The 141593-nt window shown below is 46.2% G+C and overlaps 4 protein-coding genes, 2 non-coding genes and 5 pseudogenes across 10 annotated transcripts; 4 read left to right on the forward strand and 7 right to left on the reverse strand.

Moving 5' to 3' along the window:
- The first annotated feature begins 359 nt into the window (after positions 1-359).
- Positions 360-4188, forward strand: LOC117724277 (ADP-ribosylation factor-like protein 4A; annotated as a pseudogene).
- Positions 4189-17198: 13010 nt separating this feature from the next.
- Positions 17199-17923, forward strand: LOC117724278 (ADP-ribosylation factor-like protein 4A; annotated as a pseudogene).
- Positions 17924-32399: 14476 nt separating this feature from the next.
- LOC117724279 (vacuolar protein sorting-associated protein 52 homolog) lies at positions 32400-44311 on the forward strand (annotated as a pseudogene).
- Positions 33712-33823, forward strand: LOC117724989 (U6 spliceosomal RNA). Its single transcript, XR_004608861.1, has one exon. It is a non-coding gene; the product is annotated as a U6 spliceosomal RNA (small nuclear RNA).
- LOC117725004 (small nucleolar RNA SNORD83) lies at positions 43010-43093 on the reverse strand. The gene has a single exon (XR_004608872.1). It is a non-coding gene; the product is annotated as a small nucleolar RNA SNORD83 (small nucleolar RNA).
- A 4451-nt stretch (positions 44312-48762) lies between the features above and the next one.
- LOC117724280 (H-2 class I histocompatibility antigen, alpha chain-like) lies at positions 48763-54033 on the reverse strand (annotated as a pseudogene). Its single transcript, XR_013105379.1, has 7 exons — positions 53971-54033; positions 51396-51569; positions 49575-49850; positions 49331-49447; positions 49119-49151; positions 48902-48949; positions 48763-48794 (listed from the first exon to the last, which is right to left on the reverse strand). The product of XR_013105379.1 is annotated as an H-2 class I histocompatibility antigen, alpha chain-like (transcript).
- Positions 54034-54152: 119 nt separating this feature from the next.
- On the reverse strand, positions 54153-55545 carry LOC117724281 (mitochondrial import inner membrane translocase subunit Tim13 pseudogene; annotated as a pseudogene).
- Positions 55546-65879: 10334 nt separating this feature from the next.
- Positions 65880-70710, reverse strand: LOC117724193 (class I histocompatibility antigen, Non-RT1.A alpha-1 chain-like). Of its 4 annotated transcripts, XM_076916847.1 has the most exons (8): positions 70482-70710; positions 70009-70278; positions 69527-69802; positions 67128-67403; positions 66887-67000; positions 66676-66708; positions 66442-66489; positions 65880-66306 (listed from the first exon to the last, which is right to left on the reverse strand). In XM_076916847.1, the coding sequence occupies exons 1-8, from the start codon at positions 70675-70677 to the stop codon at positions 66302-66304; spliced, it is 1218 nt and encodes a 405-aa protein (XP_076772962.1). In that variant the 5' UTR covers positions 70678-70710; the 3' UTR covers positions 65880-66301. The 4 variants fall into 4 exon arrangements, with proteins under 4 accessions (XP_076772962.1, XP_076772963.1, XP_034379758.1 ...); XM_076916848.1 differs by lacking the exon at positions 66442-66489; XM_034523867.2 differs by lacking the exon at positions 65880-66306 and having other exon boundaries at positions 66313-66489.
- Positions 70711-86798: 16088 nt separating this feature from the next.
- Positions 86799-90175, reverse strand: LOC117724203 (H-2 class I histocompatibility antigen, Q10 alpha chain-like). The gene is made up of 5 exons (XM_076916852.1): positions 90064-90175; positions 89593-89862; positions 89135-89410; positions 87300-87575; positions 86799-87172 (listed from the first exon to the last, which is right to left on the reverse strand). Exons 1-5 carry the CDS (start codon positions 90170-90172, stop codon positions 86991-86993), a joined length of 1113 nt encoding a protein of 370 aa, XP_076772967.1. The 5' UTR covers positions 90173-90175; the 3' UTR covers positions 86799-86990.
- A 24846-nt stretch (positions 90176-115021) lies between these two features.
- On the reverse strand, positions 115022-119001 carry LOC117724202 (H-2 class I histocompatibility antigen, D-B alpha chain-like). The gene is made up of 6 exons (XM_076916854.1): positions 118242-119001; positions 117768-118037; positions 117398-117577; positions 115545-115820; positions 115301-115417; positions 115022-115121 (listed from the first exon to the last, which is right to left on the reverse strand). The coding sequence occupies exons 1-6, from the start codon at positions 118312-118314 to the stop codon at positions 115084-115086; spliced, it is 954 nt and encodes a 317-aa protein (XP_076772969.1). The 5' UTR covers positions 118315-119001; the 3' UTR covers positions 115022-115083.
- Positions 119002-127050: 8049 nt separating this feature from the next.
- On the reverse strand, positions 127051-129176 carry LOC117724207 (H-2 class I histocompatibility antigen, alpha chain-like). The gene is made up of 3 exons (XM_076916855.1): positions 128807-129176; positions 128563-128679; positions 127051-128384 (listed from the first exon to the last, which is right to left on the reverse strand). The coding sequence occupies exons 1-3, from the start codon at positions 128946-128948 to the stop codon at positions 128311-128313; spliced, it is 333 nt and encodes a 110-aa protein (XP_076772970.1). The 5' UTR covers positions 128949-129176; the 3' UTR covers positions 127051-128310.
- Between the last annotated feature and the right edge of the window lie 12417 nt (positions 129177-141593).

The raw sequence follows: 141593 nt of genomic DNA on the forward strand, positions 1-141593 counted from the left end.
TCTATGCAATGCATATTGAATGATCTTGGTGGCCTTCACTGTCCCTCTGGCAAAGCAGACTATTGCTCCTTCTTTCCCTAAACTCAGCTGTTGCTTTAAGAGCTTCTTTCTCCGTGACAGAGACAGGGCCACTAGCCAGGCTGGCGAGCTTGCCCGCCTCTTGAGAAGGCCCGCCCCTTGCGAAGCTCGCGAGCCCGGGAAGCCAGGCTGGGTGTTGCGCACAGTAGCAGCACCAAAGTCAGGCTTCTCTGATGCTCCTGGGACAGCTGAGGCTAACAGCTGCTGAGGTGATGACAGGAGGACCTTCAGCCAGCAATCTCCTAGGTCGATAACCCAGGAAAAGGAATCCTAACCAGATATGAAGAACGCATTCAGTTTGTGACACCATTGCAGCTGGAAATGGCAAAGGTGAATGGACTGTCAGACCAGACTTCCATCCTGTCCAGCCTGTCGTTCTTGCCTTCCTTTCAGTCCTTTCACAATGTTATTCTCCGTTTGGACTGTGCTGGAAAGACAACAGTGTTACACAGGCTGCAGTTCAAGGACTTTGTAAATACCATACCTACCAAAGGACTTGACACTGAGAAAAGTAAGGTAACCTTGGGCAATTCCAAAACAGTCACTTTTCACTTCTGGGATGTAGCTGGGCATGAGAAAGTAAGACCACTGTGGAAGTCCTAACCCGATGCACATATAGCATTGTGTTTGTGGTGAACTGTGTTGATGTTGAGAGAACAGAAGAAGCCATATCTGAACTTCATAATATAACTAGAATATCAGAAAATCAGGGACTTCCTGTGCTTATAGTTGCTAACAAACAGGATCTCTCTCTCTCTCTCTCTCTCTCTCTCTCTCTCTCTCTCTCTCTCTCTCTCTCCCCTCCCCTTCCCTTCCCTCCCCCTCTCTCTCCCTCTCTCTCTGATATTTGTTAGCAATGGTGAACTGAGCTCATCTGCTCCTTGGCATTTGCAGCCCACCTGTGCAATCCTAGGAGATGGGCTGAAGGGAGGACTTGAGAAACTACATGATGTGATAATTTAAAAGAAGAAAGATGTTGCTGCAACAGAAAAAGAAGAGACCAATGGCAGTACCTTTTATATCAGCGTGGAATAAGTTTTCCTTGGTCTGACTTTTGACAAGCTGAAGAGTGTCTACAGCCTGGTTTGCCTGTCTGCCTTCACAGATGCTATTAAAGCTTTGTTTTATTGAACAGACAGATACCCAGCTCTGTTGCCTTGTGGAAGATGAGTAAATGCAATGCTTATTAAAGTGGTTTCTTCTCCCTGACACACAAATCTTTTGGTACTACCATTTTGGAAAGCCAAAAAAGGGCTGGTAATTGACCAGAAAACAGGTTTGTGGACATTTGACCTGAAGTTAGTGAAATCAAACTTTGAAGAGCAGCGGAGAGGAAAACAAACAAACAACTTCCTTCTCTGTGAAGCAAGGGATGCTTTACTAACTGAATTTTTTTCTGCTTTCAGGACATCTCCCCATTCAGGCTGAGACTTCTTTGGGTCTCCTCCAGTCCTAGGCTTTGGGAGACTGCAGCCATTGTGGTCACCACAGGAGTGTTGGGAGGTGCAGCTCTCTGGCTGTGTTGGGTAGGTAGCCTTCTTAGCTTTTCTTTCACAACTATGGGAGAAACAGGAAAGGAACAGCAGCAGCTGGGGACAGTGAGTAATGGTGCTGAAGGGTTTGTGGGGTGAAAAAGTTGTTCATGGTTTGCAATATTGATATTTCTTCCACATTTACAGGGAAGGATTGGAAATGTAAGATCACCCCATGATCAGGAACCACTGGGGCTCCAAGAAGAGGATCCAAGCCAAGGGCACAGCAGCCCTCCTGATGAACAGAGACTATATCATCCACCCAGGTTCTCCAGCAGCACTGGACAAAAGCATCAGAGGCTGCTGGGGTGACTGCAAATCTCTGTCCTGGGTGATCAAGCAGGGGTGGGGCAAGCATTCTCAGGGGACCACAGGCCCCAGTTTCCTTCCTGGGCCATGGGTAGATCAGATGGCCTTCATGTACTTGAGGGACAGATGCAGGAAACTTTCTTTTTCAGGAGTGGGGGTAGGGGTCAGGGTGGGGGTGGGACTTAGGGATGAGGATGGGTTGGGTTTGGTGCTCAAAACAGGGTTTTCCTCCTCTGGATGTCCTGGAATTCTATGTGTAGAATTCAAACCTCAAACTCAAAAAGCAATCTGCCTGTGCATCCTGAGTTTCTGGATTAAAAATTGTGTGCTACCCTGCCTGGCTAGGGACACTCATTTTCATCGGGGACATGGTCATTATCCTCTACAACATGTCCAGAAAATACTGAATAAATTCTTAAAACACCTGAAGGTGCTAGCAGTTCTGGGGTTTTTGGCAATTCAACAATAAGAGGAAATAGAAGAGATGGCAAAGGCAGGACAGGAGGGCAGAAAATAGAAGGCAGAGTGGAGGGGAGCAGAGTGGAGGGGAGCAGATTGGGGAGAGCAGGATGGATGAGTCAGCCTCAAACCTTTTGTCTTTTTTCTAGGCTGACACTTGTACTTTCCACTTTCTATTAGGCCTCTGAGCTCTGAAGAATACAAAGTTAGGGTCCTCAGTCCTCCTCTCTTTCTCAGTGCCCCTCTCCCTCCCTCTGTTTTACCAAGTTCCTAGAACTGCTCTCTCTAGCCTGGAAATCCCCCAAATCCTCAGAGATCCTGAAGCTTTGTGCTGCCTGTGATCACAGCAGAAACAGCTAGCTGCTTTGCAGTGAAAAAGGGACACAGGAAAAATCACTTGTGATGCCTTCAGTTTTAGCAGAAGCAAAGCATTTATCCACTCATCTCTCCAGACTGACTTCCATGCACCACAGTACTCCTGACAGTCAGTCCAGATGAGTGGAGTGAGTGCCTGAGGGATGAGGTGGGTGTAGTCAAACATCCTGGCCAGGGACACTCTCTTTGTGGTCACTATGGTCAGAATCTGACAGCTGGAGCCAAAGCTGGAGGTCAGGGCAGAGGTCTGAGCTCCTCCAAGGGATGCAAGAAGGTTTCTCTCATTGACACAGAGTCTCTGCTGCGAGTTCAGGCCAGGGTGAGTGAGGATGATTAGTAAACCCTTAGGAGAGAGGCTCAGTTGAACCACATAGCAGGGTGGGGTTGGGGCTACCTTTTCCTTCAACCTTCTGTCTGTCCTGGTTCCAGATGGGGAAAGGTGAGCCAAATCAGCACGGACAGGTCAGTCCCTGTCCCCTGAGAAACCGCTGTTCTGCCACTGCTGCATGGGCAAAGCCACACAACTCTTAAGGAACTTAGAAAATAAAATAAAACAAAACAGGGTTTTAACATCAAGATACTGACCCTAGAGTTCAAAACTCACCTAATATTGGCACAGTCTAAAAAATTCTTGATCTTGTTCAGTAGTGGGTTAAGGTAACTGTAACTAGCAATTTGTTTCCATCAGACTCCTGCATACAGAACAAGCACATGGAAGCTTTGTAAATGAAGCCACCATCTTTTTGACAAATTAAAAGAGAAAGAGAGGAAGACCCTCTGCTGCCTGCTGCCTGTGGGCTGACCAAGTCAGCTGTAATCTGGGCTCATATCCAGGGCTTGAAGTCTTTCAAACCAAACACCTACTCCATTTCCTGCCTGCAGCCTGCAGAGCAGCTCCAAGGGGCCTGAGAGACCCGTGGTGGCTCTGAGGCAGTGGCAGCAGAGGAGTCTGTAGAGCCCTGGATATGCTAGAGACGGGCAGGTCCATGGAAAGACTCTTTGAAAAAGTGAACTCACGAAATTGGAAGTAAAGATGACTGAACAGAGCTGGGTGCCCAGGAGAAAATGATAAAAATAAGGACAATCTAAGATGCTGTGGTCCATGCGGACCCAGAAACTCTCATGGAAGCCCAGAATGCTTGCTGCTGACTAAAGGACTGGCTGTAGTAGCCAAGCAAGGGTCCTCTGGTTCACGTGGAAAGTCTTCTCTTTATTCTGGTTCTTTGTCTCCGGCTCCCAATAGTCCGGGCCCCTCCTGCTCCACCCTGGACAAACAGGGCTCCACCCCCGAATTCTCGGCGTTGCTGTCTCAGTGCAGGGACTGCTTTTCCTTCACGTAGATGACTTCCGTGAACTGGGGCTCCCTGAGGCCTGTAGGAACGCAAAGATGAGAGAATATCATGGCGAGTGCGAGCCAGGGGAGGGCATGCTGTGAGACCCCGACTGCCTCCGGATACTCCGGGGCAGAGTTCCAGAGGAAAGCTGAGTAAAGCTCCAGAGGAAAGTTGGACCCGGGACTCGGGACACCGGTTCAGAAGTGGGCAGAGGGTCCAGTTGTTGACAAATTTACGCGGATTCCCCTTTTCTGTCCCTGCCACTGTTTCTCCCCGAAGAGGCCATTTCTCTCAGACCCCCCACTCACCATCACGGGTCTGTGCCATTGCCAGGCTAAGACAGCAGCCAGCGCCAGGAGCCACGCGCGGGGCGCCACCTCCTGTCAGTGTAAGACTCCAGCCCAGGGCAAAGTTCTGTTCATATTAGGAAAGAGACTTCCAAACTCAACCTAATGAAGACAAAGCCTCCCAGGCATTCCATAGCGTAACTTACTCTTGATAACTCCTCCAGCTCTGTCTGGGGGCTACTTTCCTAGGCTACTCTGGATGCTGTCAAGTTGGAGATCAATTCTGACCATCACAAAGTACTTTAACATTGACCTGAGCGAATTATTTCTTCAATCCTGCTGTTTTTTTCTGAAGTTCAACTTCTGTTTTTCCTTTTGACTAGACTGCTTGTCCCTGCTGAGCATGTCTCACTATCAACTCTCCCACCTCTACCTGCTTTCCTGGGGAGCCTGTTCACTCTCTATAGATCTCAAATCTTTGGGTGGTTTTTGTTTGTTTGTTGGTTGGTTGGTTAGTTTTTTCCTATCCTCAGCTTTGTAGAAAACTCTTTCAATCACCTCAAAACATACTAGTTTAACTGGGGTAATTGTGGTAGAAATAGGCAATGTTCATAGTTTGCAATATTGATATTTCTTCCTCATTTAAGGGAAGGATTGGAAACCCGAGATTACCACATGAGCAGAAACCACTGGGGCTCCAAGAAGAGATCCAACCCAAGGGCACAGCAGCCCTCCTGATGAACAGAGACTACATCATCCACCCAGGTTCTCCAGCAGCACTGGACAAAAGCATCAGAGGCTGCTGGGGTGACTGCAAATCTCTGTCCTGGGTGATCAAGCAGGGGTGGGGCAGGAATTCTCAGGGACCACAGGCCCCAGTTTCCTTCCTGGGCCATGGGTAGATCAGATGGCCCTCATGTACTTGAGGGACAGATGCAGGAAAGTTTCTTTTTCAGGGGTGGGGTTAGGGTTGAGGGTGGGAGTGGGACTTAGGGGTGAGGATGGGGTGGGGGAAGTGCTCAAAACAGGGTTTTCCTCCCTCTGGCTGTGCTGGAACTTCTTGTGTAGCTCAATCTCAGAAAGCTGCCTGCCTGTGCATCCTGAGTGCCTGGATTAAAACTGTGTGCTACTGTGCCTGGCTAGGGAACACTCATTTTCATCAGGGACATAGTCATTGTCCTCTACTGCATGTCCAGAAAATACTGAATAAATTTTTAAAACATCTCAAGGTGCTGGTAGTTCTGTATTTTATTTATTTATTTATTTATTTATTTATTTATTTATTTATTTATTTTTAGGAATTTGACAATAAGAGGAAATAGAAGAGAGGCCAAAGGGAGAACTGGAGGGCAGAGAGTAGAAGGCAGAGTAGAGGGGGCAGAGTGGAGGGGATCAGAGTGGAGGGGAGCATAGAGGAGAGAAGCACAGTGGAGGGCAGGAGAGTGGAGAGAACCAGAGGGGAGGGGAGCAGAGTGGATGAGTCAGCCTCAAACCTTTTGTCCTTTTCCTAGGCTGATACTTCCACTTTCCTCTTATATTCTTGCTTTGAGCTCTGAAGGACACAAAGTTAGGGTTCTCAGTCCCCCTCCTCTCTCTTTCCGTGTGCCTTTCCCCCTCCTGTGTTTACCAAGCTCTCACTAGCCTGGAAATCCTCCAAATCCTCAGAGATCCTGAAGCTTTGCTCTGCCTCGGATCACAGCAGAAACAGCCAGCTGCATTGCAGGGAATGCAGTAAACATCACTGTGATGGCTCCAGTTTAATCGGGGAATCCTTTCCCCTCCCCAGACTGATTTCCATGCCCCTCAGCACTCCTGACAGTCAGTATGCTTGGAAAGAGTGGGTGGGTGAGGGATGAGGAGGGTGTGCTCACACCTCCTAGCCAGGGACACTGTGCTCACTATGGTCAGAAAATGACAGGTGGAGCAAAAGCTGGTGGATTTTGTCTGCTTGTTTGTTTGTGTTGTTGTTTTTGTTGTTGGTGGTGCTGGTGTGTGAAATTACATTGTGATGATGGGGAGTCAGGGTGAGTGCATGTATTCCACCATGCGTTTGTGACAGCTTCAGAACGAATTCCAAGAGACAGGCTTCTTCCTTCCTGTAAATCCCTGTGTTCAAACTCTGGTCTCGCTGCTGCCTGCCGCCTGCGGATTGTCCAACTGGGCTGTAATCTGGGCTCAACCCTTCAAGTCCATGAAATGAGTTCAGAAGGGGGCTGGTGGACGCATTTATGAAGCATTTACGCGGATTCCCTGTTTCTGCCCTAAACCCCCTCCTCCCAGAAGAGGCTGATTCCCTCCCGACCCTTCAGTCACCAGCGTGGGTCTGTGTAGGGTACCAGGGCAGCTGCCAGCAGCAGGAGCAACACTCGGGTTTATCTATACAAAACTGGGTTTATATATACAAAACTCCAATGATAACTTAGTTAAAGTCTTTAACTCTCCATGAAACTATGGAGCTATTGACAGATTATGGACATCTAGTCTTATTTGTTTGTTTGTTTATTTTACATATATAGCAAGTACACTGTTGCTGTCTTCAGACACACCAGAAGAGGGCATTGGATCCCATTACAGATGGCTGTGAGCCACCATGTGGTTGCTGGGAACTGAATTTAGGACCTTTGGAAGGACAGTCAGTGCTCTTAACCGCTGAACCATCTTTCCAACCCTAGTCTTTGTTTGTTTGTTTGTTTTTAAAGTGGCTTCAGAGTGCCTACTTTTTTGATTTTTTAAAAAGATTTACTTATTTATTCATTTATTTATTTATTTAATTTATATGAGTACACTGTAGCTGTCTTCAGACACACCAGAAGAGGGCATCAGATCCCATTATAGATGGCTGTGAGCCACCATGTGGTTGCTGGGAATTGAACTCAGGACCTCTGGGAGAGCATTAAGTGCTCTTAACCACTGAGCCATCTTTCCAGGATGTCTAGTTTTAATGGGAACATAGGTAAACATTCTCTGTTGTAAACGTCTTATTTGATTTATGTTTTGAATTTATATTCAAACTTTTAGTGAACTTTTAGTGAACTTTTGTTTAAAACAAGGTGAGGGGGGATACTTGGAAAAACCGTGGAATCTATTCCCCTAGAAAAATACAAAAAACTAGGAACGATTGCACTGCACGACATTATTCCATCAGAGCAGGAGGAGAGAGCAAGACTGGGAGGAGGGAGGAGGACAGCAGAGTAGAATAACTTAGAAATTAAGAGGTTTTTGTGTGCGCGTGTGTGGGGGGGGACAGGGGAGAATTTCTGGAGAGAGAATATGTGTAGAAGTTTTAGAGAAGAAGAACTTAGAAATAAAGATTAAGATAACCTTTCTAAGTGTCCCTTTTTCTTCCTTCCTCTTTCACTCACATTCTGAGCTGCTAAATTAGTGCCAAGATTAGAACAAAGGCTACTTAATCTCGAGCTGTTTTATGACTTGGTGCTAAACACCTGGGACTTGTGGTTTCTGGCTTCAGAGGAACTCAGAGAGGCGTGTCAGCTACCGCTGCTAAACACCTTAGACTTAAGACAGGTAAACAAACGTTTTAATATTAAAAAGCAACCCTAATTATCTCTCTAGACCAAGTCTTGTCCCCACCACTGCCTCCGCAGCGCCCTCCCTCCCCCACCTCTACTCCCGACCCCGATCCCTAAAGCACGAACAGGAACGTTTGGAGCTGGACTCCAGCATCTGGTATTGAAAATGATGTGAAGATGGAGTATGTAACATTGGAAAATTTAAAATACAGTGCTCACAACAAACAAACATACACGCAAACAAACCCTAGGCTAAGAGAGAGGTGGCTCGCGGTTAAGAACACTTGCAGTGGACCAGGATTCGGTTTCAATTCCCACATCCAGTGGCTCACAATTGTCTATAGCTCCAGTTTTAGGAAGTGGGGTAGCCTCTTCTGGCCTCCCTGGGTACATGTGGTCACACTGTGCACATACACTCAATCGGGCACACACACTACACACAAATACAATCTGAGTGTGCAGGGCAGTGGTGGCACACACCTTTAATCCTAGCACTTTGGAATCAGAGACAGGCAGATTTTTGAGTTCAAGGCCAGCCTGGTCTACAGAGTGAGGTGAGTTCCAAAACAACCAGGGCTACTCAGAGAAACCCTGTCTTGAAAAACCAAAAAACAAAAACAAAAACAAAAACAAAAACAAAAACAAACCAACCAACCAAACAAACAAACAAAAAACCAAACCAACTAACAACAGCAGCAACAACAACAAAAAACCCAAACCAACCCCCCCCCCAAAAGGCAGTGTAACCGTTAAGTCTTGAGTACTATGACATTTCTGTTGAAGGTTAGATTAGAAGGTTCTGCCCTAACAAACATTAACCCCTTGATGAGTTCATAATATGACAGCATTGTTGAGAGTTAGGGGATGGTGGGGAGTGGTGTTGTAGAGCCAGGGAACGGCTGAAACCCCCCAAAACAGACAGGGGCCATATTTGAGCTGCCTCAGCCCCTCAGTGCACCACAGTCACGAAGGATGGTTTTGGTGATGAGGCGCCCCAATCATCTACTGGGGCAAGGCTTTATAGAAAACAATGAGAGAGAGAGAGAGAGAGAGAGAGAGAGAGAGAGAGAGAGAGAGAGAGAGAGAGAGAGAGAGAGAATCTAATTGGAAAGTTGCTATGACTTTTAGCATTGTCATATCATAAACTTAATCTGTTTCCCTCTGCATTGGTGGTCGTTAGGCAGGGGCGAGCTTGTAACCTGGGGGTGTAGGTAATAACCTGGAGACTCTGGTCTTGTTAGGGGTGTAACCTGGAGATGCAGGTCTTGTTGGGGGTTAGCTAGAGACTGGAGTTAGGCTCGGGTTCTGTTAGGCAGTAACTTGGAGACTAAATTAGTTAGAAACTAAGTTAGAAACCTGTTAGTTTGCCTCAGTTCAAACTTAGGTCAGGTTCTCTAAAATGGAGTCTGAACTTAAAAGATTTGGCCTCTCAGTGTCTATTTGGAGGAAGGATGCCTTTGCCCTGGTCTCTTCCTGGACCTTTCTGGCCACCATGACGTGAACTACTCGCTTTGGCCATGACAAACCAAAATCTTTCAAACCTTGGGCCAAAGATAAATAAATTTCTTCCAACCTCAGGAGTTTTGTCACAATGACAAGAAAAGTAAGACATTTATGATTTCTCTTTCTATTTTTTTTTTTAAAAGTTCTGCCTGCATGTATGCCTGTACACCAGAAGGAGGCACCAGACCTCACTATAGAAGGTTGTGGGCCAGCATGTGGTTTCTGGGAATTGAACTCAGGACCTCTAGAAAAGCAATCGATGCTCTTAACCTCTGAGCCATCTCTCCAGCCCAGTGTTTATGTTTTCTAAGCCTGGGTATGTTTTGTAAGAACCCATCATGGTGTCATTTTGTTTTTATTTTATGTGTATATGTGTGTGCATGTGCATCTATGTTGTGTGGTTGTGTGGATACACATCAGGTACAGGTGTGTGTGTGTGTGTGTTTGTGTGTGTGTGTGTGTGTGTGTGTTTAAAGGCTTGTTTATTTATAGAAATGTTGTCTGCATGATCACCTGAATGCCAGTAGGGGGCAGAAGATCCCATTATAGATAATTGTGAGCCACCATGTAGTTGCTGGAAATTGAACTCAGGAGCAGCCAGTGCTCTTAACCACTGGGCTATCTCTCCAGCTCCCTTGTTTTGTATTGTTTTTATTTTTTATTTGTTTAAAACAGGGTCCTAAAGTTGTGTAGGATAGGGGCTGGGCAGCCAGTGAGGTCTAGGGATCCCCCTATCAGGGAATCTACACATCTCTGCCTCCTCAGTGCCAAGAAAACAAGCAAGTCCTATTAAACCTGTTCTAGCCTCTTCTAGCCCCAAAACAGGATTTCTCTGTGTAATAACTTTGTAGACCAGGGTAGCCTTGGACACACAGAGGTCTGTCTGCCTCTGCCTCCTGAGTGCTGAGATTAAAGGTGTATGCCATCATGCCTGGCCACACCTGACTTGTTATCTGTCTGTCTATCTATCTATCTATCTATCTATCTATCTATCTATCTATCTGTTGAGAACTGCACTGCCCCACACTTTGGGGCTACTATGTTGCTGTCCACACCACCCCACACTTTGGGGCTAAGTGCTCTGGTCAAGAGAGAGAGAGAGTGGGGATTAAGGGGAAGAATGGAGACAAGACAGAGGGTCTGATCAAGTCTCATTTATTGAAGGGGAATCTGGGGTATTTATACACTTTTGCCACGTGCCTTGTAGGTGCGTGAATACCACGTGCCTTGCAGGTGTTGATATGACGTAAGCCTTACAGGCATCTATAGCGTGGATAGCACGTGCGCCTTGCAGCTGGGGGCAGTAAACAGCAAAACAAAATATGTGGGATATCAGAGTATGCTTCAGCTGTTGTAGGCTGTTGAAAAACAAGTCTCATGTCAGGGTATATGGCTTGAGATGGCTGCAAAGCTGATAGCCGCTTTCTGCTAAAAGTTGGCTCCCGACAGGTCCCCCTTTTTCAATTTTTTTCAAAAGGGAAGGCTGGGAAAACTTACGGAAACCATGCCTGCCTTAGGTCAGAACAAAGGACCCCAGCCTCACTTAAGATTGCGAGGCCTCCCAGAGTTAGGGGCAAGGGTCTTGAAGTGTTCTCTTACCCGTCATTGACTATCCGGCTTAGCGCGTAAATTAGGGGTAAATCCTCATCAGTCTTGATGACAAAGGTTTCAGAGTCCCCTACTTCCAGCCTGTAATAATGGACCTGTATGGGTTTCATTTGAATAGTGTCTATCTGTTGCTGTACAAAAGCCATCAGTTTGTTGAACAGCATGACCCCGAGAGACAAGAGACTTAATGCCTAAATAGTATAAAAGCAACACTCTTAAGGGTAACACACAAGCCCCCTGTTGGAGAAGTAAAAGGTCTAAGCCTTGTACCCACAAATTTTGAATAGAAAAAATTATATCAATGAAATCCTTGAATTTGCATCAGCTTAGTAACAGTTATACAGATTTCTACCAATAGATTATGGCTGTGTAATCAATTTTAGCTCTTCTTTCCTGTTCCAATAAAACCATTACTTTTTTCTAGAAAGACAGCCTAATATTAACCACCTCAGTCCCTAAGTTCAGGGAATTGGGGCACTGATTCTTCATTAACTTCTTCAAGCTGAATATGGGCGTTGAGATATTAGAAGAGGGATGAGGGGAAGGGTAAATTGATAAGCATCTGATGTCTGTCTTAACTGCATCCAGCTGGAAGTCCAGGGCATCAGTGAACATGCAGGTGATAAGAACATTCATTCACCAAAGCTGTGTATTCTGTAATATACAAATCTCAAAACAAATTTTAGTATCTAGATAATTATTTTGTTTGATTCTCTGGAATCTAGTGTTCTGGAGGCCTACCTCTGTCATGTCTGATCCATATAATTCTGGAAGACATAACTACTACCTTAATGACCTCATCAGAAAACTCATAGAAAAACCTTTTTTCCCAAATCAGCCTTTCCTTAAGCCAGTAACCAGAAAAACCTTTACATTGACCTTTTATCCAGAGGAAAAATATAACTATATAACTCAGAATCACACCCATTTTAAAAGTTAAATCAATTAACATTATCATTCTGCTCAGCTCTCTGCCTAGAGCAACCTTCTATTTATCTATTCATCTGTTTGGCTCTCTTGACTCAGAGCAGCCTGTAATTTACTCCTTCCTTCTTTAAAGCCTTTTTCATCTGTTTCTGCTTACCTATTTCTTGCCCCATTTTCGTTACTATGACCTACTGGTCTCCCTGCAATCACCTTTGTTTCACCTCTGAATTCAGCCAGCTCCATCAGTAGACTGGTTCTCCAGCGCAGGAGCAAGGATGACCGCTTCCAATTCCCTTGATGTCCTTCACTGTATCCCGCTTACTGGAGCTCCACGTCAGGAGCCACAATGTTGAGAACTGCACTACCCCACACTTTGGGGCTATTATGTTGCTGTCCACACCACCTCACACTTTGGGGTTACTATGTTGCTGTCCACACCGCTCCACACTTTGGGGCTAAGTGCTCTGGTCAAGAGAGAGAGAGTGAGGATTAAGGGGAAGAATGGAGACAAGACAGAGGTTCTGATCAATTCTCAAGTCTCGTTTATTGTCTCTCTCTCCTTTATTGTCTCTCTCATTGTCTCCCGTATTCTCTCTATTGAAGGGAAATCTGGGGTATTTATACGCTTTTGCCATGCCTGGTAGGCGCGTGGATACCATGTGCCTTGCAGGTGTTGATATGACATAAGCCTTACAGGCGTCTATAGCATGGATAGCACGTGCACTGTGCGTCTTGCAGGCGTGGATAGCACTTGCGCCTTGCAGCTGGGGGCAGTAAACAGCAAAACAAAATATGTAGGATATCAGAGTGTGCTTCAGCTGTTGTAGGCTGTTGAAAAACAAGTCTCACATCAGGGTATATGGCTTGAGATGGCTGCAAAGCTGATAGCCACTTTCTGCTAAAAGTCGGCTCCCGACATCTATCTATCTATCTATCTATCTATCTATCTATCTATCTATCTATCTATCTTTTAACTGAATTCTGGGGACTAAATTCAGGTCCTTGTGATTACAAGTCTAGCACTTTACTGTCTGAGCTATCTCCCCAGACTTTGCTTTGCACTTTTGAGGTCTGCCCTCACCCCCCACCCCCAGCATAGTTGTAGCCATTTTGTTTCATGCCTGCCAGCTATTTCATATTGTTGCTGTAGTATGCCTGCTAGTCACTGACATAGAAAAATAGCAAAAAAAAAAAAAAAAAAAAAAAAAAAAAAAAAAAAAAAAAAAAAGCTGGTGGATTTTGTCTGCTTGTTTGTTTGTGTTATTGTTGTTGTTGTTGGTGGTGGTGGTTGGTGTGAAATTACATTGTGATGATGGGGAGTCCAGGTGAGTGCATGCATTCCACCATACGTTTGTGTTGAAAGCCCAGTATGTTATCTGTAGTGAGCAGGTTGTAATAAGGTTTAGGGTCCCCATGGGAAGAGGATCGACAGGTCCTCTCCACTCAGGAATCTTATACAGGATTGACTGTGAGATGGTCAGTTCCACGAGCAGGGAGAGAGTATGCCAGAGACAGAGGTTTGATATTTAATTGCTGTTTAATAATGCACAGCAAACAGTATATTATCACCAATGCTAAAGCTATTGAAACGAGTTATTGCTACATTTCCTATGCATCGACTCTATCAATGTCAGTACACAAATAATAAGTTGGTAATTACCAAAGAAATAAACATAGCAGTAAGTACATTATTATTCATGAGTTATACGACCTGAGTCTTTATGACTGTAGTTTCCAGCAGCTTAGATCCAGAGAGTGCTTGACCACAAAAATAGGGGCGTTCTGTGGCTTGCAGCAGCTCAGGTCCCGAGAGTGCTTGACTATGAAGATAAGGGCATTCCAAGGCTTCCAGCGGCTCAGGTCTGAGCTTGAAAAGGAAGATAGGGGCATTGTTCTCTTGGCTGCTGCTTTGATGATTGGGTACAGCAGATCTGCAGGTCTCAGGCAGCAGAGGAGGCCTGAATGGAGGCTCACACTAGCCAGTCATGGCTACCAGTGTGATGAAGTGTTCCAGCCTGGGTCTCCTCTTTTATGCTTGAATTGGGGTTACTGCTGACACACACAACAGATAACCAGATGTGTCTGGTTATCTGTGGACTACGACTTCATTGCACGTGGGCTTTTAGTTATCATTACATTTTAAAACATGTCCAAATTTGTTTTATAGACTTGTCCAGACTTGTTTTCTTTCCTATTACAATATGGAGTCAGCTCTGTTAAGGACCTGCTCCTTACGGTTTGTGACAGCCTCAGAACAAATTTCAAGAGACAGGCTTCTTCCTTCCTCTCAATCCCTGGGATCAAACTCTGGTCTTGCTGCTGCCTGAGAGCTGTCCAACTCTGCTGTAATCTGGGCTCAGCCCCTCAAGTCCATCCACCCAAACACCTACTCCATTTCCAGCCTGCAGCTTGCAGAGCAGCTCCGAGTAGCCTGAGAGACCCGTGGAGGCCCCGATTCGAAGGACAGGTCCATGGAAAGACGCTTTTAAAAAGTGAACTTACGAAATTGGAAGGAAAGATGACTGAACAGTGCTGGATGCCCAGGGGAGAGTGACTAAAGACAGACAGACTGATGCTATGGTCCATGCTGAGTCAGAAATGGTGCGGAAGTCCAAAGTGCATGGTGCTGACTAGAGAGGGCTGGTCATAGTAGCCAAGCAGGGTCCCCTGGTTCACTAGAAAAGTCTGCTCCTCATTCTTGGCTCTCTGTGACTCCCAATACTCCCAATAGCCCTTCCTGTTCCAGCCAAGATAAGCGCTGCTCCAACCTCCCATTCCCAGCTTCGCTGTCCAAGCACAGGAACTGCTTGTGGTCCTATAGCCAACTTCCATGAAGCCTGGCTCTTAGAGGCCAGGCTGGACAGGGCGATCTCGAAATACCACAGCAAGAGTGAGCCTGGGGACTGTAAGACCCCCACCTCCTCCCGGCACCCCGATCTGATACTCTGGTGAGAAGGGGAGTAGGGCGCGGGGCTCGAAAGAACTCCGGTGGAAAGGGGGCAGATGGTCTGGTGGCAAACGCAGGGACACTACCCACGGATTGAGCCTCGGCTCCTCCCAGCAGAAGCCATTTTCCTCTGTAACCTGCACTCACCCTTATGCGGTCCGGGTTCGGGCCAGGGTGGCTGCCGGTCCCGGAAGTTAGTTCTAGAGATAGAAGCAGATCTAGAGACATAGGGTGTATTTGATTCCTGCGGATCTGGGCGGACTTTATAACCAGTGCTGGCAACGACGCTGGTTGTTTATTTCAGGATCTCACCATCCAATGGGAGTGATAACTGCCAACTTGTCACCAGTGTCAGGGCAGAAGGACCTCACACGGGTTGGGGGTGGGGAGTCAAACTAGGGAGATGAGGAAGAGCCTGCTAGGGCTACTCCAGCCCACACCTCAATAGCTGACTTTGCCCTGAACCCTGTGCTGCTTAACAGAGCACTGTTATGTCAGCCTCCCCGCAAACCCTCCTTAGTCTGGAATAGAGAAGGGACCTACATTCCAGTCTTACTTCTTCATCTCCTTCCTCCTTCCTATTCTTAATAAGACCCCAAACTCTGGCATTTTAGGCATTTTAAATATTATTACTTTCACTGTGTGAGCATGTGTGTGGGTGCCTGTGTACCTCTGTGTGTGTGTATGTGTGTGTGTGTGTGTGTGTGACACAGAGAGAGACAGAGAGAGAGAGAGAGACAGACAGAGACAGAGACAGAGACAGAGACAGAGACCTTGTGCTTCTGTATGCATGTGTTCCCAGCCATCTTCTGGCCTCAGCACAAATGTGGAGGTCAGAGAGAAACTTACAGAGAGAGACTCATGCTCTCCTTCCACTGTGTTGACCTCAAGGATAGCATTGGTGGCAAGTGCTTTAGCTACTGAGACACTGAACTTGTCTTCCAAGCTCCATAGGTGTTTTCCTTTAGAGCTGGAGGGGTTGTCCTTCAAGCACAAGAGACCAAGTTCTAGGTTTACCTAGGGCACCTGCTTATATGATAAGGTTTAATTAACTAATCACACTAAAAATAACTACTGGTTGAGGTCATTCTAAGATTATGTAGGGTGAGGTCGGTTCCCATGACTGGGGGTCAGGGTCCTTCTTGCCATCCCAGACTGGCATTCCCTGGAGAATGGTGGCATGCCTGCCCAACTCAGCACCAGGAATCCCTTCATTATCTTAGCTCAGTGTGTAAGAGAAAAATTTAAGTAGCCCTTGAGATGCGGGCAGTTTCTATTTTAGTTAGGATGGCATAGTTGAGGAAGTCAGATTGTTTGGTGAAGTCTGTGAAGAAGAGGGGGGAAAAAGCCTTTGTGGTTTCCTGACACCACTGACAAGTATTTTGGTGGAGGCAAGAGTGAAATTAGATGCTAAACCATCAGTCACACATTTCACAAGGCATTCAGCGCAGCACAGGGCGGGTGATCTGCAGGGATCCCTGGGTCCTGCTATCTAGAGCAGTTCTAGGCTTCACCATGAACCAGAGCATCTTCTTCTTGGTAAGCAGATCTGGGGTCTATATCAGGTGGGAAAGCCAGGAAGAGATGGTTTGGGGAGGAGACAGGTCAAACTCCCATGAGGCTCAGCTCTCATTATTTATGGACTCAGAGTGGGATGGAAGGCCTGAGTTGGGACCTGGGAGTGTTGAGTTTTTCCTAGAGGTGGTCAGCATTTCTTCTCTGTAATCACCATTGAGTGGCAGGGCTCAGCTCTCATACCCTTGGCTTTTCTTGTCCTGGAGATCTGAGACTCATTTCAGGACCCTCACTTTCTATATAGAAGACAGCATGGGCACTCTTAATAAAGGAGTGGTTCTCTAATGCCAATCCTGCAGGGTACCACATACCTCCTTGTCTATTCTAAAAGGTGGCTCTTTAAATTCAATTGTATAGCAATGTATGAAAGTCCTTGTGGGGGTTGGGTCTATGCAATCCATAGTGAGTGATCATGGTGGCCTCCACTGTCCCTCTGGTAAAGCAGACTCCTGCTCCTTCCTTCCCCAAACTCAGCTGTTGCTTTAGGAGCTTCCTTCTGGGGAACAGATCCATGCTGCCCCTAGCAAGGCTAGGGAGCACATTTAGCCCTGCTGGATGCTGCACAGCAAAGGCAGAAGCTTAGGTGTCTGGCTGCTAGCTGCTTCCTGCTGCCCACTGTTCTGCTGGAGGAAAGACTTCCTGGTGGAGGCTGACAGCCATGGGGGCGATGAAGGGGGACCTTGAGCCAGCAGTCACGTAGCTCGATCACCTGTGAAGAGAAATTCTAACCAGATATGAAAAACACATTCAGTTTGGGATACCATTTGCAGCTGGAAACGGCAAAGGCAAATGGACTGTCAGACCAGACTCCCATCCTGTCCAGCCTGTCGTTCTTGCTGTCCCTTCAGTCCTTTCTTATTGTTATTCTGGGTTTGGACTGTGCTGGAAAGACAACAGTTTTATACAGGCTGCAGTTCAAAGACTTTGTAAATACCATAGCTACTAAAGGATTTAACACTGAGAAAAGTAAGGTAACATTGGGCAATTCCAAAACAGTCACTTTTCACTCTGGGATGTAGGTGAGCTGGAGAAAGTAAGAGCACTGTGGAAGTCATATTCCTGATGCACAGATGGCATTGTGTTTGTGGTGGACTCTGTTGATAGTGAAATAATGGAAGAAGCCAGATCTGAATGTCATAAAATAACTAGTATATCAGAAAATCAGGGAGTCCCTGTGCTTATAGTTGCTAACAAAAAGGACCTGAGGATCTCTCTCTCTGTCTCTCTGTCTCTCTCTCTGTCAATCTCTCTGTCTCTCTCTCTCTCTCTCTCTCTCTCTGTCTCTCTCTCTGAGACTGAGAAGTTGTTAGCAATGGGTGAACTGAGCTCATCTTCTCCTTGACATTTGCAGCCCACCTGTGCAAACATAAGAGATGGGCTAAAGGGGGGACTTGAGAAACTACATGATATGATAATTAACAGAAGAAAGATGTTGCTGCAACAGGAAAAGAAGACATGAATGCAGTACTAGTCATAGGTCTTGACTAGGTTTCCCTTGGTCTGATTTCTGACCAAGGGAAAAGTGTCTACAGCCTGGTTTGCCTGTCTGCCCTCATGCATGCTATTAAATCTTTATTTTGTTGAACAGACAGATACCCAGCTCTGTTCCCTTGTGGAAGATGAGTAATGTAATGCTTCTTAAAGTGGTCTCTTCTTCCTGACACACAAATCTTTTGGCACTACCATTTTTGGAAACCAAAAAAGGCTCGAATTTGACCGGAAAACAATTTTGTGGAAATTTGACCTGAAGTTAGTGAAATCAAACTTTGAAGTGTGAAAAAAAGGGGTGGGGGGAAGCTTCCTTCTCTGTGAAGCAAGGGATGCTTTCCTAACTGAATTTTCTTTCTGCCCTTAGGACATCTCTCCATTCAGGCTGAGACTTCTTTGGGTCTCATCCAGTCCTAGGCTTTGGGAGACTGCAGCCATTGTGGTCACCACAGGAGTGTTGGGAGGTGCAGCTCTCTGGCTGTGTTGGGTAGGTAGCCTTCTTAGCTTTTCTTTCACAACTATGGGAGAAACAGGAAAGGAACAGCAGCAGCTGGGGACAGTGAGTAATGGTGCTGAAGGGTTTGTGGGGTGGAAAAGCTGTTCATGGTTTGCAATATTGACATTTCTTCCACATTTACAGGGAAGGATTGGAAACCTGAGATCACCCCATGATCAGGAACCACTGGGGCTCCAAGAAGAGGATCCAAGCCAAGGGCACAGCAGCCCTCCTGATGAACAGAGAGATTAAATCATTCCCACAGGTTCTCCAGCAGCACTGGACAAAAGCATCAGAGGCTGCTGGGGTGACTGCAAATCTTGATCTGTGATCAAGCAGGGGTGGGGCAGGAATTCTCAGGGACCACAGGCTCCAGTTTCCTTCCTGGGCCATGGGTAGATCAGATGGTCTTCATATAGACTTGAGGGACAGATGCAGGAAAGTTTCTTTTTTCACGGGTGGGGATGGGAAGGGGTTCAAAACAGGGTCTTGCCCCACCCTACCCCTTGACTGTCCTGGAACTCCCTGGGTAGATCAGGCTAGCCTCAGACTCAAAAAGCCACTTCCCTGTGCATCCTGAGTGCCAAGATTAAAAATGTGTGCACCTGACATGTCCAGAAAGTACAGAATAAATTCTTAAAACATCTGAAGATGTTGGCAGTTCTGTCTTTTTTTTTTTTTTTTTTTTTTTTTTGAGTTGTTCTATAACATGAAATAGAAGAGAGGTAAAAGGAAAAACTGAAGGTCAGAGAATAGGAGGCAGGGTGGAGGGGAGCAGAGTGGAGGGGAGCAGAGTGGAGGGTAGCAGAGTGGATGAGTCAGACTCAAACCTTTTGTCCTTTTCCTAGGCTGACACTTCCACTTTCCACTTTCCATTCTGGCTTTGAGCTCTGAAGGACACAAAGTTAGGGTCCTCATTTCTCCTCCTCTCCCTCCCTCTGTATTTACCAGGTTCCTAGAGCTGCTTGCAGTAGCCCTGAAAGCCTCCAATCCAGCAAAGATCTTGAAGCTTTGTGCTGCCCAGTTGCCTGAGATCAAGGCAGAAACAGCTAGCTGCATTGTAATGAAAGAGAAACGTGGTCAAAAACACGTGTAGAGTGCTGAAATTTCAGTGGGGAATCAAAGCTATGATAACCCTGGGAATTAAAGCACTTCTCAGTTCCCCTTCTCAGACTGATTTTGGTGCCCCACACTACTGACAATCAGTACACACGGGTGGAGTGAGTGGGTGAGGGACGAAGAGGATGTGGTCACACCTCCTAGGCAGGGACACTCTGTGGTCATTATTAGGAAATAGAAAGGTGGAGCAAAAGTTGAAGGTCAGGGCGGGGGTCTGAGCTCCTCCAAGGGATGTGTAGTTGCTTTTGTTGACAGGAACCCAGTCTCTGTTGCGAGTGCACGAGCAGAGCTGCTGGTGGACGCTTGGTAGATACATAGGAGACAGGCTCAGTTGATCCACATGGAGGGGTGGATCTTCAACCTTCTGTCTGTCCTGGTTCGGGATTGGTGGGAACGTGAGCCAAATCAAGCTGACAAGTCCATTCCAGTCACCGGAAAAACCACTGTTCTGCTGCCAATGCGGGGGCTCCGGCACAAAACTTTTAAGGAATTGGGAAACAAACAAAAAAAATTAAAAAAAAAATACATAGTTTTAGCATCAAGAGACTGCCTCTAGAGTTTAAAGCTCACCTAATATCGACCCAGTCTAAAAAAGTCTTTGATCTGGTTTATTTTCTCTGCCAGTTAGACTTAGAAATCAGGAAAAATCTCAAGCACAACCGGCAGCAGAAGGGAAATCTCCAACATGGCAGACAGAATAAGCAGTTGAAGAAAGGCCTTTATTGTGGGGAGAGGGCATGCGGTGAGATCCCCCCCCCCACACTTCTTCCAGAGACCTCTGGGCTGAGCTCAGGCCTGGACGGGAACTGGGTGCGGGGCTCAGGTTCAGAACAGGGAGGAGAGTCCGATGAAAGCATTTACAACGCATTAATGAGGATTCCCAGTTTCTGCCCCTGACCTGCTCTAGTCACCTCCCGGAAGAGGCTGCTTCCATCCCAACCCAGCACTCACCATGAGGGTTGGGGGGTGGGGGGGGGGAGACAGGGAGTCATCAGCAGTTCGGGCACCATCAGGCAGATGTAGAGATTCAGGGCGCGCGTTTGATTCCTGCAGATCTGAGGGGATTTTTACAACCAGTGCCCCCAGCACCGAGTGGAAGTTCCAACTGCATATTGCCAAGGGCGATACCGTGGTCCATACTGTAACCAGAAACCGCGTGGAAGTCCAAAATGCGTGCTGCTGACTATAAAGACCAAGGTATAGATGACTCCAGGCTCGTAGCTGAGAATGAGAGACATAGAGGGTTCTGTGACAACCTCTTCCTTATCACTCCCCTTCAAAAAAAATTAGACAGGAATCCATTGAAGAGAAGTATTAAAAACTGTGGTAAGAATGCTGATATGTGTACCTCTTCACAGTTGAAGGCTTCTGTCGGGACGTGGTGAGGAAGGAACCAGGTATCTTTAAGCAGGCTGGCCACCGAGAGAGTTTGACAACGCTTCAGTGAGCATATGGGCAACACAAATTAGATTTTTTTTTTGTTTTGGGGGTGGCCATAAGGGGGGTCAACTTGGAGGACTGGGAAGTGAATGGGATTGGGGTACATCATGTGAAATTTCCAAATAATCAATAAACACATTAAGTTAGAAAAAGAGAGAAGTAGAGTCCTGCTGAGTCATTTTTTATAAGATTTATTCCGAATACCTTTTCAAACCTGTGAATTTGCAGGCATTGTAGCTGGAAGCTTCCTTTGATCATGGAACATGGACAGTGAAGTATAGAACTTGGCATTAGCGTTTACTAAGATAAAGAATTGAATGGCATGGGAAATAGCATGGACAACTGAACTAAGGTGCAGGTCCCGTACTCAGTCAGGTGGTAGGCTATGTACAAGGCTCCCTTGTTCATAAGGCTGTGTACAAGGTTCCCTTGTTCATAGCACCTTCACAGGTCAGTTTGGGAGGCACTGAGTGCAGAGTAATTGCATCTCTGTTGTTGGAGACATTTAGGATGTGGGTGCAGACTTTGAGATCTTCCACAGGGCAAGGGAATCGATCCCTGACAGGTGAGACCTGAGGAGTAACTCATCTTCCCTGTAGAGAAGGAGGGTTTTCCTGGTCAGGTCTACACAGCCAGAGGCAGAAGCAGCAGGCTTCTGGTATATCTTATTTCCTCATGCAGCCTGTAATGAGGCTAGCACAAATTTACCTGCTTCGGTCTCCCAAGTGCTGAGATTAAAAGTGTGTGCCTCTACCATCTGGCATAACCAGATTTTAAAAATATTTATTTATTGATTCATTTAATGTATGTGGGCACACTGTAGCTGTCTTCAGACCCACCAGAAGAGCGTATCCGATCCCATTACAGATGGTTGTGAGCCACCATGTGGTTGTTGGGAATTGAACTCAGGACCTAAGTCAGTGCTCTTAACTGCTGAGCACTGGTTTCTGTCTACAGTGTACTTGTCCTGTGTCTACACTTCCATTGCTTTAGTGACTCAGTCACAGTAGGAGAGGAACTGTCACTGACTATAACACAGAATAATGATGATAGTGTGGTAGAAGTTACACAATCTGTGACTCTCTCACTCCCTCTCTAACCTTCACTCACACTATGAGCTGATGAGGTGAGGGACATGAATGTCACAGGTGTGTGGGACACTGGATCTGATAACTGAGTTGGCCTCAGAGTTCCTCAGGCCTGTGCAGTGTGGACACTGGAAGAAAGATGATTCTCATGCCAGAGAGTACACACTGGAGATGTGAGGCATCAGCTCTGATCAGTAGTGTGAGGAAAGTAAATCTATACAGGTTTTGATTCTGTGGAATTTGACCTGATCTCTTCTCTGATTCCCTGGGAACTTGATTCTCTTAGGTTTCACCCTGACTAACCTAAGGAAGCAGCTGGCCTTAGGCAGCTCCACAGAAAGGATCTGTTCTGTTACTTTTCTTCTTATTTTATTCTATTTTGAGACAAGGTCTGTCTCTACAGCTTTGGCTGTCTTAGAAGTCACCATGTAGACAAGGCTGGCCTTGAACTCCCAGAGTCCCACCTGTCTTTGCATCCTGATGCTGTTATTAAAAGCCTGTGTCATCACACCTGCTTTAGTTACTTTTCTATGACTATGATAAGACACTGTGACCCCAGCAACTTACAAATGTGTGTTTCATCTGTTCTCTAGTCTCAGAGGGTTTGAGTCCATGATGGCAGAGGAAAGGTGTGGTGGAGGAACAGTGTGAGCTCACACCTCTATCTGCACACCAGAGGCAGAGGCTCTGGGAACACTGGGAGTCTCTCCTCCCCACCCTCCCAGCAGGGATTTATTGGCCTGTTCTCATGAGGTCACAGCTCAGTGTGGGCACCCAGATCCCTGCACTCACACTGGTCCTTGCTCTCTTCTGAGAACAGTGTCCTGAGGAACAGGTCTCAGTCATGTGTTGTCTTGTTCCCTCTGCAGTTGAGTTGTAGGCATAGGACACAGTGTTCAAGGCATCCATGTAGAGCTCCATGCACATGGTGATGCATTTCTGCTGAGTTATCCAAGGAGCCCCAGACTTCCAGATGCACTTCCCGAAACACCTGTCAGTCATCTTCTTCAGCAGCTCCTGAGCACTGGCTATGGAAATCTGCACTTTCACCTGCTCTATAATGGCCCCCGGGTAAGCTTCCCACCTCTGGTGTCTTCAAAGTTCAGCCAAGCCACTGCCCATGGCTGCCCAGTCAACAGTTAACAATTTGTTAATCATAGTCCTAGAAAAGCCCACCCAGGTGCCAGAAGCCTGGAAGTTTTTTAAACCTCAATGCCCAGCCTCAGTGACACTTCTCTGATCATGCCACACATCCAATCCTTTCCCAAGAGTTCCATCAGCTGGATATGAAGTCTTCATTCCTATGAGCCTGTGTGGCTGTTCTCATTCAAACCAGCACAGTGTTCACTGTGAAATGTAAGATGCCAGCAGGGTTCTGCAGATGTGTCCAGTGCAGTCTGACAGAAATACCCTCAAACAGAGCACTCTGCTGTGTTAGCATCTCCCCAGTTTCCTCTGTCTTCTTCTGCTAAGCCCCCTCTGTCTCTGTTCCTCAGGCCTCACCCCATCAGTGCCCAGCACCCCTCCCTCCTGAGCTCTGCACTGACCCTGTCTCTTCCTGTGCATCTAGTTTCTCTCAGTGCTCAGCCAGCATGCTGTGAATCAGCTGTGTGGTCTCCTTATGTAAACATTCCAATAGTGGCTGGAGAGATGGCTCAGCAGCTAAGAGCACTTGTTGCTGTTGCAGAGGATCCAGGGTGAGTTCCATCAGCACATGGCAGCTGTCAACCATCTGTAACTTCAGTTCCATGGGATCCAATGCAGGTGCACCTACATACTCACTCTCAAAAATGAGTACATCATGAAAATAAAGTTTTCTTTTTCTCCTACACATCTAGGTTGTGAGCACAGAAGCTGAGGGCTCAGGGTTGTTTAGACAACAATAAACCCAGAGCCAATGAATCCAACACTGGAGCAGGACAGGAACATGTAATTGAAATAGACTGTAGTGAAAGAAAATTTATAAAAAGCATAAGATAAGAAATACAGAATATATTTCATTTTATGTACCTACTGTACACTGTGGATCACAGCCTCATCTTTGCCCTTGATTCCTGATAAAGGAGTTAAATCCCACCCAAACATTTGAATGCTAGTTTGTAACAGACCATGACATCCCAACATCCAGAGCGTTCCTGCAGAGAAAGGTGGCTCCTTTCCCCATCTTCCCTCTCATTGCAGACCCTCCAGGGTCTCACCTGTTGAAGATAAAAGAGAAGCATCACAGTCTTGGGCAACAGCGCCCCCTGGTGGAAGAAGGAAAGAGCTGCTCTCATCAAACCTACACCCAGAAGAACTTTACATGTTTTTCCACTCGTGGGAAAGCCTACATGAAAACATGGAAGAAGGAAGGGCTTGCTCTTTGTCTGCTTGCTCTTGCTGCATCTGTGGGACATTCCTGCTTGCCCTCCTTGCTCTGAGTAATGACAGCAGACTTACATTTATTTATGAATGCCTAGGCTTTATGCTAGGCCTGTTCCCATCTATCTCATATTCAGTTATCCCATTTATACTATTCTAGTTCTGCCATGTGGCTGGTCACCTCTCCTCAGTTTCACACATCCGGCTTCCTCAGAGTCTGGGTGGTGAATCCCCCATGCTTCTCTCTTCCCAGAGTTCTTCTCTCTGACCAGAATCCTGCCTTCTACTCTCCTTTGTACATAGGCCTTTTATCACTCAGAAGGTGCGTTAGGTAGGCAAGGTAGGACAGAGACTCATCTTCACACAGTGTACAACAGCATTACCTCAACATTGCCCCCTTTAGTCCTATAAAAGGCTCTTTCTCTGACATCATAAACTATATACAATGAGATAAAGTATAAAAATTTCATTTAAATTAAGAATTTAATTAATTAAGAAATATCAATTTATATAATTTTAAATTAAGATTTAATTTTTAAAATTAAAGAATTTTCATTAATTCTTAATATAAAGTACAAGAATTACATTAAGAATGTCTGGTTCATTTGTATTTGACAATTATTGAGAAATTACTCTGTTATCTATACTATGAGTCCACAGTTCTGTGTCTATTTTGTTTCTATAGTAATTGATATTATCCACCTAAAATATCTTCCTAGACCTAAATCATTTTCTTATATCTTAAACAACTTAACTTTAATGCAAGACTGTAACTATCTGGTCTTCCACCCCATCAGTGACCTGAGAAGGATAAATATTCCCTGAGAAAACAGGAAGTGCAGAGCAAGCAGCTTCCTTACAAAGCTGTGGAAATGGCAGACATGTCTGGCTGCCTGGACAGTCACCCAAGATTCTCCTGCAGTGCTGGGGCATCCATCTTCAGGCTACTGGCCCAGTATATGACAGACTTTTTTGTGAAGCAGGAATATTGAAGAACTTCCCCAACTTCTCTTGGCAAAGCTCACCAGTCAGCTTCCTCTGTGTCCTGCTTGTCACTGTTAGAACAGCATGCTGTCTGCAGTTGAAGCAAGGGCAGGTGCTTGGCTGGTGCCTGGCTTTGCCACATTTGAAGCAAACTCCATATGGAGGATCTTCACTGCCCATCGTCCTCTCTGAAGTAGAATGTGGTGCTGCCAGGCACAGTCAGGTCTCACTGTTATGGAAAGCCTCGTGTTAATAAAACATTTTTGAAGACCAACTCCTGTAGATCTGTGAGATTTCTGAAGACCACCTATCTATCTATTTACAGTCTATCAGAATAGGCAAATGTTGTTTTTTTTCTAGCTATGTACTATCTGTTCAACTTTGAAACACCTACAAGAGGCTAAAAAGGCTCATTTCTGTAATTAACACAACTAGTACCTTGTTGCTGCCTGAAGCAACAATGTTGAACCGGGTTCACCTGTAAGAGAGGCTGAGAAAGGGAAAAACGGGCGGGAAGAGATGAAGCCAAGACAAAGTGTTCTGATCAAGGCTTGAAATTTAATAATTGGCTTTCACATATAAAGGGAAAGCCCCACCCCCCAGAGTCTCTTCTTGGTTCAGCCCAGGGGCTGGGCAAGGAGATAGCAGTCCAGAAGGTGTCAAGGCTAGCTCAGCAAGCAGTCCATTCTTCTTAGCTCAGGTAGCAGGCTCCAAGGCACCAAGGCTGGTAATGCAATGCCTCTCCTAGGTCCTACTGTTGCTTGATCTCTAGTTCCTGCCTGCTCAACCTAGACAGGTTGGCAGCATGGGGGAAGGGCACAGTACCTGACATGTCCATAAGTTTGATTGACTGACTACCTACTTGCATTTCTTAATTATATTGAACTGCTTGCAATAGTTTCTTTGAGGACTAGAATGTTACATTTCATTTATTTCTCTCCATATACAAACATCCAAATCCAAACCCATGTAAAACATTTGAGACTAGTACTTGTTGCTGTTTAGTCTAAAAATAGATTCAACAAACTACCCTTTCATCCTATCATTCCTTTATAGTCCTCATGTGGAACTTCTAGTTTCTTTGGAAAGTCAGTTATAAAATGATGGTTTGCTGGAGCATGCACATGAAAGAGTATTTTGCTAAAACAGACACATGAAAGAATGTTTTCCTGAAGCAGACACAGGTAAAATGTTGTTTTACTATAGCAGACACGTGAAAGGACCTGTGATGCAGGAGTATAAATATGACCCCACAGACATTCGGGGATGAGCACTGAGCTTTGGTTTGGTTTGCTCTGCCTTGCTGTTCTTCACTGATGACAGCATGTATTGGTTTGTCTTATATAGCTGTTGAGATCCACTTGTGGTAACTGCCATTAAGAGAGACTCTACAAAGAACCTCTCCTGAGGTTCCTGTGGCTTCTTTGTTGCTGAGTGTTGCAGTTTCTTCAGGATTGAACAACAGTTGCTGGCTTGCATCAGGGTGTCTGTCTGTGGAGAGGACTGGATTCTAGCTGATGGTGCCTGTTTGAGGTCGGCCAGCCAAGACAACTGGACTACAGCTGTTGATTGGTTTTTGGTGTTTGCTAAAGAACTGAACTGCTGACAAAGATTGAGCTCAACCCCAAAGAGCTATTGTCAAACAGGTCCACTTCTCCCATAACCTAATAACTTTTCTTTAATTACCTCTTCTGTGTGGTGGGCAAAAGGAGAAGTTGAACATTTTTAAAGTAGGTTGGAAGAATTATGCCTACATGCCTTTTTTCTTTTGATCCCTTCTCCTCCTTCTTCCCCTAACATTAAACAGTAGAGATAGAAAGACAGAAAAAGAAAAAAAGAAAGAATTTTTTTGTTTCCTCCCTGACCAGGACCTTTAATAGTTAGTGACCACCCCTACTTTCCCATCGACGAACATTCTACACCCACTCAACAGTCAAATAGCTACCATCCCTCTTTGGCAATGAGGGCTTTGTGTTCTTCCAATTGCTTCCTGCTGTCTGGGAATGGTGTCTTTCAGGAGTCCTAAGGCAGTGAGGACGATGGTCAAGTCCTGAGAAAGCTAGCTGTAACATCTGCTGTCCAGAGTCTTTATGATGGAAAAGTGCAGGGCTTAACTGAAGTCCATGATGGAGCAGTCTGTGAGGCTGGAAGACTTTGGCTGTTTTGAAGTTGTTCTGGATGTATATTTTTGAGGAGCCAGCTATTGAGACAGTTTGAGGTTGGATCATCCAGGCTATTTGTCTTGTCTTCTTTGGTATCTTGTCCTTTCTCTGTACACACACAAACTTTTATAAGTAATGTACATTTCTGCATTAACACATGTATAGAATATAAAGTGTGCACAGATCAGTTAAAGATGATTCTCTTCTATGTGTGAGAAGGAAAGCCATCCCCCTCGCTGGAGTCTCGTAGGGTGCCAGGGCCGGTGTTCTGGCCTGCCTGAGCCGGCGGCCTGAGCAGTGAGAACACACCATTAGAGAACACACCATTGCTCGTGGCCTCAGGCCTTGCCTAGTGGGGAAGATGGAGGCTCTGTAACTACAAGCCAGATTGGGTGCGGCCTATATAAATATTAACCACTGAGACCAGCTACAGGTTTCTCTGTGTAGCCCTGGCTGCCCTGGAACTTACTCTGTACACCAGGCTGGTCTTGAACTCAGAGCTCTGCCTGCCTCTTGATATACACTACCAAGGCCAGGCAAATATTCTTAATGAAATCACCACAGAAGCCTACAGAATTTTTGTTTGAGTATGTAAGTGAAAAACTTGTCAACAAATGAGAGAAAGGCTACATAATAGTGTTAAAACAATCTTAGCCCATGAATTAGTTTCTAAATGTGAGCCAGTTTACAGACCCAGAACCCCTTGAATGAATGAATGGACAGGTTACCCTGAGTAAGTACCTTACAAAATACCTAAAATGTTTACTGCTAGGCTTTCTCTAGTCCTAATGGGACCTACAGGCTTTCACCAGTGTAAGCGTACACTAGGGGAAAGAAATAATCAGCCTTTCGAGGGTCTCCTGGATACTGGTTCAAATTAATGCTGATTCCTCGAGATCTAAAGAAACACTGTGTCCCTTTAGTTAAAGTAGGATCATGGGTAGGTCTAGTGATTAATTAAATTTTACAGACATCTGATTTACACTATGTCCAGTGAGTTCGTGCATTCATCCTGTGGTTACTTTCCAGTCCCAGATTGTATAATTGAGATAGATATACTTAGAAATTGGCAGAATTCTCATATTCATTCCCTGAGAATTCCCTCACACCTGTGGAGTGAGGGTGTCATGGTTGGAAAGGCTAAAGGGAAACCTTTAGAGTTCCCTCTGCCAAGGGAAATAGTGAATCAAAGACAGTATTGCGTCCTTGTAGAAATTTCAGAAATTAGTGTCACCATCAATAGTCAACTGTCATTCTCCACCATCAATCTGTCTTGCTTTGCACTGGCCAGACAGGAGAGTTAAAGGGAGATGTGATCAGAACGACTCTGGACTCTGGTAACTCATATATGCTTCAGAGGGTGGGAATTAAATCCAACCAAGCATTTGAGATTCTTTTAATTCAGTAAAATTAAGGAATCCAGTGGTATGGGGAATATAGAGATATTCCATCCAAGATGAAGGAAAAGTTACTGACCCTTCTACCACCAAGAAAGGAGCACAGTGCTTAGTTTGTGTCTTTGGATAGTGCAGACAGCACATTCTCCACTTGAATCTGTTACTCTGGCCCATACTCAGAAAGCTGCTAACTTCCTGTGGCTCCTGGAACAGGCAAAGGCTCTTCAACAGGTCCAGGCTGCAGTTCAGGCTGTTCCAAATATTGGACCATATGATCCAGTAGGCATGATGGTACTCGAGGTGTCAGTGACAGAGAGGGATGCTGTTTGGAGCTTTTGGCAGGCCCCTATGAGTGAACCACAGAAGAGACTTTGGGATTTTGAAACAAGGCTCCACCTTCCTCAGCAGACAACTATTCTGCCTATGAGTGACAACTCTTAGCCTTGGTGGGAACTGAACACTTGACAGTGGGCCACCAAGTTACCATGTGACCTGTGCTGCCCATAATGAGTTGGATGTTATCTGAACCACCAAGTCATGAAATTGGGCACAGACAGCACTAACCTATTATCAAATGGAAGTGGTATAGAAGTAATAAGGCCTGGAGAAGTCATATAGGCACAAGGAAGTTACATGAAGACATCACCCAGATTCCCATGGTTTCTACTCCTGTTAAAATGTCATCTGCTGCCAAGCATGCACCGACAGCTTCCTTAGATGCCTTATTATTGGAAGACTCAGAAAGAAGAGACTAGGGCCTGTCTCTCTGATTGTTCTACATGTCATTCAGTCACCAGAAGTGGACGGCTGCAGCATTACAAGCCCTTTCCTGGACAACCCTGAAAGACTCTTGTGAAGGGAAATCTTCACAGTGGGTGGAAGTTCAGGCCATGCACATGGTAATACATTTTATTTGGAAGGTGAAATGTCCAGGTGTGTGATTGTTCTGTAATTCATGGGCTGTGGCCAATGGATCGGCTGGATGGACAGGGACTTGGAAAGAGCATGATTGGAGTCATCTGGGGAAGAAGCATCTGCATGGATCTCTCCAAATGGGGGAAGGGCATGAAGACACTTTGTTCCATGTACATGCTCATCAAAAGGTGACATCAGCTAGGGAGAAGGTCAGTAATCAAGTAGGTGGGTGACCCATTCTGTGGACAGTCAGAATGGTCAGCTGTCTCTGTCATTACCCAATGGGCCTATGAGGAGAGACCATAGTGCCACAGATGGGGGTTATGGATGGGCTCAACAATGTGGACGTCCACTCACTACGGCTGCCCTGGCTACAGCTGGTGCTGAATGACAGATCTGCCAACAGCAGAGACCAACACTGAGTCCCAGATGTGCACCAGGTGACCAGCCAGCAGCCTGGTGGCAGGTTGACTACATGAACCAGGTCTTTCATGGAAAGGACAACACTTGCCACTTACTGGAGTAGATTCTCATTCTGACTGTGGATTTGCCTTTCCTGCACGTGATGCTTCTGCTGAAACCATCATCAGTGAACTTACAGAATGCCTTAGCCACCATCATGCTATTCCACACAGAGTTCCATGTGGTAGTCTGACCAAGGAACTCACTTCACAGCAGAAGTGTGACAGTGGGTCCACGGTCATGGAGTCCATGGTCCCCACCAACCTGAGGCACCTGGCTTGACAGAAAGATGGAGTGACTGAAGCCACAGTTACAGTGCTATTTAAGTGACAGCAGCCTGTAGGGCTGAGTCACGAATGGTGGGAGTTTCTTGGTCCTGCAGTGGATGAATAAAGACACAGAGACTTATTATTTATAAAAGCTTAGACACTTAGCTTGGCAGACTTTCAGGTATTCTAACGTGACAAACACTGGCCCATGTCCCCCCATGTAACCTGTTCTTTACCTCTCTTTCACAGACCTGGTACATCTGTCCTTCCCTATGTGATGCTGGTGCATCCTCCTGCTTCTGATTCTTCTCCCAGAGGCTCTCTCTCAGCCCTGAAGTCCCACCCTTACTCTCCTGTCTGGACACTGCCATCAGGCTAAGCAAGGGACAGCAATGTTAGGAGGTGTGATTGATGTACATCACCAAGGGGAAATTAGATTGTCTCTCCACAATGGGGGTAAGAAGGATCATGTCTGGAGTGTGGGAGATCCTTTAGGGCTTCTCTTAGTACTACCATGTCCTGTGATTGAAGTCAATGGGAAACTACAACAGCCTAATCCAGGCAGGATGACAAAGGACACAGATTCTTCAGGAATGGCAGTAAGGTCATTCCTCCAAGAAAGGAGCTAAGACCTGCTAAGGTCATTGCTGAAAGGGGGGAAATGCAGAATGGGTAGTAGAGGAAGGTAGTTATAAATGTCAGTCAGGAAAGCAGGAGATCTGTCCCAGGACACGGAAGAAGACAGACACAGGAAGCAGAGGAGCAGTAACTAACCACGTGGCAGAAAATAGTGTCAATAAATAAATGGGATTATGTATTATGAGCTAGCCAGGGAGCCAGCCCAAGGTATTTGAACAAGGCATTGGGATATATAATATAAGTCTCAGAGTCCTTATTTCTCTAAATAAAGAGGCCTGTTGGAAAACATATGGTTACAGTGATGAATACCCGAGAAGCCATGTGACCAGTTGCAGAAACGACAGAGCAAAGATGTTTCGTATCCAAGTCTGAGCGAGAGGTTCTTCAGCTTCTCAGAATGCCACACGTTTTAGATCTTACAAGCCACACTTTGGGAATTCCCATTTAATATTTTTGATCCGTGGTTGATTAGACCATGAGGAGCTGAAACAGCAGAAAGTCCCACTGGGCAAAGCACTGTGCCTATAACTGGAGAGGATGGGGGCTGGAAGGGAAGGGGAGATGAGTCTGGTGTGCATGTGCCCAGTGTGGGCAGAGGGAGGTGTGGCAGGGGACCCTAAATATAAACTTGTTTCCAGTTCACATCAAAGCAAATCTGGAGGACGAGTTAGTGAAGGAAGCTCTCGGAACGGTGAGGCTCTCCACTGCGCTGATCTCCCCCACCTTCCCTAACTCTTGGTGTCACCTCACCTTGGTGGCTTCCCTCTAGCCAGTCACCAGTCTGTTCTGGTTGTTCTTTTACTGTGGCTTCTTCCTGATTTGTCATTTCCCCCACAGTGTGAATCTTTGACACTATTCAAAGCAGGTGGAGCAGGAACTGCAGCAGATTGAGCAGAAATTAATCCGAGACTGTATCCTCCAGCAGAGGGAAAAGTGGGTGTTACTGACTTGGGTTTTTGGGGTATATGATGCATGTAGCCCATGCAGGGATGACATCTCTCTTAGATTTCTGTCACTTTGGGGAGAACCTGGGGGCAGGTACTGCAGATCTGCAGAGCTCTGTGTTCAGTATGAAGCCCTTGACTTTTGTGGGTCAGATATCCAAGAGTGTTAAAGCATAGCATCTCTGCACAGTCAGATCACAGCCTGTGACGCTGTCCTGGAGGTGGGTGGCCCTCACCTGTTGTTGCAAATCTGAACTAATTGCCTTCTGCTCTTCCTTTTTTTGTTGTTGTTGTTAGTATTTTTTGTCCCCCTTGGACAAATGAAGATCTCTTACCCTCTTGGGTTGCTGGATACCAGGGTATTCGCTCACAGACTTGGGTGGCACACTTGCCCTCATTCCCTGTCAACCTGGAGTCATGCCCCCAATGCTTTCTGCTCTCCCCACAGCGCATGGAGCAGATGCTGGGAGCTTTTCAGAGTGACCTCAGCTCCATCAGCTCTGAGATCTGGACCCTGCAGGAGCAGTCAGGGGCCATGAACATCAGACTTCACAACCTAAGGCAGTTTGTGAAAACTTGGGGAACTCGTGGCTGGTGGTGCCATCTGCTCTGGTCATGTGAGTCACTGGTTTGAAGGGTCATAATGTCCAGAGCAGGTGGTTGGACTGGGTTACCTACACAGTTAACAACATATGTCTTCAGACTGGGGTTGTCAGGTATCATGTAGAAACCAGGTGTGCCTGCTCATGCCAGTAATCATATGCTTGGGAGAAGGGAGATAACAATCGAAATATAAATAAATAAAATGACCAATTTAAAAAAAAACCAACCTCCTAACTCTGCATTAGTTGCTATAAGATAGGACACAGGTTAGGAGTGATTCAAGGCCATGTGAAGAGGTGTGGCTCAGGAGATGAAAACTTCGTACATATTATCATGGAGGCATGAGACCACAGAGAAAGGCAGAAATGACACATAAAATTTGAGGGGCTGTTTTGGGCTCTTGAGTCTCCCCAACCTCTGTCTAACCACTCCCATCCTCCCTCGATCCTCAGAGCAATTCTGGACGCTCCAGTGACAGAGCCCAGGTTCCTGGAGCAGCTCCAGGAGCTGGATGCCAAGGCAGCTGTGGTCAGAGAGCAGGAGGCGAGAGGCACCACTGCCTGTGCAGATGTCAGAGGCGTGCTCGACCGGCTCCGGGTCAAGGTGGGGAGTGGACTGCTTAGAGTCAGCTTCTCATGGCTTCACACTGCTTCCCACTGTGTAGTGCATCGCTGGCCCCCCAGACCCTCGGAAAATCTAAAGAGGTTCGAGATGTGGCTCATTGGTAGAGCGCTTGCTTAGCTTGCAGGAAGCCCCAGGTTCTGTCCCCAGTGCTGCCTATGTTGACATGACGGCACAAGTCTGTTGTCAGGAGGCAGAAGAAGAAATGGAGTTTGGGGTCAGCCTCAAGATACATGAGACACTGCCTCAAAAACAAGCAGTGCTCACTTTGGTAGCCTAGATACTAAAATTAGAACAATACAGAGAAGATTAGCATGGCCCCTGTGTAAGTAAGGGATGACACGCAAATTATAAAGCCTTCTGTACTTATAAAAAGAAACAACCCGGAAAAATAAGGCCAGGCGTGGTGGTGCATGATTACACCCCAGCACTCAGGAGGCAGAGGCAGGCAGACCTCTGTGAGTCCCAGACCAGCAAGGGCTGCACAGAGAGACCATGTTTCCATAATCAGAACATAACTGAAGTATTCTTTTCCTTTCCTTTATCTTCACCCTGTTCCTGCCGTACAGTAAAAGCCACCCTATCACAGCCTGTCTGTCTGTTTCCCATGTCTAGGCAGTGACAAAGATTTGTGAGTTCATTCTTCAGAAGATTTACTCCTTCAGAAAGCTGATGACCAGCTATCAGATTCCCAGACGGCCCTGCAGAAGTACAGGTGTCCACCCCAGGATGAGCACAGGGTGGCCTGTGAGCTTCTCAACAGTCCAGCCTGGGCATCCAGGGTGTCTGATTTGCCCTGGTCCTTCCAGGTTTTTCTATCAGTTCCTGCTGGGCAATGAGTGTGCTACAGCCAAGGAGATCAGGGATGAGTATGTAGAGACACTGAGCAAGATCTACCTGTCATACTACCGCTCTTACATGGGACAGCTCATGAAAGTGCAGGTGAGCCAGGCTGGAGATGAAGGGAGAATAGGAAGAGGAGAAGGAGGAGGGGGGCGGAGCTCCACACCTGCTGGTGGTGGAGAGTGATGGTTCAGCTCTGTGTTATTTTCTCTAGTACGAGGAAGTTGCTGAGAAAGACGATCTAATGGGTGTAGAAGACACAGCAAAGAAGGATATCCTGCAGACGGAGCCTCACACGCCGGGCTCATGGCGGGGACGTCCAGCCTGCAGGGCTGTGTTTCTTTTTCTTTTCTTTTAAAGTACACTGTATTTGTCTTCAGACACAAGAGAAGAAGGCATCAGATCTCATTACAGATGGTTGTGAGCCACCATGTGGTTGCTGGGAATTGAACTCAGGACCTCTGGAAGAGCAGTCAGTGCTCTTAACCACTGAGCCATCTCTCCAGCCCAGGGCTGTGTTTTTACCCATTCTGTGGTTCTCGACCTGTGAGGACGGGAAAGCGAGAGCTTCCTCTCCAAGAAGCACACGCCATTCTGACGGTTTTCACATTTATTTCAGAGGGTTTACAAAACCTTGACGGCCATTATGGGTGTCAGGAGAAGCAAAGCTCTGGTTCTGGAAAGGGCTCTCCGGGTCATATTTAGCTTCCTGGGATCCTCAGGCCATGGCTTGTTGGGCCTAGTGCTGTCAGTCTCATTGTTTTCCCTGACTCCGATGCTGTTCACGATTCTTCTCGAAGCCGTCCCTCCACAGCAGGAACATCATCTTTACCCTGGGCACCCATGGTGTTGTCATCTTACCAGCTGAGCTCGAGGCCCCCATCCTGGTGCCCCATACTGCCCAGCGTGGAGAGCAGAGGCTACCCCTCCATGGCCAGGGATTAGTTCCCTAAGTGTTAGTTTGGGGGTCCCTGGCCTGCTGTGATGCAGGAGGTTAGGAGCCATGGACTTAGAGGCTTGCAGGGGCTGGGGGAGTGGCTGTCGGGAGGCAACAGCTGAAGTGGATGTGGGGGCGGCAGCAGCCAGTGGGCAGGGCTTCTCTTGTGACCTGTGACCCCTCTTCAGTGCCTGTTCAAGGTGCACCTTTCTGCCTGGAGATTGGGTGTGTGGTCTTGTGAGCTCTCATTACTAAGCTGTGCTGACTCTCCATATCCACGGGGTCAGTGCGAGAACCACCCGTGTCTCTCTGTCTCGGTAGTTTCCCGTTTGAAGCTCTCTTCTGCAGCCAGCAGTATGCCCTCCTCAACAACTATTGCTGTGAATATCTTTTCATCTGTGAATTTTTTGTCGTGTCTGGCCCGGCTGCACATGACCTGTTCAGCTGTCATGAGCCGCACACTCTCCATGACGCTGGTGAGCTTCTGACTTCTGTGCTTTTCCACAGGTAGACAGCAACTCCTGGAGAATGAGTGTTCTCCAAGCCCTGGCGCTGGAGCTCCCATCCCAAGTCAGCCCTGGCTTCTGCTGTGGGAACTTACAGAAGTGTGGTTAGTGAGCGAGTCAGGCCGCTCAGGTGCATGTGGACAGGAAAGGAGCTGGTCTCCCTGGCCAGTGCCTTGTCCCCAAAGAAATGTACATCTGTTTGCCTACAGCCACTGGAACAACAAGCAAACATTCAGTTGTCTGGCACAGAAACACCTGGAGTCCTACCTGGCCGACTGCTACGATGCCATTGCTGTTTTTCTCTGTATCCACATTGTTTTCTGGTTCTGCAACATTGCAGCAAAGAGGGACGTCCCTGCCCTGGACAGGTCACTGAGCTCTGGTCCTTGTGCCTGGAGGCTGTCAGCTTTTTATCTTATGCAAACAACTCTGTCCTGACTCTGGTCTCTTCCTCACCTGCTGTCCTTCACCCTTATTCTCATTCCTGTATCCCAGGGGCAGCACTGGTGTCGGGCACACCTACTCACCTGAAGGGTGCTGTGCTCCCCTGAGCAGCCAGCACCCCTAGCCAGCTGACCTTTGATTCTGATTGAGCCTGCAGGTACTGGGAGCAGGTGCTTGCCTTGCTGTGGCCTCGGTTTGAGCTGATCCTGGAGATGAATGTCCAGAGTGTCCGCAGCACTGACCCCCAGCACCTTGGGGGACTGGACACTCGGCCCCACTATGTAAGGGTAGGTGAGGGTGACAAGAGGCTCTTATGGTCACACTAAGTGTTGGGTTGGGTACTGCTGAAGGAGTCAACTTAGGCAGACAACTCCTGTTCTGACTGGGGACAGAAGTTGCAGAGGCAGCTGGGGGTTGTATCTGCCAGGCAGGCAGGTGTGAGCCTTCCCTTCTTGCTCCAAGATCACATGTCACTCTGCTGAGTTCTTCTCCAAGCTCCTCAGCATCAACCAGACCATCCCCAATGAACAGATGCTGTAGCTACTGGGACAGCTACAGGTGAGGCTGGGCAGGACAGACTTGCCAGCAGGGGGAGGTGCCCTGTCACCTAGCTTTAACCTGCTGCTTTTGTTTGGCTTTTGCAGGTGGAGGTGGAGAATTTTGTCCTCTGAGTGGCTGCAGAGTTCTCTTCCAGGAAGGAGCAGCTTGTGTTTCTGATCAACAACTATGACATGATGCTGGGTGTGCTGATGGTAACGCTGCTCCTCCCACGGGGAGTCCCTACAGCTTGTTAGCTCAGCAGGAGCTCAGTGCTTCACCCCTGGATCCTGGCAGTGTCTGCAGTGTGGAATGAAGGGGGAGTGCTGGTGACAGTTAAGGGGTACCCAAGCTCCTGACTCTTGTCTTGTCTTGTCTTCCTCAGGAGTGGGCTGCAGATGACAGCAAAGAGGTGGAGAGTTTCCAGTAGCTGGTCAATGCTCGGACACAGGTAGGGCCTGGGTGTGGTAGAAAGACCGTGAGGCTGTTGGACTGACCTCTGTACAAGTTTGCAGTCTCCAGAGCAGTGGTTCTCAACCTTCCTAATACTGTGACCCTTCAATACAGTTCCTCGTGGTGATACCAACCATTAGTTATTTTCATTGTTACTTTATAACTATAATTTTGCTCCTGTTAAGAATAGTAATATAATGACAAGCAGAGGCAGGTGGTTTCTGAGTTCGAGACCAGCCTGGTCTAGAGAGCGAGTTCTAGGACAGCCAGGGCGACACAGAGAAACCCTGTCTTGAAAAAAAAGGAATACTAATATAAATATCTGTGTTTTCTGATGGTCTTAAGCAACCCTGAGAAAGGGTTCTTTGACCCCCAAAGGGGTCATGACCCAGGTTCTAGAGTGAAGGAACATCCTTGACCAAATTGTTTGGGTTTTGAGACAGGGTTTCTCTGTGTAGCTCTGCCTATCCTTGAACTCACTCTGTAGGCCAGGCTAGTCTCAAGCTAGAGATCTACCTGCCTCTGCCTCCCAAGTGTTGGGACCAACGGTATATGTCATCATAGCTTGATAACCTTGACCAAGTCTTCAGCCTAGCTTTTGTTTAAGACTTGGTCAAAAGCTAGGCTGGTTTGTAGACCTGTAATCCTGGCTAATTGGGAGCCTGAGGCACTGGATGGAAAGCCTGCTTCAGTTACAGGATATGTTCAAGGGCAGCCTGAACCACGTCTTAAAAGTAAAGTATCCACTGGGATGCAGCTCAGTTGCAAGAAGCTGTTCCCAGGTCCCATCTACAACGTGAGGGGAAATTTCAGGTGAAAGATGTTGTCAAGGAATATAAAGTAATTTGAGGCTGTTTCCTTTACCCCATTCACTTCCCAGGGCCTTGGCTGTACCAGGCTGGGGCCCTAAGCTCACTCTGACCCGGCCCTGGGGAATCCATGCTCCTTTCTCACTTGTTACAACTTTCCCACCTACTCCACCACCCCCTTCTAGGTGTCAGTCCTGGGGATCACAGTCTTTAGTCCTGGGTGTTCTGGAACTTGCTATGTGGTCAAAGAATGCAGAGATTTGCCCTCCTGAGGGCTGGGATTAAAGGTATTACCAAAGAACCCCGGGAGCCTTTTTTTTAGATAGGTCACATCAAATTCAGCTGATGTGTAGTTAAGACACGGTCTACAGGTAGGAAGCTCTGGGATAAATCCCGGGCAACAGCAACCACGAAAGAAAAAGAAACTAAAGCTCTGGAGGCGGGGGTGGGGGGTGGGGGTGGGGCTGTGCAGGGGTTACCTGGTTCCTTAGTGTGGATGTTCTTCATTGTGACCCAGACAGCTTTGGGGGCTGGAGAAGTCGACTCTAAGAAGTCCAGTTAGTTCCTGGACTCTGCAGTCTACAGTCTGGAGGGACATTTGACATAACCTAGTCTGTCCCCAGGACCCTTGGGAGCTGCAATGCTGTTAACGGCCACCAGGGGGCAGCAGGACACAGGAGTAGGAGCCGGTCCAGTTCCTGATCACCTAAGCAGCTGTGAGCTTTGAATGCTCAGGAAGGCAGGGAGTTGTCATCCCCTCTGCCCTCTTCATACTGAAGCAGTCAGGGATTTTCTCCTCAGCCCCAAACCTTCTGTTTTGCGGTTTTCACGGGTCCTTAAGATCTTTGGTCTGAAACACAACTTCCGAGTGAGATTACACCTTGGGCTCCTCTCTCAGATTGTTACTCAACACCACACACAGACACACACACACACACACACACACACACACACACACACACACCACGTGTGATCCCGACCGACACTTGGCATGCTGACGTGAGGCAGGAGGATCAAGAATTCAAGGTCGGGACTGGAGAGATGAATCAGGTTGAGAGCATTAACTGCTCTTCCATAGGTCCTGAGTTGAATTCTCAGAAATAATGCAGTGGCTCACAGCCATCTATAGTGATACATGGCGCCCTCTTCTGGCAGGAAGGCATATATGCAGACAGAACATTACCTAATAAAATCTGAAAAAAAAAAAAAAAGAATTGAAGGTCAACCTGAACTACAAGAAGACATAACAACACAAACAGCATAAATGAACGAACACACACACAGGCTTCATAGACCAGCAGAATCATGGACCACTCTGTAGGGGGAGTTGTGTTGATTTCTCCCTTCCCTTGCTGAATCCCTAAGACCAGTGTGTACATCTAGTGCAGGGGACCCTAGAGTCCTGCAGTAGGGTTTGGAGGTCTTCCTACGTGCTGTAATGACCCCAAATATTGTTCAGGGATCTCTTTACAGAAATCATATTTCTCTCCATTTCTTTTTTGTTCTTTAAGAAATATTTTTATGTTTATGAGTGTTTTGCCTCCATGCATGTCTGTGCACCACATGCATGTAGTGCCCCAGGTGGCCAGAAGATGGCGCCCTATCCCCTCTAAGATTGCAGTTACAAGTGGGTGAGAGCTGGGAACTGAACCCAGGTCCTCTGGAACAGCAGTAGCATTCTTCACCTCTGAACAATCTCTCCAGCTCCATAATTTTACTCGGAAGTGACACCATCTTTATTTTTATGACTTGGCTCTCAGTGATTCTTTTCTCTGCAGCCAGAGGACCTCACTCAGGCCTGATCCACCTAACTACCCTGCAGAGGTTTGAATAGAAGAAACCTTGGGTTCCTCAGGGTCACAGAGTCCAAGAGAAGGAGCTTCCCAATCTGTCCTCACAGTCCTCAGTCTACCCAAATCTCTGATGTCCTCCAGCACCAATGCAGCATTGGTAACATAACCCACACATGGAACATTCCAGATGTCCTGTGTAGGCTTATATTGTCCAAAACCTACTTTAATAAGATTATTTAAAAGTTTTAACCTCTCTTTTAGCTCACCACCCACCAGAGGTAGTAGAAAGGAAAGGTTAACAGGGCAAAGGAGGGTGTGGACCTGTTTAGAAATAGTTCTTTGGGGTGAGTCCAGTCTGTGTTGTCAGGATATCAGCAGTTGAGTTCACAGGAGTCAGCAATGGCAGTTCAATCCAGAAGAAACTCTGAGGTTCTACCAATTGGCCTGAGTCTGCAGAAGCAGGAAGAAGCTGCTGGAACACCACCAGAAGTTCTTTGGTTCGTTTCTCTCTACAAAGTCATGACAAATGATCAGCAAATAAGGCAAGGCTAACCAATGCCACAGCATCGTCAGTGAAGACCAGCATAAGCAAAGCCCAGCAAAGTCCAACAAAGACCAGCAAAGATCAGTAATGAATGGCAAGTCGAACCAATGCCACACAGCATCGTCTGCGGTCTGTTGGGTTATATTTATACTCTTTCCAAACTTCATGTGTTCTCCAAAAGAACATCTCTCAAGGTCTATCAAAACATCACATGTCCCTTGTCCAGGCAGCTTCCAGAAAAACACCACGTGTCTGCTTCAGCAAAAATATCCTCTCATAAGACAGTTTTCAGAAAAACATCACAAGACACAATTGAGTCTCCAAGGAAACCAGAAATTTCCAGTTCAGGTCTGGTTCTCCTAGATCATCCGGCTACATTGCCAAAGTGCTTCTTGTATGCCACCCATGTCTGTTTTTAACATAGAGTCTGTAATTCCATCTGTCATCTGTATCCCTAATCTTTATTTAGTATGATCCTTTGAAATAACAGAAAGCCCTTTTCTCCTGACTGGTTTTCAAACATTGGGAATATGACACACTGACTAGAGTTCTTGTATACCACATGCCACAGGTTTGATTTCTCAACACCTCCAAAAACAGGGTGGTGGCACCCAGTCTGGGATGGTGAGGTGACTCAGGTAGAGGTGCTTGCCACCAAGTCTGACCACCCAGAACCTACATGGAAGGAGAGAACTGCCCCCCAAGGTTGCCTCTGTGTTTTTCTTCAAGGAGTTGTTGCTCCCAGATGGGCACAAGCTCCCTTCTTGATGCTTGAAGGAGAAGGGAGTCTGGAGGAAGAGGGCAAGGAGGGGGAGGAGGCAGCAGGCAGGGAGTAGAGGGAGAGAAGGTAGAAGGGTATTTACATCTTGCATGAACTTGCGGCAGACTGGGCTCAAGGTAGCACTGAACATCATGACCTGCTTCTCATGGGGGGTCATGCGAAAAATTTCCTGGACATCCCGACGCATGTCTGCAAGAAAAAAAATTCACAGAAGACAATGAGTCAGTGACTTAAGGCTGGTGAGGCCAATGAAACTCTGAGGGAAGCCACTGCAGAGATGTGGCGTTTCCATGATCTCAGGAACAAGCCAGGCTTCCTGGGACATGTCTGTAACCCCAGCACTTAGGAGTTCCTGGCTGGAGGACCAGGAGCTCTGTATACTAGTAACAACATGGAGTTAGGAATGCACTTAGAAAAAGACTTGGGGTCAAGTTCCACTCCTGCGTTCAGACAAGAAATTGACTGAACCTAAATTTCAAATTTACAAAGTGGGGACAAAGCTCACTAGAGGCTCAGGGAACCTTAAATATGGAGTATGATGCTGGACAGAGGCCCAGCAGTGAAGGGCGCCTGCTGCTCTTACAGAAGACCCACATTAGGTTCCAGCTCCCACAACTGCCTGTAACTTAGCTGCAGGGGTTCAATGCCTCTGTCCTCCTCTATGGGCACAGGCATGCATGCACACATACACATTTAAAAACAATAAACTCACATCTGTAATCCCAGAACTCAGGAGATAAAGGCAGGCAGATCTCTGAGTTTGAGGTCAGCCTGGTCTCTAACATAACAAGTTCCAGGCTAACCAGTGCTATGAGGTAAGACCTATACATACACGCTGTCTCCAATAAAACATGCACACACCTCTGAAGGCCCTTTCCTGAGCTGCTCTCCCTACCCTGTCTAAGAAGCACTTACTCTCTACACCAGTCCACTGTGCCTTCCGCCTTCACCTCTAGCCTCATACACACTGTTTGTGACAGATATGGCCTAATGCCACCATCAATGTGCCATCTTGGACAGCCAAAGGCCATTTGGAAAGACTTCTCTCTACAGCTACACTCTTTTCTACCCTCCCAACTCAACAAAGTCGATTCTTTCCCCTCTGCCAACTCTTTTTTAAAGGTAAGGGCTCACTATGTAACCCTTGAGATTAAAGTCATGTGAAGCCTTTTTTTTCTTAAATATTTTTTCACAAGTTTCTCTGTGTAGTCCCAGATGTCCTTAAACTTACCCTATAAATCAGATGGGCCTCCAACTTATAGAGGCTCACTGGCCTTAGACTCTTGAAGTGCTTGGATTAAAGGCTTGTGCCAAAACTAGCACCTGGAGCTCAGTTATGTTTTTTACTTATATTATGTATGTAGGTGCTTTAGCTTGCATGGACATCTCAGTAACATGTGCGTGCCCAGTGCTCAGAGAAGCCAGAGGAGGGTTTCGGGCACCCCTGGAAACTGGAGCTATATGTAGTTGGTTATATGCTGCCGTATGGATGCTGGGAATGAAACCCAGGTTCTCTGCAAGAGCAGCCAGTGCTCTTAACTAAGGAGCCATTTCTCTAGCACTCCCCAATGAAACTCTTAATGAAAATTGTCTTTTAACCCCACTTGGCACACTACAACACCAGAACACATGCTCTCCTGTGAACATTTACCAGATGCATTCCAGAGTTTAACTCCAGAAACCTGCACGTGTGAATCCTGATCACGCATGCTATACTGGGATACAAGGGCAGGCACCTGCTGCTCTAGTGTAACACCCAGTAAGTACGTGGTCCATCCCTAAGGGGGGGGGCAGTGGTGATGACTTGTGGTGTCAGCACATTTCATTCCCTGCTACAGAAAGGAGAGCACAAGGCTGAGCACACAGCCTGGCTGCACAGCACAGCACCAGGGGAAGAGAAGGAAGCCCAGAGCCATCAGTCATGGGTGATAGATAAGAGTCGTCCTTGCACATGAGTTCGAGGTGCCACCAAACAAACAAAACCACAGGAAAGCTCTCCTAACTGAACTGTCAGTTAGACAGTCTAGCTGGCCTGGAGCCTTTGCTTCCTGAGTGCCTGAGATAAAAGTCACACTGTGTGAAAATCACTAGGTGAGTGTGTGAGCTGACACAAGGTGAGTGTGAGCTGTGACACTAGGTGAGTGTGTGAACTGTGACATTAGATGAATGATGAACTGTGACACTAGGTAAGGGTATGAGCTGACACTAGAAAAGTGTGAACTGTGACACTCACTCAGGCCTGAGCCACCTAACTACCCTGCAGAGAAGGTTTGAATAGGAGAAACTCTGGGTTTCTCAGATCACAGAGTCCAAGAGAAGGAGCTTCCCAACCTGTCCCCACAGTGCTCAGTCTACCCAAGCGTCTGATGTCCTCCAGCACCAATGCAGCATTGGTAACATAACCCACACATGGAAAGTTCCAGATGTCCTGTATAGTCTTATATTTTCCAAAACCTACTCTAATAGGGTTACATAAATATTTTAACCTCTCTTCTAGCTCACCACCCCCCAGAGGTAGTAGAAAGGAAAGGTTAACAGGGCAAAGAAAGATGTGGACATGTTTAGAAATAGTTCTTTGGGGTGAGTCCAGTCTGTGTTGTCAGAATATCAGCAGTTGAGTTCACAGGAGTCAGCAATGGCAGTTCAGTCCAGAAGAGACTCTGAGGTTCTACCAATTGGCCTCAGTCTGCAGAAGTAGGAAGAAGCTGCTGGAACACCACCAGTTCTTTGGTTTGTTTCTGTCTACAAAGTCATGACAAATGATCAGCAAAGAAGGCAAGGTGAACCAATGCCAACATGCTATGTTGGGTTATATTTATACCCTTTCCAAACATCATGTGTTCTCCCAAGAGGACATCTCTCAAGCTCTATCAGAACATCACATGCCCCTTTTCCAGGCAGCTTCCAGAAAAACACCACATGTCTGCTTCAGCAGAAAACTTCCTCCCATAAGACAGTTTCCAGAAAATCGTCACATGACACAACTGAGTCTCCAAAGAAACCAGAAGCTTCCTCTTCAGGCCTGGTTCTCCTAGATTTATGTCCTCAGATCAGGGGCTGTGTTGCCAATGTGCTTCTTGTACACCACCCTTGTCTGTTTTTAACAGACAGTCTCTAATTCCATCTTTACCACAAAGCTTCAGTATAGTCCTTTTAACAGGAAGCCCTTGTCTGCTGACTGGTTTTCAAATATTGGGAATGTGACTCAGTGACTAGAGTGCCCACCTTGTATGCCACAGGCCCTGGGTTCGATTTCTCAGCACCTCCAAATACAGGGTGGTGGCACCAAGGCTGGGATGGTGAGATGACTCAGGCAGAGGTGTTTGCCACCAAGTCTGACCACCTGAGTTCAGTCCCCCAGAACCCACATGGAAAGAGAGAACTGGCACCTCAAGGTTGTCTTCTGACTCTCTTTCCCCCAACACACACTCCACAGCTGGGGAGTGCCCTCATTCCCATACCCATAAAGCAATAGTATAAAACAGTTTAAAATTCCTGTGATTATCCTTGCATGGGTTGCCCTTCAATCCTCCTGGCAGCTTCTCATCACAATGTGGGTTTTGGACACAGGAAATCTCACTCACTGGAAAGTCTGGAGGCAAACTGAACACAACTTATACATACGTGTCCTTAGACATACGTGTTTCCATGTCCTTCCACAGGAAACCATCATGATTCCTTTTTTCATTTTTACTGTTTAATTTAATAATTATGTGTAGGGATGTGCATGTCATGATTCCCACGTGAACCTCAGAGGATAACTTACAGGAGTCAGGTCTCTCCATTCACCATGTGGCTTCCATGGATCAACCCCAGGAAGCCAAGCTTGGTGGCAAGAACCTTTACACTCTGAGCCATCTCGATGGCCTCTTGGAGACCACTGGGTTTGAATGATTTCTTTGGAAAGTTTCTTATTCCTGGACTTGGCACATACAAGAGGTGCCCACCATGACATTAGAAAAGGTGTTTCCTGACAAAAAGGTACCAGCATTGCCTTGGGTGACTCTGGAGAACCAGGCCTTCTTGCCTAGGTCCCACCTGTGTCAGTGTCAGCCGGCTGCCACCTGTGAGAGGCCAAACCTTTGAAATTCAGACTCCATTTTAGAGAACTTGAACTCAGGCAAACTAAGAAGCCTGTACCTATCATTAGTTTCCAAGTTACCTCCCAACAAAACCCAAGCCTAACTTTAGTCTCTAGGCTTACCCTCAACAAGACCAGCGTCTACAGGTTATTACACCAAGACCTGTGTCTCCAAGTTTATCCCCCCAACAAACCTGCTCCCCCAGGTTACAAGCCCATCTCCTGTCTAATGACCATCAATGCAGAGGAGAGCAGAAATTAAGTTTATGGTATGACTCCCAGCGCCAGCCAATAATGTTTAAGTTATAGTAACTTCCCAATTAGATGCTTGCACACTCACCCTTCACTTGCTGCTTAGCATAAAGCCTTGCCCTGATAGATATTCCGGGCTTCTCATCACCAAAACCATCCTGCATGACTTGGTGTGCTGGCCTGAGCTAGCTCAAATAAAAAGGCCCTACTGTGATTACATCGGATCTGCTTCTGTCTGGTTTTAGGGGATCGCTAACATTTCCTTGGCACTACACCTGGAAGATCCCATGTTTGCACTGAGAGCTTGGGTGTCACTGTCCGTGTTAGTTATCGTGGTCCTTTGAATAAGATGACCCCCATATTCTTGGTCATTTGAATACTTAGTTCCCAGTTGGTGCTGTTTGGGGAAGCTCAGGAGGTGTGGCCTTGCTGGAGGAAGTATGTAACTGGGAGGCATGGTTGGAGGTGTGAGCTCTCAGCTGTTCCTGCTGCCATGCCTGGTGTCTGCTGTCATGATGTTGATGGACTCTTAACTCTTTGGGATCTTAAACCCCAGATAAACCTATAAGTTTCCTTGGAAATGATGTTTTATCACAGGAACAGAAAAGTAACCAACACAGTTCTATTTTCCATCACTGTGGCTGAATATCTGACAAGACACAGCTTAGTGAGAAAGGGCTTATCCTGGGCTATTGTAGTCCCTAACGCTAAATCCTTCAAAGTGGTGGCAGGCCCTTCCTTCCTGCTCCTGCCTATGGGCCACCTCAGTAAAATGTCCCGCAGGAGCTGTCCAAAAAGGGGGCTCCTGTTAAAATGGGGGGCTCCACTACATCTCCTCAGCCTCCAGCTGTCACAGGAACTGTCCATGGTGGTGAAATCTTCTTTCCTGCGTCAGCCTGAAGCCATGGTGAAACACCTCAGGAGCTCTCCATAGTGGCAACACCTCTCCAGTCCCATCCCATCCCCAGCAGCCCCACAGAAATTGCACCTCAGCCTGCATCTGGGAAGGACGTCTCACTCTAACCCAAGGGCCCAATGCCAGGGAAAAGGGGTGAAAAAGCTAGCAACCCCTGAGTAGAAAACTCCCAGGCCAGTAACATGGTTCAGTCTGCCAAGGGTGTATGGGAGGAGCCAGACTTCTTCTATAAGCAACGGGACCTTTGAGAGAGTTCTCTCTCTCTCTCTCTCTCTCTCTCTCTCTCTCTCTCTCTCTCTCTCTCTTTCAGGTTGGAAGAGCCTCTATGGAAGTAACTCTGGGTAAGCGATGGGGATTTCCTCTTTGGGCTTGCAGGAACAACAGAGAAGCATCTGCCAGGACATAGATGAAACAGAAATCTAGGAAAGATCACTCTTGGGTTTGGAGGAGCTCAAGAGAAATGCAGACTAGCTCAGTAGAATGGCACAGATAGAAAGAGATTTCTAAAGAGCTGGCAGTTTAGTTGTAGAATCAGGCTTGTAATAGACATCTATATGGTTAAGAAAATAGTTTCCTCTCTGAGCTGGCAGTTTTTACATCTGCTTATGCTCCTGGTGTCTTTAGTGCTATAAATATTAGTTAATTTAAATGGTTACAGGCCTATGAGAAAGACTTTGGTCTCCTTCAATACAGAGCCATCCACAATGCAAAGCAACAACCGGCTTATGAACAGGACTTTAAGGCAGACTATGCTGAATACTGCATCCATCACGTCCAAGTCAGGGCTGCAAGCCACAGGTTCAGTGAGCTGAGAAAGAAGATGAAGCAACTTCATGGAGTTAACTACAGAACACAAGCTGCTAAAAAAATAAGATAGTCCAGTATAAAGGGTTCAGGGGGCGGTACCCAAGTTACAGGAGAAAGACTGATGTTCTTGAAGTGGAAACTTCTGGTTCCTTCAGAAAGTCAGTTACACCAAATGATGTTTTGCTGAAGTAGACACAGGTGAAAGGACACATAATGTTCAGAAGGAATAGAAATAAAACCCAGCAGACAGTAGAAGAGGCTGCATGGTATTGGTAAGCCTTACCATTGTTTATTGGTTATTGCATCTTGTGACTCCATAGAGAAATGTACCAAAACAAAACAACAACAACAACAACAACAACAACAAACCCAACTTCTGATGATGCTCTGCTGGATTCTTCCTGCTTCTGCAGACTTGGGCTGACTGGCAGAGTGAAGTGGAAGTTTCTGGATGTGTCAGCTGATACAGACTCCTGTAAAGTTTTGCTGAAGCAAGAATCCTGGAAGGCAAGACTCGAGTGAGGACACGTGATGTTTGAGGGAGTATAATGGGACACAATGGACTGTGATGGTGGGCTTGCATAGCTGGCTTTGCAATGCTATGCTGGTCTCATGTCTTCATCTTTACTTTGCTTCATGATAGAGTCATGGCAGAGAACTTCTCCTGGTGTCCCTGCTGCTCCTGGCCACCCTTGCTGACTCATGCTGATTTGGTGGAGACTTGGCTGACTTGGTGAGACTTTCTGCTGGGTTGTGCCCCAGCTGATGGTTCAAGTTTGCTATCCTGACAGTACAGACCTGGAGTGCCAGGATCCTATCAACTGGAGATTGAAATTTCCCCCAAGGAACTACTTCTAAAGAGCAAACAGCTGAGCCTCCTGGCTTCTTCTGGATTGAGCTGCCATTGCTTATTCTTGTGAACTGAACTGCTGATATTCTGACAACACAATCTGGATTTGCTCCAACGAACCATTTCTAAACAGGTCTGCTTCCCCCCTATCCTAATAACCTTTCTTTCCCACTACTTCTGGTGGGTGGTTGGCTAGAAGAGAGGTTAAGCATCTAAGAACCGTTATTAAAAATAGGTCTTGAAAAATATAAGCCAATTATCTCAGCTCAGGGCCTCAGGTATTCTGTCCTAATGGATAAACACAGCATAGTGGCACAGATTCTGGTCTGGAAGTTTCTCCATCTGCTATTTATTTCTTCAAAAAAAAAAAAAGCCCTCTAAGTACCCATCTCAATCCATGAAATAAACAAGCAATCAACTCTCAAGTCAAGATGTTAAAAAAGAGTTCACATTCAGATTCTTATTCTCAGTGTGGAAGTGAGGAGCTGCAGGTCAGGGCAGCATGGAGTTGACAGGAAGCAGATGTCCCCCAGTGTTTCGCTGAACCTGGAAGGTTGGCTGTGGAAGGGAACACAGGCAGAGCAGGGACAGGGTCCTGGTGTGCAGGGCAGGCTGGGCTCCACAGTTCTTCACATTGAGCCCAGAGGATCACAGGGAACATCAGACACTGTTGTCTAAAAAAAATCTGAGGGCTCTGGACATCACAGGAGAGACCTGAACACACTGCTGTCACTCAGCTCACTCCAGGCTGCTGTCTTCATGCTAGAGAATGAGAGTCATGAACCATCACTGTGAATTCAACATCCCAAAAACCCAGCACTCACAGGGGATTCTGGAAGTTTCTGAAACCCAATCATGTCCACATTGCCCCTCCCTGTAAGGCCCCAGAGTGTCACCTTTACAATCTGGGAGAGACATATCAGAACTCTGGGAGCTGTCCCTGCCTAGGGTAAAACAAAACAAATGTGTATGTATGTGTACGTGTATGTGTATGTATTCATATCAAGGTACAACTGAGGCCCCAAGAAGATTTCTCTGGAGGAGCTACTATGGATTCCCAGAGCTCTCAGGTTCACTCCAATGGCCTCAGGACATTCCTGCCTCCCCCCCAACCTGGAGCAGCAGCATAGTCTCCTCCTTTTCCACCTGTGAGAAGTAAAGCTGTGAGAGTTCAAGGAAGATCTTGACACTAGGAAGTTTCCAGAACTCACAGCAGACCCAGCTGGAGACAGCAGCAATGTGGGGTGTGGCTGTGTTTCCCATTAATGAGCAGAGCACACTTCTGAAGGAGTCTGAGAGAAAACTCAGACCCTGCCCTTCCCTACCTGTGTTTCTCCTCCTCTTCATCACAAAAGCCACCACAGCTCCAATGAAGGCCACAGCTCCAAGGACAACCAGAACAGCAATGATCACCATGTTAGAGTCAGTGGATGGAGGAGGCTCTGGGAAGGACAGGCACAGGAAATGAAGGTGAGGGTCACGACCCCAGCTCTCAGCCCTGACCAGCTCAGGGTCTGCAGAAGGCTCCAGCTTTTCCTGACCACAGACCTGCACCCACACCCTTCTTACCCCATCTCAGGGTGAGAGGCTCAGGCAGCCCCTCATGTTGCACATGGCAGGTGTAATTCTTCTCCTTCCCAAGAGGCACCACCACAGATGCCTATTTCTGGAAGTTTCCATCCCCTGTAGGCCTGGTCTCCACAAGCTCCATGTCCTGGGTCAGGTCCTCCCCATTCAACTGCCAGGTCAGAGTGATGTCAGCAGGGTAGAAGCCAATGGCCCAGCACCTCAAGGTGACATTACCTTCTTTTCTGTGGTGATGGGTTACATGTGCTTTTGGGAGGTCTGTGTGGAGGATCCCACAATTAAGAAGACAAACTGAAATCTACATAAGACTTGAATCAATGATGACACTTATTTACCTGTCTGTTTGAACATGTCAACTGTCATTGCACTAGTGACAAGCAGGTAGATTTGGTCCCCGAGCACACAAAAAAGCACATTTTTGGGGTACTCAGAAGCTAAGAGGGAATCCACATGAGCCAGTGGGTTAACATGGCCATCCTTATGTGATGTTCTACAGCATGAGACAGATAGTCAAAGAATGAAAGATGGAATGGAAAATATCTAATGTATATATGTGTTTGAGTTCATATCAAAACTAGAAATTAGAATCATATGCTCCTGAAAGGGAGCCAGCACTGAGACTCAACCACTGTAGTCATCTTGGTGACCAGCATTAACCGCCAGTTCAAGTGAACAGCCATCACAAAGTGTGTAACAGAAATGTGGTGAACCTCTGACACTCAGCCGGAAAAAATGACTCCCAGGCCCTGCCTCTGAGCTGACAAGGTACAGGTGTGTTACACAGGATCCCTGGAGTGTGCTGTGGACCCCAGTGCAGTACTCACTGGAACACAGAAGGCTCACAGGGTGTGTGGATCTTCCCTGTCACTCCAGCCCTGGATTGCAGAAGACCCTGTCTCTCAGAGAGTCCAATTCCTGATCCACTAGGGGGAGCCTGTAACTTGTTGGATAGAGGAAGAGCAGAAGGCTTTTGGATGTTTAGGTCTGACAGGAAACAGTTTAAATTCACAAGAATCTCTCCTTTAAGAAGAAACCTCATTTAACTTGTCTAATCATCCAGGTTAGCAGTCTCCCCTGGCACCTGTGGAGACTGATACAAATGATAATACAAGGGCATGGAGAAACAGGATCACTCCAGTGCAGACAAAAACTGACTAGAAGAAAAGTAATGCCTTCAAAAAAGGGAAAGGAATAAGAAAGTAAATAAGTAAAAGAAAAGAGAGAGAGAAAATAGAAAAAGAAATTCCACAGTTTATAGTCCTCCAGGGAACCCCATAAGGACTCATGTGACCATTCACTACTGTAGCAATAGATAGAATTGGGTTCTCAGAGGCATGCAAACTGCACAAACGGAGAGGGATCTGGGAGAATATATTTTTAGAAAGTTCTAGAAGAAGGGGAACCAGCCTAATACAGGATGTCCATGCCTCCTATCAGGTAAAGGAGACTTCCGGTCCTGAGCTGTAAGGGCTGACACACTCAGCATGACAGGAGTCAGTGTCCACAGACAGTGAATGTGAGCAGAGACCCTGGCCTGAGAGAGATCATGGCTGACAGCTGGGAGAAGCTGCTGCTGTTCTGTCAGGAAATTCTCTCCTTCCCTCCTGAGACAGACTGGGAACTGTCCAGGGAGAAGGCTGAGCCCTGGGAGAGTCAGTGCAGTCATTGTGATGAGGATCAGGACATCCAAGGATACTTTCTCCCCTCTGAGACAGGGGCATCACCCCAGCTGAGGGTTTCTTCTTCCCCAGGACTGAGCCCCAAGCCAGAGGTTAGAGGGAGGAGCTGCCGTGGGCCCTGCACCTGTGTGCAGCAGCGTTTCCTTCTCCTGCTCCAGGTATCTGCGGAGCCACTCCACGCATCTGCTTTCCAGCTAGACCCTGATTTTCTCTGCATCACCAGCCTGTTCCCACTGTATTGGGAGATCTGATCCACCATATCTGCCTTGGTCCACATTTTCAGGGCTTCTGTGTAGGGCTGAGGGGGAAGTGTTGAGGTGGGAGCCAGCTGTTGGGTTTCTGGGGAAGTGCTGAGGCCTGTGCTGGCTGCTGGATTTCTTCATTGCCCCTCTGCTAGTAACTCTGGAGGCCAATCTTGGTCTCACTAACAGTCTAAATCGTCTTCATTAGCTGGCTGGTACTGAGACCTCATAACCATCAGGTGAATGGTTCCTGGACTCTGTTTCATATACTGCAAATGTTTGTTAATTATGCATGGCCTGAAAGTGAACAGCAGTAAAATTATAATCAGGGGCCCCACAATTGCTGAGATAAGTGTGGTTAGCCAGGGGGAAGAGTCGAACAGTGCACGATACCAGGTTTTGGAATTTTCCCGTTGTTTTTTACGTTTTTTTTTTTTTTCCTAAATTCTCTCTAACTTTAGTGAGTGACTCTCTAATAACCCCAGAATGAATGATATAGAAACAGCATTCTTCATGCAGGGCGGCACATAATCCTCCCTGTTGTAGGAATACTAGGTCTAGCCCCTGTGTATTCTGCAGAACACTTCTGCCAGAGAATCTGCATTCCTTTCTATGTGAGAAATGGACTTCTTTAGGCGCTGGATGTCTTTGTCTATGTCTGCTTTTAAGCTATTGTAGTTCTTTTCTTGTAATGTCAGTGCAGCTATTCCAGTACTGGCCCCTGCAAGTCCTGCTCCCAGAGTCACTGCTAAGGTCAGAGAGACAGGTTCTCTTTTCTGCCTCATGAGGTCTCCCCCGACATGCCCCACTAAGCTCTTTAGCACCACTTCTTCTGAATAATAGGTTATACGGGGACCAGCTGGACTAGAATGCAAAATTCTTTTGTGATAGAGGAATTAAGGACTTCTTCATGCACACATGGAGTTAGCTGGGCCGAGCAAGACCACCATGCTTGTTTGGGGGAGAGGGAGATAAGCCATATGGAATGAACAGCAGGTAGGGTATTGTTCAGTTACAGAGATGCTGGTGTGATTTCCCCAGGCATGTGCCTTGTCCCAATCTGGTCTGCAGAGTCAAGGCTGGTTCTTCCTGGGACCATCTGTAGGCAGTGTCTTTTTCAGACTCATCATACTGGGATATTAATCCAATGCTTTCATAAAAAGAGGGTCATAACATAGCCAACAAGAAGTGGTTAGTTCTGGCTGAGAGACATTTAGAATTTGGAAGGTTTTTTAGCATCATTGACCAGAGGGGATCTGCTGGCTCTGTGTGGTTTAGAAAAGTTCTGGGACTGGAGATTCCTGGGGGGCTTGGATTGAGGAAGCAGTGCCTGCTGGTCTGAGGGGTAATGTGGGTGCTGGCTTTTTCAGGGTAGGGCTCTTTCATAAGTCTTTAAGGTTTGTCAAAATTTGATTTGGCCCTACAGCTATGGGCGAGGGGTTTGTACCTGACTTTATCAGAAGTCTGACTGTAAAAAGGAGCCCAGGACTGACTCTCCCAACAAAGTGGAGCCGGAGTCCCCAGGATCTCCCAGCTTCCCATCCTTTTGCTTGTTTTCCTTTGTCTGTAAATCTTAACAAAACTTTGGTGTCATCCCCTTGCCTGGTGACTGTGATTAGATCATCCCTGGACACTTTCCATGTCTTAATCCTGGTAACTGATGTTTCACACCCCCGGGAGGCACAGTAAAACTCTTCTGGCCCCCCTGCAGGTAACAGCCTTTCTCTCCCAGGACATGTATAAAATGTCCTCCACCAACATGGATGATACAAATGTCACAAAGTTTTTTGAGTATCAGGCCACAAATTATTAGCTAGCCAGCACACATGGAATATCAAGTCTGGGAACCAGGGAGTCTTGAGTGTGTGTGTGTGTGTGTGTGCGCGCGCGCGCGCGCCAGTTGAAATCGGTAACCAGTTTCAGGATTCTCAATTGTCCAAGTAGATCAAAGGACTGGTGTCGGTCTCTGGTCTCTGAATGGAGACTTGGGCTTGAATCAGCAATGGGCACAGTCAGTAGAAACAGCAAGCCTAGGACTGAGTGCTTGGCCATCCATAAGAGAGTGAGCCAATTTTGGCAGCGTGAAGACTGGAAGCTGCATTTGTTTATCTGTTCTCAGGCTGATACCATCATTCCCAGGATGGGGGGTTCACACTTAGGGATTTGCTATTGAAATATGGATTTATGGGCCTTTTGCAGCCTGATTCTTTTGGGAGAGTCATGTGGCAGGAAGGAATGGGGTTGAGGGCTCCTGTGTGTACAGGGCTGAAGGGGAAGTACTGAGGCTGGTGCTAACCACTAGGTTTCTAGGGAAGTGTTGAGGCCAGTGCCAGGTGCTTGGCTTCTTCAAAGCCACTTCCAGGAATACAGTGACAACAAAAGGAGTTGGGGATGCAGTGAAGAGATGTTTTTTCTTAAAGCAGAGTCTCTGGCTTACAAGCCCCACAGGGACCTCACAGAGATCAGGCTCTGTTCACCTGGAGAGAGTGGCTCACACTGCCAGGCCTGAGCGACTCTCATCTGTAAAGAGGAGGCTTTGCCTCTTCCCTCAGGATCCTGTCTCCTTAACCTTGGACTGAGACTCAGACTCCTCCTGTTTCCTCACAGATGAAATATCTGTAGCTCTAGGTGAGTGTGTTTTACAAGATCTCCATTCCTAGTCTGGGTTTGTCCATGTGGACCTGGGTCACTGTCTCAGCACAGCAGACCCCCTTGTCCACTGGGATCCTGTGGAGACCACAGACAACAGGCACTGATCCCTGACTACACTGCACTTGCCCTGTGTCTGCACTTCTATGGTACAGTTGCTTTAGTGACTCAGTCACAGTAGGAGAGAAACTGTAACTATAACACAGAATAATGATGATAGTGTGGTAGAAGTTATGTAATCTCTGACCCTCTCACTCTCTCTCTGACCTTCACTCACACTATGAGCTGATGAGGTGAGGGACATGAGTGTCACAGCTGTGGGGGACAGTGGATCTGATAACCGAGTTGGCCCCACAGTTCCTCAGGCCTGTGCACTGTGGACACTGGAAGAAAGATGATTCTCATGCCAGAGAGTACACACTGGTGATGTGAGGGTTCATCCCTGATCAATAGTGTGGGGAAAGATTAAATCTATACATTTTTTTGATACTGTGGAACTTGACCTGATCTCTTCCCTGTTTCCCTGGGAACTTGATGCTCTTAGGTTTCACCCTGACTAACCTAAGGATGCAGCTGGCCTTAGGTGGCTCCACAGAAAGGATTTGTTTCTGTTACTTTTCTTATTTTATTCTGTTTTGAGACAAGGTCTGTCTCCACAGCTCTGGCTGTCTTGGAACTTACCATGTAGAGCAGGCTGGCCTTGTTTCATAGATTTCCACCTGTCTCTGCATCCTGAATTCTGGGATTATAGACCTGTGTCATCACACCGGGCTTTAGTGACATTTCTATGACTATGATAAGACACTGTGACTCCAGCTACTTACAAATGTGTGTTTAATCTCTTCTTTAGTCTCAGAGGGTTTGAGTCCATGATGGCAGAGGAAAGGTGTGGTGGGGGAACAGTGTGAGCTCACATCTCTATCTGCACACCTGAGGCAGAGGCGCTGAGAACAGTGGGAGTCTCTCCTCCCCCACCCTCCCAACAGGGGTTCATTGGCCTGCTCTCATGAGGTCACAGCTCAGTGGGGGCACCTAGATCTCTGCACTCACACTGGTTCTTGCTCTCTTCTGAGAAGAGTGTCCTGAGGCACAAGTCTCAGACATGTGGTAGCTTGTTCCCTCTGCAGTCTAGAGTTGTAGGCTTAGGATAGTGTTCAAGGCGTCAATGCACATGGTGATGCATTTCTGCTATGAATTATCCAAGGCTTGATATCCAAGGAAGCCCCAGGCTGCCAGATGCACTTCCTGAGACACCTGTTAGTCATCTTCTTCAGCAGCTCCTATGCACTGGCTATGATGATCTGCACTTTCACCTGCTCTATAATGGCCCCCAGTCAGCTTCCCACCTCCTGTGCCATTAAAGTCCAGCCACCCACTTCCCATGGCTTCCCAGTCAAGAGTTAACCATTTGTTAAGACACAGTGTCTTATCATAGTCATAGAAAAGCCCACCACAGGTGCCATAAGCCTGGAAGTTTTTTAAACCTCAATGCCCAGGCCCAGTGACACTTCTCCAATCAGTCTACACATCCCAATCCTTTCCGAAGAGTTCCATCAGCTAGATATGAAGTATTCATTCCTATGAGCCTGTGTGGCTGTTCTCATTCAAACCAGCACAGCATTCACTATGAAATGTAAGATGCCAGCAGGGTTCTGCAGATATGTCCAGTGCAGTGACAGAAATACCCTCAAACAGGGCACTCTGCTGTGTTAGCATCTCCTCCTTTGCCTCTGTCTCCTCCTGCTCAGCCCCTCTCTGTCTCTGTCCCTCAGCCCTCACCTCATCAGTGCCCAGCACCCCTCCCTCCTGAACTCTGCACTGACCCTGTCTCTTTCTGTGCCTCTAGTTTCTTTCACTGCTCAGCCAGCATGCTGGGAATCAGCTGTGTGGTTTCCTTATGTAAACATTTCAATAGTGGCTGGAGAGATGGCTCAGCAGCTAAGAGCACTTGTTGCTGTTGCAGAGGATCCAGGGTGAGTTCCATCCGCACATGGGGCTGTCAACCATCTGTAACTTCAGTTTCAAGGGATCCAATGCAGGTGCACCTACATACTCACTCCCAAGTATGAGTACATCTCATGGAAATAAAATTTTAAAAATATGATTTGAAAAATACTGTCTCTTTCTCCTACTCATCTAGAGTGTGAGTGCAGCTGCTGAGGGCTCAGGGTTGTTTAGACGACAATAAACCCAGAGCCAATGAATCTAACACTGGAGCAGGACAGGAGCAGGTGATTGAAATAGACTGTACGGAAAGAAAATTTATAAAAAGCATAAAATAAAAAATACAGAATACCTTTCATTTTATGTACCTACTGTACACAGTGGATCTTAGCCTCATCTTTGCACTTGATTCCCCATGAAGAAGTTAAATCCCACCCAGACACTTGAATGATAGTTTGTAACAGACAATGACATCCCAACATCTAGAGCGTTCCTGCAGAGAGCGGTGTCCCCTTTCCTCATCTTCCCTCCCACTGCAGACCCTCCAGTGTCTCACCTGTTCAAGATGAAAGAGAAGAATCACAGTCTTGGGCAACATCGCCCCCTGGTAGAAGAAGAAAAGAGGACTGAGTCTGAGTCCACAGAGCTGAGGGTAAAGGGGATCCAGGCTGGCTGAGCTAACCCAGGGCCTCCTTCCTGTCTGCACTTCTCCAGCTGTCTCAGGTCTCATGCTGCCCTGCTCTCATCAAATTTACATCCAGAAGAACTTTATATGCTTTTTCACCCGTGGGAAAGCCTACATGAAAACATGGAAGAAGGAAGGGCTTGCTCTTTGTCTGCCTGCTCTTGCTGCATCTGTGGGACATTCCTGCTTGCCCTCCTTGCTCTGAATAATGACAGCAGACTTACATTTATTTATGAATGCCTAGGCTTTATGCTAGGCCTGTTCCCAGCTATCTCATATTCAGTTATCCCATTTATACTATTCTAGTTCTGCCATGTGGCTGGTCACCTCTCCTCAGTTTCACACATCCGGCTTCCTCAGAGTCTGGGTGGCAAATCCCCCATGCTTCTCTCTTCCCAGAGTTCTTCTCTCTGACCAGAGTCCTGTCTTCTACTCTCCTTTGCTACAGGAAATAGGCTTTTTATTTTATCTCTCAGAAGGTGCTTTAGGTAGGCAAGGATGGACAGAGACTCATCTTCACACAGTGTACAACAGCATTACCTCAATATTGCCCCCTTTAGTCCTATAAAAGGCTCTTTCTCTGACATCATAAACCATATACAATGAGAACAAGTATAAAAATTTCATTTAAATTAAGAATTTAATTAAGAAATGTTAATTCTTTATTTAATCTTAATTAAGATTTAATTTTTAAAATAAAGAATTTTCATTAATTCTTAATATAAAATACAAGAATTACATTAATAATGTCTGGTTCATTTGTATTTGACAATTATTGAGAAATTACTCTATTATCTATACTATGAGTCCACAGTTCTGTGCCTATTTTGTTTCTAGAGTAATTTGAATTATCCACCTAAAATATCTTCCTGTACCTAAATAATTTTCTTATATCTGAAACAACTTCATTTTAATGCAAGACTATAACTATGTAGTCTTACACCCCATCAGTGACCTGAGAAGGATAAATATTCCCTGAGAAAACAGGAAGTGCAGAGCAAGCAGCTTCCAAAGCTATGGAAATGGCAGAGATCACTGGCTCCCTGGACAGTTCCCCAAGATTCTCCTGCAGTGTTGGGGCATCCATCTTCAGGCTATTGGCCCTGTAAATGATGGACTCTTTTTGTGAAGCAGGAATATTGAAGGACTTCCTCAATGTGTCTTGGCAAAGCTCACCAGTCAACTTCCTCTGCGTCCTGCTTGTCACTGTTAGGACAGCATGCTGTCTGCGGTTGAAGCAAGGGCAGGTGTTTGGCTGGTGTCCAGCTTTGCCACATTTGAAACAAACTCCATATGGAGGTTCTTCACTGCCCGTCATCCTCTCTGAAGTAGAATGCGGTGCTGCCAGGCACAGTCAGGTCTCACTGTTATGGAAAGCCTCGTGTTGGTAAAACAGTTTTGAAGACCAACTCCTTTAGATCTGTGAGATTTTTGAAGACCACCTATCTATTTACAGTCTATCAGAATAAGCAAATGTTGCTTATTTCTAGCTATGTACTATCTGTTCAACTTTGGAAACATCTACAAGAGGCTAAAAAGGCTTATTTCTGTAACACAACTCGTACCTGACATGTCCATAAGTTTGATTGCCTGACTACCCACTTGCATTTCTTAATTATCTTGAACTGTTTACAATAGTTTCTTTCAAGGACTATAATGTTACATTACATTTTTAAATGTGTCGCATAGATACAATCCCTTAAACAAGAGTTGAAGCATGTGTACAGTGTGTTGTAGCAAATATGTGCTTACATTTCTCTCCAGACACAAACATCCAAATCCAAACCCTGTGACATCTGAGACTGGTACTTGTTGCTGTTTAGTCTAAAAGCAGAGTCAACAACCCACCCTTTTATCCCATCATTCCTTTATAGTCCTCAAGTGGAACTTCTAGTTTCTTTGGAAAGTCAGTTATAAAATGGTGTTTTGCTGGAGCACACACATGAAAGAGTATTTTGCTAAAACAGACACATGAAAGAATCTTTTCCTGAAGCAGACACAGGTAAAAGGATGCTTTACTATAGCAGAAACATGAAAGGACCTGTGATGAAGAAGTATTTTAAATATGACCCCACAGACAGTCAGGGATGAGCACTGAGCTTTGGTTTGGTTTGCTCTGCCTTGCTGTTCTTCACTGAGGACATGCATGTATTGGTTTGCCTTACATAGTCATTGAGATCCACTTGTGTTAACTGCCATTGAGAGAAACTCTACAAAGAACCCCTCCTGAGGTTCTTGTGGCTTTTGGGTTGGTGAGTGTTGCAGTTTCTTCAAGATTGAACTACAGTTGCTGGCTTGCAGCAGGGTGTCTGTCTGTGGAGAGGACTGGACTGTAGCTGCTGGTCCCTGTTTGAGGTCTACCAGCCAAGAAAACTGGACTACAGCTGTTGATTGGTATTTGGTGTTTGCTAAGGAACTGAACTGCTGACAAAGAAGATTGAGCTTGCCCCGAAAGAGCTATTGTCAAACAGGTCCACTTCCCCCATAACCTAATAACTTTTCTTTAATTACCTCTTCTGTGTGGTGGGCAAAAGGAGAGGTTGAACATTTGTTAAAGTAGGTTGGAAAAATTATGCCTACATGCCTTTTTTTTTTTAATCTCTTCTCTTCCTTCTTCCCCTAACATTAAATAGTAGAGAAAGAAGGACAGAAGAAAGAAAAAGAGAAAGAATTCCTTTTTTTTTTGTTTCTTTCCTGACCAGGACCTTTAAAAGTTAGTGACCACCCCTACTTTCCCATCGACAAGCATTCTACACCCACTCAACAATCAAATGGCTACCACCCCTCTTTGGCAATGAGGGCTTTGTGTTCTTAAAATTGTTTCCTACTGTCTGGAATGATGTCTTTCAGGGTCCTAAGGCAATGAGGATAATGGACATGCAGTGGCTCACAGCAATCTATAGTGATATCTGGTGCCCTCTTCTGGCGGACAGGCACATATGCAGGCAGAACACTGTGTACATAATAAATAAATTAATGTTAAAAAAATTTCAAGGTCAACCTGAACTACAAGAAGACATAACAACACAAAAAAAACATAAATGAATGACACACACATCATAGACCAGTAGCATCAGGGCCACTCTGTAGGGATAGTTGTGTCAATTTCTCCCTTCCTTGTGAAATCCCTAAGACCAGTGTCTAGTGTGGGGGACCCTAGAGTCCTGCACTAGGATTTGGAGGTGTTACTACATGCTGTAATTACCCTCAATCTCTTTCTTTATAGAAATCTTATTTCTCTACATTTCTTTTTCATTCTTTTAAAAAATATTTTTATGTATACTGGTATTTTACCTGAATGTATGTCTGTGTGCCACATGCATGCAGTCCCCCAGGGGGTCAGAAGAGGGCACACTATCCCCTCTAAGATTGCAGTTACAAGTGGATGAGAGCTGGGAACTGAACCCAGGTCCTCTGGAACAGCAGTAGCAGTCTTCACCTCTGAACAATCTCTCCAGCTCCATAATTTTACTCTGAAGTGTCACCATCTTTATTTTTATGCTTGGCTCTCTGTGATTCTTTTCTCTGCAGCCACAGGGCCTCACTCAGGCCTGAGCCACCTAACTACCCTGCAGAGAAGGTTTGAATAGGAGAAGCCCTGGTGCCTCAGGGTCACAAAGTCCAAGAGAAGAAGCTTCCCAATCTGTCCCCACAGTGCTCAGTCTACCCAAACACCTGATGTCCTCCAGCACCAATGCAGCATTGGTAACATAACCCACACATGGAACATCCCAGATGCCCTGTGTAGGCTTATATTGTCCAAAACCTACTCTAATAAGCTTACTTAAACGTTTTAACCTCTCTTCTAGCTCACCACCCACCAGAGGTAGTAGAAAGGAAAGGTTAATAGGGCAAAGGAGGGTGTGGACCTGTTTAGAAATAGTTCTTTGGGGTGAGTCCAGTCTGTGTTGTCAGGATATCAGCAGTTGAGTTCACACGAGTCAACAATGGCAGTTCAATCCAGAAGTGACTCTGAGGTTCTACCAATCAGCCTGAGTCTGCAGAAGCAGGAAGAAGCTGCTGGAACACCACCAGAAGTTCTTTGGTTCGTTACTCTCTACAAAGTCATGACAAATGATCAGCAAATAAGGCAAGGCTAACCAATGCCACAGCATCGTCAGTGAAGACCAGTATAAGCAAAGCCCAGCAAAGTCCAACAAAGACCAGCAAAGACCAGTAATGAATGGCAAGTCGAACCAATGCCACACAGCATCATCTGCTGTCTGTTGGGTTATATTTATACTCTTTCCAAATGTCATGTGTTCTCCAAGAGAACATCTCTCAAGGTCTATCAAAACATCACATGTCCCTTGTCCAGGCAGCTTCCAGAAAAACACCACGTGTCTGCTTCAGCAAAAACATCCTTTCATAAGACAGTTTTCAGAAAAATATCACAAGACACAATTGAGTCTCCAAAGAAACCAGAAATGTCCACTTCAGGCCTGGTTCTCCTAGATCATCTGGCTACATTGCCAAAGTGCTTCTTGTATGCCACCCATGTCTGTTTTTAACATAGAGTCTGTAATTCCATCTGTATCCCTAATCTTTATTTAGTATGATCCTTTGAAATAACAGAAAGCCCTTTTCTCCTGACTGGTTTTCAAACATTAGGAATATGACACACTGACTAGAGTTCTTGTATACCACATGCCACAGGTTCGATTTCTCAACACCTCCAAAAACAGGGTGGTGGCACCCAGTCTGGGATGGTGAGGTGACTCAGGTAGAGGTGCTTGCCACCAAGTCTGACCACCCAGAACCCACATGGAAGGAAAGAACTGTCCCCCCAAGGTTGTCATCTGACTCCTTTTCCCCAACACACCCACCACAGCTGGGGAGTGCCCTCATTTGCACACCATACACATAAAGCAATAGTATGAATACATAGCATGTAAAATAGTTTAATATTCCTGTGATTATCCTTGCATGGGTTGTCCTTTAATCTGCCTGGTGGCTTCTCATCACAATGTGTGTTTTGGACACAGGAAAATTTGCCCACTGGAAAGTCTGGAGGCAAACTGAACACAACTTATACTTACGTGTCCTTAGACATACGTGTCCTTATACACATGTGTTTACATTTTCTTCAACATGAAACCGTCATAGTTTCATTTTCATTTTTATTGCACTGATGTAATAATTATGTGTTGGGATGTGCATGTCATGATTCTCATGTGATCCTCAGAGGGTAACTTACAGGAGTCAGGTCTCTCCATTCACCATGTGGCTTCCATGGATCAACCTCAGGGAGCCAAGCTTGGTGGCCAGAACCTTTACCCTCTGAGCCATCTCGATGGTCCTCTTGGAGACCACTGGGTTTGAATGATTCCTTTTGAAAGTTTCTTCATTCCTGGACTTGGGACAAACAGGAGGTTCCCACCATGACATTATGGAAGGCGTTTCCTGATAGATAGGTACTAATATTGCCTTAAATAACTCTGGAGAACCAGGCCTTCTTGCCCAGTTCCCACCTGTGGCAATGTCAGCCAGCTGCCACCTGTGAGAGGCCAAACCTTTTAAATTCAGACTCCATTTTACAGAACTTGAACTCAGGGAAACTAACAGGCTGGCACCACCATTAGTTTCCAAGTTACCTTCTAACAAAACCCGAGCCTAGCTCCAGTCTCTAGACTAACCCCTAACAAGAACAGCATCTCCTGGTTATTATCCCAACAAGACCTGTGTCTCCAGGTTATTCCCACAACAAACCTGCATCCCCAGGTTACAAGCCAATCCCCTGACTAATGGTCACCAGTGCAGAGGGAAGCAGAAAGTAACATTATAATATGACTTCAGCACCCCCAATAATGTTAAAAGCCACAGTAACTTCCCAATTAGATGCTTGCACACTCACCCTTCACTTGCTGCTTACTAAAAAGCCTTGCCCTGATAGATATTCGGAGCTCCTCATTACCAAAAGTGTCCTGCATGACCCAGTGTGCTGGCCTGAGCTAGCTCAAATAAAAGGCCCTACTGTGATCACATCAGATGAGCTCCTGTCTAGTCTTGGGGGATCGCTAACATTTCCCTGGTACTACACCTGGAAGATCCCATATTTGCACTGAGAGCTTGGGTGTCACTGTCTGTGTTAGTTACTGTGGTCCTTTGAATAATATGACCCCCATATTCTTGGTCATTTGAATACTTGGTTCCCAGTTGGTGCTGTTTGGGGAAGCTCAGGAGGTGTGGCCTTGCTGGAGGAAGTATGTCACTGGGAGGCATGGTTGGAGGTGTGAGCTCTCAGCTGTTCCTGCTGCCATGCCTGGTGTTTGCTGTCAGGATGTTGATGGACTCTTAACTCTTTGGGACCCTAATCCCCAGATAAACCTTCTGTAAGTTTCCTTGGACATGATGTTTTATCACAGAAACAGAAAAGTAACCAATACAGTTCCATTTTCCATCACTGTGGCCTAATATCTGACAAGACACAGTTTAGGGAGAAAGGGTTTATTCTGCCTTATTGTAGTCCCTAACACTAAATCCGTCAAAGTGTCCGCAGGTCCTTCCTTCCTGTTCCAGCCTACAGGCCACCTCAGTAAAATGTCCCACAGGAGCTGTCCAAAATGGGGGCTCCTGTTATGAATGGTGGCTCCACTACATCTCCTCAGCCTGCGGGCATCACAGGAGCTGTCCACGGTGGAGACACCTTCTGTCTGCTTCAGTCTTCAGTCTTGGTGAAACACTCAGGAGCTGTCCAGAGTGGCAACACCTCTCTAGGCTCTTCCTGTCCCAGCAGCCTCACAGAAATGGCAGCTCAGCAAAAGCCAGCTGCATATGAGAAGGACTTCCCACACTAACCCATGGGCCCGATGCCAGGGAAAAGGGGGTGAAAAAAAAAAGCTAGCAATCCCTGAGTAGGAAAATCTCATGACAGTGATGTGGTTCATTGACAGCTCTCTCTCTCTCTCTCTCTCTCTCTCTCTCTCTCTCTCTCTCTCTCTCTCTCTCTCTCCATATATATATTTCTCCGCTTGGAAGAGCCTCTCTGGAAGGATCACCAGGTAAGTGATGGGGATTTCCTCTTTGGGCTTGCAGGAACAATAGAGATGCATCTGGCAGGATCCAGATGAAACAGATATCTAGGAAAGAGAGCTAAGGAGCCCTCTTGGGTTTGGAGGAGCTCAAGAGAAATGTAGACTAGCATGATAGAATGACACGAATAGAAAGAGGTTTCAGAAGAGCTGACAGCTTAGTTGTAGAATCAGGCTTGTAAAAAAAAAAGATATCTCATAAGTTTTAAAAAATAATGTTTCCTTGCTGAGCTGGCAGATTTTACCTCAGATTATGCTCCAGTATCTTTAGTGCTAGAGATATTAGTTAATATAAATGGCTACAGGCCTATGAACAGGACTTTGGTCTCCTACAATACAGAGCCATCCACAATGCAGAGCAACAACAGGCTTATGAACAGGACTTTAAGACAGACTATGCTGAATACCGCATCCTGCATGCCCAAGTCAGGGCTGCAAGCCACAGGTCCACCAAGCTGGGAACGGAGATGAAGAGATTACAGGGAGTTACTTCCAGAACAGAAGCTGCTAAAAGATAAGATGGTGCAGGAGTATAAAGGGTTCAGGGGGGCGGTACCCAAGTTACAGGAGAGAGAAGCATCCCTGTTCTGGAAGTGGAAACTTCTGGTTTCTTCAGAAAGTCAGTTATGTCAAATGATGTTCTATAAGCAGGCACAGGTGAAAAAAACTGTTTTGCTAAAGCAGACACATGAAAGGACACATGATGTTTAGAAGGAATATAAATAAAACCCAGCAGACAGTAGATGAGTCTGCATGGTATTGGTAAGCCTTACCATTGTTTATTGGTCATTGTTTCTCCTGACTCCATAGAGAGAAATGCACCAAAAATCTTCTGGTGATATTCTGGCTGTTTCTTGCTGCTTGTGCAGACTTGGGCTGATTGGCAGAGTGAAGTGGAAGTTTCTGGATGTGTCAGCTGATACAGACTCAAATGGAGTTTTGCTCAGACAAACTCGTGTGGTGTTTTATTGAGGCAAGACTTATGTGAGGACATGTGATGTTTGGAGGGAGTATAATAGGACACAATGGACAGTGATGGTGGGCTTGCATGGCTGACTTTGCAATGCTACCTTGGTTTCCTGTCTTCATCTTTACTGATCTTCGATTTGTTGAGAGAGTCACGGCAGAGAACTTCTCCTGGTGTCCCTGCTGGTCCTGGCCATTCTTGCTGACTCATGCCAATTTGACGGAGGCCTGGCTGTTCCTGCTGGGCTGTGCTCCAGGTTATGATTTGTGTTTGCTATCCAGACACTACTGACCTGGACTACTGGTATCCTGTCAGTTGGAGATTGAAATCACCCCAAGGCACTACTTCTAAACAGCAAACAGCTGAGCCTCCCTGCTTCTTCTGGATCGAGCTGCTGTTGCTGATTCTTGTGAACTGAACTGCTGATATCCTGACAACACAAACTGGATTTGCTGCAAAGAACCATTTCTAAACAGGTCTGTTTTCCCCAATCCCAATAACCTTTGTTTTCCACTACTTCCTGTGGGTGGTGGGCTAGAAGGGAGGTTAAGCATCTAAGATCCCCTATTAAAATAGGTTTTGAAAATCTAAGCCAATAATCTCAGCTGTGGATTTGCTCCTGAGAGTTCAACAGAAAAACACATCCTATACCTAGGAACCCTGGAAAAGACACAGGAAAGAAGGAGAAGCAGAAACCACAATAATATCATGGCTACAGGGAGTGCCCAGGGCAAGCTTCAAGACTGCATCATTCACAGCTAAAACAAAAGGATGGGAGGAAATGTAATATCTTGTGCACCCGGTACATTGAAGGATCCCCACTGGGGTCTCTGATCTTTAGACCTAGTGACTCATAATCCTGGAAACAGGAATCAGGGTCTCAGATATAGGATGTGATCTGTCTGTTCATCTCTCATCCCTGTGTCCTTGTGATCACAGACTCTCAGCATGTGCTTCATAGTGATGGAGAGAGCAGAGCCCAGAGGTGACACAGCCCAGGAGTGACCCCATCAAAGATCACAATGGACTGAGCCCACCTGGGCACAGCCTCATCCTGTCCCAAGAGATACACACAGCATAGTGACACAGATTCTGGAAGGTTCTCCATCTGCCAATTTATTTCTTAAAAAAACTCTAAGTATTCTCAATTCATGAAATTAACAAGCAGCCAACCCTCAGGTCAAGATGTTAACAATCAAGTTCACATTCAGATTCTTATTCTCAGTGTGGAAGTGAGGAGCTGCAGCTCAGGGCAGCATGGAGCTGACAGGATGCAGATATCCCCAGTGTTTGGCTGGACCAGTAAGGTTGGCTGTGGAAGGGAACACAGGCAGTGCAGGGACAGGGTCCTGGTGTGCAGGGGCAGGCTGGGCTCCACAGTTCTTCACATTGAGCCCATAAGATCACAGGGAACATCAGACACTGTTGTCTAAAGAAACCTGAGGGCTCTGGATGTCACAGGAGAGATCTGAACACACTGTCTGTCACTCAGTCCACTCCAGGTTGCTGTCTTCATGCTAGAGAATGAGAGTCATGAACCATCACTGTGAAGACAACATTCCAACAACCCACCACTCACAGGGGATTCTGGGAGTCCCTGAAACCCAATCATGTCCATATTGCCCCTCCCCAATCAGGCCCCAGAGTGTCACCTTTACAATCTGGAAGAGACATATCAGAGCTCTGGGAGCTGTCCCTGCCTAGGGTAAAACAAAACAAATGTATATATATATTTGTGTGTATGTGTATGTGTATGTATTCATATCAAGGTACAAATGACACCCACAGAAGATTTCTCTGGAGGAGCTATTATGGATTCCCAGAGCTCCCATCATCCCCAGCTTCACTCCAATGGCCTCAGGGATAATTCTGTCCCCCACACTAACCTGGAGCTGGAGCATAGTCTCCTCCTTGTCCACCTGTGAGAAGAAAAGCTGTGAGAGTTCAAGGAAGATCTTGACACTAGAAGTTTCCAGAACTGACAGCAGACCCATTTGGAGACAGCAGCAATGTGGGGTGTGGATGTGTTTCCCATTAATGAGCAGAGCACACTTCTAAAGGAGGCTGAGAGAAAACTCAGACCCTGCCATTTCCTACCTCTGTTTCTCCTCCTCTTCATCACAAAAGCCACCACAGCTCCAATGATGGCCACAGCAAGGACAACCAGAACAGCAATGATCACCATGTTAGAGTCAGGGGATGGAGGAGGCTCTGGGAAGGACAGATACAGGAAATGAAGGTGAGGGTCATGACTCCAGCTCTCAGCGCTGACCAGCTCATGGTCTGCAGAAGGATCCAGCTTTCCCTGACCCCAGCCCTGCACCCACACCCTCCTTACCCCATCTCAAGGTGAGGGGCTGAGGCAGCCCCTCATGTTGCACATGGCATGTGTAACTCTGCTCCTTCCCAAGAGGCACCACCACAGATGCCCACTTCTGGAAGTTTCCATCCCCTGTAGGCCTGGTCTCCACAAGCTCCATGTCCTGGGTCATGTCCTCCCCATTCAACTGCCAGGTCAGAGTGATGTCAGCAGGGTAGAAGCCCAGGGCCCAGCACCTCAGGGTGACTTCATCTTCAGGTCTGAGATGATGGGTCAAATGTGCCTTTGGGGGATCTGTGTGGAAACTTTAAGAAATCCCACAATTAACAAGGCAAACTGAAATCTACACAAGACTTAGTTGAATCAGTGATGACACTTAACTATGTGTCTGACATTTCAACTGTCATCGCACTAGTGACCTGAAGGTAGAGTTAGTCCCTGAGCCCAGAACTGCACATTTTCCTGGGGGACTCAGAATCTAAGAGGGGATCCACATGAGCCAGTGGGTCAACATGGCCGACCTTCTGTGATGTTCTACAGCATGAGATAGGAAGTCAAATAATTGAAGAGGGAATGGAAAATAAGTAATTTAATATGTGTTTGTGTTCATATCTATATTAGAAATTAGGGCCATGTGCTCCTGGAAGGGAGCCACCATTGAAAGTTAACCACTGTGGTCATCTTGCTGACCAGCATAAATGTCAGTCCAAGTGAACAGCCATCAGGAAGTGTGTAGCAGAAATGTGGTGAACCTCTGACACTCAGCCAGAGAAAATAACTCCAGCTCCTGCCTCTGAGGTGACAAGGTACAGGTGTGTTACACAGGATCCCTGGAGTGTGCTGTGGACCCCAGTGCAGCACTCACTGGAACACAGCAGGCTCACAGGGTGTTGGATCTTCCCTCTCACTCCAGCCCTGGATTGCAGAAGACCCTGTCTCTCAGAAAGTCCAATTCCTGATTCACTAGGGGGAGCCTGTAACTTGTGGGGGCAGAGGAAGAGCAGGAGGCTTCTGGATGTTTAGTTCTGACAGGAAACAGTCTAAGCTCACAAGAATCTCTCCTTTAGCAGGAACCCTGAATTAAGTTGTCTAATCATCCAGTCTGTGGAAACTGATACAAGTGATAATACAAGGGCCTGGAGAAACAGGTTCACTCCAGTGTAGACAAAAACTGACTGGAAGTAAAACAATGCCAGAAGAAGAGAAAGAGGGAGAGGGAGAGAGGAGGGGAGAGGGAGAGAAGGAGGGGGAGGGGGAAGGGAAGGAGAGGGAGAGGGAGAGGGGGAGGGGGAGACAGAGAGAGGGAGGGAGAGGGAGAGAGGGAGAGGGAGAGGGGGAGGGGGAGACAGAGAGAGGGAGGGAGAGGGAGAGAGGGAGAGAGGGAGAGAGGGAGAGGGAGAGGGAGAGGGAGAGGGAGAGGGAGAGGGAGAGGGAGAGGGAGAGGGGGAGGGGGAGAGGGAGAAGGGGAGGGAGAGGGGCAGGGGGAGAGGGGGAGGGAGAGAGGGAGGGGAGATGGGGAGGGGCAGTGAGAGGGGGAGGGGGATGGGGAGAGGGAGAGAGGGAGGGAGAGGGAGAGAGGGGGAGAGGGAGGGGAGATGGGGAGGAGCAGTGAGAGGGGGAGGGGGATGGGGAGAGGGAGAGGGAGAGGGAGGGGAGGGAGAGGGAGAGAGGGAGATGGGGAGGGGGAGAGGGAGAAAGGGAGAGAGAGGGAGAGGGAGAGGGGGAGGGGGAGGGGAGAAGAGGGGAGGAGGAGGGGAGGGGGGAGGGGGACGGGGAGGGGGAGGGGGAGGGGGAGAGGAAGCAGAAGCAGAAAGAGGTAAGAAACAAGAAAAAGAAAAGAGGAAAAAAAGAAAAGAGATCCCACAGTTTATATTGCTCCGGGTTACCCCATAAAGGCTCATGTGATCATTCAGCACTGTAGAAATAGCTAGAATTGTATTGTCAAAGAGACGAAAACTCTACAGACAGACAGGGATCTGTGAGAATGTATTTATATGGAAAGTTCTAGAAACTCGGGGAACCAGCCTAGTGTAGGGGAGTCCATGTCTCCCATCAGTAAAGGAGACTTCCGGTCCTGAGGTGTAAGGGCTGACACACTCAGCATGACAGGAGTCAGTGTCCACAGACAGTGGGTGTGGGCAGAGAACCTGGCCTGGGAGAGGCCATGGCTGACAGCAGGGAGCCCCTGCTGTTCTGTCAGGAAACTCTCTCCTTCCCTCCTGAGACAGACTGGGAACTGTCCAGGGAGAAGGCTGAGCCCTGGGAGAGTCAGTGCAGTCACTGTGATGAGGATCAGGAGACCCAGGGACACTCTCTCCCCTCTGAGACAGGGGCATCACCCCAGCTGAGGGTTTCTTCTTCCCCAGGACTGAGCCCCAGCCCGAGGGCAGAGGGAGGAGCTGACCGCGGCCCTGCACCTGTGCGCAGCAGCGTCTCCTTCCCGCGGTCCAGGTGTCTGCAGAGCCACTCCACGCATCTGCCCTCCAGGTAGGCCCTGTGTCTCTCTGCATCACCACTCTGCTCCCACTTGCGTCGGGTGATCTGCGCCGCCATGTCCGCCGCCGTCCACGTTTCCAGGTCTTCGTTCAGGGCGATGTAATCAAGGCCGTCGTAGGCGTACTGCTCATACCCGCGGAGGAGGCTCCCGTCCGACCCCACTTCACAGCCAGACATCCGCTGGATCGTGTGAGAACCTGCGGGACCCCGCGGTCAGCCCCGCCCACCCGCCCCGGCCCCGCCCACCCGCCCCGGTCCCGCCCACCCGCGAACTTCTCCAAACTGAAAGGGAAACCGGTCCCGGGTCGGTTCTACCCACGAACCTCGGACTTGGGACCCGAACGTCTCCGGCCCCTGTGTCGGGACGTGGAGGGGTCGTGACCTCCGACCCGGGGTCACTCACCGCCCTCGCTCTGGTTGTAGTAGCGGAGAATGTTCCTCAGGCTATCTCGGTTCCACTGCTCCTGTCTCTTGGCGATCTGTGTCTGCTCCTCCCAATACACCGGCCCCTCCTGCTCCATCCACCGCACGCGCGGCTCCATCCTCGGATTCTCCGCGTCGCTGTCGAAGCGCACGAACTCCGTGTCGTCCACGTAGCCGACGATAATGAACCGGGGCTCCCGGAGGCCGGGCCGGGATATGGCGGTGTCGAAAAACCGCAGCGAGTGTGAGCCTGGGGGCGGCGCGCGGTGAGACCCCGACCTCCTCCCGGGACTGCGGGCGGGTGCGTGGGCCGAGAGGGGAGCCGGGCGCGGGGCTCGGGACGCGGGTAGAGAAGGGGCGGAGGGTCCGGTGGGCGACGCGGGGATGCTGCTTCCCCGGTGCCGCCTCCGTCCCTCCCCGCAGAGCCCGTTTCCCTCCCGACCCCGCACTCACCCGCGCGGGTCTGGGTCGGGGCCAGGGCGGCCGCCAGCAGCAGGAGCAGCGTGCGCGGCGCCATCGCCCCCATCTGGGATCCGGGGCGTCTGAGTCCCGCGGGCTGCGTGGACTTTATAACCAGTGCCCGCGGCGACGCTGATTGGTTTCCCGGGATCCCGGCACCCAATGAGAGTGAGAACTGCCCGCGCGTCATCAGTGTCCGGGCAGAAGGACCTGACCCAGGTTAGGAGCAGAAGTGAAACTACGGAGATGGGGAATCCCCAGCCCTGGGCTTCCCCACCCCTGACCTCACAGCCTGGAGACTAAGACTTTGTCTGAACCCTGTGCTGTGGATAGAGCGCTGTTTGTCATGGTGTCTCCAAGTTCCGACCCAGGAGCTGTCTGGACACCAGGAGAGACCCACAGGCCAGATTCTCTGTGTCCTCTCCTCCACCCTTCCTCTTCCTTCTTCTCTTCAGAAATCAGACCCTGGAGTCTTCTAGATGAAAAGCCACTTCCGGGAATACAGTGTTAGTACAAGTGGTTGGGGATGCAGTGGAGAGATGCTTCTCCTTAAATAGTCGCTGGGCTGCAAGTCCCACACGGACCCCACAGAGTCCAGGCTCTGTGTTCACCTGCAGTGGGCGGCTCACACTGCCAAGCCTGACTGTAAAGAGGACTTTGCCTGTTCCCTCAGGATCTGTCTTCTCAGACTTGGGCTGAAACACAGATTCGTCCTGTTTCTTCCCAGATGAAGCATCTGTAGTTCCAGATGGGTGTGTTTTATTTACAAGGATCTTCATTCTCAGTCCTGAGATTGTCTGTGTGGACCTGGGTCATTGTCTTGGCACTGTAGACCCCCTTGTCCACTGGGAAGAGGGTTTGGTATCAAAGGGCACATAAATCACCCCGTTCCATGTTTCCTTCCAGTGTTCTCCAGTGTTTATCTAAACGTGGTTAACATTAGGAAAGGTAGGGTGGTGTATATCTGTAGTGTGGGGTGTCCCATGCACCCCCATTTTTAACTTACAGGACCAATAGGAACATCCTCCATAGGTGTTAATGTCCTTAAGGCATGAGGATCTGCTTGTCAAGGAAAGCAAGCAAAGGAACCAGCACTGGAAGTGGCATTTGTGTATAGGAATCATAATGGGTTTCTGACATCCTGCTGGTGAGCAGTTTCCAGTCCTGATTATCTGGTTCTCCCCATGATATGGTTCCCTGACATAAAACAAGGAAAGCATAGTGTTAGCAGGAGTGGGGCTAGCCCCAGCATGGTGTTAAGGAGGGTAAAAACAGCCATGAGAATGACGCAGAAGTAGCCTTGTGTGGGGTGGGGGAGGGGGGTGGAAACAGCTGCATCGAGTTGTGTCAGTGAGGACATGAGTGTCCTTCCAGGTGATCTGGTTGTGTGCCCTCAGGTGCCTGCATGGTCTCCTCTTTGTTTTCTCTGTGATCCCCAGGTGTGACCTCTTTCCGACTGGAGGGGTCTCATCAGATATTGCAGGCTGGCCCCCAGACAGGGTGAGGTTGGTCCTCTGGAAAGATACAAACAAATCCCCTTCTTGTAGTTAATAGGTAACCCGACCCTCTCCAACACCTGTCAAATGGGTCCTTCCATCTGACCAGGATGGATAGTGGTGGTTGACTCCAGTGACAGACAATGGGAGGTTTGTCTTGGGTGGCATAGAGGTTGAACGCATTCAGTGTGAATCCCAGGTTTAATTTGGTAGTTGGTGGTAGGAAGTCTTGTGTATCTTAATTATTTTCTAAAGTATTTGATTTGTTCTTTCAATGACAGTTTAGCTCTGAGGGTTGTGAGGGATACCAGTGTGGTGGACAATTTTCCAAGACTTGCAGAAATTTTAGAATTGATAGCTGTTGAATGAATGCAGGTCCAGTATCAGCTTTGACATGGAGAGGGAGCCTCATCATAGCAAAATTGGAAAACACGTGATTAATTAGGTTTTAAATCAGAATAGGTATCAACAGTAACAAAGACGAATTTTTGTGTGTACAGAGTGACAGGATGTGGGTGACGTCATTCTTGCAAGAGGGCATTAGCCTGAGGGCCTCTGGGGTTGTTGTATAGCAGGGGTGTGAATTAGGGAGGCACAGGAGGAGCAAGTTCTGAGGATGTGCTTGAGGTATTTTATGGGGGTATTGGGGAATTTGAGCTGTAGCCCCTTCAGGTTAATATGGGTTATCTGATGGGAGTTCTTTAGCAGTGAGGGGTGACAGAGTAAAGGCCCCAGCTGTGAGAGTCTTACTGGCTGATGTGTGGCCATCAGAGACAGCTCTGGTAAGGGATGAGTGTGACCACACATGGCTGACTAAAAATGGGATATGTTCTAGTTTAAAATATTTTTGAAATCTTAATTAATAGTTGGGAAAAAGGGTCACCACCAAGTCTGACATAGAAACAGGCCAGCCACGGGAGGAAGTTGACCATATAACTGCTGTCTGAATATAGTTTAGCTGGTTCTTTTAGATATGTTAAGATCAGAAAGATGGAATACAGTTCTTTAAGTTGGGGAGATTTATCTGTAAGAGGGAAAAAATGTGACCAAGAGCCCGGGTGTCTTTGGTATACTGTGTAGACAGCATCCTGTGGCTCTCCATCTGTAAAAGCTGTGGGACTTGGGATAGCAGACCAAGAGAACAGTGGAGAAGGAAGCCACCTGAAGAGTGGTGTGGCTGCCGGGCGGTGGTGGTGCACACCTTTAATCCCAGCAGAGGCAGGCAGATTTCTGAGTTCGAGGCCAGCCTGGTCTACAGAGTTAGTTCCAGGACAGCCAGGGCTACACAGAGAAACCCTGTCTCGAAAAAACGAAAATAAAATAAAAAAAGAGTGGTGTGGCTGCAGGAATTTATCTTTAGGGTAATGGTTGTCTGTCAGTGTTTTTAACTGCTGAGCCATCTCTCCAGCCTGAACTAGTTGAATCTTAACTGTGGATAATATAAAGCCTCTTTCTGTTAGGGCGTCTATGGCTTGTTGTGTAAGGTTCTCTGAGGTTAGGGTTTGATCTTGCCTTCTAGCTTGTCATACTAACAGGACATCCAAGTAATGAAATAGTCAGAGGCCTGAGTTTAAAAGGGGTTTTAATGCACCAGCTACAGCTTCTTAACAAATGGAGGGGCTATAGCCATGCTTGAGAGAGTTCCCTCCACTCAATCCTATCAGCTGGTCCTGAGGCATTGACTTTAGGTACTGAGACAGCAGTTAGGGGGTTAAATGGTCCCAGGCCTGGAGTGTACATGAACAGACCTGCTTAAAGCAGCCAGCAGGAAGTACAGCTTACTAAATACCTGTGGAGAAGTTACACTGGAGGAGCCATTGGTGTGAGGCAGTGATCTCATTTCATCACAGGACAAGTGGGACACACATGACTATGTAAATGTATTATGTCCATTTTTCCTTTCCCAGACCGGTTCCCAATGTTTCTGACATTACAGAGCTGCTCTGCCTGGAGGTTAGGGGAGGTGCTGTAGATGTGTTTCTCTTCAGATGGAAGGGGATCTTGAGACTTGGAAGCCCAGGAACCACACAGCTCTGAGGTGGGACAGTGTCCCAGTGGAAGGGCATCCTGAGACACAGGAGACGCATCCTGACCACACAGCTCTTAGAGGAAGTCTCCTCAGCAGAGGCGTTGCAGCTCCAGGGGAGGGTCTCCCCAGCTGAGCTGAGGATCTAAGGTGCCTCAGTCCACATCTTCTCTTTCCTTCTTCTCTTCATTGCTGTGTTTCTTCTTGTCTTATTCTGATTAGAGAGAGAAAAGTCACACCAGTCAGCAAATCTCATGAAAGAGATTTATTGCAGGATCCAGGGTGTGGAGAGACGAATCCAGAGATCGTGGCCTTTGTTCTCAGGTGTGGGCAGCAGGGAACTGGACAAAGGGCGGGGCTTATGTACAATTTCTGAGTGGGTGGGGTTTCTCAGAGCAGAGATTTCCAGAGTGAGGATTGATGGGATTTCAAGTCCTCAGTTTGGGGTAGCTCAGGGATTGATGGGTTTTCCTATTCAGGGATTAGTGGGGTTTTTTTCACCCTCTTTTCCCTGGCATTCGGCCCACGGGTTAGAGTGGGAAGTCCTTCCCAGATGCAGCTGGCTTTTGCTGAGGCGCCATCTCTTGAACTTCTTGAGCTGATGCAGAAGCCATGGAGTTATGCTGCTTACTGGTTTGCTTCCCCTGCCTTGCTCAGCTTGTTTTCTTATAGAACCCAAGACTACCAGCCAGGGATGGCACCACCCACAATGGGCCCTCCCCCCCCCCCCATATTACTATTTGAGAAAATGCCTTACAGCTGGATCTCATGGAGGCATTTTCTCAACGGAAGCTCCTTTCTCTGTGATAACTCCGGTTTGTATAAGTTGACACAGAACCAGCCAGTACACCTTGAGAAAGAGGGTGTGGCATATTTATGAATGGATGCAGATGGTCTGCCACATGCTGGCTGCGTCTTCATTCATTCATAATAGTCTGTCCAGTTGCACAGTCTGCAGGCAACACGCCGGGTTACATGAAGCACCAGGAAAGCCAGGCTTAAGCTTAAAGCAGTACAGCTACTGTTTCTGGGGTGTTCTCTGGATCCTTGTAAGTGGAGGGGGATTTCTGTGTGCATCTACAGATGCAGGGTGAGTCTCGATGGCACCGGTGTGGTACAGTAAGGTTCCCTGAGCATCCTGCACCTCCTTTAGAGCTTTTCCACATCAGAGTAACCGTCGGCAAAGGCAGGGCTGATTGGAACAGCTCTCTTGTAACCCATCAGCCCCTCTTGCGGTTTTCCCTGCTTACAAGTTGCTAAACTCAAATGTGCACCCGAGTTGTGTGACAGGATTGTGCTGGTAGACTTGACACACCTCTTCTCACCCCAAAATGTGAACCCACGGCAGACAAAAGTAATGATGCCACCAAAGTCCACCTTGGTGAGCTAGTGAGACTTTACTGGATTACCCCAAGTACAGGTGATGGGTTATTGTGCTGGCTTGAATAAGATTGGCCCAGGGTGTGGCACTATTAGGAGGTGCAGCCTTGTTGAAGTAGGTGTGGCTTTGTTGGAGGAAGTGTGTCACTGTGGGGATGGCAATGAGACCCTCCTCCTAACCACACTAAGTCTTCTCTTAGTGGCCTTCAAATGAAGATGTAGAACTCAGGGCTAGAGAGATAGCTCAGAGGTTAAGAGCACAGACTGCTCTTCCAGAGGACCTGAGTTCAATTCCCAGCAACCACATGTGAGGCAATGCCCTACTTGCTCATTATATAACCAAACTCCATTGCCTACAGGAACTAACCGTAAGGGTACTCAAAGAAATGACATTTGGCAAATGGATGTCTTTCATTTTACAGAGTTTGGCAAACTGAAATATGTGCACCATACTATAGACACATATTCAGGATTTCAATGGGCAACTGCATTAGCATCAGAAAAGGCTGATTCTGTAATTACACATTTGTTAGACGTCATGGCCATTATGGGAATACCCATACAAATTAAAACAGACAATGGTCCAGCGTATACCTCTAATAAGATGGAGAAGTTTTTTACATATTATAATATAAAACATGTTACAGGCATATCACATAATCCTACGGGACAAGCAGTTGTGGAGAGATCCAATCGAACTCTAAAGGAGAAGACGAGAGAGCCGAGAGAGGGAGAGAGAGAAGCAGCGGAGTTGGCAGTTGGTCGAGGCAGAGGGCAGTTGATGGAGGGAAAGAAGACGAAGAAGGCCTTGACCTAGGAAACCGCAAGTTGTTAAGAGCTCTCTTAGCCAGGGAAATAGTGTAGTTTAATGGTAAATCTGCCCAATCTAGGCATGCAGCATTCATTTGATACTTATTGACTTGTGTCGTTATTCTATGGACTCCCTATGGGTGAGAGATTTACCGCAACAAACCTGTGCTGTTGCTTGCTGTTAAATTGACAAAGCTTTCTCTAGTCAACACCATCAGAGATCTGAAAAGGATGAATTTCACCTGAGTAAGCAGGAAGTACAGACCAAGCAGCTACAAATCTATTAAAAGTGACAGACTTATCCATTACCTAGACAATCACTGAAGATTCCGCTGTGGTAGTCTTGAATTTACGGGGGACAGAGGACCTAGGGCAGCATCATTCTTCCCTGCCAGGTCCTAAAGGTCCAAAGACTGTCCAGTGGAGGAGGACCCTAGGGGACCCTACCTAGTTTAAGCAAAGAAAGGCAATCAACTCCCCAGTGTCCTGCTTGTTCACTCCCCAGGGTCCTGGTGACACACTAGATGAAGGGCAGATTTTCACCCAGTGGCTGGCTTTGTCACATTTAAAGCAAGCTCAAGGTAGAGTTCTTCTCTGTCCTTTCAATGCCTGTGAAGACCTGGGGGTCACTTCTAGTAATGGGGGGGGGTGTCTCTGTTATAGTAAGCTTTATCCATTAAACATTTTATATGCCATATTCAGAAGATTCTGAAAAGTTTTGAGGACTGTTAGCTACTAAGGATATCTACACTGAACAAACTTTTCTAGTTTCTAGTAACTTGTTTCAGGCTTAACTTTGGAAACATATACAGGAGGCTAAATGCACCTTGTTCCTGTTCTTAACTCACATGTGTTAATTGTCTTCAACAGTTTACAATAAGTCAGTAACTTTCATAAGATTAGGATTTTGTAACTTTATCTCTGTTATGTTTGAGTCTTAGTAATTTGAGGTAAAGATTTTTTATCATCTAAATAAAACATAAATGCCTTAAACTTTAGTCCATAGGAGACTGGTGTCTTTTATAGTTTACCATTCTAGAATACCACAGATTTGTATGACTCAGTTTCTCCAAATAGCTAAAGCTTAACGAGGTGAGATTGGGCAAAAAGCTAGAAAATTATCACTGTGAAGTTGAGTAGTCCTTAGAAATATATAACTTATTAATCCATATTGCTTATTTATGAAATGTAACTGGCTGGAGAGATGGCTCAGAAGTGAAGAGCACCAGCTGCTCTTGCAGATGATCCAGGTTCAATTCCCAGCAACAAACCACAGCTCACAACTGTAACAATAGTTCCAGGGATCTGACACAATCACACATATATAAATGTATACAAATGAGTATGCTCACATGCTCATAACATGAACTTTTAGAATAAAATGCCTACCCTGTTCATCAAACATGTGTTGTCCTTGTCTATATTTTATAGCAGCTTGGTGCTGAGCAGTTAGAAAGACACAGAAGGTTAGACATACATCTTATATCAGCTGTTGCTAATCCAAGTAGATCCTTATAACCTTACAATTTTATCATCACATACTGTGTATTCTAAACCAGTGTTGAATCACACATGCAGTATGTTATAACAAATATAACCTTAAATTTTTATCTTCATGCAAAATTTATGTCCATCAGAAATACTTGAGACTTGTTGATACTTCTTTAGTCTACAAAGAAATACAATGATATACAAAAAACTCATTAGGACAAAGAGGTTTTCCTGTCATTATTTTGTGTCACGTGGTCAAGTGATGATGTCAGTGAACTTACACAGCATGTACTCTTTAACCTGAGTAAAGATGGCTGACAGTCAGTCCTATGGCAACTTCTATTTTGATGAGGTCATCAGCCAAGATGGAGGAGAGCTACATGGTTGCTATTTCAAGACATCTGTTTTCATGGTATGTTGTTTTTAAAATAAAAATCCAAGTCATTCAGTTTTATCAATGAAGTTGAAGGGGCCATATGTTGGAGTGAAAACCCACTGGCTCAATGAGGCAGGGAAAAGTCCTTTCTACTCTACCAAGGTCTCAGAAGGAAAAAGCTCCTTCTTCTCCACACTGTCTTCAATTCCCTCCAACTCATTCTTCCTCCTCTCTACTTCCTGTGTTTTCCCATGTTCACCCCTGTCAACTGGTTGCATGCTCTGCCTCTTGACATATAGTTGGGTTTAATTAATATTGTTTACAGAAAGCTCTTGGAAAAAAGGTGTGTGTAAGGTCTGAGGCACACCACAACAGCCTGTTTACAATCAACAGAAAGTTCTTGGCTTAAAGGTGTCTGCTAGGGCTGTGCCACTCCACAGCAGAAACAGGATTTTTCCTCTTCCAAGTTCAGAATATTGGGTTACTCAATGTGATCAAATATCCTGCTATACTTCCCTCCTTTTGTCTAAATAACATCTATTTCTCTAATATCAATAAAGTATATACTATTGTCTGCTAAGAGTTACATTCACAGAGTCCAGTCTGTTTGTATTTGGCATCCTTGGAGAAAGTATTCCACTATCTAGCTAATCTCGGTGAGTCCAAAGGTCTGTACTCAAATCACTTTCTATCACAACTTATATTTATTAACCTAAAAATCTCTTTTTAAACCTTAAAACATTTTCTTAAATCCTAAACAACTTAGTTTTAACTGTTAGAGTACAACTATCTAGTCTTGAGCCCCATCAGAGACCTGAGGAGAATGAATGTTATCAACATAGACTGGGTATCCAGAACGAGCTGCTTCCAATCCTATAGAAAAGACAGAGACTGCTGGCTGCCTGGACAGTCACCCAGAGTTTCTCTGGAAGGTTGGGGCATGCATGTCTTCATGCTACTGCCCCAGAACATCTGAAAAATTGTTCCATGAAGTAGGAATTATAAGGTACTTCTTCTCAACCTAGTCCTGGCAGAGTTCAGCATCTGACTTCCTGTAGTTTTTTTTTTTTTTTTTTTTTTTTTTCCAGTTTGGACAGTATTCTGTCAGCAGTTGAAGCAAGGGCAGTTTCTTTCCCAGTGGCAGCTTGCCACATTTGAAGCAAACTCCATGAGGTGATTCTTCCATGCTCATCATCTTCCTTGACATAGTATGGGGTGCTGCCAGGAACTGACACCTTTCATTGTAAAAAAAAAAAAAAAACAAAAAAACAAAAAACAAACAAGTCTTAAATTAATAAAACATCTTTAAAAGACTCATTCTGTAGATCTCTTAGGTTTTTGAAGAGTAGTACACAAAAAACAAACAAAAATTTGATTAACTGACTATTATTGTGCATTTTAAATTTTTTCTTCAACAGTTTGTAATAGGAGCTTTCAAAAGGACTAGCACTTTCCTTTGCAGTTTTAAGAATTACATAGGTATCTTAATACCATGAAGTTGATACATAGTATGTTGTAACCAAAATATAACCTTGCTTTTGTATCAATATACAGGGATCTATACCAATGTAACCAACTGTAACCTTAATTGGAATCAATATACAAAGATCTATACTAATGTAATCAAATAAACATCAATTTTGTTTCAATATACAAGGATCTGTACCAATGTAAGCAAATATAACCTTAATTTTCTGTCAGTATACAAATGCCTATACCCATGTAAGCAAATATAACCTTAATTTTGTGTCAATATACAAAGATTTATCCCAATGTAATCAAATAAACCTCAATTTTATATCAATATACAAAGATCTATACCAATGTAAACAAATATAACTTTAATATGTATCAATATACAAAGATCTATATTAATGTAAGATAATTTTCTAAACATATACAGTAATTTTGTATCAATATACAAAGTTGTATAAAAGAACCGACTGAATAATTTACCCATTTTCTATCATTCCTATATTATTTTTATATCCCCCTTTTTGTCTATATCAAAAATAAAGATTTTAAGTATAACACAGTAAAACTGTTTTCAATAATGAAGCCATTTCTGCCAAACTTTCCAGTGTCAAGCTTGGTTGTATTTGTCAGTCTTAGGATTCAGTATTTTGAGTGAAGAGTTCTATAAAATGTTTGGATCAGTTTCCTATGAACTCAGGAATTTGAATGTCCTGAGCAGTTTGTAGTCTGGAGCTGACTGATGGGTGATGTTTGCCACTTTAGCAGCAACCCTGTCTATGTAGAGCATAGCATTCAACCCACAGTTGTCCACCATTTGCACAAGACCTGTCAGCAGAGGAGGCATGGGGCAGTTTATCTCAGTAGTTAGTGTTAACACAATCCAGGTGAATCTGCCCTTGGTGGGCAGTGTCATCCTTCTCCTTAGAAACCTAAAAGGTTACTGTTAAGAAAGCTAGGAACCCTAAACATTTTAAATGTCCTAGCCAGCACATCTCAGAAAGTTTGAGAACCACAATCTCTTAAGTACATTTGGGGTACAGAAACTTTGTTTCTAGTTACAGGCCTCAGAATGAAACTTGGAAACACACACAGGAAGCAAGATGAAGGTCATTTGATGACAGAGAGTTTCTGTATCCACAATATTCTTATAGAATTTGATGTAATATTTACACATTAAGAAAAGTATAAGAGAGTATGTGAAAAATAAGAGATTGTGAGATCAGTGGCAACAGAGCAGTCCCTTATTTTCTGTTTTTCTCTGTCCCATATCACGTGGTTCTTCTGATATGAGACAGAGATTTTGGAATTTCTTTTAACAAGCATGTGTGAATTTAGAGAAGAGATCCAAGCTCTAACCCCAAAATTCAGCTTTAATGTTTAATTGAATTGAGACCACATAAAGACCATTTGCCACTTATGTCTGCAGAGGACAGAAGAGACAAAATGGAGGTAGATGTTACCACTTGGCCAATTAACTGCCTGTCTTGGGACATTTTCTCTTGATGAACCATTTTTTTTCTTCAGATGTTTCATTTGCCCAGTGGTCTACAGATTCCTTAGTTGGATGTTTTTCTTCTCCTGGAAAATAGAAGTGATGCCTGCTCAACCCCTAACTCTCGGGATCTTCTTTTATTTTTTTTTTCAGGTATATGTTTTAAATAAAAAAAAACTTGGATTCAAGTTACATATATGGACATAGAGTTGGATCAAATATACTATATTGCCTGTCAATGGATTTCAAATATAACCTTTTAGTTTTAAGTTTAAAGCCAAATTTTGTTATATACTTTATCGATTTTAAAGTATACCCAATAAACTTACAAATTCAGACATAGTTTACACCATAGTTTTAAAGAAATTTTTTGAGAGTAAAACAGAAAAATCACAGAGGTAAAATATTTTTAGGAGTGGAAAATAAAGTACAGAGTGGAGAAGTTTTAGATATACGATATTTGGGGCTCAATTCTCTGTTCAGTGGTAGTTGCTATTATTTAGGAAATGTTGGAAATCAATTGCACCAAAGTTTTGCCCATTCATCTGTACTGAGGCCAAGCTGTTGTAATAAAACCAGATTCCATGGAGGTAGAGAGAGAGGATTGTAAAACCACATTCCTGTAGAGAGAATTTCTATAGCTCTGTGATGTCACTCTCCAGCTCTGTTCTGACTCCTCAGAGCAGACCAGCCTTGTTGGTAACCTAGAACCACCCACATTCTGCTCTATGGGTGAGAGGCAAGGAAACTCACAATGTACAGGCTCAGGGAGAACAAAGAGAGACAGAGCAGGTAGCAGAAAAAATATAGCTTAAAATAAAACCTAACCCAGGGGAAAATGTCCAGAGCAGGGATAAGTATGACCAACCCCAAGAGTATCAAGACTCAAGGAAGCACTGGGTCCCACAGAGAGGGATTGAAGACCCCCAAATTAGGGAGACTCTTACTCAAACTTCGGGATATCGTGGCCACCCAAGAACTCTCACAAGACACCGTACCTGGATGCAAACGGCAGAGGTTTATTAAGCTCAAGCTCTCTCGCAAGAGCAAGCAAGGTTTGGCACTGAGTGATGGGTACGGGGTCTTTTAAAGAGCAAAACCACAAACCAGGGGAGTTGGGAGGGGGTAAGAGGTTGCCAAGGATTCATAACATGAGAATAGTGATACATTCCAAAGAAACCCACCCTAAAAGGTTAATGGCCATGGAAACTACCCAGTAAAATCATTTTCTCAAAAATGTGGTTTCACCAAGTCACTGCCCTACCTTGTCATTTATCAACTATTTATTCTCACTAGCTCCAGCTGTAAAGCCACAGTCCTGTCATTGTGTTTTTACCACCTGAATGACTTTCACTCCTTACAGCCAGTTCCTGGAACTTGCCTGGCTTGTTTCAGAGAAAATTTTCCATGTCCCTAAAAGAACTTAAAAGGCATCTATATATGTATATATTCTATAAAAATGATTTTTATAATTTTTCATTCTTCAGGATCACTCACCCATTGCTGGTGATAGATGGAGGGACAGGAGGTGGGTCTGTTGTGGGTGGACTGGAGATAAGGTACAAAGTCCCCATGTAGCTTCAGTACTTCAAGGGGTGCACAGGCCCGAGAACAGCCTACTGATCCACTATGTTAGTTTTTGTTCCTTTTTTTTTTTTTTTTTTTTTTTTTTTAGTTTTATTTATTTGTTTTCGTGGTTTTGTTTGGTTTTTTTTGATTGATTGATTGATTGATTGATTGATTGATTGATTTATACCAATCAGGGAGCTAAGGCATGCCTCAAAGATCAAACACCCCAACAGGGCCAGGAGTGAGATTTATTACTTATGGAGGGTCATATAAAAAAGGCTGCCTCTGAGCAAGAATGGAAGAGAAAGTGTTTGTTGGTGCAGTGGTAATGTGTCCCACTTGTGGCAGGTGCTGAGTGTCTGAGGGCAGACTGGGAGAGCCTCTAGTTCTGGTATGTGGGTGGTTTTAAGTTTACCACGAGGCTGGTCTGCTCTGAGGAGGTGACAGCAGAGGGACAGAGATGGTGCCTTGGGTCTGGTCTTAATGGACATTAGGGTCCATCTTGCTTCTAGGTGAGGTGACTGCTGGATGGATGGGGACAAAGATGACAGAGACTAGTGTAAAACCAATGCAGAGAGGAACTCCCTCTCGAGTCCCAAGGAATGGTGAATGGCACTCACCCCAAAGACCACAGAAGTCAGCTCTTGTTGCAACACAGCAAGAAGCTTTACCTAGGAAGCAGCGCTGGGACTAGTCTCCTACCTCTCATAAGAGGAGAGGAGAGAAGAGCCCCAAGTATGAATGCACACAAGCTTATAAAGGCAAAAACCGCAGGCTGGGACAGGGGCTGGGGAATAGAGCTCTTTTGATTGTGTCTCTTATAGGTACACAAAGCTGGGAAGCTGGGGAGTCAGATCTTTCCAGGCAGGAGTGTTATTACCTGTGTGCTCACCTGCAGCTTGCCCTGGGGCCCTTCCCCGGGGGGTTAACAAGTTCATGGTCCCTTGTTATTCTGAGATACTGGCCAATTTAAAGTTTTCTACTCTTACACTAGGAAATGGTAAGATGTGTCTTAGACACTGTTCTATTGCTGTGCAGAGCCACCATGACCAAGGCAGTTCTTAAAGAGAAAGCCTTTAATCAGGACTTGCTTATGGTTTCAGGGGCTTAGTCTGTTCTTAATCCATTCATGGTGGGGAGCGAGGCAGCAGGCAGGCAGGCAGGCATGGGGCTGGAGCAGCAGCTGAGAGCTCATCCTGATCTACAGGCAGCAGACAGACCAAGACTGAGCTTGGCATGGGATTTGAAACCTCAAAGCCTGCTCCCAGTGACACTCTTCCCCCTCACTCTGCTAATCTTTTCAAAGTGCCCCACTCCCTGGTGACTAAGTCTTCAAGTATGTGAGCCCATGGGGGGGGGGCATTCTTATGCAAAGCACCACAGAATGTTCAAGGCTTAAGCACAGCTTCTGCCACCAGCAGTGCAGACTAAAGTGGAGGGTGTGAAGGGGACCCCATTTCTCTCTCCTTTGGGACTCCCCATCTTGTGGTACACAGAAGAAGTGCTCTCCTTGCTCAGTGATCTCAGATCATCCTCAGAAGGCAGTGCTGGCAGCAGGTGACAGGACTCCTGTGACAAAGCCTGAGCCATTTTTCAGCCTTCTCAGTGACAGGAGTGGACAAAGGGGTGCCCTGGAAGGAGAATATGAGACCCTAAGGTATTTTGTTCCGTGGATGCATGGTCACCGGTGGAGCAGGCAAACATTTATCCATAAGATCTTTGTCCTGTAAACCTTGTGCACACACAAAGCTCCTGTGGAATAAGCTGGATGAGCTGTGAGTGTCAGCTCAGGTGCTGGTACTCTTCTTCCAACCACTTCTCACATGGTGCTCCTCTGTGTCTGCATGTTCCCAGGCAGGGCCCTAGGTCTCCTAGGAGTGTGGGGATGCAGCCTTTCCTGAAGGAGCTCTCACCAGCTCCTCTGTCTCACAGCAGCAGGGACTGCAGGAAACAAGCTTTGAACCCCTAACATTCTGGATCCCCCTATGGGGTTTAGGGGTCAGCAGCATACCTCTATGCTCAGCTAGTTTGTGGCATTTACACACATGTAAATCATGGCCCTCTAATCTCCCTGTCCTGCCTCTCCTGCTGCCCCTCCCCAAGTGCTTCCCTTGCTCTTCCAGTCTAACATATTCAAATCTTGAGACCACTTATGAACCAACATGTGTGCATCCATGCATTCCTTCAATACAGTTGTCCCCTTCTCTGCTGGGAAAAAGATTCCTAGTCTGAGCCTGTGTCTGAACCCTGCACAGCAGTAAACCCTGTCTGCATTGTGTGTTACTGTGTACACACTCCTATGAAAAGGTTGCTACATTGACTGCAGTAAGAGATGAATAACAGTTGGATGCAGAATGCTGAGAACAGGGTAATGCAATAGATGTCATTTAGTTCCTTCCCCACCGCCCTGTGATCACCCCTGTGTTGATGGGAGATGACAGGTGAGCTGAGCTAAGGGAGTGAGAGACTGAGGCATTAGGACAGTGAATCTATGCATGTGACAGCTGAGTCTGCCTCTGAGCACCTCAGCCCTGTGCATCTTGACCAGTGTGGACACTGGACAGAGGAGGCAAAATTTCACACCAGGTGTGACAGACTCTTCATCCCATGGAAAGAAAGATAAAACATATAAAGACAAACGTGTCACATATTTTTACCATGCTTGCCTTGTTACAATCAGATCATAGTTAACCCAAGTCAGTAAAACGGTGGAAGGAGAAACCCCATGATATGAGTCACAGGGTAGCACAGTTTGTCTTTGCCCTGGGCCATCAGTGTAGTCCGTGGACCAGCTTTTAAAATAAACATAAATCTAAAGTAGACTCATTCCATCAACCCTGGAATCTTCTCTAAAGTCAGCATCAGGATCCTCAGAGCCAGGAATGGAGAGGGGCCGTGGGCACAGCACAGGTCCAAGAGGACCAGATCTGAGCTGAGAGCCTGTGGATCCCTCCTCTGTGTGGATCCTGCAACCCAGGATTAGCTGGGGAAAGATGGGAAAAAAACTGGGAAAGATGGGAAGAACTCTATGGAGGCATCTGGAAGTAGGCAGGAACTTAGGAGAGTTTAGTTCATCAGTGTAGCCCACAGTATGCTGAGAACAGGGCCCTTGTTGTGTCTGGTAGTGACAAAAAGAGAAAAACACCTCCTACTGCTGTCACAGTTGGACATCTATGAGGAGAACCACAGACTAGACAGCAGCCTGGGCTGCTCACAGGACAAGGCTCTGGCCATCCTGTGTCCCTGTGATCACAGACCCTCAGCATGTGCTTCACAGTGATGAAGAGAACAGAGCCTGGAGGAGACAGAGCTGAGGGTGACCTCATCTTAGATAACAGTGATCTCATCTGGGTACATCCTCACTTACACTCAACTCTTACAGCCTTATCCTGTCCCACCAGATACATACAGCATAGTGACACAGATTCTGGAAGGTTCTCCATCTGCCATTTATTTCTGCAATCCCTTATTTACCTGTCAGTCAACTCTCAGGTCAAGGATGTGAACAATCAAGTTCACATTCAGATTCTTATTCTCAATGTGGAAGTGAGGAGCTGCAGCTCAGGGCAGCATGGAGCTGATAGGATGCAGATGGCCCCTAGACCAGAAGGTTGGCTGTGGAAGGGAACACAGGCAGTGCAGGGACAGGGTCCTGGTTTGCAGGTCAGACTGGGTTCCACAGTTCTTCACATTGAGCCCATAGGCTCACAGGGGACATCCGACACTTGTCTAAAGAAAACTGAGGGCTCTTGACATCACAGGAGAGACCTGAACACATCTGTCACTCAGTCCACTCCAGGCTGCTGTCTTCATGCTAGAGAACAAGAGTCATGAACTGTCACTATGAAGACAACATTCCAACAACCCACCACTCACAGGGGATTCTGGGAGTCCCTGAAACCCGATCATGTCCACATTGCCCCTCTCCAGTCAGGCCCCAGAGTGTCACCTTTACAATCTGGGAGAGACATATCAGAGCTCTGGGAGCTGTCCCTACCTAGGGTAAAAGAAAACAAATGTATATACATACATATACATATACATATACATATACATACATACATACATATATATATATGTGTGTGTGTGTGTGTGTGTGTGTGTGTGTGTATGTGTATGTATATGTATAAATATTTATATCATAGTACACTGGAGGATCCCAGAAGATTTCTCTGGAGGAACTATTATAGATTCCCAGAGCTCCCATCATGCTTCACTCTAATGGCTCTGTGACAATCCTGTGCCCCACACTAACATAGTCCCCTCCTTTTCCACCTGTGAGAAGAAAAGCTGTGAGAGTTCAAGGAAGATCTTGACACTAGAAGTTCCCAGAACTGACAGCAGACCCAGTTGGAGACAGCAGCAATGCGGGGTGTGGATGTGTCTCCTATAATGAGCAGAGCACACTTCTAAAAGAGGCTGAGAGAAAACGCAGACCCTGCCCTTTCCTACCTGTGTTTTTCCTCCTCTTCATCACAAAAGCCATCACAGCTACAATGATGGCCACAGCTCCAAGGACAACCAGAACAGCAATGATCACCACTTTAGAGTTCCTAGATGGAGGAGGCTCTGGGAAGGACAGGCACAGGAAATGAAGGTGAAAGTCATGACCCCAGCTCTCAGCCCTGATCAGCTCAGGGTCCAAAGAAGGTTCCAGCTTTCCTTGACTCCAGCTCTGCACTCACACCCTCCTTACCCCATCTCAGGGTGAGGGGCTCAGGCAGCCCCTCATGTTGCACATGGCATGTGTAATTCTGCTCCTTCCCAAAAGGTACCACCACAGATGCCCACTTCTGGAAGGTTCCATCCCCTGAAGGCCTGGTCTCCACAAGCTCCATGTCCTGGGTCAGGTCCTCCCCATTCAACTGCCAGGTCAGGGTGATGTCAGCAGGGTAGAAGTCCAGGGCCCAGCATCTCAGGGTGACATCACCTTCAGATCTGGGGTGATGGGTCACATGTGCCTTTGGGGGATCTGTGTCAAAGATTCAAGAAATCCCACAATTAACAAGACAAACTGATATCTACACAAGACATAGTTAAATCAATGATGACAGTGAACTATGTGTCTGTTTGAACACTTCAACTTCCATCGCATTAGTGACCAGTAGGTAGAGCTTGTCCCCTCAGCAGAGAATGGCACATGTTCCTGGGCGATTCAGAAGCTAAGAGGGAATTCACATGAGCCAGTGGGTGAACATGGCTGTCCTTATATGATGTTCTATAGCATGAGACAGGTAGTTAATGAATGGAAGATAGAATGAAAAATAAGTAATTTCATATGTGTTTGAGTTCATATCTAAATTAGAAATTAGAGCCATTTGCCACTGGCAGGGTGCCACCACTGAGACTCAACCACTGTGATCATGTTTCTGACCAGCATAACTGTCAGTCCAAGTGAACAGCCATCACAAAGTGTGTAGCAGAAATGTGGTGAACCTCTGACACTCAGTCAAAGAAAATTACTCCCAGCCCCTGCCTCTGGGGTGACAAGGTACAAGTTTATTACACAAAATTTTGGGAGTGTGCTGTGGACTCCAGTGCAGCTCTCACTAAAACACAGAGGGCTCACAGGGTGTGTGGATCTTCCCTCTCAGCCCTGGATTGCAGAAGATCCCCTCTCTCAGAAAGTTTAATTCCTGATTCACTAGGGGGAGCACTAGAATAGGAGGGATCTGGATGCTTAGTTCTGACAGGAAACAGTCTAAGTTCACAAGAATCCCTTTTTTTAATGAGAAACCTGATTTAACTTGTCTAATTATCCAGGTTAGCAGTCTCCCCTGGCACTTGTGGAGACTGATACAAATGATAATACAAGCGAATGGAGAAACAGGATCACCCCAGTGCAGACAAAAACTGACCAGAAGCAAAATAATGCCCCCCCCAAAAGTAAAGAAAAAAAGTAAGAAATAAGAAATAGAAAAGGGATTTTTAAAAAACAAGAAAAGAAAAAGAAATTCCACAATTTATTTTTCTCCATAAGGGCTCCTGTGACCATTCAGCACTGTAGGAATAGATAGAATTGGGTTGTCAGAGGGATGCAAACCCCACAGACAAGGTGTGTGTGGGTGTGGGTGGGGGTGGGGGGTTGGGGAGCATCTGCCAGAATGTATTCTTTGGAAAGTTTTAGAAACTCGGGGAACCAGCCAGCCTTGTGTAGGGGAGTCCATGTCTCACATCAGTGTAATGGAGACTTATGGTCCTGAGGTGCAAAGGCTGACACAGCATGACAGGAGTCAGTGTGTATAGAGAGGTGTAGTAACCTTGCCTGGGAGAGGCCATGGCTGACAGCAGGGAGCCCCTGCTGTTCTGTCAGGAAATTCTCTCCTTCCCTCCTGAGACAGACTGGAAACTGTGCAGGGAGAAGGCTGAGCCCTGGGAGAGTCAGTGCAGTCATTGTGATGAGGATCAGGAGACCCAGGGACACTCTCTCCCCTCTGAGACAGGGGCATCCCCCCAGCTGAGGGTTTCTTCTTCCCCAGGACTGAGCCCCAGCCCGAGGGCAGAGGGAGGAGCTGCCCGGGGCCCCTGCACCTGTGCGCAGCAGTGTCTCCTTCCCGAGCTCCAGGTATCTGAGGAGTGACTCCACGCACGTGCCCTCCAGGTAGGCCCTGTATCGCCCTGCAGCACCAGCCAGCTCCAACTTGACTCTAGTGATCTGTGCCGCCTTGTCTGCCACCTTCCACGTTTTCAGGTCTTCGTTCAGGGCAATGTAATCGTGGCCATCGTAGGCGTATTGCACATATCCACGGAGGAAGCTCCCATCCGACCCCACGTAACAACCAGACATCCACTGTAATGTGTGATAGCCTGCAGGACCCGCAGTCAGCCTCGCCCGCCCCGCCCCGCTCCGGGACCATCCCCACCCACGCACAGACTCCTCCAAACTGAATGGGAAACTGGTCTTAACCTGGGACTTGGGTCCTGAGAAGTCTCCAGGGCCCAGTGTAGTGACCTGGAGGGGTCGTGACCTTCCACCCGGGGTCACTCACCGCCCTCGCTGTCCTTGTGGTAGCCCATAATGTTCCTTAGGCCCACTCGAAAAGTCTGCTCCAAGTCTGTGGCTCTCTGTGTCTCCCGCTCCCAATACTCTGGCCCCTCCTGCTCCATCCAAGGCACGAGCGGTTCTGTCCTCGGATTCTCCGCGTCGCTGTCGAAGCGCTCGAACTGTGTGTCGTCCACGCAGCCGATAGCAATGAACCGGGGCTCTTTGAGGCCAGGCCGGGACACGGTGGTGAAGTAATACCGCAGCGAGTGTGAGCCTGGGGCAGCGAGTGGTGAGAGCCCGACCTCTCACCGTGATCTCGGATGGGTGCGCGGGCCAGGAGGGGAGCAGGGCTCATGGCTCAGGACGCAGGTGAAGAAGGGGCGGAGGATCTAGTGGGCCATGCAGGGATGCAGCTTCCCCTGTGCCACCCCGCCCCTCCCCGCAGAGGCAATTTCCCTCCTAACTCCGCACTCACCCGCTCGGGTCTGGGTTGGGGACAGGGTGGCCACCAGCAGCAGGAGCAGCATGCACTGTGCCATCACCTCCATCTGTGATAAGGGGCTTCTGAGTCCCGAGAGCTGCATGGATTTTATAACTAGTGTCCTGGGCGACGCTGGTTGGTTCCCTTGGATTGTGCCACCCAATTGCAGAGGGGTGAGATCTGCCAGCACATCATCAGTGTCAGGGCAGAAGGACCTGACCCAAGTTAAGAGCAGAAGTGAAACTGGGGAGATGGGGAATCCCCAGACCTGGGCTACCCCACCCGTGACCACAAAGCCTGGCGACTAAGACTTTGCCTGAACTCTCTGCTGTGGACAGAGCGCTGTTTGTCATGGGGTCTTCAAGTTCTGACCCAGGAGGTGTCTGGACACCAGGAGAGACCTGCAGGCCAGACTCTCTGTATACTCTCCCCCACTCTCTCTCTTCCTTCTCTTCAGAAGTCAGACCCTGGACTCTTCTAGAAGAAAAACCACTTCCTGGAATACAATGGTAACACAAGTGGTTGGGGATGCAGTGCAGAGATGCTTCTCCTTAAAACAGAGGCACTGGCCTGCAAGCTCACAAGGACTCCACAGAAACCAGGCTCCTTGTTCAACTGCAGTGAGCTGCTTACACTGCCAAGCATGAATGCTGGACTCTCATCTGTGAAGAGGAGACTCTGCCTCTTCCCTCAGGATCTGTGTTCTCAACTTGAGGGTTAGAGTCAGACTCCTCTTGTTTCCTCACAGATGGAGCATATCCAGGTAGGTGTGTTTTACAAGGATCTTCATCCAGGTCCTGAGATTGTCCATGTGGATCTGGGTCGTTGTCTCAGCACAGGAGATCTCCTTGCCCACAGAAAAAGACCCCTTTGGAGACCACATAGAGCAGGGCACTGATCTCTGTCTACACTGCACTTGCCCTGTGTCTGCACTTCCATGGTACAGTTGTTTTAGTGACTCAATCACAGTAGGAGAGGAACTGTCACCGACTATAACACAGAATAATGATGATAGTGTGGTAGAAGTTATGTAATCTCTGACCCTCTCACTCCCTCTCTGACCTTCACTCACACTTATGAGCTGATGAGGTGAGGGACATGAATGTCACAGCTGTGGGGGACACTGGATCTGATAACCAAGTTGGTCCCACAGTTCCTCAGACCTGTGCAGTGTGGACACTGGAAGAAAGATGATTCTTATGTCAGAAAGTACACATTGGTGATGTGAGGTTTCATCCCTGATCAGTAGAGTGAGGAAAGATTAAATTCATACATTTTTTTTTTTTTTTGATTCTGTGGAGTTTGACCTGATCTCTTCCCTGTTTCCCTGGGAACTTGATGCTCTTAGGTTTCATGCTAACTTAAGAATGCAGCTGGCCTTAGGCCACTTCACAGAAAGCATGTCTCTGTTACTTTTCTTATTTTATTCTACTTTGAGACAAGGTCTGTCTCCACAGCTCTGGTCATCTTGGAACTCACCACGTTGACCAGGCTGGCCTTGAACTCACAGAGTTCCATCTGTCTCTGCATCCTGAATGCTGAGATTAAAGACCTGTGTCATCACATCTGGCTTTAGTGACATTTCTATTACTATGATAAGACACTGTGACCCCAGCTACTTACAAATGTGCGTTTAATCTGTTCTCTAGTCTCAGAGGGTTTGAGTCCATGATGGCTGAGGAAAGGTGTGGTGGAAGAACAGTGTGAGCTCACACCTCTATCTGCACACCAAGGGTGAGACACTGGGAACAGTAGGAGTCTCCCCTTCCGCACAGGAAGGGATTTATTGGCCTGCTTTCATGAGGTCACAGCTCAGTGGGGGCACCTAGATCCCTGCACCCACACTGGTCCTTGCTCTCTTCTGATAACAATGTCAGGAGTCACAGGTCTCAGTCACATGTTGCACCCTCACTATCCATCGTGCCAGGCTTGCACAGTCCTGCTCAGGTCCATCAGTCAGGATTCACATGGCTTCTACTCTCTCACCCTGAGTAGGGACCTGTGCCTGTGCTCCATGTCATCACCGCAGTGGGGACTTGCTGAGGTGTCCCTGGTGGTAGGCAAGGAGACAGTGGATTGAGAAAAGGAGAAAAATGTTCCTTCCTGTGGAATATGATCTTTGTCTCCCATTCTCAGCTCTCCAATGCTATCTATCCCTTTTAGTTTATATTTTAATATTTATTTTCTATGTTTGACTGTAGCCCTTGATAATCAGAAGAGGTGCCAGACCCCCTGGGACTGGAGGTATGGGTGTTTATGAGAGAGCATGTGGTTGCTGAGAACCAAACCCAGTCCTCTGCAATAACAGAGAGTGCTCTGAACCACTGAGCCAGTTCTCTAGATTCTCCAAATTACTCTTTAAATAATTATCTTATTGTGTATAAACAGAGTGAGCATTTTGTTTGAGAAATCAATTCAGAATCAAACAACAGTGTGAGGACTGGATGTTTTTACACTTCACATTTCCCATGTCCCCCTCTTGTCCGTTTTGTTAGAAGACAGCTGGATTTTCCTGTCTCCTTCATTTAACCGTCATTTTGGCTGACGTATATGCAAGTGGCTTATGGCCTTGAAAAAAGCAAACACTATACATCCTTAGCTAGAAATCAAACGAAGTAAGCGTTCCCAGGCAGCTGTGACCAGTTTGTAAAAAACATTATCGCTTCCCTTATCTGTCTGGAAACACCCCCACCCCCCACATAACCTGCTTGTATTTATTCCCTAAACCCCTAGACATGGGGCTGCAACTTTGCTCTGTGCAATTTGCAGTCCAAACCTGGGTTTGAAATAAAGGCTTTTATGTTTCTCTACAGCAGATATGGCAATTCCTTGGGATCTCTTGGAGACCCCAAGACCAGGGCATAACAGCCTCTTTAAGATGAACCATCATAGGGAAGATACTTTGAAGCTGTCTGGCATGCACAGTTTGAGGAAACACCTGGTTCTATCATATATATATATATATATATATATATATATATATATATATATATATATATATGGTAAAGTTAAGTAAGTTAAGGTAAATTTTTTTTCTTAGGGGAATGTTTGAAACTTTTAGGCCCATTAGTTGGGGTTGGGCCATCCCAAGACCACAGAAAAGAGGAGGAGTCTCCACCCTTAGGAATGAGCTGAATAGGCAGGAGATGAAACAGGCTGTTGATTGACAGCACTCTGGAGTCCATTTGACCTGTGAGAGGTGGATTCAAGTAGATTCTTTGAAGCGTAAAAGAATGTTTTAAGTTACACAATGAGATAAATTTTAGACATGTAAACATACCACTGTGTAATCTGTACTGAACTTCACATTGTAGAAAAGGCAGCAGACTCCTGCCTTTGAGTTGTAGTAAAAGTTTGGGAACCTTGAAAAAAGGGTTTGGAGGTAAAAGCATGAACATTCTTTTCTCTTTCCAGAACACTGGGTGTATACAGACTGGACAGGTGTTTTTAGCTCAGTGAGAAGCACATTTAAGTTTATACTTAGAAGACAACATAGGAAATTCATAATCTTGAGCTGTGACTGTGATAATAACAATCACAGTTTATCATACCTAGATCAATAATACATTGGAACGCCATTGATTAATGTTAAAACTCTGAACATTTTATGTCTTAATATAACAATAGCATAGAGAGTGAAGAAATCTGAAACATTTTTCATTTTTACATACACCCTAAATCACTTCCTTACAGCTTTATAAATTGCATTTAAGACACTTGTTTGACTATTGTAATTCACATTCACAGATCTCAAAGCACACATTTAAGATTGTTGCAACTTAATCTTTCATATCCTTATATAAACATTACAGTTTTTTCTATGCAATTATTCACCACAAGACACAGGTGGTTGGTTACTGAGAGCAGTCATGGTAAATAAACTTCCTTTACAAAAAGAAATATTAAAAAGTTACATTGAAATCTGCTGTGGGAGTTTATCTCTTCTTAGAATCTGGTAACAATGTGATCAGTGTCTACACCTAGTAGCAACTCTAGGAAAGTGTCCCCTGATTTTTACACATGAGGAGACCTGAGAAGCACCTGAAGCCTGTGTTGTTGCTTGCTTTTAATTTGACAAAGCTCTCTATAGTCAACACCATCAGAGATCTGAAAAGGATGAATTTCACCTGAGTAAGCAGGAAGTACAGACCAAGCAGCTTTCAAATCTATTAAAAATGACAGACTTATCCATTACCTAGACAATCACCGAAGGTTCTGCTGTGGTAGTCTTGATTTCACTGGGGACAGAGGACCCAGGGCAGCATCAGTCTTCCCTGCCAGGTCCTAAAGGTCCAATGATTGTCCAGTGGAGGAGGACCCTAGGGGACCCTACCTAGTTTAAGCAAAGAAAGGCAATCAACTCCCCAGTGTCCTGCTTGTTCACTCCCCAGGGTCCTGGTGACACACTAGATGAAGGGCAGATTTTCACCCAGTGGCTGGCTTTGTCACATTTAAAGCAAGCTCAAGGTAGAGTTCTTCTCTATCTCTTCATTGTCTGTGAAGACCTGGGGGTCACTTCTAGTAATTGGGGGTCACTGTCTGTCACAGTAAGCTTTATCCATTAAACATTTTAAATGCCATATTCAGTAGATCTCTAAAAAGTTTTGAGGACTGTTAGCTACTAAGGATATCTACACTGAACAAACTTTCCTTCTTTCTATAACTTGTTCTAGGCTTAACTTTGGAAACATACACAGGAGGCTAAATACACCTTGTTCCGGTTCTGAACTTGCATGTGTTAACTGTCTTCAACAGTTTACAATAAGTCAGTAACTTTCATAAGATTAAGACTTTGTGACTTTATCTCTGTTATGTTTGAGCCTCAGTAATTTGAGGTGAATATCCTTTATCACATAAATAAAATATAAATGCCATAAAGTTTAATCTATAGTAGCCTGGTATCTTTTACCACTATAGAATACCACAGATTTCTATGACTAAGTTTCTCCAAATAGCTAAAGCTCAACAAGGTGAACAAAGACAAAAACCAAGACAAATATCACTGTGAAGCTGAGTAGTCCTTAGAAATATATAACTTGTTAATCAGTATTCCTTATTTATTGAATATAACTGGCTGGAGAGATGGCTCAGAGGTGACAAGCACCAGCTGCTCTTCCAGAAGATCCAGGTTCAATTCCCAACAACTACACCACAGCTCACAACAGTCTTTAACAATAGTTTCAGGGATCTGACACAATCACATATATATCAATATATATAATGCTCACATGTTCATAACATATAATTTTAGAATAAATGCCTATCTTGTTCATCAAACATGTGTTGCCCTTGTCTACATTTTATAGCACCTGGGTGCTGAGCAGTTAGAAAGACATAGGAGGTTAGACATACATCTTATATCAGCTGTTGCTAATGCAAGTAGATCCTTATAACCTTACAATTTTATCATCACATACAGTCTATTCTAAACCAGAGTTTAATCACATATGCAGTATGTTATAACAAATATAACCTTAAATTTTTATCTTCATGCAAAAATGTATGCCAATCAGAAATACTTGAGACTTGTTGATACTTTTTTAGTCTACAACGAGATACAATGATATACAGAAAACTCATTAGGTCAAAGAGGTTTCACAGTCATTGTTTTGTGCCATGAGGTCAAGTGATGATGTCAGTGAACTCACACAGCATGTACTCTTTAACCTGAGTAAAGATGGCTGACAGTCAGTCCTATGGCAACTTCTATTTTGATGAGGTCATCAGCCAAGATGGAGGAGAGCTACATGGTTGCTATTTCAAGACATCTGTTTTCATGGTATGTTGTTTTTAAAATAAAAATCCAAGTCATTCAGTTTTATCAACGAAGATGAAGGGCCATATGTTGGTGTGAAAACCCACTGGCTCAATGAGGCAGGGAAAAGTCTTTTCTACTCTACCAAGGTCTCAGAAGGAAAAAGCTCCTTCTTCTCCACACTGTCTTCAATTCCCTCCAACTCAATCTCCCTCCTTTCTACTTCCTGTGTTTTCCCATGTTCACCCCTGTCAACTGGTTGCATGCTCTGCCTCTTGACATATAGTTGGGTTTAATTAATATTGTTTACAGAAAGCTCTTGGAAAAAAGGTGTGTGTAAGGTCTGAGCCACACCACAACAACCTGTTTACAATTAACAGAAAGCTCTTGGCTTAAAGGTGTCTGCTAGGGCTGTGCCACTCCACAGCAGAAACAGGATTTTTCCTCTTCCAAGTTCAGAATATTGGGTTACACAATATGATCAAATATCCTGCCACATTTACCCCCCTTTGTCTGAATAACATCTATTTCTCTAATATCAATAAACTATATACTACTGTCTACTAAGAATTACATTCACAGAGTCCAGTCCATTTGTATTTGGCAACCCTGGAGAAAATATTTCACTCTCTATCTAACTTTGATGAGTCCAACAGTTTGTACTTAAATCACTTTCTATCATAACTTATATTTATCAACCTATAAATCTCTTTTTAAAGCTTTTTTTATATATTTTTTTAATTAGATCTTTCATTTACACTTCAGATGCCATCCCCTTTCCTCATTCTCCCCCCCCCCTTAGGAAACCCCTATCCCATGCCCCCTTTTCCTTTTTGCATTTATACATTTTTTTAAAAAATGTTAATCATAGGCTTTATAAATTTGGTATTGTTCAATCAGAGGTGTAACCCACTACCCAACCTAGATATATCAACTATCTTTGACTGGTGGAGATACATGAACATCTGCTTCCCTGTCTCCCCCCTCTATCTCTCTTTCATCACCTAGCTTCTCCTCTCCTTCTTCTCCTCTTCTTATTCCTTTTCTTCCTCTCAGTATTCCTCCCACCTTAGCTCCTCCTACACATCACCCTTCCTGTTAAAAGGAAACTTTTCTCTCAAAATACAATTAGAGCATAATTATGCCAATTTGTACCAGTGAGGTACAAGATAGTCCTAATACCCAGTCCATCCTTTTGTTGACTAACCAGCACCTCTGTCATCTATCCTAACTAAAACACTTAGTTCTGAACCTGGCTTTTTCCTTGGCTTTAGGATGAATGTCAGCTGACGACCATACACTCAGATCTTTTCTCTCAAGGTAAATAGCTATAAGTTTTCAACCCCGTCAGAAATCCAGAATGACTGAGTTGACTATAATTGTGGGAAGCACAAAGCATAGCTTCTAAAACTTAGCCAATTTATAGAGACCTCTGAACACCTGGACACTCGCTCTACTTCAAAACGTTGGAGCATCTGTTCTTCTGCCTTCTGGCCCAGGATCATCTGACAGACCTTAGTGCTGCAGAATTATTAAGGGCTGATTACTCTGTCTAGGCAGATATAATCAGTCGACTATTCTGCAAGTGTGTCCTTTTCTGGACAGTAATTTGTCTGTAGAAGGAAAGTGGCAATTCTTGCCTAGTGGCTGTCTCACCACAACTGGAGTAACTCCAAGGATGCTCAATTTCTTCTTAGAATTTAACATAGGAAGCTGTCAGGAGCAGACAGGTCTCTAATGAAAATGAACATTAATACTGAAATGTTTGTCATGTCAATTCTAAGGATTTCTGATGTTTTGAAAACCAGCTATCCATGTAAGGTAATCTGGACTGTTGCCTGTTAACTCCACCCAGCTATTTCTAAATAAAACATAGAGAACACCCTTATAATAAACTCCAAGTCATGAATTTGCTATAGTCCCTTAACTCACAGGCTGACCATCTCAAATCAGTTAAAAAAGTTAAAGAAGGACTGGGTCTAAGCTTTGTATTCCTAAGTGTGTTATACTGGTACAATGCCTATGAGAGTAACAATATTCATCTCACTCTTATATCACTAAGAAGCTCATGCCAATGAAAACCTTAAAATTTGTAAACAAAGTAAATTGGCGCTATTTAAGAATTTATATCTTCATCTTGATATTAATTATACAGATTTCTACTAATAGGTTATGGCTATGCAATAAACCCTAGCTAATCCTCTCTATTCCGACAAAACCACTACTTTTCCCTAGAGAGACAGCCCAACATTTACCACCTTAGTCCCCATGCCCAGGGAATAGGGGCGCTGACTCATCATTAGCTTCTTCAAGCTGATTATGGGCGTTGAGATATTAGAAGAGGAGTGGGGGGAGAGCAAATTGACAATCCTCTGATGCTGTGTCTTCGCTGCCTCCAGATGGAATTCACGGACCTCAGAGGTTTGAGCAGGTCTGCCCAGCTTGCTTGTTGAGTAGATACACCAAGGCTGATCATTCTGCAATATACAATTCTCAAAACAAATTTTAGTATCAAGATAGTTTTTTTTTTTTAAAGAGGGCTGACATTTTATTAAGAATGTTGGTTCTAACCGCTTTTCTATTTTTCCCCTCTTTTATTGGATATAATATTTACATTTCAAATTTTATCCCCTTACCATATTTCCCCCACCACCCAGGAACCCCTTATCCCATCCCCCCTCCTCCTGCCTCTATGAAGGTGTTTATCCACCTACCCCCAGCCTCCCTCTCCCCCCTCAGATCCCTCCCCCCCCCTCAGTGCTCAGCCTTCAGGGTACCAATGATCTTGTCTCCCACCTATGCCCAACAGGGCCATCCTCCCCTACATATACAGCTGGAGTCATGTGTCTCTCCCTATGTGCTCCTAGGCTGGTGGTTTAGAGCCTGGGGAGCTCTGGCTGGTTGGTATGGTTGCTTTCCTCATGGGGCCACCAGCCCTTACAGTTCACGGTTCCTTCAATTTACTCTCTAACTCCTCCATTGGGAACTTTGATCAGATTAATGGATAGCTGTGGGTATCTGTCTCTGGGTATGTCCCACTCTGAGAGACCTCTAAGGAGACAGCCTTATCCGGCTGCTGTCAGCTTTCCCATCTTGACATCCCTATCAGCGTCTATTTTTGGTGACTGCCTATGGAATGAATACCCAGACGCAATGGTCTCCCTACAACCCCCCCTTCAGATTCTGACCCACACTTTGTCTCCATATTTGCTCCCTTGGTTATTTAGTTACTCCTTCTAAGAAAGACCTAGGCATCCTCACTTGTTCTTTCTTCTTCATGAGCTTCATGTCGTCTGGTAGTTGAATCTTTGTTGTTTCAAATTTTTTGGGCTAATCTCCACTTATCAGTGAGTAAATACCATGTGTGTTCTTTTGTGATTGGGTTACCTCACTAAGGATGATATTTTCTAGTTCCATCCATTTACCTAAGAATTTCTCGAATTCATTATTTTTAATAGCTGAGTAATATTCCATTGTGTAAATGTACCACATTTTTTGTATCCATTCCTCTGTTGAAGGACATCTGGGTTCTTTCCAGCTTCTGGCTATTATAAATAGGGCTGCTATGAACATAGTGGAGCATATGTCTTTGTTATTTGTTGGGGCATTTTCTGGGTATATACCCAGAAGTGGTATAGCTGGGTCCTCAGGTAGTGCTATGTCCAGTTTTCTGAGGAACCGCCAGACTGACTTCCAAAGTGATTGTACCAGCTTGCAACCCCACCAACAATGCAGGAGTGTTCCTCTTTCTTCACATCCTCGCCAGCATCTACTATCACCTGAGTTTTTGATCTTAGCCATTCTGACTGGTGTGAGGTGGTATCTCAGTGTTGTTTTGATTTGCATTTCCCTGATGACTAAGGATGTTGAGCATTTCTTAAGGTGCTTCTCGGCCATTCGAGTTTCCTCAGTTGAGAATTCTTTGTTTAGCTCTGTACCCCATTTTTTAATGGGGTTATTTTGTTGTTTGGCGTCTAATTTCTTGAGTTCTTTGTAAATATTCGATATTAGCCCCCTATCAGATGTAGGATTGGTAATGATCTTTTCCCAATCTGTTGGTTGCCGTTTTGTCTTGTTGACAGTGTCCTTTGCCTTACAGATGCTTTGCAATTTGATGAGGTCCCATTTGTCGATTCTTGATCTTAGAGCATAAGCCATTGGTGTTCTGTTCAGGAACTTTTCCCCTGTGCCTAGGTATTCGAGGGTCTTCCCCAACTTCTCTTCTAATATTTTCAGTGTACCTGGCTTTATGTGAAGGTCCTTTATCCACTTGGAGTTGAGCTTTGTGCAAGGGGATAAGAATGGATTAATTTGCATTCTTCTACATGTTGACCTCCAGTTGAGCCAGCACCACTTTTTGAAAATGCTGTCCTTTTTCCACTGGATGAATTTAGCTCCCTTGTCAAATATCAAGTGACCATAGGTATGCGGGTTCATTTCTGGGTCTTCAATTCTGTTCCATTGATCGTCCTTTCTGTCTCTGTACCAATACCAAGCAGTTTTTATCACTACTGCTCTGTAGTACAGTTTGAGGTCTGGAATGGTGATTCCCCCAGAGGTTCTTTTATTGTTGAGAATAGTTCTCGCTATCCTAGGTTTTTTGTTATTCCAAATGAATTTGTAAATTGCTCTTTCTATCTCTATGAAGAATTGATTTGGAATTTTGATGGGTATTGCATTGAATCTGTAGATTGCTTTTGGCAGGATAGCCATTTTTACTAAGTTAATCCTGCCAATCCAGGAGCATGGGAGATCTTTCCATCTTCTGAGATCTTCTTCAGTTTCTTTCTTCAGAGACTTGAAGTTCTTGTCATACAGATCTTTCACTTGCTTTGTTAGATTCACTCCAAGATAATTTATTTTATTCGTGGCTATTGTGAAGGGTGTCATTTCCCTGATTTCTTTCTCTGCCTGTTTATCCTTTGAGTAGAGGAAGGCTACTGATTTGTTTGAGTTGATTTTATATCCAGCCACATTGCTAAAGTTGTTTATCAGGTTTAGGAGTTCTCTGGTGGAAATTTTAGGTTCACTTAAGTATACTATCATATCATCTGCAAATAGTGAAATTTTAACTTCTTCCTTTCCTATCTGTATCCCTTTGACTACCTTTTGTTGTCTAATTGCTCTGGCTAAGACTTCCAGTACTATATTGAATAGGTAGGGTGAGAGTAGGCAGCCTTGCCTAGTCCCTGATCTTAGTGGGATTGCTTCAAGTTTCTCTCCATTTAGTTTGATGTTGGCTACTGGCTTGCTGTATATTGCTTTTACTATGTTTAGATATGGGCCTTGTATTCCTGATCTTTTCAAGACTTTTAACATGAAGGGATGTTGAATTTTGTCAGATGCTTTCTCAGCGTCTAGTGATATGACCATGTGGTTTTTCTCTTTGAGTTTATTTATGTAGTGGATTACATTGATGGATTTCCGAATATTGAACCATCCCTGCATTCCTGGGATAAAGCCTACTTGATCTTGATGGATAATTGTTTTGATGTGTTGTTGGATTCGGTTTGCGAGAATTTTATTGAGTATTTTTGCATCAATATTCATAAGAGAGATTGGTCTGTAGTTCTCTTTCTTTGTTGGGTCTTTCTGTGGTTTAGGTATGAGTGTAATGGTAGCTTCATAGAATGAATTGGGTAGTGTTCCTTCTGTTTCTATTCGATGGAATAACTTGAAGAGGATTGGTATTAGGTCTTCCTTGAAGGTCTGAAAGAATTCTGCACTGAAACCATCTGGCCCCGGACATTTTTTGGTGGGAAGATTTTTAATGACTGTGTCTATTTCTTTAGGTGTTATGGGACTGTTTAGGTGGTTTATCTGCTCCTCGTTTAACTTTGGTACCTGGTATCTATCTAGAAAATTGTCCATTTCCTCCAGATTTTCCAATTTTGTTGAGTATAGGCCTTTGCAGTAGGATCTGATAATTTTTTTAATTTCCTCTGTTTCTGTTGTTATGTCTCCCTTTTCAGTTCTGATTTTATTAATTTGAATGCTGTCTCTGCGCCCTTTGGTTAGTCTGGCTAAGGGTTTGTCTATCTTGTTGATTTTCTCAAAGAACCAGCTCCTGGTTTTGTTGATATTTTGTATAGTTCTTTTTGTTTCGGCTTGGTTGATTTCAGCCCTGAGTTTGATTATTTCCTGCCGTCTACTCCTCTTGGGTATACTAGCTTCTTTTTGTTCTAATGCTTTCAGGTTTGCTGTCAAGTTGTTGATGTATGCTCTTTCCACTTTCCTTTTGTGAGCACTTAGAGCTATGATTTTTCCTCTTAGTACTGCTTTCAATGAGTCCCACATGTTTTGATATGATGTGTCCTCATTTTCATTTAAATCTAAAAAGTCTTTAATTTCTTTCTTAATTTCTTCCTTGACCAAGTTGTCATTGAGTAGAGCATTGTTCAGTTGCCAAGTGTATGTCGGTTTTCTGATGTTTTTGTCCATGTCAAAGACAAGTCTTAATCCATGGTGGTCTGATAAGGTGCTGGGGATTATTTCAATCTTTTTGTATCTGTTGAGGCCTGTTTTGTGACCAATTATATGGTCTATTTTCGAGAAGGTACCATGAGGTGCTGAGAAGAAGGTGTATTCTTTTGTTTTAGGATGGAATGTTCTATAGGTGTCAGTTAAGTCCAATTGGTTCATAACTTCTGTTAGTTTCATTGTGTCTCGATTTAGTTTCTGTTTCCATGATCTGTCCATAGCTGAGAGTGGGGTGTTGAAATCTCCCACTATTATTGTGTAGGGTGCAATGTATGCTTTAAGTTTTAGTAAAGTGTCTTTTATGTATGTGGGTGCCCTTACATTTGGGGCATAGATGTTGAGAATTGCAAGTTCCTCTTGGTACATTTTCCCTTTCATGAATATGAAGTGTCCTTCTTTATCTTTTTTGATTACTTCTGGTTGAAAACTGATTTTATTTGATATTAGAATCGCTACTCCAGCTTGTTTCTTGGGACCATTTGCTTGGCAGATTGTTTTCCAACCTTTTACTCTGAGGTAGTGTCTGTCCTTTCCACGGAGGTGCGTTTCCTGAATGCAGCAAAATGTTGGGTCCTGTTTACGTATCCAGTCTGATAGTCTATGTCTTTTTACTGGAGAATTGAGTCCATTGATATTAAGAGATATTAAGGAAAAATGAGTGTTGTTTCCTGTTATTTTTGTTATTGGCAGTGGAGATATGTTTGTGTAGCTACCTTCTTTTACGGTTTTTGGAAGATTACTTTCCTGCTTTTTCTAGGTTGTAGTTTCCCTCCTTGTGATGGAGTTTTCCACCAATTATCCTTTGAAGTGCTGGGTTTGTGTTGAGATACTGTGTAAATTTGGATTTTCATGGAATATTTTGGTTTCTCCATCAATAATGATTGACAGTTTTGCTGGGTATAGTAGTCTGGGCTGACATTTATGTTCTTTTAGGGTCTGTATGATATTGGTCCAGGATCTTCTGGCTTTTATGGTCTCTGGTGAGAAGTCTGGTGTAATTCTTATAGGTCTGCCTTTATATGTTACTTTGCCTTTTTCCCTTACTGCTTTTAGTATTTTTTCTTTGTTTTGTACATTTGATGTTTTGACTATTATGTGGCAGGAAGTATTTCTTTTCTGGTCTAAACTATTTGGAGTTCTGTAGGCTTCTTGTATATTTATGGACATCTCTTTCTTTAGGTTAGGGAAGTTTTCCTCTATAATTTTGTTGAGGATATTTACTGGTCCTTTAAGTTGGGAGTCTTCCCCCTCATCTATTCCTATTATCCTTAGGTTTGGCCTTCTCATTGTGTCTTGGATTTCTTGTATATTTTGGGTTAGTAGCTTTTTGTATTTTGCATTTTCTTTGACAGTTGTGTCCATGTTTTCCATGGTATCTTCTGCACATGAGATTCTCTCTTCCATCTCTTGTATTCTGTTGGTAATACTTGTGTCTATGACTCCTGATCGTTTTTTTAAGTTTTCTATCTCCAGGGTGTTCTCCCTTTGTGATTTCTTTATTGTTTCTACTTCCATTTTTAGATCTTGCATGGTTTTGTTTAATTCCTTCTCCAGTTTGGTTGCATTTTCTTGCAATTCCTTAAGGGATTTTTGTGTTTCCTCTCTAAGGGTTTCTATCTGTTCTTTGAGAGTGTTATTTATGTCTTTCTTAAAGTCCTCTATCATCATCATGAGAAGTGATTTTAATTCTGAATCCTGCTTTTCTGGTGTGATGGGGTGTTCAGGGCTTGCTATGATGGGGGAACTGGGTTCTGATGATGCCATGTAACTTTGATTTCTGTTGCTTACATTCTTGCGCCTGCCTTTTGCCATCTGGTTAATTCTAGTGCTACCTGTACTTCTGTCTCTGATTGAAGCCTGTCTTTCCAGTTGTCTCGCTTGTGTTTGGTCTTCTAGGAGTCCAGATGTCTTTGTGATTTTTTCCAGCTGCCCTGATTACAGTGGTATCTCTAGGATGCCTCAGGATATGGTGCCTCCAATGTAGCAGTCCAGCTAGATGTCTGCTGTTCTGGGTGCAGTGTCTCCTCTTGGATATCTCAGGGTATGTTGACTGACACTCTGAGTTTAGTTGTTCCTCTGTGGCTCTGGGTTGAGCAGACCTTCCAGTATGTCTCAGGCGGTGTCTGGGGTCCACACAACTGCAGACCTGGTACAGGTCTGGTCCGGGACTCAGACCCGGGAGATGGGCAGAAGGGGGGTGCTAGCCGGCAGGGGCGCGGGGGAGGGGGGCGGGGAGGGGTATCTGCTGGGTTCTGACCACTCAGGGCGCCCAGCTATGAGCTCAGGGTAGTATGTGGGTTTTCCTACCTAAAGCTGGTTGTGGGATCTGTGGATCACCCCGAATGTGTCTGGGGGACTCCTGGGTGCACTCACCCACAGGCCTCAGACCGGAGGAGGGGCGAGCAGCAGAAGGAGCGTGCTAGCCCTGGCTATGGGTTCTATGGATCCCCCAGAATGTGTCTGGCAGAATCCAGGGTGCACTCAGCTGCAGGCCTCAGACCAGAGGAGGGGCGAGCGGCGGAAGGGGTGTGCTAGCACTGGCTATGGGTTCTATGGATCCCCCAGAATGTGTCTGGGGGACTCCTGGGTGCACTCACCCACAGGCCTCAGACTGGAGGAGGGCAAACGTTTTTTTGTTTTGTTTTGGTTTTTGGTTTTTCGAGACAGGGTTTCTCTGACTAGCCCTGGCTGTCCTGGAACTTACTCTGTAGACCAGGCTGGCGTCGAACTCAGAAATCCGCCTGCCTCTGCCTCCCAAGTTCTGGGATTAAAGGCCTGCACCACCACTGCCTGACTCTTTTTAAACCTTAAAACATGTTTTAAAATCCTAAACAATTTAGTCTTAACTGTCAGACTCTACCTATTTAGTCTTGAACCTCATCAGAGACCTCAGAGGAATGAATGTTATCAACAAAGACATGATGTCCAGAACAAGCAGCTTCCAATCCTATAGAAAAGACAGCGACTGCTGGATTCCTGGACAGTCACCCAGTGTTCCTCTGGAAGGCTGGGACATCCATGGCTTCAGGCTACTAGCCTAGAACATCTGAAAGGTGGGTCCATGAAGCAGGAATCATGAAGGACTTCTCTACCTTGTCTTGGCAGAGTTCAGCATTTGACTTCCTGTGCTTTCTTTGTCCAGTTGGGACAGTATTCTGCCAGCAGTTGAAGCAAGGGCAGTTTCTTGCCCCATGTGAAGCAAACTCCATAAGGAGGTTCTTCAGTGCTCATCATCTTCCTTGAAGTAGTATGGGGTGCTGACAGGAGCTGACACCTCTCACTGTAAAAGAAAAAATCTTAAATTAATAAAACATCTTTAAATGACACATTCTGTAGATCTCTGAGGCTTTTGAATATTAGTACCTAACAAAATCAAACAAAAGATTGATTTACTGACTATTAACTTGCATTTAAAAATTTTCTTCAACAGTTTGTAAAAGGAGCTTTCAAAAGGACTAGTACTTCCCACTGCAGTTTTAAGAATTACATAGGTATCGTAATATCATGGAGTTGATACGTAGTATGTTGTAACCAAAATTTAACCTTACTTTTGTATCAATATAATAGGATCTATACCAATGTAACTACTTGTAACCTTAATTTGAATCGATATACAAAGATGTATACTAATGTATTCAAATAAACATCAATTTTGTATCAATATACAAGGATCTATACTAATGTAAAAAAATATAACCTTAATTGTTTGTCAATATACAAACGCCTATACCCATGTAAGCAAATATAATCTTAATTTTGTATCAATATACAAAGATCTATACCAATGCAAACAAATATAACTTTAATCTGTATCAATATACAAAGATCTATACTAATGTAAGTAATATAATTTTGTCACCATATACAATAATTCTTTATCATAATACAAAGTTGCATATAAGTACAGATTAAATAATTTACCCCTGTTTCCTATTATTCCTATATTATTCTTATATCCCCTTGTTGTCTATATATAAAAAAAAAGATTTTAAGTGTAACACAGTAAAACTGTTTTCAATAATGAAGGTATTTCTGCCAAGCTTTCCACAGTGCTGGGCTTGGTTGTATTTGGCAGTTTTAGGATTCAATATTTTTGAGTTCAGAGTTGCATAAAATGTTCATATCAATTTCCTATGAACTCAGGAATTTGAGTGTCCTGGGCAGTGTGTAGTCTGGAGCTGACTGGTGGGTGATGTTCATCACTTTAGCAGCAATCCTGTCTATGTAGAACATAGTGGTCAACCCATGGTGTCCACTGTTTGCTAGAAAACCTAAACATTTTAAATGTCCTATTCAGCACATCTCAGAAAGTTTGAGACCCACATTCTCTTAAGTACATCTGAGGTACACAAACTTTGTTTGTAGTTACTTGCTTCAGAGTGAAACCTGGAAACACACACAGGAAGCAAGATGAAGTCATTTTTAGAATCAGTTCCACCCTGAATGACTACTGGTATGATGACAGAGTTTCTGTATCCACAATATTTCTATAGAATTTGTGGTATTACTTATACCTTAAGGAAAGCATTAGAGAGTAAATGAAAAACAAAAGATTATGAAATTGCTGGCAATAGAATAGTCCCTTATTTTCTGTTTTTCTCGTTTGCATACCAAGTGGTTCTGATATGAGAAGGAGATTTTGGAATTTCCTCTAACAAGCATGTGTGGGTTTAGAGAAGAAGAGACTCATGTTCTAACCCCAAAATCCATATTTAATGTTTAATTGAATTGAGACCACATAAAGACCATTTGCCAATTGTAGAGGGCAGAAGAGACAAGATGGAAGTGGGCAATACCACTTAGCTAATTGATTCCTTTTCTTCAATTTTCTCTTGATGATCCATCCTTTTTCTTCAGATATTTCCTTTTCCCAGTGGTCTCCAGATTCCTTGGATGGATGCTTTTATTCTTCTGGAAGGACAGAAGCAACACCCTGCCCAAACCCTAACTCTCGGGATCCCCATTTCGTCCATTTATATCTTTCCTAGCTTTTTTGGCGATAGAAAAAGTTGAATCCAAGTTACATATACCTACACATAGAGTTGAATCAAATACTATATTGCAGCAAATTAAGTTTACCTGTTATGAATATTAATTATAATTCTTTAGTTTTAAGTTTAAGGCTAAATTTTGTTATATACTTTAGCAGGTTTAAATTATACCCAATGATCTTACAAAATCTGACCTATTTTACAGCATAGTCATAAAGAGATGCCTTGAGAGCAGAACACAGGGAAATTGTAAAGATAAAATACTTTTCGGAGTGGAAAATAGAGAAGGTACAGAGTGGAGAAGGTTTAGATATAAGATATTTGGGGATCACTTCTGATGTGTTTATAAAAAGATCAAGAGAGGAGGGGATATGTTTTCATGGATGTGTGGTGAGGTGTGGGAAAGGAGGTGCCTCAGGCCCACGCTGAGGAATCGCTTTCCCCTGAGGGACCAGCCATGCAATGGTGGTATAGTATAGACTAGAATTTATTCTGGGCATGGAGAGGAGAGTTGAGAGGCTAGTAGGGGCAGAGAAAGGCAGAGAGAGAGAGAAAGAGAGAGAGAGAGAGAGAGAGAGAGAGAGAGAGAGAGAGACAGAGACAGAGACAGAGACAGAGACAGAGACAGAGACAGAGAGAGAAGAAGAAGAAGAGGAGGAGGAAAAGGAGGAGGAGGAGGAGGAGGAGGAGGAGGAGGAGAAGGAGGAGGAGGAGGAGGAGAGAAGTAGAAAAGTAGAGGAGTAGAGAGTAGAAGCCAGCCATGAGCACATGATGGGGAGGGGGAAGGGAATGGGGAGAGGGTGGGAAGGGATGAGAGGACAGAGTGGGAGCAAGAGCAACAGAGTGAGGAGGGGGCAAGCTGCCTTTTTTAAGTGAGTCAGGCACACCTGGCTGTTGCCAGGGATCTGTGGGGCAGAGCTTAGACAAACTGCTATCAAATTCTCTGTGCAGAGACAGTTATTGTTTGGGAGAATTTGGAAATCAATTGCACCAAATTTTTTGCCCAATGACCTGTACTGAGGACAAGCTGTGGTAAATAAAACCAGATCCACAGAGGTAAAGAGAGAGGATTGTAAAACCACAGTCCTGTAGAGAGAATTTCTAGAGCTCTGTGATGTTACTCTCCAGCTCTGTTCTGACTCCTCAGAGCAGACCAGCCTTGTTGGTAACCTAGAACCACCCACATTCTGCTCTATGGGTGAGAGGCAAGGAAACTCACAATGTACAGGCTCAGGGAGAACAAAGAGAGACAGAGCAGGTAGCAGAAAAAATATAGCTTAAAATAAAACCTAACCCAGGGGAAAATGTCCAGAGCAGGGATAGGGACTACCAACTCTAAGAGTATCAAGACTCAGGGAAGCACTGGGGCCCACAGAGAGGGATCAGTCACCAGTTGCTGGTGATTTATGGAGGGACAGAAGGTGGGTCTGTTGTGGGTGGACTGGAGATGAGGTGTAAGGTCCCTATGTAGCTTTGGTTGTTCAAGGAATGCACAGGACCAGGGACAGCCTACAGATTCATAGCACCAATGTGAGGGTTTTTTTTTTTTTTTTTTTTTTTTTTTTTTTTTTTTTTTTTTTTTTTCTTCAATCAGGCAGCTAAGGAATGCCTCAAAGATCACACACCCCAACAGAGAGAGCTCAGGAATGACATTTACTATGTAAGGAGGGTCATATAAAAAAGACTGCCTCTGAGCAAGAATGGAAGAGAAAGTGTTTGTGGGTGCAGTGGTAATGTGTCCCGCTTGTGGCTGGTGAAGACTTAGCTGCTGGTGCTGAGTGTCTGAGGGCAGGCTGGGCCAGCCTCTAGTTCTGGGATGTGGGTGGTTCTAGGTTTACCACAAGGCTGGTCTGTTCTGAGGAGGTGACATCAGCAGAGAGACAGGGATGGTTCCTTGGGTTTGGTCTTAATGAGCATTAGGGTCCATACTGTTTCTAGGTTAGGTGACTGCTGGCTGGATGGGGACAAAGATGACAGAGACAAGGAAATGAGAAGATGTGTCATAGACACTGTTCTATTGCTGTGCAGAGCCACCATGACCAAAGCAATTCTTAAAAAGAAAGCCTTTAATCGGGGCTTGCTTATGGTTTCAGGGGCTTAGTCCTTCTCATCATGGTGGGGAGCAAGGCAGCAAGCAGGCAGGGAGGTATGGTGCTGGAGCAGCAGCTGAGAGCTCATCCTGATCTACAGGCAGCAGACAGACCAAGACTGAGCTTGGTGTGGGATTTTGAAACCTCAAAGCCTGTTCCCAGTTACACTCTTCCTGCTATAAGGTCACACCCCCTCTTTCTACTAATCTTTGAAAGTGCCCCACTCCCTAGTGACTAAGTCTTCAAATATATGAGCCCATGGGGACATTCTTATGAAAAGCAACACAGAATGTTCAAGGCTTAACCACAGCATCTGCCACCATTAGTGCAGACTAAAGTGGAAAAGTGTGGAGGGGACCCCATGTCCTTTGGGACTCCCCATCTTGTGGTACACAGAAGGAAGTGCTCTCCTTGCTCAGTGATCTCAGATCATCCTCAGAAGGCAGTGGTGGCAGCAGGTGACAGGATTCCTGTGACAAAGCCTGAGCCATTTTCCATCCTTCTCAGTGACAGGAGTGGACACAGGGGTGCTCTGGAAAAAGAACGTGAGACCCTAAGGTATCCTATTCCCTTGATTCATGGGTCCCTGGTGGAGCAGGCAAACATTTATCCATAAGATCTTTGTCCTGTAAACCTTGTGCACACACAAAGCTCCTGTGGAATAAGCTGGATGAGCTGTGAGTGTCAGCTCCTGTGCCAGTTCTCTTCTTCCAACCACTTCTCACATGGTGCTCCTCTGTGTCTGCATGTTCCCAGGCAGGGCCCTAGGTCTCCTAGGAGTGTGGGGATGCAGCCTTTCCTGAAGGAATGCTTGCCAGCTCCTCTCACAGCTGCTCTCACAGCAGCAGGGACTACAGAAAACAAGCTTAGTTACTTGCTGTGGGTTGTCCTGGTGCTCTTTGTATTCTGATGTTAATTCTGCGCAGCCAGTGAGCAGTCCATTACTGGCTGCAGACCAGTGAGTGCTCAAGTGATCTCCTGTGAAACTTCTCCCCATTTTAACTGGTCAATGAAGCCTAGAGCCTGAGAATGGGAACTGGAAGGGAAATGTGGGGCTACAGGTTTGAGAGTGGGGACAGGGAGGGAGGCAGAAGAGGATGAGAAGGAAGGAGAGAGGACTGAAGACGAGGAGCAGAAGGAAGCCATGATGGACCAGAACCATTTTGCCAGGAGAAACCACAAGGGGTCTTTTAGCTCAGGAATAAATTAGTATAGTGTTAGATTTGCACAGTCTAAGATTATAAATTATACTTATCATAATTGGATTGTGTATTTTTAAAAAATGGGCTTATTGGTGTTAGAAATTCTAGCAAAGTGTCCCAGATCTTCCTTCTCCACATGTGACAGATGACACCAGTTTTGATTTCTTCATCCACCATTAGAGGTTCCTTTGGTGGTTTTTGTGCCTTCAGCCACACTGCTCAGCCTGCACATACATCCCCATGTATGTCCAGTGTCCAAGGAAACTAGGAGAGGATGTCAGAGGTAAGTTGGAGTAACAGTCTGGTGTGGATCTCCCTCTCCCGTCCACAAGAAAGTGGGGTGCTGGGATCACAACGATCACCCTCTGAAGAAACAGCAAATGTTCTCATCTGGTGGACATCTTTCCAGCCCCTTGAATATATTTTGTAAATGTCATATAAACCTCATGCACTGACAGCCCACAGCTGGCCCATCTCTTGAGGTAATGAGACCCTGACATGCAAATTCACATGTAAATGAGTTGGGGGCAATGACAGGAGTGTCACCTGGTTGACAGAAATGGGCTGCAATCCAATTTCTGACAAGTTAGAATGTCAAAGGCTATAGTTTATTACTAATAAAACTTTGTGATGTGTTTATGAAAAGATAAAGAGATAAAGAGTATGTTTTGTGGAAGTGTGGAGAGGTATGGTGAAGGCGATGTCTCAGCGTGCCCATGCAGAGGCATCTCTTCCCCCTGAGGGACCAGTCACACACCGGTATGGTATAGAATAGAGTTGATTCAGGGCATGGGGAGGGAAGCCAGGAGGGTAGTAGAGGCAGAGAGAGAAATAGAAGAAGGAGGAGGAAGAAGAGGAGGGGAGGAAGGGAGGAAGAGGAGGGGAGGAGGAGGGGAGGAGTAGAGGAGGAAAGAGGAGAAAAGAGAAGAGAAGAGAAGAGAAGAGAAGAGAAGAGAAGGGAAGGAAGGGAAGGAAGGGAAGGGAAGGGAAGGGAAGGGAAGGGAAGGGAAGGGAAGGGAAAGTAGAGGCTGGCCATGACTATGTGGAGAGGGGGAGAAGGGAAGGGGGAAGGAACAGGGAACAGAGAGAAGCTAGAGGCAAGAGTTCAAGAGATTAAGAGGAGGAGGAGAGGGCAAGCAGCCCCTTTTATAGTGGACCAGGCCTACCTGGCCTTTGCCAGATAACTATTGGGGTGGAGTTTAGACAAAATACTAACACATTGTTCTTGTCTGAGAAATTTACAGACTTACAAAAGTGTGCAGGTAAGACCAAACAACACAAATATTTCAAATGAATTGTGTAATCGTTCAATTTAACTTTAATTCCATTTATGTCTATCTGGATTTTGTGTGATTTTTTTTCCAAGACAGGGTTTCTCTATGTAGCCCTGGCTGTCCTGGAACTCATTCTGTAGACCAGGCTGGCCTCGAACTCAGAAATCCACCTGCTTCTGCTTCCCAAGTGCTGGGATTAAAGGCATGTGCCACCACTGCCTGGCTTGTGTGATTATTTTGAAGGTGGTCTTAAATCTAATAAATATTCATCAGGGATTTGGGATGTTTCAGAGTCAAGTCATTAAAGACAGGCTCTTAATGGCCTAATCCTGTTTCCTGATGAGATGCTCTGTCTGGCTTCAGTGTCCTTCCTCAGCACATGTCCCTGGCAGGTGATGGGATGCTATCCTGTGTGGAGACTGCAGGATGCTCCTGAGGTTGAGACTCCCGAAGGCTCATGACCTCCTTCCTGGGATGTAGTGTCTCCCAACAGTTCCTGTGGAAAGTTGAATGTAGATCATAATTGAAGTCACACAAAATGCCAGCAGATGTCAGTAGCATCAGGGAGATGAGCATCATGGCAGAGAACACAGCAGGTGTGTGGTACCTTAAAGCCATGACAGTGATCTGTGCATCAGTAGCACAGTGTTCTTTCTCTGCCCATATTTGCTTCAAGTCCTCCAGCATCTTCCTGACACAGAGAGCATGACAAAGGATGCTATCTCCCCCAGCTCCAGGTTCAGGCATCCTCTGTTGTTTCTTTGAGATGGAGTCTCATGACCTCAGGCAGCTTTCAGACTCACTATATAGCTGAGGCTGTGTTTGAACCCTTAACATTCTGGCTCCCCTATGAAGTTCTGGGGAAGCAGCACACCTCTGTGCTCAGCTAGTGTGTGGCATTTACACACATGTACATCCTGACTCTGGTAATTTCCTCTTCTCTAATCTCCCTGTCCTGCCTCTCCTGCTGCCCCTCCCCAAGTGCTTTCCTTGTTCTTCCAGTCTAACATATTCAAATCTTGAGACCACTTATGAACCAACATGTGTGCATCCATGCATTCCTTCAATACAGTTGTCCCTTCTCTGATGTGAAAAAGATTCCTTCTGAGAGCCTGTGTCTGAACCCTGCACAGCAGTGAACCCTGTCTGCACTCTGTGTTACTGTGTGCACACTCCTATGAAAAGGTTGCTGCATCAACTGCAGTAAGAGATGAATAACAGTTGCCTGCAGAATGCTGAGAACAGGGTAATGGAATAGAGGTGACTTAGTCTCCTCCACCTCCCCACTGCCCTGTGATCACCCCTGTGTTGGTGGGAGATGATGGGTGAGCTGAGCTGAGGGAGTGAGAGACTGAGCCATTAGGACAGTGAATCTTTGCTTGTGACAGCTGAGTCTGTCCCGAGTACTTCCGCCCTTTGCATCATGGACAATGTGGACACTGGACAGAGGAGGCAAGGTCTCACACCAGGTGCAACAGGATCTTCATCACGTGGAAAGAAAGATAAACCATGTAAAAACATGTGTTTCACTTATTTCTATATTGTTTGTCTTGTTACTTTCAGATCTTAGTTAACCAAAGTCATTAAAACTGTGGAAAGAGAAACCCCCTTGTAAAAATCACAGGGAAGCATAGTTTGTCTCTGCCCTGGGCCGTTTCTCCCAACTTCCTGGACCAGTTTTTAAAATAAACATGAATCTAAAGTAGACTCATCCCATCAACCCTGGAATCTTCTCTGGAGGCAGCACCAGGATCCTCAGAGCCTTGGATGGAGAGAAGCCATGGGCACAGCACAGGTCCAACAGGACCAGATCTGAGATGACAGCCTGTGGATCCCTCCTCTGTGGGGATCCTACAATCCAGGGTTAGCTGGGGAAAGATGGGAAAGATGGGCAGAACTCCACAGAGGCTCCTGGAAGGAGGCAGGAGCTCAGGAGAGTTTAGTTCATCTGTGTAGCCCACAGAATGCTGAGAGTAGAGCCATTGTTGTGTCTATAGGGACAAGAATGTGAAAAACACCTCCTACTGCTGTCACTCTTCAGCCTCAGTCAATGAGGGCAGCAAGACAGGAAGCACTCACAGGAACAAAATATGCCCAGTCCTCCATACAAGCTAAAAATACAAGAAATAAACACAGAAGACAAAGTAAAGAACCACAGACTAGACAGCCCAGGCTGTTCATAATCCTGGGGACAGGACAAGGCTCTGGCCATCCTGTGTCCCTGTAATCACAGACTCTCAGCATGTGCTTCACAGTGACAGAGAGAACAGAGCCTGGAGGACACAGAGCTGGGGTGACCTCATCTTAGATAACAAGGATCCCATCTGGGCACATCCTCAGTTACACTCAGCTCCCAAAGCCTCATCCTGTCCCACCAGATACACACAGCATAGTGACACAGATTCTGGAAGGTTCTGCATCTGTCATTTATTTTCTCCACAAACTCTAAGTATTCTCAATCCCTTATTTACCCGTCAATCAACCCTCAGGTCAAGGATGTGAACATTCAGATTCTTATTCTCAATGTGGAAGTGAGGAGCTGCAGCTCAGGGCAGCATGGAGCTGACAGGATACAGATGCCCCCTAGACCAGAAGGTTGGCTGTGGAAGGGAACACAGGCAGTGCAGGGACAGGGCCCTGGTGTGCAGGGCAGGCTGGGCTCCAGAGTTCCTCACATTGAGCCCATAGGCACACAGGGGACATCAGACACTGCTGTCTAAATAAACCTGAGGGCTCTCAACATCACAGAAGAGACCTTAACACAATGGCTATCACTCAGTCCACTCCAGGCTGCTGTCTTCATGCTAGAGAACAAGAATCATGAACAATCCCAATGAAGACAACATTCCAACAACCCACCACTCACAGGAGATTCTGAGGTCCCTGAAACCCAATCATGTCCACATTGCCTCTTCCCAAGCCGGATTCCTAGTGTCACCTTTACAATCTGGGAGAGATATACCAGAGCTCTGGGAGCTGTCCCTGCCTAGGGTAAAACCAAACAAATGTCTGTCTATGTCTATGTCTGTCTATGTATGTGTATGTGTATGTGTATGTGTATGTGTATATCTATGTGTATGTCTATGTACATATATATGTATTCATATTGCAGAACAACAGAGGCCCTGAGAAGATTCTCTAGAGGAGCTATTATTGATTTCCAGAGGTCCCAAACATCCCCAGCTTCACTCCAATTGCCCCAGGACAATCCCTCCCCCAACACTAACCTGGAGCAGCAGCATAGTCCCCTCTTTTTCCACCTGTGAGAATAAAAGCTGTGAGAGTTCAAGGAAAATCTTGACACTAGGAAGTTTCCAGAACTGACAGCAGACCCAGTTAAATAAAGCAGTAATGAAGGGTGTAAATGGGTTTCCCATTAATGAGCAGAGCATACTTCTAAAGGATGCTGAGAGAAAGCTCAGACCCTGCCCTGTCCTACCTGTGTTTCTCCTCTTCTTCATCACAAAAGCCACCACAGCTCCAATGATGGCCACAGCTCCAAGGACAACCAGAACAGCAATGATTGCCATGTTAGAGTCTGTGGATGGAGGAGGCTCTGGGAAGGACAAGTACAGGAAATGAAGGTGAGGGTTATGACCCCAGCTCTCAGCCCTAACCAGCTCAGGGTCTGCAGAAGGATTCAGCTTTCCCTGACCCCAGATCTGCACCCACACCCTCCTTACCCCATCTCAGGGTGAGGGGTTCAGGCAGCCCCTCATGTTGCACATGGCATGTGTAATTCTGCTCCTTCCCAAGAGGCACCACCACAGATGCCCACTTCTGGAAGGTTCCATCCCCTGAAGGCCTGGTCTCCACAAGCTCCATGTCCTGGGTCAGGTCCTCCCCATTCAACTGCCAGGTCAGGGTGATGTCAGCAGGGTAGAAACCAAGGGCCCAGCACCTCAGGGTGACACCACCTTCAGGTCTGGGGTGATGGGTCACATGTGTCTTTGGGGGATCTGTGTGGAAGATTTAAGAAATCCCACAATTAACAAGGCAAACTGAAATCTACACAAGACACAGTTAAATCAATGATGACACTGAACTATGTGTCTGACATTTCAACTGTCATTGCACTAGTGACCAACAGGCAGAGCTGGTCCCTCAGCACAGAACTGCACATTTTCCCTGTGGACTCAGAAGCTAAGAGGGAATCCACATGAGCCAGTGGGTCAACATGGCCATCCTTATGTGATGTTCTACAGCATGAGATTGGTAGTCAAAGAATGGAAGATTGAATGGAAAATATATAATTTATATATGTGAGTTCATATCAAAATTAGAAATTAGAATCATATGTCCTGGAAGGGAGCCAGCACTGAGACTCAACCACTGTGGTCATCTTGCTGACCAACATTAACCATCAGTCCAAGTGAGCAGCCATCACAAAGTGTGTAGCAGAAATGTGGTGAACCTCTGACACTCAGCCAGAGAAAAAGACTCCCAGCCCTGCTTCTGGGCCAACTAGGTACAGGTTTGTTACACATGATCCCTGGAGTGTGCTGTGGACCCCAGTGCAGCACTCACTGGAACACAGGGGGCTCACAGGGTGTGTGGATCTTCCCTCTCACTGCAGCCCTGGATTGCAGAAGACCCTGTCTCTCAGAAAGTCCCATTCCTCATTCACTAGGCAGAGCACTGTATGTTGTGGGGGCAGAGGAAGAGCAGGAGGGATCTGGATGTTTAGTTCTGACAGGAAACAGTCTAAGTTCACAAGAATCTCTTCTTTAATGGGAACACTGGTTTAACTTGTCTAATTATCCAGGTTAGCAGGCTCTCCTGACCTGTGGAGACTGATACAAATGATAATACAAGGGCATGGAAGAACAGGATCACTCTAGTGCAGACAAAAACAGATTAGAAGCAAAATAATGCCTTCAAAAAATAAGAAAGAAAGGAAGAAAGAAAGAAAGAGAAGAAAAGAAATAAGAAAGTAAGAAATAAGAAAAGGAAAGAAAAGAAGAAGAAATGTCACCATTTATATTCTTCCAGGGAACCTCATAATGGCTCATGTGACCACTCATCAGAATTGGGTTGTCTAAGAGATGCAAACCCCACATACAGGGGTTAGGGATCTTTGAGAATGAGGTGTAAGGGCTGATACACTCAGCCTGACAGGAGTTAGTGTCCACAGAGAGTGGGTGTGAGCAGAGATCCGGGCCTGGGAGAGGCCATGGCTGACAGAGGCTACAATCTGACTGAAGGGAGCCACCATTGTTAAGTGGGGGGAAATTATCTCAGTCCCTCCTGAGACTGGGAACCGTCCAGGGAGAAGGCTGAGCCTGGGAGAGTCAGTGCAGTCATTGTGATAAGGATCAGGAGACCCAGGGACACTCTTTCCCCTCTGAGACAGGGGCATCACCCCAGCTGAGGGTTTCTTCTTCCCCAGGACTGAGCCCCAGCCCGAGGGCAGAGGGAGGAGCTGCCCGCGGCCCTGCACCTGTGCGCAGCAGTGTCTCCTTCCCAAGCTCCAACAATCTGCGGAGCCACTCCATGCACTAGCCCTCCAGGTAGGACCTCTGAATCTCTGCCTCACCAGCCTGCTCCCACTTGTGTCTGGTGATCTGTGCCGCCTTGTCTGCCGCTGTCCACGTTTTCAGGTCTTCGTTCAGGGCGATGTAACCGCGGCCCTCGTAGGCATACTGTGTGTACCCGTGGAGGAAGCTCCAGTCCGACCCCACCTCACAGCCTTGTGTCCACTGGATGGTGTGAGAGACTGTGGGATACAGCAATCAGCCCCGCCCACCGGCCCCGCCCGGGAGCGGCCCCGCCCACTCTCGGATTCCTTCAAACTGAAGGGTTCTGAGTCTTCCCTGTTTCTAGGCCTGGGACTCGTGACCCGGGAGGTCTCCGGCCCCTGTGTTGGGACGTGGAGGGGTCGTGACCTCCGACCCGGGGTCACTCACCGCCCTCGCTCTGGTTGTAGTAGCCGAGCAGCGTCCTCAGGCTCACTGGGAACCGCTGCTCTGCCTTCTTGGCTCTCCATGTCTGCCGCTCCCAATACTCCCGCCCCTCCTGCTCTACCCACGGCGCGCGCGGCTCGTATCTCGGATTCTCCGCGTCATTGTCGAAGCCCACGAACTCCGTGTCATCCACGTAGCCGACAGAGATGAACCGGGGCTTCCCGAGGCCGGGCCGGGACACGGCGGTGTGGAAATACTGCAGCGAGTGTGAGCCTAGGGGCGGCGCGCGGTGAGACCCCGACCTCCTCCCCATGTCCCCGGGCGGGTGCACGGACCGGGAGGGGAGCAGGGCGCGGGGCTCGGGACGCTGGTGGAGAAGGGGCGGAGGGCCCAGTGGGCGACGCGAGCATGCGGCTTCACTGGTGCCGCCCCAGCTCCTTCCGGCAGAGGCCATTTCCCTCCCGACCCCGCACTCACCCGCGCGGGTCTGGGTCGGGACCAGGGCGGCTGCCAGCAGCAGGAGCAGCATATATGGAGCCATCACCTCCATCTAGGATCCCGGAAGTCTGAGTCCCACGGGCTGCGTGGACTTTATAAGCAGTGCCCACTGAGATGCGGGTTGATTCCCCAGGATCGCCCCACCCAATGGGGGTGAGACCTGGCTGCGCGCCATCAGTGTCCAGGCAGAAGGACCTGGCACAGTAGGTGCAAATGTAAAACTGGGGAGATGAGGAATCCCCAGCCCCGGGCTTCCCCACCCCTGACCTCACCGCCTGGAGACTAAGACTTTGTCTGAACCCTGTGCTGTGGACAGCGCTGTTTGTCATGGTGTCTCCGAGTTCTGACCCAGAAGCTGTCTGGACACCAGCAGAGACCCACAGGCCAGATTCTCTGTGTCCTCTCCTCCACCCTTCCTCTTCCTTCTTCTCTTCAGAAATCATACCCTGGAGACTTCTAGAAGAAAAGTCACTTCTGAAAATACAATGGCAACACAAGCAGTTGAGGATGCAGCAGAGAGATGCTTCTCCTTAAAGCAGAGGCGCTGGCCTGCAAGCCTCACAGGGACCCCACAGAGACCAGACTTTGTTCACCTGCAGTGTTGGGCTCACACAGCCAAGCCTGAGTGCAGGATTCTCATCAGTAAAGAGGAGACTTTGCCTCTTCTCCCAGGATCTGCCTTCTCAGGCTCAGGCTGAGACTCAGACTCCTCCTATTTCTTCCCAGATGAAGTGTCTATAGCTCCAGATGTATGTGTTTTATTAACAAGGATCTTCACTCCAGGTCTTGAGATTGTCTGTGTGGACCTGTGTCATTGTCTCTGCACTGTAGACCCCCTTGTTCACTGGGAAGAGGGTTTAATATCAAAGGGAACACAAATCATTCCATTTTCCATGGTTTGTTCCAAGGTTCTCCAATGATTTTCCAAACGTGGCTGACATTAGGTGGTGTATATCTGTAGTGTAGGCTGTCCCATACACCCAATTTTTAACTTACAGGACCAATAGGGACATTCTCTGTAGGTGTTAATATCCTTAAGGCATGATGTGTCTGATTGTCAAGGAAAGCAAGCAAAGGAACCAGCACTGGAAGTGGCATTTGCATGTATAGGAATCATAATGGGTTTCTGACATACTGCTGGTGAGCAGTCTCCTGTCTTGATTATCTGGTTCTCCCCATGATATGGTTCCCTGACATTAACAAGGAAAGCATAGTGTTATGAGGAGTGGGGCTAGCCCCAGCATGGTGTGTGTTAAGCAGGGTAAAAACAGCCATGAGAATGACACAGAAGGAGCCTTGCTGGGGTTGAGGGAGGCGGGTGGGAAACAGCTGCATTGATCTGTGTCAATGAGGACATGAGTGTCCTTCCAGGTGATCTGGTTGTGTGCCCTCAGGTGCCTGCATGGTCTCCTCTTTGTTTTCTCTGTGATCCCCAGGTGTGACCTCTTTCTAACTGGAGGGGTTTCATTGGACATTGCAGGCTGGTACCCAGACAGGGTGAGGTTGGTCCTCTGGAAAGATAGAAACAAATCTCCTTCCTACAGTTAATAGGGAATCTGTCCCCCTCCAACACCTGTCAAATGGGTCCTTCCATCTGACCAGGATGGGTGGTATTATGTGGTGGTTGACTCCAGTGACAGACAATGGGAAGTTTGTCTTGGGTGACATAGACATTGAACACATTCAGTGTGAATAATGCCAGGTTTAATTTGGTATTTGGTGGTAGAAAGCCTTGTGTTTAATGAATTATTTTTTTATGTGTTTGATTTGGTCTTTCTTTTTTTTTTTTGGTTTTTCGAGACAGGGTTTCTCTGTGTAGTCCTGGCTGTCCTGGAACTCACTCTGTAGACCAGGCTAGCCTCGAACTCAGAAATCCGCCTGTCTCTGCCTCCCAAGTGCTGGGATCAAAGGCGTACGCCACCACCGCCTGGCATGATTTGGTCTTTCAATGACAGCTTAGCTCTGAGGATTGTGAGGGATACTGTAGAGTGAAAAATTATAAAGGCCATTTTATGAAATATGTGTAGATTCTTTGCCCTTAGACCTGGGCAGAAAAGTGCAGATTCCAGAACGAGGAACTGAAAATAAGATTTCAGGCCCCCCAGGACACTTGCTGGATGGATTACATTCCTCAAGCCTCAGGCAGTAGGCCCACCTATGGGTGGGAGAGGCCCAAAACAGGAAGACACATTCCTGATTACAGATAAAGATGCTGCCACCTAGGTGGGGCTATAGCCCGAAGATAGTTAATCTGAAATAGTTGGTAATGGCAGGATAGGACACAGTGACATGGTAAAACCACATTTTTGAGAAGAATGCAGGGTGATTTCCACATGACACTAACCATTTAGGGTGGGTTTCTCTGGAATGTTTCGCTATTCTTATGTTATGTATCCTTGGCAACCCCTCACCCCCTTCCCACTCCCCTGGTTTGTGGTTTTGCTCTTTAAAAACTCCTTGAACCCATCACTCTGGGCCAAACCTTGCTCTTTGGAGAGAGAGCTTATGGTTTGACCACCGGCCTATTTCCCTAATAAAGCCTCTGCTGATTGCATCCAGGTATTTCTTGTGATCTTTGGGTGGTCGTGATCTCCTGAGATTTGAGGAAGGGTCTCCCGAGTATGGGGGTCTTCAATACTAGTATAGTATGGTGGACAATTTTCCAAAACTTGCAGAAACTATAGAACTGATGGCTCTTGAAAGCAGGTTCAGTATCAGTTCTGATATGGAGAGGGAGCCACATAATATGAAAAGGGGAGAACATGCCATTAATTAGGGCTTTTTTATGGGAATGGTTATCAATGATAATGAATACAAATTTCTGTGTAACAAATGATGGGATGTGGGTGACGTCATTCTTGCAAGAGGGCATTGGCCTGAGGGCTCTGGGGTTGTTGTATAGCAGGGGTGTGAATTAGGGAGGCACAGGAGGAGCAAGTTCTGAGGATGTGTTTGAGGTATTTTATGGGGGTATTGTGGAATTTGAGCTGTGGCCCTTCCAAATTAATATGGGTTATCTGATGGGAGTTGTTTAGCAGGGAGGGGTGACAGAGAAAGGCCCAAGTTGTGACAGTCTTACTGGCTGAAGTGTTGTCATCAGAGAAGGGTCTGGTGGGGGATGAGTGTGACCACACATGGCTGACTAAAAAATGGATATGTTCTAGTTTAAAGTATTTTTGAAATCTTACTTAATAGATGGGAAAGAGGATTGCCATCAAGTCTGACATAGGAGCAGGCTACCCATGGGAGTAAGCTGACCATATAAGAGCTGTCTGAACATAGACTAGCTGGTTCTTTTAGGTAGGTTAAAACCAGGAAGATGGAATACAGTTCTTTAAATCAGGGAGATTTATCAGTGAAGGGGTGGGGAATGTAACTCAGAGCTGGTGTCTCTTTAGTATACTGTATAGACCCCATCCTGTGGCTCTCCATCTGTAAAAGCTGTGGGCCTTGGGTTACCAGACCAAGAGAACAGTGGAGAAGGAAGCCACCTAAAGACTGGTGGGGCTGCAGGAATTTATCTTTAGGGTAATGGTTGTCTATCTGTCCTCAGTGAATGAGTCTATTAGCAAAAGAGGTGTGGTTTCTCAGGAGCCATTGGATGCCTGGGAGGGGGAAGGGAAAACAGTTCCATCAGGTTTTTTACCTATAATTTTTAAGGTATGCTCTCTTCCTGTCCTTATAGTGGATGAAGTGTCAACCTCGGTTAGTAGTTGAGGCACTACCCCTGTTGGAGCATGGAGCCATTCTAGGATCCCCTGAGGTTGATGTAAGGCTACAACCACTGTGGGGGAAGAACTGAATGTAAAACCTGGATTGGGTGTTGTGGATCATAACATGCCAGGTGTTTCTAATGTGGTGTTTAATAGAACAAAGGGTCCCTCTGGCTGCTGGCATCAGGGAGAGAGGAGAGAAGGGGTTCTTGTCACCTTTAAGAAAAGCAAATAAAGGCTGTGATTGCCTGTTTGGTATGGTGAGCCAAGACCTAAACCAATTAATATTGCCTAAGAAGCTTTGAAGGGTTATTTGGGGTGAATGCACTGGGGAAGTCACTGACAGGTGTAGCTGTCCAGACTGAGAGTATGTTGATTTCTCTCTCTAGAAATGTGATGGGTCCAATAAGTTGAATCTTTCATTTTTAAAGATTTATTCTACTTTATGTATATGAGTACACTGTAGCTCTCTTCAGAGACACCAGAATAGAGAATTGGATCCCGTGACATGGTTTTTAGCCACCATGTGGTTGCTGGTAATTGAACTCAGGACCTTGGAAGAGCAGTCAGTGCTCTTAACTGCTGAGCCATCTCTCCAGCCTGAACTAGTTGAATCCTATCTCTGGATAATATAAAACCTCTTTCTGTTAGGGCTTTTATGGCTTGTTGTTTAAGGTTCTCTGAGGTTAGGGTTTGATCTTGCCTTTTAGCTTGTCATATTAACAGATCATCCAAGTAATGAAATATACAGAGGCCTGAGTTTAGAAGGGATTTTAATGCACCAGCTACAGGTTTTTAACGAATGGAGGGGCTGTTAGCCATGCATGAGTTCCCTCCACTCAACCCTATCAGCTGGTCCTGAGGCATTGACTTTAGGTACTGAGAAGGCAGTTAGGGGGTTAAGTGGTCCCAGGCCTGGAGTGTACATGAACAGACCTGCTTAAAGCAGCCAGCAGGGAGTAAGGCTTACTAAATACCTGTGGGGAAATTATACTGGCTGAACAATTGGTCATAGTTCCAGTTTATTAACGGAGGGAGGTTGTCCTTGTTGTGGTCCTTTTTCTTGTTAATGTATATCATTTTTCCTAGCCTGCACCTGACATTCATCTCCAAACCAAGACCTTCCACTGTGGAAACTGGAGACTAAGGAAAGTGGCTAGCACACATCTCTCCAGTCTAGGGGTTAAAGGCCAGTCCTGAAGCTTTGTATAATAGATTTCATGTATGGGGCATGAATTTTGTCCTGTTACTGGGAGGAGACACCAAGACAGTGGATATTGTCTTGCTACAAGAAGGTCCCTGTGGATGGAGGTTCTGGATCTCTGGGTCACTGTGACTGAGGATAATTGTTCCCAGTGTTTCTGAGATTACAGAGCTGCTCAGGCTGGTTGGGGGTTTGGGGAGGTGCTGTAGATGTAAGCATTTCTGCTCAGATGGAAGGGGATCTTGGGACTTGGAAGCCCAGGAACCACACAGCTCTGAGGTGGGTCAGTGTCCCAGTGGAAGGGCATCCTGAGACACAGGGCCCAGGAACCACACAGCTCTGAGAGGAAGCCTCCTCAGCAGAGGCACTGTAGCTTCCAGGAGAGGGTCTCCCCAGCTGAGCTCAGGATCTCAGGAGCCTCAGTCAGCTCCTTCTCTTCTCTTCTTTTCTTCATTGCTGCTTTTCTTCTTGGCTTCTTCTGATGAGAGCATCAAACCAGGCAGCAAATCTCATGAAAGAGGTTTATTGGAAGATCCAGGGTGTGGAGGGATGGATCCAGGAATGCCTGCCCTTGGCTCTTGGGAATGAACAGCAGGGAATCAGACAAAGGGCAGTGTTTATATAGGATTTATGAGGGTGGAAAGCTTCTTGGGGCAGCGATTTCCAGAGAGAGGATTGGTGAGATTTCAAGTTCTGAGCTTGGTGGTCAGGGGAGGCCTAGAAACTGGTGGGTTTTCCTGCCCAGGAATTTTTGCCTTTTTTCAACCCCTCGGTTCCCTGCATTGGGGCCAAGGCTTAGGGTGGAATGTCCTTCCCAACTGCAAGTGGCTTTTGCTGAGGCACCATATCTGTGGGGCTGCTGGGGGAGTCTGGAGAGGAGGCACTAACACTGTGGACAGCTCCTGCAGTATTTAAACAAGGCAGTAGGCTGAGGCAGGAAAGAAGGTGTCATCACCATCGACTGCATCTGAGGATCAGCTCCTGCAGAGTTGGGAAAGGAAATTCACCATGGACAGCTCCTGTGGGACCCTTTACTCCTTTGGACATAGTCTTGGTAGGGAAGGCAGGACCTATTGCTGCTTTGATGGTTTTTGTGGTGCAGAAGCTTTTGAGGTGAGCCCCTCATGGACTATTGCTTCAATGTAGTTCCTGCATGTCTCCACTGGGTAAAAGGCTCCCAGTGGTAGTTTGTGTACTAATCCAGGACATCAGGGAACACCATCCCCCTCTCTCAACTTTGAAAAGCCTTCATGGCAGAAGCTCCGAGTAAGTCATAGGCATTTTCTCTTTGGCCTTTCAGGAACAACAGAGAAGTATCTGGCAAAATACACATGAAACAAAAATCTAGGAAAGAGAGCTAAGGACCCTTCTTGGGTTTGGAGAAGCTCAAGAGAAAGGTAGACAGGCTAGCTTGGTAGGATGACACACAGAGAGATTTCTGAAGAGCTGACATTTTAATTGTAGAACCAGGCTTGTAATAGATATCTCATATATAGTTTAGAAAATAAAGTTTCCTCACTGCAGTTGCAAGTTATTGCCTCAGTTTATTCCTCCTGTGTTCTTAGTATTACAAATATTAGTTAATTACAGGCCTATGAGCAGGACCCTGTTCTCCTGCAATACAGAGCCATCCACAGTGCAGAACAACAACAGGCTTATGAATAGGACTTTAAGGTGGACTATGCTGACTATAGCATCCTGTATGCCCAAGGCCGGGTTGCAAGCCACAAATCCATAGAGCTGGCGGTAGAGATTAAGATTTTAAATATAAGACAGTTCATATTCAGATATCTGCATCCAAGTTACAGGAGAGAGAAGCACCTCTGTTAGGTCTTATCTTAGCTGTGGATGTGCTCCTGAGAGAAGAACAGACAGATCACACCAGACGCCTGAGATCCCTGGAAAAGACACTGGAAATAAGGAGAAGCAGAAACTACCACAGTAGCATTGTTGGATTAAAGTGGGGAGTCCCAGGTCTGCCACAGCATGGGGCTAGGGCCACTGCTCAGGGAGGCAGGAGGCAGGACTTGGGAAGTTTGACTGTGCTCTCGCCCCATGTAGGCGCCAGGCAGTTGTCAGGTCTGTGAGAAATCATTGTGGTGGACAAGTGCTGTCTGAATCTCAGGGGAGCCTCTGGGTCTGCAGGGCTGCTGGAGACTGTCTGGATCTCAGGCTCTTGGGCACCCAGGTGCCACTAGAAGCTGGAGAAGAGCCAAGAACGAAGTGGGGGGCAACGTTCTGGACTGGCCCATGGTTGAAGGTGAGAGGGGGAGAGAAACACCCGCTGTGCCCCACAGGGAGAGTCCTTGGCTTGGCTTAGTTGTGGGCAGCTGGCTTGCTTGGGTTGGTGGTCACTGTGGTTGGGAACACATAGAGGTTTTCTGCAGGAGATTAGATGAGGCTCTTTAGACAAAGGCCTCTTCCACTGTTCCCATGGTGGATCCTGATGCAAGAGAAACAGTCTGTTGCAGTAAATCTCTTGCCCATAGGAAGTCCATAGAAGAAAAGACACAAGTCAATAAATATCAAATGAATGCTCCCCCAATGGCTCTTCCCCTCTTCTCCTCTTTTCCTGCCTCTGGCTCCTCCCACTCCTCTTCTACTGCTCAATCACTGGCTGTAGCCTTTATTTAACAAATTTGATTGGACAGAAGGTTTACAAGATTCACTCCTCCTTCTCAGCCCCTCCCAGGAGTGGAATTACCATGACAACAAGAGGCTAGGGCTATCCACCACAACAGTCCATGGTTTTAAGATGTTTGTCCTGGCAGAAAGTAGATAAGAAACCATTCCCTGTTTTCTCAGGGCAGGCCTGAGGTTAAATATATTTTGTAGGGAGGAGGGTCTGGGAAGGAAAGCATAATTGGCTAAGCCCTTCTGGCCTTTAGGTACCTCATTAATATGAACATCTGACTTGAGACTATGTGACCTGTGGTCACCCCTTCTGCCTATGGTGGGACTAGTAGTTACATAACTGAAAGACCGAAATCTATGGAGGCCTTGTGTCAGGAGCCTGGTGTTCAGGAGTGTGGCAAAATGTCCACCATCCCTTGCAGGGGAACCTGTGGTGTCATCTTCCGGGTCACTGAGGTTTCAAACCTAGCTCAACCAAAAGCCAGGCTGCCTTTCATGGTCCCACATGGCATGGCTACAGGGAGTACCCAGGGCAGCTTCAAGACTGCATCATTAGTAGCTAAAACAAATGGATGGGAGAAAATGTAGTGTGACTTATCTTGTGCACCCAGCACTTTAAAAAGGATCCTCATTTTAGTCTGTGATCTTTAGCCCTGGACACTCATAATCCTGAGGACAGGACAAGGCTCTGGCCATCCCTGTGTCCTTGTGACCACAGACTCTCAGCATGTGCTTGATAGTGATGGAGAGAGCAGAGCCCAGAGGTGACACAGCTGAGGAGTGACTCGATCAATGATCACAACACACTGAGCTCCACCTGTGCACACCTCTGTTCACACTCAGCTCCCACAGCATCATCCTGTCCCATCAGATACACACAGCATAGTGGCACAGATTCTGGGAGGTTCTCCATCTGCCATTTCTTTCTTCAACAAAACTCTAAGTCTTCTCAGGCCTTTAGTTTACCTTTCAATCAACCCCCAGTTGAAGGGTGTGAACAATCAAGTTCACACTCAGATTTTTATTCTCAGTGTGGAAGTGAGGCCCTGAGGCTCAAGGCAGCATGGAGCTGACAGGCTGTAGATACCACCTCCTGCCTGCTAGACCAGGGAACTTTAACTTTTTCAAATGCTATTTTTAGTGATGGTTCTTAAATACTTCAAGTTTCCTTGTAACCCACCACCCACCAATCATAGTGGAGAAGAAAGGATATGGGGGAAGTGGACCTGCTTAGAAAGTTTTTTCTGAGCAACTCCCATCTGTGTTGTCTGTAAATCGGCAGTTCAGTTCACAGGTCAGCATTGGCAGCCCCATCTACCTGCAAACATCTCAGGGATACATCAGCAGTCAGGTTCCATAGAGTCTTGTTAGCAACAGAGGTGACAGGACCTAGCAGAGACAGCCAGGCCTTAGCTACAGTCAGCAAGAGGGACCAGCAGGAACACCAGGAGAAGTTCTTTGCTGTGCCTCTCTCAGGAATGTGAAGATCAGTGAAGATGCAAGACCCACAGTGTATTTGCCAGCCAAGCTCTGTCTCTGTCACTCTATTGAGTCCTATTTATACTCTCAAAATATCATGTGTCCTCCATGTGTCTGCCCTGAGCACATGCATTAAATCAGCCTGAGTCCTTAGAAGCAGTAACAAACTGCAGTATACCACCAGAAATTTTTTGGTGCATTTTTCTCTGTGATGCCCGGACAAATGCAGCTCAACTACACAATGTAAGGCAAACCTTTATAAGTGTGTTGTTAGCAAAGAATCCTTCATCACGTGTCCTTTCACATGCTTGCTTTAGCAGCACATCCTCTCTTCTGTCTGCTTCAGTGAAATGTTCCTTCAGGAGTCCGCATTAGCCTTTCACACCTGTGTCCACGTTAATGAAACACTCCCTCACCTGTTTTCCCCATCGAAACACCAGCCAACCAACTTTCTAAAGAATGCTTAGTTTCCACTTCAGCCAAGGAAGGTTGGCTGTGGAAGGGAACACAGAGCAGTGCAGGGACAGGGTCCTGGTGTGCATGGCAGACTGGGTTCCATAGTTCTTCACACTGAGCCCATAGGATCACAGGGGACATCAGACACTGTTGTCTAAAGAAAACTGAGGGCTCTGGACGTCACAGGAGAAACCTGAACACACTGTCTGTCACTCAGTCCACTCAAGGCTGCTGTCTTCATGCTAGAGAACAAGAGTCATGGACCATCACTATGAAGTTAACATCTGAACAACCCACCACTCACAGGGGATTCTGGGAGTCCCTAAAACCCAATCATGTCCACATTGCTCCTATCTGGTCGGACCCCAGAGTGTCACATTTACAATCTAGGAGAGACATATCAGAGCTCTGGGAGCTGTCCCTGCCTTGGGTAAAACAGAATATATGTATATATACATGTACATGTACACGTAGGTATTCATATCAACTTACAACTGAGACCCCCAGAAGGTTTCTCTGGAGGAGCTGTTATGGATTCCCAGGGCTTCCAATATCCCCAACTTCACTCCAATGGCCTCAGGACAATCCCGGCCCCACACTGACCTGGAGCTGAAGCATAGTCTCCTCCTTTTCCACCTGTGAGAAGAAAATCTGGAGAGTTCAAGGAAGACCTTGACACTAGGAAGTTTCCAGAACTGACAGCAGACCCAGCTGGAGACAGCAGTAATACGGGGTGTGGCTGTGTTTCCCATTAATGAACAGAGCACACTTCAAAGGGAGGCTGGGAGAAAACGCAGACCCTGCCCTTTCCTACCTGTGTTTCTCCTCCTCTTCATCACAAAAGCCACCACAGCTCCAATAATGGCCACAGCTCCAAGGACAACCAGAACAGCAATGATCACCATGTTGGAGACAGAGGATGGAGGAGGCTCTGGGAAGGACAGGTACAGGAAATGAAGGTGAGGGTCATGACTCCAGCTCTCAGCCCTGACCAGCTCAGGGTCTGCAGAAGGCTCCAGCTTTCCCTGACCCCAGCCCTGCACCCACACCCTCCTTACCCCATCTCAGGGTGAGGGGCTGGGACAGCCCCTCATGTTGCACATGGCATGTGTAATTCTGCTCCTTCCCAAGAGGCACCACCACAGATGCCCACTTCTGGAAGGTTCCATCCCCTGAAGGCCTGGTCTCCACAAGCTCCATGTCCTGGGTCAGGTCCTCCCCATTCAACTGCCAGGTCAGGGTGATGTCAGCAGGGTAGAAGTCCAGGGCCCAGCACCTCAGGGTGACATCGCCTTGTTTTCTGAGGTGATAGACTACATGTGCTTTTGGTGGTTCTGTTTGGAGGATTTAAGAAATTCTACAATTAACAAGGCAAACTGAAATGTACACTAGGCACAGTTAAATCAGTGATGACACTGAACTATGTGTCTGTTTGAACACTTCAACTTTCATTGCACTAGTTACTAGTAGGTAGAGCTTGTCCCCTCCACACAGAACTGCACATGTTTCTGAGGACTCAGAAGCTAAGACGGAATCCAAGTGCATCAATGGATCAACATGTCTTCCTTACTTCATGTTGTATAGCATGAGACAGGTAGTCAAAGAATAAAAGAACGAAAAATAATTTAATGTGTCCTTGAGTTCATATCTATATTAGAAATTAGAGCTATATGCTACTGGTAGGGTGCCACCACTGAGACCCAATCACTGTAGTCATCTTGCTGAGTAGCATAACTGTCAGTCCAAGCGAACAGCCATCAAAAAGTGTGTAGCAGAAACGTGGTGAACCTCTGACACTCAGGCAAAAAAAATGACTCCCAGCCCCTGCCTGTGGGGTGACAAACTACAGGTATGTTATACAGGATTTCAGGAGTGTGCTGTGGACCCCGGTGCACCTCTTTCTGGACCACAGCAGGCTCACAGGGTGTGTGGATCTTCCCCCTCACTCCAGCCCTGGATTGCAGAAGACCCTGACTCTCAGAAAGTCCAATTCCTGATCCACTAGGGGGAGCACTGTAACTTGTGGGGCAGAGCAAGAGCAGGAGGCTTCTGGATGTTTAGTTCTCACAGGAAACAGTCGAAGTTCACAAGAACTTCTCCTTTAGAGGGACCCCTGAATTAACTTATCGAATCATCCAGTCTGTGGAGATACAAATGATCTGATACAAATGATAATACAATGACCTGGAGAAATAGCATCACTGCAGTGCAGACAAAACCTGACCAGAAGCAAAATAATGCTTTTAAAAAAAAAAAAAAAAAGTAAGAAATAAGAAAAAGAAAAGAGAGAGAGAGGGAAAAAAAAAGAAATTCCATAGATTATATTCCTCCAAGTTACCCCATAAGGGCTCCTATGAACATTCCCCACTGTAGGAATAGATAGAACTGGGTTGTATAAGAGATGCAAACCCCGCGGGGTGGGGGGAAGATCTGAGAAAATGTATTTTTAGGAAAGTTCTAGAAACTCGGGGAACCAGCCTTGTGTAGGGTGTCCATGTCTCCCATCAGGTAAAGGAGACTTTCTGTCGTGAAATGTAAGGGCTGACGCACTCAGCATGACAGGAGTCAGTGTCCACAGACCATAGCTGTGGGCAGAGAACCTGGCCTGGGAGAGGCCATGGCTGACAGCAGGGAGCTCCTGCTGTTCAGTCAGGAAATTCTCTCCCTCCCTCCTGAGACAGACTGGGAACTGTCCAGGGAGAAGGCAGAGCCCTGGGAGAGTCAGTGCAGTCATTGTGATGAGGATCAGGAGACCCAGGGACACTCTCTCCCCTCTGAGACAGGGGCATCCCCCCAGCTGAGGGTTTCTTCTTCCCCAGGACTGAGCCCCAGCCCGAGGGCAGAGGGAGGAGCTGCCCGCCGCCCCTGCACCTGTGCACAGCAGCGTCTCCTTCCCGTGGGCACCACGCACTTGTCCTCCAAGTAGGCCCTACATGTCTCTGCAGCACCAGTCTGCTCCCACTTGTGTCGGGTGATCTGTGCCTCCATGTTCGCTGCTGTCCACGTTTTCAGGTCTTCGTTCAGGGCTATGTAATCATGACCTTCGTAGGCGAGTTGCAGGTACCCGCGGAGGAGGCTTCCGTCGGACCCCACATCACAGCCAGATATCCCCTGGAGTGTGTGATAGCCTGCAGGACCTGCTGTCAGTCCGGCCCACCCGACCCTCCCTGGGAAGGCCACGCCACACCACGCTACACCCACCCTCGATTCCTCCAAACTGAGGGGAAACTGGTCCTGGGTCAGTTCTATTTCTGAGCCTAGGACTTGGGACCCTGGATGTCTCTGGCCTCTGTGTCTGGTTGTGGAGGGGTCCTGATCTCCGACCCGGGGTCACTCACCGCCCTCGCTCTGGTTGAAGTAGCCCATAATGTTCCTCAGGGTCACTTGGAACCACTGCTTGTTGCCCTTTGCTCTCTGTGTCTCCAGCTTCCAACACTCAGGCCCTTCCTGCTCCACCCACGCTGCTCGCGGCTCCATCCTCGGATTCTCCGCGTCGCTGTCGAAGCGCACGAACTGCTTGTCATCCACTTCCATGTACCGGGGCTCCCCGAGGCCGAGGCCGGGCCGGGACACGGAGGTGTAGAAATACCACATCGAGTGTGAGCCTGAGGGCGGCACGCAGTGAGACCCCGACCTCCTCCCGGGACCCCATGCGAGTGCACGGGCCGGGAGGGGAGCAGGGCGCGGGGCTCGGGATGCGGGTGAAGAAGGGGCGGAGGTTCCAGTGGTCGACGCGGGGAAGCTGCTTCCCCAGTGCCGCCCCCGCCCCTCCCCGCAGAGGTCGTTTTCCTCTCGACCCCGCACTCACCCCGGTGGGACTGGGTTGGGGCCAGGGCGGCCTCCAGCAGCAGGAGCAGCATGTGCAGCGCCAAAGACCCCATCTGTGATCAGGGCATCTGAGTCCCATGGGCTGCTTGAACTGTATTACCAGTGCCTGCTGAGATTCTGGTCGGTTCCCCCAGGATCCAGTCATCCAATGGGTGTGAGACCTGGCTCTGCATCACCAGTGTTCAGGCAGAAGGATCTAACACAGTAGGAGCAGAAAAGAAAGTTGAGGATATGGGGAATCCCCAGCCCTGGGCTTCCCCACCTTTGACCTCAAGGCCTGGGGACTAAGACTTTTCATGAACTCTGTGCTGCATGACAGAGTGCTGTTTGTCATGGTGTCTCTGAGTTCTGACCCAGTAGCTGTCTGGACACCAGGAGAGACCCGAAGGCCAGACTCTGTGTGTCCTCTCCTCCACCCTTCCTCTTTCTTCTTCTCTTTAGAAGTCAGACCCTGGACTCTTCTAGAAGAAAAGTCACTTCCGGGAACACAATGAAAAAAAAAAAAAAAAAAAAAAAAAAAAACCGTTGAGGATACAGTGGAGAGATGCTTCTCCTTAAACCTGAGGCGCTGTCCTACAAGTCCCACATGGACCCCACAAACCAGCCTTTGTTCACCTGCAGTGTTGGGCTCACACTGGAAGCCTGAGTGCAGGACTCTTATCTGTAAAGAGGAGACATTGCATTTTCTCCTAGGATCTGCCTTCTTAGCTTCAGGCCTAGACTCAGATTCCTCCTGTTTCTTCCCAGATGAAGTGTCTGTACTTCTAGATGGGTGTGTCTTATTTACAAGGGTCTTCATTCCAGGTCTTGAGATTTTCTGTGTGGACCTGGGACATTGTCCCTGCACTGTAGACTGTCTTGTCTCCTGGGAAAAGGGTTTAATATCAAAGGGAACACAAATCACCCCATTCTCCATGGTTTGTTCCAAGGTTCTCCAATGATTGTCCAAAAGTGGTTAACCTTAGAAGCTGTGGAGTAGTGTATATCTGTAGTGTGGGGTGTCCCATGCATTCATTTTAACTTACAAGACCAATAGGGAAATTCTTCATAGGTGTTAACATCCTTAAGGCATGAGGGTCTGATTGTCAAGGAAAGCAAGCAAAGGAATCAGCACTGGAAGTGGCATTTACATGTATAGGAATCATAATGGGTTTCTGACATCCTGCTGGTGAGCAGTCTCCTGTCCTGAATACCTGGTTCTTCCCATGATATGTTTCCATGACATAAAATAAGGAAAGGATAGTGTTAGCAGGAGTGGGGCTTGTCCCAGTATGGTGTTAATCCGGGTAAAATCAGCCATGAGACTAACAGAAGGAGCCATATGTAGGTTGGTCTGGGGGAAACATGAGTGTCCTTCCAGGTGATCTGGTTGTGTGTGTTCAGGTGCCTGCCTGGTCTCCTCTTTGTTTTCTCTGTGACCATCAGGTACGCCATATTTCTGACTGGAGAGGTCTCATCAGACATTGAAGGCTCATAGGCAGATAGGGTGAGGTTGGTCCTCCAGAAAGATACAAACAAATCCCGTTCCTACTGTTAATAGGGAATCAGGTTCCTTGCAACACCTGTCAAATGGGTCTTACCATTTGACCAGGATGGGTGGCATACTTGATGGTTGACTCTAGAGGGTTTGTCTTACATTCAGTGTGAATAATGCCATGTCTTCTTTTGTATTTTGTGGTAGACAGCCTTGTGTTTAATTAATTTTTTTTAAGTGTTTGACTTGTTTTTTTCAATGACAGCTTATCCCTGAGAGTTGTGAGGGACACCAGTGTGGTGGACAATTTTCCAAGTCTTGCAGAAATTTTAGAATTGATGGCTCTCCAATGCTGGTCCAGTGTCAGCGTTGACATGGAGAGGGACCCCCATAACAGCAAAATTGGAGAACATGAGATTAATTAAGGTTTCTTTTTATGGGAATTGATATCAGTGATAACGAATACAAATTTTTATGGACTGAATGATGATATGTAGTGACATCATACTTGCAAGAAGGCAATGCTAGCCTTAGGGCTCTGAGGTTGGTGCCCAAGTGTTGTATAGCAGGAATTCGAATTAGGGAGGGACAGGAGGAGCAAGTTCTGAGGGTGTGTTTGAGGTATTTTAGGGGGGCATTGAGGAATTTGAGCTTTAGCCCTTTGAGATTAATATGGTTGTCTTATGGGAGTTGTTTAGCAGTGAGGGGTGACAGAGTAAAGGCCTCATTTGTGACAATCTTACTGGCTGAAGTGTTGCCATCACAGGCATATCTGGTGAGGGATGAGCGTGACCACACATGGCTGACTAAAAATGGATATGTTCTAGTTTAAAGTATTTTTGAAATCTTAATAGGTGGGAAAGAGGATTGCCACCAAGTCTGAAATAGGAACAGACTAGCAACAGGAGTGACCTGACCATATAAGTGCTGTCTGAACATAGACTAGCTGTTTGTTTGTTTTTCAGGTACGTTAAAACCAGAAAGATAGAATACAGTTCTTTAAATCAGGGAAGTTTTTCTGTGAGAGGGAAAAAATGTAACTCAGAGCTGGTGTCGCTTTGGTATACTGTGTAGACACCATCCTGTGGCTCTCCATCTGTAAAAGCTGTGGGCTTTGGGATAGAAGACCAAGAGAACAGTGGAGAAGGAAGCAACCTAAAGACTGGTGGGGCTGCAAGAATTTATCTTTGAGGTAATGATTGTCTGTCTATCCTGGGTATCAAATGAGGCTGTTAGCAAAGGAGGTGTGGTTTCTCAGGAGCCATTGGATGTCTGAGATGGGGAAGGAAAACAGTTAGATCAGGTTCTTTACCTATAATTTTTAAGGTATGTTCTCTTCCTGTCCTTATAGTGGATAAAGTGTCAACCTCGGTTAGTAATTGTCCTGTCCTTATTATTGTGGATAAAGTGTCAACCTTGGTTAGTAGTTGAGGAACTACCCCTGTTGGAGCATGGAGCCATTCTAGGACCCCCTGAGGTTGATGTAAGGCTCCAAACACTGTGGGGAAGAACTGAATGTAAAGACCTGGATTGGGTGTTGTGGATCATAACATGCCAGGTGTTTCTAATGTGGTGTTTAATAGAACAAAGGGCCCCTCTGGCTGCTGGCATCAGGGAGAGAGGAGAGAAGGGGTCCTTGTCACCTTTAAGAAAAGCAAATAAAGGCTGTGATTGCCTGTTTGGTATGGTGAGCCAAGACCTAAACCAATTAATATTGCCTAAGAAGCTTTGACTGATATTCAGGGTGAATGCACTGCAGAAGTCACTGACAGGTGTAGCTGGCCAAATTGAGGGTATACTGATTTCTCTCCCTAGGAATGTGATGTGTCTGATAAGTTGAATCTTTCATTTTTAAAGATTTATTCTCTTTTATGTATATGAGTACACTGTAACTTTCTTCAGATATACCAGAATAGAGTATTGGAACCCATGATGTGGTTTTTAGCCACCATGTGGTTGCAGGTAATTGAACTCAGGACCTCTGGAAGAGCAGTCAGTGCTCTTAACTGCCAATCCATCTCTTCAGAGACACCAGAATAAAGTATTGGAACCCATGACATGAGCTCATGCTGAATCCATGCTGAGCCATCTCTCCAGCCTGAACAAGTTGAATCTTATCTTTGGATAATATAAAGCCTCTTTCTTTTAGGGCTTTTATGGCTTCCTGTTTAAGATTCTCTGAGGTTTGTTTTTAATTTTGCCTTTTAGCTTGTCATATTAACAGGTCATCCAAATAATGAAATATACAGAGGCCTGAGTTTAAAACTGGTTTTAATGCACCAGCTACAGCTTCTTAACAAATGGTGGGTCTGTTGGTCATGCTTGAGAGAGTTCCCTCCACTCAACCCTATCAGCTGGTCCTGAGGTATTGACTTTAGGTATGAGAAGGCAGTTAGGGGGTTAAATGGTCCCAGGCCTGGAGTGTACATAAACAGATGGGCTGAAAGCAGCCAGCAGGGAGTAAGGCTTACTGAATACCTGTGGAGAAGTTACACTGGCCAAACAATTGGTCATAGTTCCAATTTATTAATGGAGGGAGGTTGTCCTTGTTAGAGTCCTATTTCTTGTTTATGTGTGTCACTTTTTCTAGCCTTCACCTGACATTCATCTCCAAAACAATACTTCCCACTGTGCAAACAGGAGACTAAGGAAGGTAGCTAGGTACATATCTCTCCAGTCTTGGGAGTTAAAGGTCGCTCCTGAAGCTTAGTATAATAGATTTCATGTATGGGGCATGAATTCCACCCTCACAGATGGCTTTGCATTGTTTTTTTAAGTCTGTTACTGGGAGGAGACACCAAGCCAGTGGAAATTGTCTTGAAACCTGTAGATTAACAGGGAAGGTCCCTGTGGATGGAGTTTGTTCCCAGTGTTTTCAAGATTACAGAGCTGCTCTGGCTGGTTGGGAGGAGAGGCTGTAGATGTAAGCATTTCTGCTCAGATGGAAGGGGATCTTGAGACTTGAAAGCCCAGGAACCACATAGCTCTGAGGTGGGACAGTGTCCCAGTGGAAGGACATCCTGAGACACAGGGCCCAGGAACCACACAGCACTGAGAGGAAGCCTCCTCAGCAGAGGCATTGTAACTCCTAGGAGAGGGTCTCCACAGCTGAGCTAGGATCTCAGGAGCCTCAGTCAGCTCCTTCTCTTCTTTTCTTTTCTTCACTGCTGCCTTTTCTTCTTGGCTTCTTCTGATGAGAGAGTCCAAACCAGGCAGTAAATCTCATGAAAGAGGTTTATTGGAAGATCCAGGGTATGGAGGGATAGATCCAGGAATGGCTGCCCTTGGCTCTTGGGAACAAACAGCAGGGAATCAGGGATGCTCAGAGAGCTCAGAGATTGGTGGGGGTTTCTGCCCAGGTAATGGTGCTTTCTTTTCACACCCTGTTTTCTCTGCATTGAGGCCAAGGCTTAGGCTGGAATGTCCTTTCCAACTTTAGCTGTTTTTTTCTGAGGCTCCATCTCTGTGTGGCCACTCAGGGAGTCTGGAGAGGAGGCACTAACACTGTGGACAGCTCCTGCAGTGTTTAACCAAGGCAGTAGGCTGAGGCAGGAAAGAAGGTGTCATCACCATGGACTGCTCCTGAGAGACATTTTACTCCTTTGGAAATAGTCTGGGTCGAGAAGGCAGGGTCTGTTGCTGCTTTGATGGCTTTTGTGGTGCAGAAGCTTTTGAGGTGAGCCCCTCAGGGACTATTGCTTCAATGTAGTTCCTGCATGTCTCCACTGGGAAAAAGACTCCCAGTGGTAGCTTGTGTATTAATCCAGGACAGCAGGGAATCTCCCCTGTCTCTGTCTCTGTCTCTGTCTCTGTCTCTGTCTCTGTCTCTGTCTCTGTCTCTGTCTCTGTCTCTCTCTGTCTGTCTCTCTCTCTCTCTCTCTCTCTCTCTCTTTCTCTCTTTCTTTCTCTCTCTCAGCTTTGAAAAGCCTTCATGGCAGAAGCTCCGAGTAAGTCATAGGCATTTTCTCTTTGGCCTTTCAGGAACAAAAGAGAAGCATCTGGCAAGATATAAATGAAAAAAAAATCTAGGAAAGAGAGCTAAGGACCCTTCTTGGGTTTGGAGGAGCTCAAGAGAAAGGTAGACAGGCTAGCTTGGTAGAATGACACACAGAGAGATTTCTGAAGAGCTGGCATTTTAGTTGTAGAACCAGGCTTGTAATAGATATCTCATATATAGTTTAGAAAATAAAGTTTCCTCGCTGCAGTTGCAAGTTATTGCCTCAGTTTATTCCTCCTGTGTTTTTAGTATTACAAATATTAGTTAATTTAAATGGTTACAGGCCTATGAGGAGGACTTTGTTCTCCTGCAATGTAGAGCCATCTACAGTGCAGAGCAACAACAGGCTTGTGAACAAGACTTTAAGGCAGACTATGCTGAATACCGCATCCTGCATGCCCAAGGCCGGGCTGCAAGTCACAGGTCCATAGAGCTGGCAGTGGAGATTAAGATTTTAAATATAAGACAGTTCGTATTCAAATATCTGCATCCAAGTTTCAGGAGAGAGAAGCACCGATGTTAGGTCTTATCTCAGCTGTGGATGTGCTCCTGAGAGAAGAACAGACAGATCACACCAGACACCCGAGATCCCTGGAAAAGACACTGGAAAGAAGGAGAAGCAGAAACTACCACAGTAGCACTGTTGGATTAAAGTGTGGAGTCCCAGGTCTGCCCCAGCATGGGGCTAGGGCCACTGCTCAGGGAGGCAGGAGGCAGGATGTGGGAAGTTTGACTGTGCTCTCGCCCCATGTAGGCGCCAGGCTGTGTTGGGCTGTGAGAAACCACAGTGGGAACACTGCTCCCGGGGTGGTCAAGTGCTGTCTGAAGTCTCAGGGGAGCCTCTGGGCCTGCAGGGCTGCTGGAGACTGTCTGGATCTCAGGCTCTTGGGCACCCAGGTGCCACTAGAAGCTGGAGAAGAGCCGAGAATGAAGTGGGGGGCAATGTTTCCATGGCCAAAGGTGAGAGGCGGAGAGAAATACCAGCTGTGCCCCACAGGGAGAGTCCTTGGCTTGGCTTAGTTGTGGGCATCTGGCTTGCTTGGGTTGATGGTCACTGTGGTTGGGAACACATAGAGGTTTTCTGCAGGAGATTAGATGAGACTCTTTAGACAAAGGCCTATTCCACTGTTCCCATGGTGGATCCCAATGCAAAAGAAACAGTCCATGGTTTTAAGAAGTTTATTGTCATGGCAGAAAGTAGATGAGAAACCATTCCCTGTTTTCTCAGGGCAGGCCTGAGGTTAGATGCATTTTGTAGGGAGGAGTATCTGGGAATGGAAAGCATAATTGGCTAAGCTCTTCTGTCCTTTAGGTACCTCATTAATATGGAGATCTGGCTTGAGACTATGTGACCTGTAGTCACCCCTTCTACCTGTGGTGGGGCTAGTAGGGGCAGGTTAGGAGCAGAAGTGACACTGGGGAGATGGGGAATCCCCAGCCCTGGGCTTCCCCGCCCCTGACCTCTCTGCCTGGAGACTAAGTCTTTGCCTCAACCCTGTGCTGTGGACAGAGCTCTGTCATGGTGTCTCCGAGTTCTGACCCAGGAGCCGTCTGGACACCAGGAGAGACCCGCAGGTCAGACTCTCTGTCCTCTCCTCCACCCTTCCCCTTCCTTCTTCTCTTCAGAAATCAGACCCTGAAGTCTTCCAGAAGAAAAGCCACTTTCAGGAATATAATGGTGACACAAGCGATTGGGGACACAGTAGAAGGTTCTTCTCCTTAAAGCAGAGGCGCTGGCCTGCAAGCCACACACAGACCTGACATAGACCAAGCTCTGTTTTCCCTGCAGTGGGTGCCTCACACAGCCAAGCCTGACTGCAGGACTTTCATTGCCTCTTCCCTCAGTGTCCACCTTGTCAGCCTTGGGCTGAGACACAGATTCCTGGTGTTACTTCCTAGATGAAGAGTCTGTGGCTCCAGGTCAGTATTTTTTTTTTTTTACAAGGATCTTTATTCTGAGTCCTGGGTTTGTCCATGTGGACCTGGATCATTGCATCAGCACAGTAGACCCTCTTGTCCACTGGGAAGAGAGACCCCTTTGGAGACAACATAGAACAGGGGGAACTGGTTTCTGTCTACAGTGTACTTGTCCTGTGTCTACACTTCCATTGCTTTAGTGACTCAGTCACAGTAGGAGAGGAACTGTCACTGACTATAACACAGAATAATGATGACAGTGTGGTAGAAGTTATGTAATCTCTGACCCTCTCACTCCCTCTCTGACCTTCACTCACACTATGAACTGATGAGGTGAGGGACATGAATGTCACAGGTGTGGGGGACAGTGGATCTGATAACCAAGTTGACCCCAGAGTTCCTCAGGCCTGTGCAGTGTGGACACTTGCCAGGAGCCAAACCCAGGAAATTACCTGCTGTTTTAGAAAGTCTAGTCAGTACAAGGTTAAGAAAGGACATTCACAGGTCTCAGGTCCCAGAAACCTAAAGAACGTCTGGCATTTCCTTGGAACTGGTTATGACAGTGGGATGGTCTAGGGCAATAAAGTTATGACAGTGGGATGGTCTAGGGCGATAAGATATTGACAGTGGGAAGGTCTAGGGCGATAAAGATTCCATAGTAGGATAGCCCTAAGCAATGACCCTCACCCAAACTTCCGGGTTTGCTGTGTCTTTATAACCTGCTCCCAAAATTAAAGTTTCAGAGCTTGATCAGAACCCAGACTTGCTCTCATTCTTTGTGTCTCTTGTCCTTTCATTCGTTCGCCCCCTTCCCTAAGGTCTCGTCGAATCCCCTGGGCCGGGGCACTTGGCGCCCGACATGTGGCCTATGGGTCAGGGGTCTGATCGAACGTTGCTTCCACAGGGACGTCCCGAAAGCATAGGATCGATGCTTCTCTGGAGAGAAAAGAGAAGATCCGCATTGTGATCGCCGCAGAGTCACCCGCCTGTGAGATTGATCCGGTGAAGGTAAGAAAAAGCAACGCAATTCTGGGACAAGCATTGAGCAAACATGATTTGTTCTTAAAGGGTCTCAAGGAGTCCCTCAAGGCATGAGGAGTAAGGGTTAAGAAAAAAGGATCTTAAAAAATTCTTTGGAATTTTGGTGTGAACTTGTGATGAACCTTGTAACATGTGACCATGTACTCTGAAAGATGTACAAATAGAATAGAGTTAGAATAGTGAGTTAGGTTAGTTAGAATAGAGTTAGAATAGAAGACAGAAATAGAGATAGAATAGAATTTTTCCCTTTTCCCAAATAGAAAAGATTTCATTGGTGATGTTTGTCGATGTTTCCCCAAGAGGAGACTATTGATGAAAAAAAAAATGCTACACCTCCTAAGGAGGAGATAAAAACGTTAAACCTTGGAGATGAGGGAGAGAAAGAGCTAATGCAGTTGTCCGATCTCCGGCCTTCAGCCGTGTTAACAAAAGAAAAGAAAAAGGCCATTTTAGAGCCCTCCTGGGAGCAGGAGAAAATCAGGAGCCTGTCCTGCCTTTTCTCTGGCTCCTCCAGGAGAGACCCTCAGTACTGCTCTCTATGTCTATTTTTTGTCCTTGGTTCACCAAATCTGTCCTTGTCTGTCAGTTTATGTCTGTGTTTTTGTTTTGTTGCTTGAATGTTGTTCCATGTTTCATGTTTAAAAGAAAATAGTTAAAACTTTATCTGCTGGTTGTTCAACCCTTGATTTAGTTTTTAACTAAAGAGAGAGAGGAGAAAAAGTAAAAATAAAAAGCAGTTTCAATTGGCCTTTGGAGTCCTGTACCTGTGGTTAGGAGTCTAGCACAGATGGAGGAGCCCTGCCATGGTCTCATTGATGTAAAAGCTGCTCTTAAAGTGACCCACAGGTTTTTATGGCTTTATGGTAAGGAGCTAATGGATGTTTCTCCTACAAAAATCTGTGACTATGATTATTGGGTTCAACAGGTGGCAAGGTGCTTCTCTTGAAATTACAGCTAGAAAAAGCAAGAAAAATTTGTTTAGTTCAAATAGATGTAAATATATGTACACTTCATTTTTGTTTCAGACTGGTTTCAGAAGTATAAAATGTTCTGCATGTCTTGGATATAGATTATTTGCTTATAAGTTATTGGGTATGATTAAAAATATTTTTTGCAACTTTGGTAACAGAAAGTTGGCTTAAAACTGGTAACTCAGGATTGGAGTCATTCAGAAACCAGATGTATAAAGATAGGATTTAAAACGATGTCTCTTTAAGAGGTATTAAAAGCTGCACTATCATGCATTCATACATAAGAACTGACAGCCAAACTTAGTAACATGAAAGTAATGTACTTGATGTTGATTTTAGAGAAAATAAATTGTTTACATTGTTAAAAATCGGTTTTGTTTCCCAAAATTATGGTTACGCTCTAATATTGCAAAAGAAACTAAAAAATATAGTTAAACTGAGATCTCAGTGGGAGTTTTATCTAGAACACACACGGCTCTGATAAATCATTTTAGGAATTTGTAGGTTGGCTGCTAAAAGGGCTGGTAGAATTTTTAGAGACCCCAGGCAGGAGTTGTTTTTTACACAATTGGCTTGTGAGAATGCTAACTTCAGTCCAAGCCATGCTTTCACAGCAC

Source organism: Arvicanthis niloticus, chromosome 20 (assembly GCF_011762505.2).
Source record: "Arvicanthis niloticus isolate mArvNil1 chromosome 20, mArvNil1.pat.X, whole genome shotgun sequence".
NCBI classification, from domain to species: Eukaryota; Metazoa; Chordata; class Mammalia; order Rodentia; family Muridae; genus Arvicanthis; species Arvicanthis niloticus.

Bases quoted from the DNA above. Each gene is read 5' to 3' on its own strand.
- LOC117724193 (XM_034523867.2), bottom strand. From the start codon at position 70,677: ATGACGCGCGGGCAGTTCTCACTCTCATTGGGTGCCGGGATCCCGGGA. The intron at 67,001-67,127 runs GTAAGGAGGGTG...TGTCCTTCCCAG, and splicing joins GCCCCTCACCTTGAGATGGG to AGCCTCCTCCATCCCCTGAC. The intron at 66,490-66,675 runs GTTAGTGTGGGG...GTTTTACCCTAG, and splicing joins AGACTATGCTCCAGCTCCAG to GCAGGGACAGCTCCCAGAGC.
- LOC117724203 (XM_076916852.1), bottom strand. From the start codon at position 90,172: ATGCAGCTCTCGGGACTCAGAAGCCCCTTATCACAGATGGAGGTGATG. The intron at 89,863-90,063 runs GTGAGTGCGGAG...TCGCTGCCCCAG, and splicing joins CCCAACCCAGACCCGAGCGG to GCTCACACTCGCTGCGGTAT. The intron at 87,576-89,134 runs GTGCAGGGGCCC...TCTTTGACACAG, and splicing joins GGAGACACTGCTGCGCACAG to ATCCCCCAAAGGCACATGTG.
- LOC117724202 (XM_076916854.1), bottom strand. From the start codon at position 118,314: ATGGAGGTGATGGCTCCATATATGCTGCTCCTGCTGCTGGCAGCCGCC. The intron at 117,578-117,767 runs GTGAGTGACCCC...TGTATCCCACAG, and splicing joins CTACAACCAGAGCGAGGGCG to TCTCTCACACCATCCAGTGG. The intron at 115,418-115,544 runs GTAAGGAGGGTG...TGTCCTTCCCAG, and splicing joins ACCCCTCACCCTGAGATGGG to AGCCTCCTCCATCCACAGAC.
- LOC117724207 (XM_076916855.1), bottom strand. From the start codon at position 128,948: ATGGAGCTTGTGGAGACCAGGCCTTCAGGGGATGGAACCTTCCAGAAG. The intron at 128,680-128,806 runs GTAAGGAGGGTG...TGTCCTTCCCAG, and splicing joins GCCCCTCACCCTGAGATGGG to AGCCTCCTCCATCCTCTGTC. The intron at 128,385-128,562 runs GTAGGAAAGGGC...TTCTTCTCACAG, and splicing joins GAAGAGGAGGAGAAACACAG to GTGGAAAAGGAGGAGACTAT.